A 144,179-nucleotide genomic window follows, 5' to 3' on the forward strand; every position below is an offset into this window, starting at 1 on the left:
TATTGAAAAAAATAGTGTTGGTTATGTTTCAAAACAACTCAGTTTGATTTTAAAGTATAGTACGTTTTCTTATGAACAGTTGTTTAATGACCATTTAAAGTTACAATGGCCTTGGAAAGGGCACTTTACAACCTTTAAAGCAATTCTGACTATTGGAAACTTGGTCATATCATTACATTTCAGGTGCTTGGCCACAGGCTCATATTTATGACTAGTTGCTAAGTGCTCCATCATCATGTAATTGCCATTTGCAACCTTCTCTGCAAGATTTTCCAGAAAATCAATTGGGAAGCTAGCAGGGAAGATTAAGATTGCAAGTAGAGATGGAGAGGAAATTCCACCAACATCAGAAAGCATTTCCCTTCTATGCATGGAAGGGAGTGGAAATCCTTTGGAGAGCTGCCTGTTGGGTTTCATATTCGTGCAGATCTGAAACTCGGCAGCAGGCAGAGTTGGGAGCATTTCAGCTAGATAGAATTGAAATTCTCTGGCAGGCAGCTTTTTTGTTCCATCTGCTTAATGACCCAGGAGATCACTTAACTGCAATTGGAAGTGCTGAGATTGTGGTGTTTCAGTGAAATTGTCATGTGATGTCTCGCTTAATGACCACTTTGCTCAAGGACTGAGGTTCTAACTGGGCTTGTAAGGTATATTTCTCAGCCACTTATCTCACAGATTTGTTGTGGAGAAAATAGGAGGAGGAAGTAGTATTAGGTATGTTTGCCGCCTTCAGTTATTTATAAAAATAATAAAGGAGGGATTTAAATAAAATAAGTATAAAAGGCAAGGTAAAATAGTACCAGTATTTAAAATAATTTCATTTTTCAACTAACAAAATCCTTCAACCTCAAATATGTTACATCACAACATTGTTTATTATGTGACTTTTTACAATACAAACAAAAATACAGAAATGCAGTATATGAATACAGCTAAATGTAGAATGGTGACTTTTCTCAAAAGGCCATGATTCTCATTTCTAGAAAACTGACTGCACACAGATAGAAACAGATGGTGCTTAAATCCACACAGTTTTCTAGAAATGACTTATAAATGCATTTTCCTGCTACTTACCATAATATGTAAAAGAAGAATTAAAGAAAATGTTTTATTCACTGGTTCCTATCATATGAAAAAAAAAACTACATTCTATGTAGCAGGGCCAGTATATGGAAATATATCTAAATTATATGTTATTACAAAATTGAAGCAGTAATGAAATCCATCAGGCTAAAGCAATTACTAAATGAGAATAGCATACATTTAACAAATCCCAAACAAACAAAAGATAGTTATAAAAAGCTTTTAGGTGCCCCATAAGCCTATAAGTTTGCCTTTCCATGTCTATTTTTAAAACAATGGAAGTGTCAAAAATAGGGTCAACTGTGTTAGACTAAATTACATAGTTATATATGACCTACTGAATGGAATTTTATATAATAGACGCATAGTTCATATTATATTATGGCAATGTATCCTTATGGAAAATTTTCCTAAGTCCTTATATATTGGAATATTCTGTAAACAAATCAAACCACCAGAATATGATTGTACAACAGAAAATTTCTTTACATTTAAATGATTTATGTTCTTTTTTGTATTTTGTAAAAAAAAAGTACTTAGAGCTGTTTTCCTAAGCTTACAACATTCTAAACAATTCAAGGCATTCTCAAATGCCATCAAAATTAACACAAAAACTTATCATGCTGATATATCCAAACATATGTTTACAACCGGTGCAAGATTGGTCAAACAGATCCAAGACACACTGATGTCCAAGGGTAGAATATTGGCAATTAAACATAACTGGTGGTCTGCAAATATCTTTAAAATATCTTCCCTTTCTTTTTGTTTTTTTCCAAAGTTCTGGAGGAGAAAAAAAAACTAGTCAGATATATTAGACACAGTATATATTATAATCAATATTCTCTTTGTATTGTTATACTATCTTATACATCAAATATTTCCTTTTCCAAAACTTCTGTTCTGAAAACTGTCAATACTGAACATTATGCAAATATAGTTTGAAGTGATACCGTTTTTGCCTAATAGTTTATAAAGGTACAGACTGATAACAACAACAGTTATAAGAGAAAAAATGGCCATAAATTATATAGATTATGGCAGAAAACATAAAGAGGCTGATGTGGTTCCAATCTTCAAGAAGGGGAAAAAACAGATTCAGGAAACTACAGACCAATCAGCCTGACATAATACCTGGGAAAATCCTGGAAAAGATAATGAAGCATTTGTGAGCACCTAAAAACGAGCAAAACCATTACTAGAAGCCAGCATGGATTTATCAAAAAGACTGTGCCAAATAAACCTTATTGCATCCTTTGACAAAAGTGGTTAAATTAGGGAATAAGAGAAATGCTGTGGATACAGTTTACTTAGATTTCAACAAGGCATTTGACAAAGTAGACCACAACCCACGTCTTGGTGGATAGAAAAATGTGGGATAGACAGTACCACCACCAGATGGATTCACAAGTGGCTGACCAACCGCACTGTGTGTGTAGTCCTCAATGGAACTACATCTACATAGAGGGAAGCATGCAGTGGGATACCTCAAGTTGCTTTATATCCAGAACTCTTCTATATCTTCAAAATGATCTAGATGAAGGGATAGAAGGGGAATCCATCAAATTTGCAGATGACAACAAGATAGGGAGGGGAGATGAATAGCTAACACTTTAGCTAGATAGACTCAAGATTCAGAAGGATCTTGATAGACTTAAACACTGGGCCCTATACAACAAAATGAAATTCAGTGCTGAGAAAAGGTCCTTCACATATGAAAGAAAAATCAAATGCACAAGTATAGAACGGGGTACTTGGCTCAACATTAGTAACCATGAGAGGGATCTAGATGTCTTAGTAGATCACCCACAAGAATGAATACTTAATATGAATACCCAGTACTCTTCAACATCTTCATAAATGAGCTAGATGAGGGAATAGAAATGGAATTCATCTAATCTGCAGATGACACCAAACTGGGGGAAATCACTAACAGTTCTGAAAGATTCAGTGGGATCTTGACAAACTTGGACTCTATCCAACAAGATGCAGTTCAGTGATGAGAAAACTAAGGGCCTGTATTTGGGCAGAAAAAACAAATGCATAGGTACAGAATAGGTAGTACCTGGCTCAACAGTAGTAGCTGTGAGAGAGATCCAGATATGTGGATCTCTCACAGCTACTACTGCAAGAGTGTGCTGCAGCTGCCAAAAATACCAGTGCAGTCCCAGGCTGCATTAACAGATGGATAATATCAAGATCACAAGAAGTGGTAATATCACTTTATACTGCACTAGTGAGACTACACTTGGAATACTGCTTACAGTTCTGGTCACCAAAATGCAAAAAAGATGCTGAGACTCTATAAGGTGTGCAGAGAAGAACAACAAAGAAGATAAACGATCTGGAGGCTAAACTGTAGGGAGAGAGCTAGCCTATCAAAGAGAAGGACTGGTGGGACATGATAACTGTCTTGAGGGATGTCGTAGAGAAGAGAAGACTGACTTGTGCTCCAAAGCACCAGAAGGCAGGACAAGAAGTAATGGGTGGTGGAAGCCTGTTGAAGAGAGATCCAACCTAGAAGGAAGGAGAAGTTAATCAGTGCGATAGCTTGCCTCATGGGGTTGTGGATGCTCCATCACTAAAAAATTTCAAAAACAGACTGGACAAACATTTGACTATGATGGCATAAGATGTCCTGTCTTGAGCATGAGGGTTGGACTAGAACATCTTAAGTCCCTTCCAGCCATCTGATTCTATGTTCTATGAGCCAGCAGTGTGCTTCAGCTGCCAAAAAAACCAATGCAGTCCTAGGCTGCATCAACGAGGGATAGTTTCAAGATCTTGTGAAGTGACAGTATCACTTTCTACTGCACCTGGTGAGACCAGATTTGGAATACTGCATCCAGTTCTGTTCGCCACAATACAAAAAATATGTAGAATGTGTGCAGAAAACAGCATCAAGGGTGATAAAAAGGTCTGCAGGCTAAATCACGTGATTGAGGGAACTAGGTATGTCTACTCTATAAAAAGGAGGACCAGAGTTGCTATGATAGCAGTCTTACAGTACTTGAGGGGCTGTCATAGAGAAGAGGGGCTGTTATTCTCTGAAGCACCTGAGGGCAGGACAAGAAGCGTGGCTGGGATATCATTTAACAGAGATCCAACCTAGAAACCAAAGAAAAATATCCTGATAATCGATGGAATGGCTTGTCTCTGAAGTTGTCAGTATTTCATTACTGAGGTTTTCAATAAGACACTCGATAGGCATTTGTCTGGAATGATTTAGGGTATGGGTTATATACCTATTATTATCATTAGTGACACAGCAAAGGTCTGGACTAAAAGACCTCCAAAGTCCCTTCCAACCCTTCTAGGTTCTAGAACAGTGATTCTCACCCTTTTAAATGCCGCGACCCCAACCGGTCGTAAGTCGAGGACTACTCAACTGATGCAGCACCGTTTGCAGAATGAGACTTTTGGTGGGCTCAGCAGGGCAGAGACAGCCTGGACAATTCCTATTGGTTTTTGAAAGCCAATAGAATTAGACTCTATTCAAGAGAGTCTATTCTATTGGCTTTCAAAAGCCAATAGAATAAAAGGGAGTAGCACAGCTAAGGAAAAGGGGGGAAAAATGGCGGACTGCGTTGTTTGGCGACCACCGTGAAATGGTCATTCGACCCCAAATGGGGTCCCGACCCACAGGTTGAGAACTACTGTTCTAGAAGAATATGGCTTGCTATAAAAGGAGTGGCAATTTCAGGCATATATAAAAAAAAGACAAAACTTGAAATGGGAATGGAAACAGAATAAGAGAAGACTGAGATTTTTGGTCAGGAAAAAAATTCTTTGTTAAGAGCAGTTTTAATAAAATACAGTTTATATTTTCAATAATAATTAGTTCATATAAGTTGAAATATGACTAATTCATGAGAGGGACACAAATATATTATCTTTAAAATTACAGCAAATTTGAATCATAGCTTACATATATACAATTCTATTTGTGTCAACCAACATGAGCAATCAGTTCTTAGATACATTCCAAGTTTTGGTCAGACAAATTTGGTCTATGCGAATAAGATTGTAAGATGCAGAACAAGACATTGATCTATGAAATGGGATTCCATCTTTATACTTCAAAATCATATCATCAAAAAGACCCAGAAAATTACCTTGAAGAATTCTGTTGTTCCAATATACGTTGTTGAGTTTCCCAATTTGACTTTTCATCTTCAAACTGACGTCGTTTTTCCTCCAGTTCTTTGTGTTGGGCCTCCAAATTCTTTTTCATTTGCTCATGACGTCGCTGGAGCTAAGGAAAAACATATTGAATATGATTACTCATTTTTGATTAAAAATACATTTTAAATTGTAATTTTAAAAAAATTACTTTTCAATAATATTGTATGCAACTAGGATGGAAATCCATTCTTGCAATGCTTCAGAAGTTTCATTCTCTAAGCCTTGTGCTCTTTGGAAAAGGAGACTTCTGAAGCAGGGCAGAGAAAAATGGCAAAGGTAAGTGGGGCACTTTGCACATGCTGATTAGTCGGGGGCAAATCACGAGTGGCCTACAATGGACTTCCCATACCATCTTACCTGGATCCTTACCTGGATCTTCATCTGCTTAATAACTGCAACAGAGAGAGTTGAGATTGCAATCACTGAGCAAAGTAGTGACATGAAATTTTGCTTAGCAGCTATTTCATTCAACAACTGAGATTCTGGTCCCAACTGTGGTTGAAAGTTGAGGACTACTTATAATTGTTACTATCAAAAGGCCATAAAACCTGAAAATGCCCGCACAGATTTTTGTAATGTATGATAAATTTCAGTATCATCTAACAGCCTATGGGTATATATACATGCCTTCAAATTAGTCTCGACTCTTAGTAACTGCCTGAATAAGTCCTTGCAGTTTTCTTTGTAACATTTTCAGAAGTATTTTGCTTCTGCTTCCTTTCTAGGATTGAGAGAAAATGACTGGGCCAAGGTCACCCATCTGCTATGTGTTTAAGGCAGAGTTCATAATTTCTATTTTCTATCTGTCACAGTTTCTAGCCTGGTGCCTTAACCACTACAGCAGATTGCTTCTTCCTATCAGTCTAACAGCTCTATAAAAAAAAAATAAAGTTATGGACACTTTAATAAACAAGATTTGGACTGGACATCTCCCCCCCCCCAATTTACTCCTGGGTGGACAATTAATTTTCCCAAGGAGCCACATGAGAAACTGGGATTATTGTAGAGGGGTTGGGCTCTTCGCAACCCTCAACCCTACCTGCCTGCTGGCCCTGACCTGCATGGCATCTTTTCTACACTCTCAAGCATCTTTCCTAACCCATACACCACTCCACACACCATCTCCCATTACTGTGATACCTTTCCCATATTTCTGTGACCCCAAAGCACCCTTCTTGAACTGTGTCACCTCCCAGTAGACCCTCTCTTTGGCATGCATTTCTATAACCCCCTCCCACAACCTGATCAACAATTCTTGCACATCCCTATCCATTCTGTTAAAAATAATATCAAAATTATTAAGAGAAATGTAAGCAGTTCTCAACTTAAAAGCATACTTAAGTCTGGAATTATGCTTGTAAAGCAATATATTGAATGACTGGAGCCAATTTTCCAGTATTATGTGAATATTGCAGTCATTAAGCAAATCTATTTTCTTCAATGAACTTTTTTTTTACCAGAAATTGAAAGTAAACTCTAGAAACTGTCAAAAAAAATTGTAGTCATCTGACTCTGGGACAATACAAGCAACTATAAAGGGGAGCCGATTGGCAAGCACCCAAAATTAATTCATGTGATCCTGTGGGAGGCATGGCTTGTAACTTCAAAATGAGTTAGTTTTCTGGGATCTGTCAAACTGTTGCTAGATAACTGGTATTAAGTTAAGGACTACTTGTACACAAATAATTTCAATTAAAAGCAATATTAAAAGCAGAGACTTTTAGCCTCCTAGGTATGGCGGAAGAGCAAAGAGAATAAGATTAGCAATCATGGTAGTATATACTTTAAAGTAGTAGCATAAAATTCAAACTAATATATATAAATAAAGCAACAGAATCATCCAGAAATGATTTGAGAATAACAAACTTCATTTATAGTCTCTTATTCTAACTTTAAACTCAAAACCCAACATTTCTTCTGATTCAGCCATTGTATGGTAGTTTACTTTTGTGTTTAGGATCACTGTTGTTGTGCTACATGACTCCTATCTGTTTCAGGCCACTGATAGATAACATTTACACTCTCCCCTAGTTTTCTTGTATAACTAAGATCCTTTGTTCCATGAAAAAATATGAGCCATCCAGGACCTGAAGTTGCTAACAGCCAGTTGTATCATTCAAATGGTCTTTGGCCAACCCAACACATTACTTTTGTTTAGTACTTTCATAATGGAAGACTCATAGTAATAAGGAGTGGCCTGCAGATCTTGAAAGTTCTCTGAAGAGAATCAACAATTTTTCTTTCTTGAGACTACAGAGATGTCTTTGGATTGAGGCATTTTTTACTTTCAAAAACTTGTGAAAGAGCAAACTCTATGGCAGTAAACAACATCAAACTACCAGTTAATTTTCCTTTTATCTGACTCATCCCTTTAGGAGAATTGATCATCCTACAGTTTTACCACTTTTTCCAAAAGACAGTGAATGTTGGTTCAACTTATTCAGGTACAGATATGATATAATTTACTGTTTTGTTGTTATTTAACTAGAATCCCTATCTATTAACAAGGCCTAAATGAAACTCTTATTACATTGTAGGTTACAATATTGCAAGATTATAAATAATTCTAAAACCTTCACAAATATTTACCATTGTACATGCGATGACCAACTTATTATGTTAAACAAATCCACCCTTAGTGTAGAGCAAATTATACTGTACATATTTAATTAAAAATAAGAACCACTGAATTAAATGAGATTATTACAAAGTAAACATGCACATATTTTGCTAGCTGAGTATTTGTCTCATATCTCTGAAAATATGAGGATGTAATTGTCTATGCCTTTGTGAGGCAATGATTTCTGTGCATTTATGAAAAATCAATTAACTTTACAAGCGAGACACTTTATTTTTATAGGCAATTAAAGTTAATGAGGACTAAAAATTAAATTATATCCAAATATTACTCTTTCTGTTCTAACATCCTTTTTGATGTATAGCTCGACTAAGCAGTATTTACATATTAAGTTCCAAACATATATAAATGGACCACATATGAATGTTTCTGGGGGGGGGGGGAGGAGAATTTTTAGTTTTTAAAGAAATTTGCAACTCTTGTTAACAAAACAGAGAAGCCAGGAAGTACAGAATAGTTTTGGGGTTTGTTCACTCATTTTTTTTTTTTAAATCTAATCTTCCTTGGATGGAGAGAACATATCCTTTTCCTTTTAGATTCTTTCTGTTGTATCTCATTTTAAGATGAATTTTATATAAAACCCAATTTAGATGACTAGGACAATGATATTTATGGATGTCTTGTTTTTTTTTTACTCTGGCATAAACCTTTAACATCATGTTTAAAAGTCCTTTAATAGAATATCAACCACATTCATCATCTTATTTTGCAGTCCAAACTCTAATCCATTGTGAGGAAAATAAATCTGAAATTCAGCTTAATATATTTATTTTTCCATTTTATCATTCCAGAATCATTTATCCCCTTCATCAAAATAGGCCAAATGTTTCACAAAAGCCTCTCCAGTGATATAGTTGTATTACCTCTGTGCCTTGCCACTTGGTGCAACGACAACCCATTTGTTGTAAGAGGCCATTAGGAGTTAGATCTATCTCTCATGGTACATAGGAAATTTGATTTCCTATGATTTCCTTTGATTTCCCTTACACATCCATGGATGTTTAGTTATCCTTAAGAATAGCACAATCCCAGTTATATATTAATACTATACTACTTCTAATTATTACTTTATTCAGTTGATGCTACATTGCAATTTTTTTATTAAGCTATACATACCTCAGCTTCAGAATCTTTCAGTTTCTGAACTTTTTCTTTGACCTTCATTTCAAATACCTGCTCCATTTCCATTTCCATTTTCTTCATTTTTGCCACATGCTCCCGCCTTTCTTCTTCCATTTGTGCCAGAGGGCTCCTGCAATAAATAAAAACAGACAATTATATTCAATTTTATTTTGCAAATATTTCATTGGTGAGAAACATACACCAATAACAATCAAGCAACATTCTAATGTAAAGTAACCCACAGTTAAGACACAGCTAACCAACAGGATTTAAATGCCTGACATTCTTGTGTTCTATACTGAAAAATAACACAAAACACTAGTTTAGGAGAGAATGAAATAATCTGATGTTTTATTTACAGTTGTATAAAAAAACAATTATTCTAAAATGTTAAAAATACTATGCTGGGCTAGTGGGTATCAATATCATAGGTATATAATGGACATCCTTCAGAAGCAGTGTACTCTGAAATAAATGCTCACTGTATCACTGTTTATCAGTTGGCTTAACTTGGAACCAGAATTCTGTTGCTATTCCTCTTACATTTAGACACACAAACATACACACACTGAGGGTTTGAAGCCTGTGGCACCAATTAATCAGTAGCCATCCAGTCTGCTGTCAAATTTTTGTGATAAAAGAAAATGCTATCTATTTGGTTGGTGCCACAATTTGACAATTATAGCAGGCAAATGAATTTATTGATTTTGATAGAATCCAAGAAAAAAAGGAGGATGAAAGAAAAAAAAAGAACATTGAGAAATAATAATTTGGTCAATTTCAAGTATTATTTTTTGTAAGCCACCAAGAGTCACTCAGTGAGTGAACAGCCATATAAATTCTCTTAAATAAAATAAATGAATACATTTACAAAATGTTTCAAGCTGAAATGTTTGAAATAGTTGTCTTTGAACTTGGGATATCATTCATACTCAGAACAAGGAGTTTCAAGAAGCTTTATGATATACACTTCTGTATATCAAACACACAAAGCTATTGGCTGAGTTTTAGAATCCTGTTGCTAGTTGCACAAACACAAACTCCAAATTCTATTGCCCTATTTCCAGAAGCAGTGACTCATTAATAGAGCTGTATTAATGAGTCACTGCTTCTGGAAATAGGGCAATAGAATTTGGAGTTTGTGTTTGTGCAACTAGCAACAGGATTATAAAACTCAGCCAATAGCTTTGTGTGTTTGATATACAGAAGTGTATATCATAAAGCTTCTTGAAACTCCTTGTTCTGAGTATGAATGATATCCCAAGTTCAAAGACAACTATTTCAAACATTTCAGCTTGAAACATTTTGTAAATGTATTCATTTATTTTATTTAAGAGAATTTATATGGCTGTTCACTCACTGAGTGACTCTTGGTGGCTTACAAAAAATAATACTTGAAATTGACCAAATTCACATTCAAAACAATTCAAAATGAATCATTTTTCATAGGAGTCCTTTTATGAATCCATATCATAAACAGGTTCAAACAGTAGAAAATGCTCAAGGTTTTAATCTGAACATACCAAATTCTGCATACTTTGTATTGTTTAAGAGCAACAAAAAAATACCAGATATGCCCCAAATTACAAATGTACAAATTCCTACCACTAGCCTTGATATTCATGCAACGTAAAATAAGAAAAAATGTAAGTAAAGAAAAAAACTAAGTCTTTAAAATTCAATCTGATCTTCATGATATCACCAGAATTATACTATGCTAACATTTCTTTAAGATTTTGTTTAAAATTGTAGTTACAGTAAAACTTCAGATAATGTCTGCCAGTTTTCTATTTTCAAAATTATCCAGGAATGTAGGGAAGAACTGAATCAATCTATATTCCTAAAATCAGACTAAAGTGGATAAATTGATTACCTTTGTTTAGTAATACTATTTATCTGCTTGAATATTAAAAAAACAAATAATTCTTATCCCCTACCAAAATATACATAGAGAGACAACTCTCTTGAACTCAGAGAAAACATTATCATAAATCACAAAACAGAACAGCCACTTCAATGAGAAAAACCTTAAACGCTAGTTTTATTTCAACAAGGACAAAGCAGCAAGTAAATTAAATATATTCAAATTCAAATGGAGAAAATGGAAGATGAAGTGAGAGAAAGAATGTATTATTTACTAAATTATTATACCGGGAAACTAAACATTTAGAACTAGAGAATGAAGAAGTCACAGGATTCCTGTAAAGAATGAAGATTTTATGGGAATAACTACAGAGTTCCTATTTTCTAAGCCAAATCCAAATTTAACTGAAATATTTTGTTCAACAAAATTAAAAGTATACTTAAAATGGATCAATGTGTACTGCAGGGATTCCCCCCCCCCAACATAACTACTATTATATTATCTGTATTTTAATAAACTAGCCATTTCTGAAGACTGTCATTAGATTATACAGTTTCTAGAATCCAGCACATCTAGAATGTGCTCTGCTAGTTTACAGTTCACATATTTCTCAAAAAAAAATAATAATCCAAAAACAAACCATCAACCCAACACTTGATCTTTTTAAACAGATACATTCACTAAATTTTCCCAATCCCTGACAATAGAAATTATAAAACCTAACCCTTGAAAAGTAATTCTGGAAAATTAACTAAATATTTGACAGAAATAAAATCTATTTGAGTATTTCATCCCAGAAAGAATTTTTAATCTGAGAGGAGTCCCTGGCCTCACATGCTAATGAAATGCATAAATGACCAGGATATAGTAACTTTCACACTCAAATAGCTGTTTATTGACGAAAAGGGGAAATTTTTAGAAGACATCTGGGCACATTGTAATGATATTCAACACTGCTTAATTACTTGTTCTCTGTATTGTGCAAAAATTGGATGCATGTGACCAGTTAAACACAAAGCAGAGTAATAATTATCCTAGGAGTAGCTCAGATAATCTCTTTAATTTAAGAAATAAAATATAAGCTTGACATGTTTTCCAAGGACTATTTCATATAATAGAATTAATAATGTATTTTATACCCAATTACAGCCAAATCACTTTCTAGACTTTGTGAATAAAGGTGCTCTTTAGTTCTCATAAATGTTTAACCACGTATTAGGGAAATTTTAGAATAAAAGAAATATGAAAGCAAAATAAAACGCACAAGCTGAAATTAAAGTTTTAAATGTTACACTTAACATTAAAAGCCTTGTTTTTTAAATCTCTTAAGTCTTTTGAAAAATGGAAATGACCACTTACATGCCTTCAACTGTGTCAAATCTAAAAAAAAAAATATACAAAAGCTTAGCATGCTTAAATAAAACCACAAAAATAAAAAGCAGCAATTTAAAAAAAGCAAATTCATTATGGATTTTTTTCTATGCTCTTCTCAAGCATGATTTCCATCATACTGGTAGATGGTTAGTTAAAGCTAGGCTTTAAATATTCTGTTAGTCAAGTGTTGCACACAATTAATGCAACTGCTGTGCAAAGCTTTCAAAACTCTTTGCCTACGTTAGTATGCCCAGAATTATGCATGCTTTTTAAAAAGAGGACTAAATATTCATCTAATTAACTACTCAAAGCAAACCTCAATGTACAACTCTCTTTTGGCCTATGCTATTCACAGGTATAGTAAAATGCAATTTTGCAGACACTTCATTTGACTGATCGCATAAAAGGTATATTTCTGGAAAATACTTATAATTAATTAATTTCAGATAACACTATAAGCAAAATACAATAGATATATAAATGGCAACTCTTATTTTGATAAAACAGAACTCATATTCACTACTGATTAACAAAGCCAGAATAAGAACTCAAGTTTAACAGTATATTTTGACTGCAGGTTCACTGTATTGAAACAACTTTGGCACAAACTTAAAAAATATTCCATAAATTTAAATAGACTGACATGTCTGACTTAAAAAGTATGATTTTCTAAGTTTCAATTGAAGAATTTTATATCCTATAGAAACCAATGAAAAAATTCTACAGCCTTAAAAATTACCTCCATTTCTCTATGGCATGCATAAGAATGTATTCTGAAGGGTCTAGAAATAATTATCACTTGTATCAAAAACTTTTCCAATGATAATCTAATAATTATATCTGATGCTTCATAAATCTGCTATAAAAATGGGTAAGAGGAGGGAGAACTGAACAAAGAATATGTAACTAGCATGTTTGATTAAACTTTCCTATTATTCCTAAATTGCCAAATTGGAATTGCCATCAATTAATTCTATCATTATAAGCTGAGGTATAGCTCTTAGAGGATCACAGATTTCATAATTTTTCTAAAGAAAAACATAATATTAAAATACTCAAAGAGCTAAATCTAAATCAAAAGCAAAATGATGAAAACTGGTCATCCAAATATGGCTGGTGCAATTTTCATCATTTTTCAACTACTGGCTATAATGGTTGAAGTTGTTAGAGTTAACTCAAGATGTTCCTAAATTTTTACTTTTAGTTCCATGCTATGTTAAGTCCCATCTATTCTTTCTGAAATGGGAATTGATAGAACCCAAGTGTTTGGTGGTTAAAGCTTTCTTCGTAGAGAACATTTTTCTTTATTCATGCATTATAATGCAGTTAATAAAAATTATTTGGCTAAAATCTCAAATTATTATGCAAATTAATATATGTTAATAATAATAAAATACATTCTACTGGTTCTTGGGTCTAGAGTTATTATTAACTCCTATTTCTTGCAATCTGTATGATTTGCTAAAGTAGGTTTAAATTAGGTAAAATATTATGAAGATGCTATATACTAGGAGTGTACTTACTACATGTAATCCTTGAGTTACAACAGTTCACTTAGCAACCATTTCAAATTACATTACCCTTCCCAAGTACTTACAACATAGTCCCGAGATTATGTGGTGTTGTAGCACTACGGCAGTCGTTCACCCTTATAAATGACCACAGAGGCACTGCAACATTTGCCTTGCGTTTGTCCCCACAGAGGGTATTCACAGGTATTGGGCCTGTGGAGACTCACTTATCTTGCAAACATCTAGTGAGCTGTCTCCTCTCCAGCCTCTTTGCCATGGTTCCTTTGCCTGCTTCAGTGCTTCAAGCCTTCTGTGCATTTGCAGGGAATTTGCTATTGATCTCATGCTACTTCAGACCCCCATTCTCTGCAAATGGAGGCCTGAATAAAATCCGTGCCAAAAGGCGTTGTGCTTCAAGCCTTCTGTCAGTTTGCTGTTTCCTTGTGAAGCCTGCAGGGGTGAGATTTTCCATCCCTGCAGGCTTCGGTCATCTTTGTAAAAAGCTTTTGGTGCGAAGAATAGAGGCCAGAGGGGGTGTGCGTGCTGCTCCCAGCCTCCTTTCTTTGCACCAAAAGCTTTTTGCAAAGATGACCGGAGCCTGCAGGGACACAGGCCAAACAAAAATAACAAGGCAGAGAGACTGGAGAGGACATAATTCACTTGATCATGGGGATTTTCAAAAGGTGAATTTACATAGGCCCAGTGCCTGTGGAGACTCAGTGGGACAGGATGGGAGGGAGAAGCACTAGCCATCCCCATGGTCTTCCCTACCATCAGACACCTCAAATGCATTTAACGACCTGAACATTCAATTAGCAAATGCACTGGGTAAATCAGAATTCTTCGGGTTACAAATGTAATTGGCAGGCTCTATTACATTCATAAGTCGAGGACTACCGGTATAATGCTTCATATTATCGATTTATGTATCCCACATTCAGATTGTTAAAAATAATCTGTGAACTCGTTTTCCATTTCATGAATGACAATCCATCCTTGTTGTTGTTCTTGTTAATTGCGAAGTCGTGTCCGACCCATCACGACCCCATGGACAATGTTCCTCCAGGTCTTCCTGTCCTCTACCATCTTCTGGAGTCCATTTAAGTTCACACCTACTGCTTCAGTGACTCCATCCAGCCATCTCATTCTCTGTCGTCCCCTTCTTCTATTGCCCTCAATCTTTCCCAGCATTAGGCCCTTCTCCAGTGAATCCTTCCTTCTCATTAGGCGACCAAAGTATTTGAGTTTCAACTTCAGGATCTGGCCTTCTAAAGAGCAGTCGGGGTTGATCTCTTCTAGGACTGACCGGTTTGAACGCCTTGCAGTCCAAGGGACTCGCAGGAGTCTTCTCCAGCACCATAGTTCAAAGGACTCAATTCTTTGGCGCTCAGCCTTTCTTATGGTCCAACTTTCACAGCCATACATTGCAACTGGGAAAACCATGGCCTGGACTATACGCACTTTTGTTGGCAGGGTGATGTCTCTGCTTTTTAGTATGCTGTCTAGATTTGCCATAGCATGTGAAATGAGTGCAATGGTGCGATAGTTTGAACATTCTTTGACATTGCCTTTCTTTGGAATTGGAATGTAAACTGACCTTTTCCAATCCTGTGGCCACTGCTGAGTTTTCCACATTTGCTGATAAATTGAGTGTAGCACTTTTACTGCATCGTCTTTTAAGATTTTGAATAGCTCAGCTGGAATACTGTCACCTCCACTAGCTTTGTTGTTGCTCAGATTTTCTAAGGCCCATTTCACTTCACATTCTAGGATGTCTGGTTCGAGATCAGTGACCATCTCATTGTGGTTATCTGGGACATTAAGCTCATTCTTGTATAGTTCTTCTGTGTAGTTTTGCCATCTCTTCTTAATCTCTTCTGCCTCTGTTAGATCCCTGCCATTTTGGTCCTTTATCATGCCCATCTTTGCAGGAAACGTTCCCTTCATATCTCCAATTTTCTTGAAGAGATCTCTGGTCCTCCCTAGTCTGTTGTTTTCTTCTATTTCTTTGCACTGTTCATTTAAGAAGGCATTCTTATCTCATCTAGCTACTCTCTGGAATTCTGCATTCAATTGGGTGTATCTTTCTCTTTCTCCCTTGCCTTTCGCTTCCCTTCTTTCCTCAGCTACTTGCAAAGCTTCCTCAGACAGCCATTTTGCTTTCTTGCCTTTCTTTTTCTTTGGGATGGTTTTAGTTGCTACCTCTTGTACAATGTTGCGAACTTCCATCCATAGTTCTTCAGACACTCTGTCTATCAGACCTAATTCCTTAAATCTATTTGTCACCTCTACTGTATATTCATCAGGAATATGATTTAGTTCATACCTGAGTGGCCTAGTGCTTTTCCTTACTTTTTTCAATTTAAGCCTAAATTTTGCAACGAGAAGCTCATGATCTGAGCCACAGTCAGCTCCTGGTCTTGTTTTTACTGACTGTATACAGCTTCCCCATCTTTGGCTGCAGAGCACATAGTCAATCTGATTTCTATGTTGACCGTCTGGTGATGTCCATGTGTAGAGCCTTCTCTTGGGTTGTTGGAAAAGAGTGTTTGTTATGACCATCGTATTCTCTTGACAAAATTCTATTAGCCTGTGCCCTGCTTCATTTTGTACTCCAAGGCCAAACTTGCCTGTTAGTCCGGTTATCTTTTGGCTTCCTACCTTAGCATTCCAATCTCCCATGATGATAAGGACATCATTTTTTGGGTGTTAATTCTATAAGGTGCTGTAGGCTTCATAGAACCGGTCAATTTCATCCTCTTCAGCACCAGTAGTTGGGGCATAGATTTGGATTATTGTGATATTGAATGGTTTGCCTTGGATTCGAATTGAGATCATTCTGTCATTTTGGGGATTGTATCCCAGTATTGCTTTTCCTATTCTTTTATTGACGATGAAGGCTACTCCATTTCTTCTGAGGGATTCTTGCCCACAGTAGTATACCTGATGGTCATCTGAGTTAAATTCACCCATTTCTGTCCATTTTAGTTCGCTGATTCCTAAGATGTCGATGTTCAGTCTTGTCATCTCTTTTTTGACTACGTCTAGCTTGCCTTGATTCATGGATCTTATATTCCAGGTTCCTATGGAGAAAAAATCTTTACAGCATCGGACTTTCCTTTCACCACCAGATATATCCACAGCTGAGCATCCTTTCGGCTTTGGCCCAGTCACTTCATTCTTTCTGGCGCTACTAGTACTAACCCTCTGCTCTTCCCCAGTAGCATATTGGACACCTTCCGACCTGAGGGGCTCATCTTCCAGCGTCATATCTTTTTGCCTTTTAGTACTGTCCATGAGGTTTTCATGGCAAAGATACTGGAGTGGTTTGCCATTTCCTTCTCCAGCGGATCACATTTTGTCAGAACTCTCTGCTATGACCTGTCCATCTTGGGTGGCCCTGCACGGCATAGCTTATAGCTTCATTGAGTTACACAAGCCCCTTCGCCACGACAAGGCAGTAATCCATAAATCCATCCTTACAGCAATGTAATTCCACATAGTCCTATTAGTACCCTGCATTGGGAGGGCACCATTAGAAAATCTTTGTTCTTATATTGCTATGAGGTATTAGAAAAAATTGTATTAATTTCATGGAGAAACTCGTCAGAGTGGAAGATTGGGAAAAACAAAACTGAAGCTATCAGTCCTAAGCAATTTTACCAACTGTATGCAGGACCACAACCCAACTTGTCTGAGTTGAAGAATTACTAAAAACTATATTACACCAACATGGATAGTGTCAAGCTCCCGGGGGCTTGACATGCAAACGGAGACGGGGGGGAGCAGACGGCAGCCCACAACCTCTGGAAACCGCCGAGCCGCACGCCGTCACAGCTGCAGCTCAACCTGAACAGGGCTACTTGACTGGCCCGCCTCTCCGCGCAGACGCGCAAGCGCAAACAGGTGCCGGCCTGTTTACGAGCCCGGAATCCCCCGACGATCAGCTGGTGTCAGCAAGCCCGGGATTCCCCGCAGATCAGCTGATGTCGGCAACACCGGAATTCCCCAAGGGGCAGCTGCGGTCAGCAAGTCGAATGACCGCCGGCACGTCGACGCGGAACAGGGACCCTATGCCCCTACAGGAGAATCCAGCATGGATAAAGGGTGGGGGATACTTACCAGACGGATGGGCCGGTAGGCAGGGAGAGTTTGGCGGCGGGAAGGTAACGCGCGAACCGGATGCACGGACAGAGGGATGCGGGGGTGGGGCTCCATCGGTGAAAGGGAGAGCACAGGGAAAGGATGGAGCATTTATCCAATTTGAGCGGATGTTGGTTTGGAGTTGGGGGCGGGAGCACAGGGTGTGGCACACAGTTATAGAGCGCTAGGAGAAAACCACTCCCAGTGCTGACTTTGTTTCATCTTCACAATAAATCGGTTGATGAGCTCAGTGTGTACCAGCGTTCCTTTTGTTCTTACTTACGGACGACAGCGGATGCATTGACAGATAGTAAACAGCAATGAGATTTTATGCTATAGACAAAACAACACATTAAATCTGTTTTGTCCTAAATGTTTTGTCCTAAACTCATAAATCTTTATAAACCTATCCACATTTAAAGAATCTATTGAAAGGAGTGAGTCTAATTAGATAAAACGATTTAATGATTTAAAAGAATTGTTAAGAAAACTATATGAAGAAAACAATGTTAACTTATACAGATATATTTTTGTACTAAATAGTAAACCCTAAAAGGCTATTTTTTTCAATTATTTTTCAGTCTATACCAAATTTAACAAATTACTGAGATTGTTGGACACACAGAATATCTTCATTTATGATCAGTATTTCAAGATAAAGTCGTCAATCCGGGGAATAAAGAAAACTCCACATGAAGCTAGACATGCAGCTATATAAACAAGCATAATTTTTAAAAAGTTTCTGTGATAGGATGTTTCATTTTCAACTAGTTAGTTTATGTCTGTGCATTGGAAACTTTTAATAAATAAATATCCAATTCCCTCTCTGCCCTATTTGGTCTCCAAAGCATGTTTATTGCTCTGGATTTTAGGGAGGACAAGTAAGAAAATAAATATAGCTTTGATACAGTAGTAGAGAACAATGCACCTAGGCATTTTAATGGTTTGACGAAATAGTTTCTGTAGAACATTATCTGAGAGCAGTCTTGTCTACATTTTTACATGTAATTGTTCAGATCCCAAATACTTAAAAATTAGCTACTATCAATCACTATTCCCCTTTTTAAACTTTGGTTGCTTACTTGCTGGAGACAAAATTTTTTGATCTAATCATATTTCTTTTACCTGAACTATATTAGCTATCAATTTATGTACAGGTTTAATTTACGGCACTAATATTGATCTTTAAACCTTGTATGTTTGGAATCTAGATAATTGCTTCTATATGTTTCTCTCATAATCCAGGATATTACTACAACTGCAAAGCCTACATTTTTGATGGTGGCATATATTTTATTTTGCCAAAAAATATGTGCCATATCTTACATTTAAAACACTGTATGGAATTTAACTCAGCAAAAAGGGATTTAGGCTTTGAATGGGTTGGATGGAATAGTATTTGGTATTTAGTCTAAAAGAGAAATGCTACACTTACAACACACACACACACACACTTGTGGTATCCTGTTATTTTTCTAATTGCTATCTATGAATAATATTAAATTCACAAATCAAGTTTTTATTTAAATCACCATTGCTATTTCTAATTTTATGGAGAAAAATAGAACTACTTTAAAGCAATAGTAATAGCACTTAGCTTCACGGCGTTTTACAGTCGTCTCTAAGCAATTTACAGAGTCAGCACATTGCCCCCAATAATCTGGGTTCTCATTTTACCACCCTTGGAAGGATGGAAGGCTGAGTGAACCCTGAGCCCCATCAGAACTTTTATGCACATTTTTGGTGGGAGTCTTGTTTAATTTTTGTTTTGTTGTTGTTTTCTCTTTTTTTGCTGCAGTTTATATTTTAACTTTGGAAATAAAATAAAAACTTTATTGGAAAGCATTCATGCCACTATGGATAAGAATAAATAATATTCCTTTATGGGTGAGACATTAATAAAATTCTTTGATGGAACAAAGAGACTGAAATAGTATTGAAATAAAAATCCATGCTCAGTTAAAAGCCATGTACTTACTGTGATGTTTAATGTTGCAGATATTTGTCAGTATGAAAAGCAAAGGTAATATCAGGGTGCAAACACTTTCACTATTAATTTTACATAAATGATTCTCACAAGTAAATGAACAAAAATGCCAGCAACAGTTGAATTTTTAAACTGAAAACATTTTTATCAACCTTACGTTATACTAGGGCCAATGATGTTCACATACATCATAAAGAATTTGTTTTATTTAAAACAGTTCCCAAAATAAATAGTATTATTTTTGCAAAAAATATTCATATAAGATGGTAAAGATAAATTTAACTGGCAATATAAAATATCAAACATCTTTCCTATTGTATGTTATCTATTAGTACGCAGTGTCGGTTTCTATACAATTGGTCCATAAACAACTATATCCTGCAATACATTACATTAACCTATTTGGACTAAAATATGAGTGCTTCTGCTTTCAAAATGGCAAGAAGAATCTTTGACAAAAAAATGTTCCTATCAGGTTTTCATAAGGAACGCACACACACACCAATACTAGAAGTAATTTATGAAATGTGTAGTAAAAATCTTGAAAACAATGGACTGAAATCTGAAACACATAACGGAACCAATATATATATAGCACAAATTCAAGTAATTTCAAGTAGTTCATAGTATGTTGTCTGTAACCTATTGAAACACTTATAGTATTTCAAAACGGATCGAACTACTAAGCAATACATACACATATTTGAAATTAGGTTTAACTAAAATCAACAAAACATGCACAAGATTGCATTCTGTAGTACAGTCTGTTTGGATGAGATAAATTCTATTTACTCCAATAGATCCTGTTCCTCATTCTGCCAATCAATCACGAGAAGCCCTTATTGAAACAGTAATGTACTTCTACTGTACTCCAACCATTTGCATATTGAGATAGAATAACCTGGAAGGCAGCATGACGCCTGCTATTTTATGAGCCTTTAAAAATGTTAGCAGAATGTCAGAATATTTACCCCCAAATAATTCTTCAGAACCAGGCGGAAAAAGCTATAGCACCATCTAAATTACCACTTACTTTGTTAACTGCCCTTTGTTTTTGTTGTTGTCAACTCCATTGTATGTTACAGCTGCCAATTTTCTGCTTCTGTAATTCTCATAATGGACATTATTAGTGACATCTTTCAGATCTTGCATGTGAGTTCTAGGAAAAGAAATCAAAAACCCATCAGCAACTTATTTTCTGAGTAGTATCAAATAAATGCCATATATAAGCAACAGTGTTAAATTTTGCTTTCATAGAATGTTGAAATGGTTTTCAAGAGCTTGTTTAAAAACTGAAATACAGATAGCCCTCAATTTACAAGAGTTCATTTAATGACCATTCAAAGTTACAATAGCACTGTGATCATTTTTCACACTTCTGACTATTGTAACATGTCCATGGTCATGTGATCAAAATTTGGATGCTTGGCAACTGGTTCATATTTATGACATATTTATGATTTGCAGTGTCCTGGGGTCATGCGAACAGGTTTTGCGATCTTCTCACAAAGTCAATGGGAAAAAACAGATTCACTTAACAACTGTGTTACTAACTTAAGAACTGTAATGATTCATTTAACAACTGTGATTAGAAAGGTTGTAAAATGGGGCAAAACTCATTTAGCAAATATCTCACTTAACAACATAAATTTTGGGCTCAACTGTGGTCGAAAATTGAGGACTACCTGTATTGTGGTTACCGTAAATTAGTTCAGGACTGGAAAATTCTACATTTGTACACCAAAAGGGCAGAATACAACATTATTCTGTGGTGCAAACAATATTGATTTTATTTTAAATTATATCCAACAATTTCCAAATGTATTATATGAAAATGGAAAATAAAATGTTATCAAGGTTTTTTAACTCTTTCTTTCCTACTCTTTCTCTCTTTGTACTTGCACACATTACCATTACTAAAAATATGAACAAGTGCTCTATTACTCCTTATCACAGAATATAGGAAAGATCCAAGATACGGAATAACTTAAAAATGTATTGCCAATATTAATGTTATAGACTACTTGTTTACCTTATCAACATGTTCCTTAGAATTGTGAAGTCACAGTGTTCGCCATTCTCAACTGCATGAAAAAAATGCTCTTTTTAAGACATTTTAATTTAGTTTCAGATGGGCAAGTTGCCATTGGTAATTTTCCTTGCTGCTTAGTAATTCAAAAGATACATCCATGTTATTTTTGTTGCAACAATATTGATATGCTTTGCCACTGCCTTATTTCAGGAAGTTTTTATAACTTCCCATTCTAGCATATAGCTCTGTTTGCCTATAGATTCCCCATTCAGGTATTAACCAGGTCCAATTCTGTTGAGCTTCTTTTAAGATCAATAAAAAAGGTAAAAACAAACTTAATAAATGTAATGTTGCATTATTAAAATGTCATCAATTATCCAAATTTACAATTAGAGAAATAAACAAAGTGTAAAAAAACAAATATGAACGTTAGCTGTAGTCTAACAAATACAGAATAAAGTTATGCTGTGCTTTCTGATTCAAAAGCAAAACGATGCTCTAGACCAGGGGTATCAAACTGCCGGCCCACAGGCCGGACGCGTCATCACAAAACCGCGCCCACCCCATTGCCGGCAATGGCAAAAAAGTTCCGATACGTAGCGCGATGTCACGTGACATCGTGAGTTTGACATGTCTGCTCTAGACTGTTAAAATGAACTGATAGTTTTAAAATTATTAAAATATCGACAGTATAATTCTTCAGTTGAATATCTCATGAAATTCTCAATTTACATACCTATGAGTCTTATAAATAATTTTGTTATAATATTGGTAAAAGATGTAAACTATAATTCAGGGTACTGTTATGTGGAGAGGGAAGGGGAAGTGGGGAAAGTCTGTAACTCTGTCTTGCTTTTCTGAAATTGTAATATTCCCTTAAAGATATAGCATATTGCCCAATTATGTATCTTACACTTTCTATTCACTTACCTTCTGCAACACCCCAAGGATACTGTCTTCCCCTAACTCTCTTCCCGTTGACCTCAATAATAGTATTGCTACCTACTACTGCAAGAGGTAAACGGTCCTACAAAAGAAACAGAATATTTTTTTCCTAAAATAATTTATTGACAGATTGGACAGAAAGTACAACTTTTTGTACTGCTCAAATAAAACTAAGTGACTAAGGAGATTAGAAAAAAGAGCTAATACAAGACGAACTATAACTCTAAAACAGAACATCATCTGGTAACAAAACTAAAAAGTTTTATGTCCAAGTTTGGTAATGTGCTGATGGAACTGAATATTATATGTTCACTTTCTTTAATTTTAATCCCATCCAGAGGAAGACCGAACTATTGGATTGGTCTGTCCCTGGCAATTAATGGCCCCAATTGGATTTCAGAGCCGCTGGGGCAAATACTTGATTTGCTAAACACTCCTGCTGAGGCTATGGCTCTGACAGGATAGTGGCTATGTGGCCTCTCTTGGCCCATCACTCCAGTTAGTCTCTGTGGTTATAGAGTTGAAAACAGTCAAGAGACATCTAGAGCACTGCTGGAGGAAAACAAAGAATGAATATAACCAGATATGAGTTAAAGCCGCTATTAAGGCTTACCTCATGGCAATAAGAGCGGCAAAGCATCAATACCTCTTATTGCATCCATAGAATGCTCCCCCAATGACTGTTTAGGGTCATCCAGACTCTCTTTAGAAAGGGGAGCCTGGAAGCAGATCTATAAGATCATATGGAGCAATCTGAAGGATAAAATCACTTGAACTTGTCCCCAGTTGGATATCCAGTATGACGTTAAGTCCTATGGAGATGCCGGATTACCAATTACTAATTATCTGGGAACGGTTTGACTCTGTTGGATCTGAAGAAGTGGACAGCTTCCTCCAGAATGTAAACGACACCATCTCTATGTTAGATCCATACCCTGACTGGTTAAAACTGCTCAGGAGGTGTCATGTGGGTGTGTCTAAGCGATGGTCAATCCCTCTATGTTGGAGTGGGTGTTCCTGTCTCCTTTTAAAGAAGGAAGCCATCATTGGACACTTTCTGGACAACTTTCATTCAGTCTCCCACCTCCCTTTTTAGAGAAGGTGATTGAGAAAGAGGGAACAGATTATTTGCACCCTTCAGGTTTCAAGCCCAGATATGGGACAGAAACATATTGGTGACACATATGGATGATTCTCTGGCAGAAGCAGGATGGAGTGCTTTCCCTGACCTCTCAGCGGCTTTCATTATCATCAACTATGGTATCTTTTTCGGCTGACTTGGAGTTGGGGATGGGTGGAATAGTTTTCTGCTGGTTGGCCTCCTTCCTCCAAGGCTGGAGGAAGTGAGAAGTCCAGCTCATGACCCGTACTTTGTGAAGAGCCACAGGATTTGGTGCTTTTTCCATTCTTTTTTAACATCTACATGGAACCTTTCAGATGAAATCATCCATCACTGAGGGATGAGGTATCACCAGTATGCTGTTGATACCCAATTATAAGTCTCAGTCCTGAGCAAAGTGACTAATACTGTGGATGTTCTTTTGCAGTGCCTAGAGGCTGTGAGGCCTGGATGGGGAATAATAGACTTCAGCTAAACCCTGATAAGAGTGGCTGTGGGTGGGCTCTTCTGCAATAGTTTATCATCTTTGGTTTTGGATGGGTCTGCACTACCCCTGACCCAGTGAATAACCTGAGGATCCTCCTTGACTCACAGCTTCTGTTCAAAAAGCAGGTGGCAGCCATAGCTAGGATCATCTTTGCTCAACTTCGTGTTGGGTGCCAGTTACACAATTTTCGGGATAGGGAACTTCTCTGTTCATGACCTAGTCATATCTTGTTGGGATTATTGAAACACATTCTACATGGGATACCCAAATATCTGGAAACTTAAGCTGCTGCAGAATGCAGACGTGTGAGTAAAAGAATGTGCATATAACATTTTTGTTCTGTAAACTGCATTGGATACTAATTTGTTCTGGGTCTAATTCAAAGTATTTGTTATGACCTTTAAAACGCTATAGCATAGGGCCAAGCTACCCACAATCCATCTTCATTTCATTACCTCTGCCCCTTCCACCAAGTCAGGGAAGGTATACTGCAGGCCCTGTCAGGGAGGGTCAAGGAAGGGTCCAGGAAGACAGATTTCTCTGCTACTGTCTTGCCCCCTGGAGGTGAGAAATCTCCCCCATTCCTGGCCTTCTGGAAAGCAGTAAATATGGCTTTGCAGCCTTGTATAGGAAACCCAGAGCAGCAAACAACTGTGAGAGTGGTTAGTCCTGAAAATGCTCCCTTCACCTTTCAATACATTTTTAACAGTGTTTTATTCATCTTAACCTCTTTTAAATTTTTAACTTTTATATACTGTTTTTGTTATTTTAATATTTTATTGTACATTGGCCAGAATCTCTGTGTGAGGGAGATGGGCAATTTAAATATGTGATAAACATATATAATAATTGCTAAGCCTAAATTGCCACACAATGAGTTTCAATAACATTCTTCAGAATTAAAATGATTTTATAACTAATATATTTCATGCAAAATCACACCACAACCATTTAGAACCAAATAATAAAATGATTAGATAGTTGACTGAATGATTGGGAAATCACAAGGATGAAAAATCTAAATATATTTGTAAGCATATTTATCATCACCTCACTACATGACAAGTGTAGCAATCTACCAAAAGAGGGCACTACAGCCTCTCATTTTAAAATCTTACATGTTAAAAAATAAGAAATATTCCAACAATCCATTAGGCTAAAAATATCAAAATATCAAAAACAAAAAATTTGAACATGATTGTTAATTAAAAAAGAAGAGAGGATTCAGGTAAGATTCACCATTATTTTCTTTTGTAGCATATTTCCTTTATTACTGATCAGTAATAAACAATCACTACAATAAAGAGTAAAAGTAAGGACATTTTATAAATAAAAATAGTTTAGTAGGCTTGAGATATTAAACAACAATCAAAATGTTCCCTAGTAATTTGATACTATTATGATATGTGTCAAAGTGTATAAAAGTTTATATATACCAGAGTATTCTTGGTAATTTGACTAAAGCCAAGAGAGATATCTGATACTAACTCTTTTGTGGAATGACTCTATCCATTAAAATAAAACCCACTTGCACAGACATGAAAGTGTAAAGATTTGTTTCAATATATTTTGGTACCTTAATCTTTTTAACAATCTTATTTTCTTCTTCATCATCTGTTTCTGGGAATTCATATATTTTAATTTTGTGCTCTTGGATTTCTTTCATTATCTAAACATAAAAATATTTTTAAAAGAAACTGTAACAAGCGTTGACTATATTAATAAAATATGCTGATGAATTTTGTTTTTATGTATTAAAGATGAACACCTCAAATTTATGTCAAAATATGGATACAACTTCCATAATTACAATATCTTTTGAAATTCAGGTTATGCATTTGTCATTTTTCAAATAAAGCTATAGTTTCTGCTTTTCCCATTCAGTCATCCTACTCATTCCAATTAACACAATGTAGCAATAAACTACTCAGATACATTACTACAGCACTCCTATAAAACTATCATAGGAGGTTTTAATATTCTTCTCTGTTTTAAGAATAAATTGTAAGTATTCAAACTGATGTCTTTCACAATTGCTTCAAAACCTTATATATGTCTAAATTACTAGATTTAGATCTATTTTTGCATTCAGAAAACTGCACATTATTAAATTAAGTTTCCATTCTGACAGTCATTTGACAGTCATCTAAACATAGTCATCCTTACAGAAACCTCAATCAAATGCAATGTATTATTTTTCAAATCACAAAGATATCATCTCCCACAATAGACATTATAACAGTAGTATGTATTATTGAATACATACTAACTAATCTCTAGTTTTATACAAACATGGCAAATTTTGGTAATTATGCATTCCTATGTCTGTCTAGGTATTCATCCATCTCTCTCTCTGTCTCTCTTTCTCTCTCTCTCTGAGAGAGAGGGGGGAGGGAGAGAGAGAGAGGGAGAGAGATAGACAGATTGTGTGTACGTGTTGTGAAGTATTCTTATATAAAAAAATTAATTCATGATATAACATCAATTTATATAGGTAGTCTTGACTTATGATTAGAATTGGATCCAAAATTTTGGTTACTAAGTGTTGTGGTCATTAAGTGAGTCATCACATGATCAGATCCAATTTTATATGACCATTTTACCCTAATCATTAAATGAATCCCAGTTGTTAAGCAAATCATGTGGGTCATTAAATGATTCAAGCTGTTGTTAAGCAAACCCAGCATCCCCAATTGACTAGTTAGAAGCTGGACAGCAGTTACAAATTGTGATGTGATAGTAAGATGCTGCAACTATCACAAATGCAAACCAGTTACTAAGAATCTCAATTGCAATCACATGACCACAGGAGTGGTGTGATAACAGCAACTTTTAAGGATGGGTCGTAAATCACTTTTTTCAAGCCATAATTTCAAAGTCATCAAATGAACAGTTCTAAGTTAAGGACTACCTGTACATAGTTTTTTTTAATCAAGCTCTATTATATCATTCATGTTATGCCTTCAGGAAAAAAATTAACTATTCACCATCGAAATTAAATATGTTTGGATACTATAGATTATAGCATCCAATCTGTTACTATATGATATATGTAAGTGGTATTTATAAATACTATCTTCATTGCAGGAGGTGAACGATTGATATCTCGTCAGTTATCAATCTTTCTCGCTTGATGATCTGGTTGGGGGGGGGATAATTCCCTGCAAGTGGCAGGCGGGTGCATGCAAGCAACTCCGTTAGTGTGAGTGGTGGGTCCAGGTGCCCGCTGCTGGCATGAGGGGAACTTCGCACATGAACCCCAGTGGTCACCACTCGCATGAGGGGAGCTTTGTGTGAGTCACTACTGCGGCCACTACTCGCGCGAGGCGAACTTTGAGCATAAGCACGCTTGCCCACTGCTTGCATGGCCCTGTTTTGAACAGACCTCGGCCCAATAGTGGGCTGCGATCTGTGGGTTGGGGAACCCTGTGATACCTGAATCACACAGATATTCTCATTGTTTAGCCTCGATGAAAGAGTAGGTGTTGCTAAGAAACAGGTTATTGGAGTTACAAGGACATGAATCTGAATTTTGTCATACTATAGATATCTTATCTATAGTATGACAAAGCTAAGATTAATGTAGATTTCAAAAATCACAAGGTCAGGCTGGCCATTCTTAAAAATATGAAATAAATGTTAAGTACAGAACATATCTGAAAACACCTTATGGCTTTCGGCACAGAAAGCATTTTATAGACAACAAAAAAATAATTGGCTAATTTATCATGATATACTAGAATTTTATTGAGAATTGTAAAATAAAATCAATAACAGATATACTTGTCTATGGTTTTCTAATGAACAATTAGAAAGGTTTAAAGCGGATAAAAGATTTTATGATTTTGAACAATATAAAACTTGAATATGAAACAAAATTAAGCACTAATGCTAAAATGTATAAATTTTGGTTGAAATATGAGACAAAAAGACAAGTGAAAGAATGTATAATAAAATGGGCCAAAAATTTGATTACAATATATAAATGGATCAATGGGAAATATATGGTTGAAAGAATTGAAATTCTAATCTTAAAGAGGATTTTATAAAATGTTGTATCGTTGGCATTTATCACTAAATAAATTGTCTACAAAGTATAAAGGTACTTTGAATCTTTGATGGAAATGAGAACATGAGGAGGCATTCTATCATGTTTGATGGATCTATAAAAAAGCTAACAAATTTGAAAACAAGTACATATATTAATTCAGAAGATTTTAAAAACTAAAGTACAATTAAAAATCAAAGGCTTTTCTGTTGGGACTAATGGACTGAAAAGTAGAAAAAAATCATGGAAATTTGTTTCTATAAATCAGGGGTGTCAAACTCAATTTCACTGAGGGCATCAGCATTGTGGTTGCCCTTGGGGGGTTGGGTGGATGCGGCCAGGGTGGGTGCGGCCTACTGGGTGGGCATAGCCAGCTCTACATTGTTCGCGTCAATGGTGCCTGTGGGGGGCTGGGCAGGAGTGGGACAGATCTGAGGGTCTCTGGCAGAAGGGGGTGGGACCAGGGCAAGTGTCAAGGCATGGTCCACTGGAGGAACCTCACTGTTCCTCTCAGGCCATGTGGGGGGGGGGGGCTGGATGGTGGTGTGGGCTGCCTGGAGCCCTGGGCAGCAGAGGTCAAATGCCCAGCCTGGCCCTCAAGCACCCATGGCACCAAACCCAGCCCCACTTCCCCAAGGGGGTGCCCAGTTGCACTTATCTCCTCAAGGCTGCTGCTGTTGTGCTTGCTCTGCTTAGCCAGATTGTTCATGATGGGTATGAAGGCAAAGTCAGAGGGAGGCCTATTCCCTCTCCATAGGAGGAGACCTGGCTTTGTATCCAAAGCTTGCTTAGCAATAGGATGGGAGACCCCCCAGGATAGGCCAGGAGGAGGGGGCAAGGGGATGGTGAAAGGGCAGCATGGCAGGACTAAGGCAGGACTTCCCTCAGACCCTCCCTCTTTCTTTAGTACAGAGTGGTGGGAAAATATTTGAGATGAGGGAGGGAGAAAAACAGGCAAGAAACGCAGCAGGGGAGGTGTCACCCTTCGTGAGGAATGAAGAAATGCACCATTGCCTGGAAGTGGCCAGCACATCGCCCTCACCTACTTCACATATCTGGCTTGATGGGCTCTGGGGGAGGGGATGTTATGAGCAGCATGAGAGTCAACGTTACCTGTGCAATGCCGCCCAGCCCCCAGCCTGCCCGATTTCAGCAGGCAGTGAGGCATTCTCCTCACAGCATTGAGAGGCTGAGCCAGGCAGTGTGAATCTGAAAAGAAGCGTGACGCCGCCCAGCCCCCAGCCTGCCCAGTCTCGGCAGGCAGCGGGGCGCTCTCCTCACAGTGCTGAGAGGTTGAGCCAGGCGGTGCGAAGCTCGCCAGCTTTGCACCTTGCTGCCTGCTGAAACTGGGCAGGCTGGGGGCTAGGCAGCATTGTACTTCTCATCAGATTTGCGCTACCCAGCTCAGCCTCTCGGCACTATGAGGAGAGCGCCCCGCTGCCTGCCAAAACCCCTCCCCTGGAGCCCATCAAGCCGGATATGTGAAGTAGGCCAGGGCCATTAGCTGGCCACTTCCAGGCGATGGTGCATTTCTTCATTCACCTCTCCAGCATGCACCCAGAGTGTAGGGCCAACGCAGTAGGGGCTGGTTCCTTGCTGTTTCCAGACAGCCTTGTGGAGCTAAGACTGAATGCATTTCAGCATAGATGGCCAGCACAAAATTATACATTGGCTCCCTCCCAGTTGGCCTGGGCCAGAGCCAAGGTAGCGGGGGCTGTTCCCTCACTGTTTTCAGGATGGCTTCGTGGGCCACATGAAACCACTTCACAGGCCGCATCCGGCCCCCGCACCTTGTGTTAACATGTCTGCTATAAATGAACCTTTTTTCCCAGTTCATTACTTTTCTGAATTTTTATCTTTCGTTATTGTGTATTAGTTGTGTTAAAGTTCTCTTAAAATTTTTTAATAATATACTTTAAAAATTTCAATAACTTCCTCCTCCCTCCCCCTCCCCCTCCATACACACATAAAGATAACAGATGCAGAGCCTCTCGAGTATCTCTATTGGGAAAAGTGGTTTTAAATCTTCATAAGTGATATTTATAGATAAACAGCAAACTGGTTCTAGATGATACTAAAATAATCAGAATGTCAAAATCAACCAAGAAGTGTTAAAATCTTTTTACATTGTGTGACTAATTAAATGCAAATATATGAAAAATGATATATGACTGAGTGAACCTCCCCCCCAACTTCATATATACATTGGTAGCGTCTGAATTGTTTATCTCATAGAAAAAGATTCAGAGTGGTAACACAATGAAGATGCCCGGTGAATACGTAACAGCTCAAAATATGGATGCAAGAGAAGAAGCATAAGAGGGCAAGTAAAATGATCTGGGATTTGAACATCTTCCATATGAAGATGGAAGGCTGTTTGGGAACAAAGTACATGAGGAAAGACATTACTGAATTATAAGTTCCAGGGATCATCCAATGAGCTGAGTGAAAGCTTCATTTCTTCAAATGATTCTTCTGTGAAACTTATTATCATAAGATGTGGTAATGCTCACTAACATGAACAGCTTTAAAAGATCGGATAAATTTGTGGAAAATAAGCTTAAGAAAGGATTAATAATCTTGAAGAATCAATGTTAATTCCAGATAGGAAATTACGTTTCTCCAAATATGAATTCCAAGGGAATAGAAATAGGAGAAGCACGTATCTCAAACTTCTGCTTGTAACCACCTTGGAAGCATCTGCTTGGCCACTATATATAAAAGGCTGGATTAAGATGGGCTTTGGCTGCATCTGGCAGAGTTGTTCTTATGGAGATTGTGTAACTAAAGAGAGAAATATAATTTTACTGAAAGAAAAATTACCTGTTTTTTAAACTGTTGGCATTCTTCAGGTGTGAGCGTGTCAGCCTTGGCAATGAGTGGAATTATGTTCACTTTTTCATGCAGGCGTTTCATAAACTCAATATCCAAAGGCTTAAGCCTAAAATAAATAAAAATTAAAAATGAGATTTTGCAAATTTGGCTTCCAAACACAGCCAAAATTTGAGTCATATATGGTACAGAAAGTAAAATACAGACAGACTGTTACAACTGTAATGGAATCTGCCCACTAGGGTTGGGAGTTGGGACAAATGATGAACTGCCTCCTCCCAGTGCATTCATTAATCAAATGTATGGTTTATTACATAGAGCACAGGGTACCTCAGAGATGTGGGAGATCCTGGGAGGCCTAGTTAAGACAAAGCCCCCTGCCTCAGGCCTCCTGCACTCTGAGATGCATCATGCTCCATTCTGACTTTTCAGTGGCTCCTACGTGCACCTGCCAGCAAGGAACACCAGCTGTGCCTGCCTTTCCTGGTTCTACCACCACCATTCCTCCTGCTAAGCTGTCCCTGTCTTTTGGAGGCAAAAGGACTAGTTTCCTAGCTTTACAGAGCTTTCTAATCAGCTGGTCTCCAATCCTTCGGGAGACTGCAAACTTCTCCTGGCTCTTGCTAGCCTTTGGAAAACCAGATCCTGATGAAAAGGTAACACCTTCAGGATGAGCTTCCCAAAACCCTTCCCTTGCTATAAACCCCCTCCCTCTTCCAGAAATCAGGTTTTTCAATAAAAAGCTATGAAAGACAGCCTTCTTGTTCTTCCCTTTCCCCAATTAGGTGCTAAAAGTAAGATCCTCACCTCTGCCCTCCAGTCTCTACCCCTTTTAAAAACCTTACCTTGACTCCCACTGACAAGAAAAGGAAGCAAGCAAGAAGAGAAACTCTGCAACTTTCTGCCTTGAGCAACTGCAGAAAGTGCAGCAAAAAATAGGACATAAGCTAGGTTATAAGCTGTGGGTCTGAATTCTGTAGGACCCAGCTAGGACTCTAAAGCCAAGATCAAGAAGTCTCTCCCTCCCAGGGTTTTTTTGTTAATTGAAGAAATGTGGCTTTCTGGGAGAGGGAGAGAGTTAAAGGAAAGCAAAGATTTTGGGAAGCTCATCCTGAAGCTGTTGCCTTAGCATGCAGGGTCTTGTTTTCCACAGTCTAGCAAAAGCCAGGAGAAATTTGCAGTCTCCTGAAGGCTAGCTGATTAAGGCAGAGAGCTCCAAAAGCAACCACCATTTCCCATAAAGAATTGTTAGAGCACTGAAAATGGCAGCTGCTGCCAGGAGACACGAGGAACAAGTTGTAATGGTGAATGACCCTGGGGCACTGCAGCCGTCATAACTTTGAAACAGTTTTGGAATATCTGTCGTAACTCTGAATGTTCATTAATTGAACATTAATTGTCATATCTGGAGGACTACCTATAATTGTGTCTGCATTGCAAATATGTATATAATAAAACCTCTGCTTCTGAAAATGGTTCAAAATTTCAAAACTTGCACAAGCAAAATTCCTTTTTACTAAGCAATGTATCTTTTTTAAGCTTGCAGCTCTATTTAAGTTACCATTGTTCAAGAAGAGAAAATCATATGAACTTTTTAAACATTATATCTATTATCCTCCGAGAGTTAGGGCAGTATTTACTACTGATTTCAAAAACTATGTGCTATATAAGAAATTACTAGTACCACAAATTATAATTTATAAATATCTGATAAAAAACATTTCAAAGCATTGGCACAATTTGAATCTATTAAATCTAAAAAATGTCACCATATCTTGTAACTAATCATCCTTTATTGTCACACTATAAACAAACCATACATAACTACTTTCAATTCAATCAATTAGAAAAATCCAAAGTACAAACTAATAATAACATATAATCCCAACTCTTACTCTTCTGGATTCTGTAAAAACCACTTTTGCTAATATTAGAGAAGGAAATTTATTTACATTAGAATTCAATTCCTTATAATTTCTCTGATATGACATATCTAACAATGTAGTTTAATTGTTTCTGAGTGGGGAAATAGCAATGTAGAAGCAAAAACATTCATCTTTAATACTGACCCATGTCCTGAAGGAGCAATGAAATACAAGCAACACTGGACCCTGTTATCTGGCATCTGTCGTCTGTTCACACGTGATTCTGCATTAAGATAGTCTTCAAATTTACTGTCAATGTAATCAATAACGGGCTGCCAGCTACAATGTGCAAAGACATTTTAAAAAAAGCAAATTAACTTGGAACATTTGCTATATTAGTATAAGTTGTACTTCATGATATTAAAAATGATATTACAAATATAATTTTCCTAAAGAAATTTAGTTAGGTTGCTATACGAGAAAAGCAATGCCCATTCTTATAGATGAAACAAGAGCAATAAGCAGAAGATTTAGTAGTAAAAGGAAGGATCATAGAAATGGTATGAAGGAACACAAAACATACTTCCCAAAGCTATTTGGTAAATAGTCTTTATCAAAGTTCATTTATTGTTAATTATCTACAATAATTTATGAAATATTTATTTGCCACATTAATATTAAAATATTTTTATATAATAGCCAAAGTCATATTCTTGACATCAGAAAATTTATCTCATAGTATTAATGGTACTTAGTTTTTTTACCTTTCTTGGTAATAACCAAACAATATTTATCTCTGAGCTAATCATAGAAACAAGAGAATTGGCCAACTACATCTGGAAAATTAAGTCTTCTATCATTTCTGGCCAACAGAACAGCAAAAAAAGTGCCATAAAAAGAAAAAAATTATTCTACTTTAAATATATGCAAGTTTTACAAGATAATAGCCATTACTAATATTAGAATGTACTTACCAATTGCTATTATCCACTGCATCACCAAATCCTGGCGTATCAACTATTGTTAGTAGCAACTGTACACCGCCTTCTTTAACTAGAACCTTAGACTGTTCAACCTGAAAATTTTAAAAAGGTAATGTATGTATGTTAAATATTAAATTGATTCTTTGTTAATAAAAACTTTTGAATGTAATAATTTTAGAATTTTTTTAAAAAAATATTACGGTAGTACAACTGATCCTAAAAATGTTGCTTAAAATATGACCATAAGTGAGTTTTATTATTATGTATGCCAAGCTGCTCTTCTATAAATGGAGTAATTCTTTTGATTCAGGGAAAAAACTTTGATTCAGTGCAGAATCCTTTTACTGGCAGGAGAGGTTGAAGCACTGATGAAAAGCATCCTCCCAACTCTTCAAGAGAGGCTGAATGAATACGCAAGAAAAAACAGAACAAAAATGCTTTTTATTTTCTTCTTGAAAAAGTATCCTACGTGTAGATTTCTGGTCCTATCAGTTGAGAATCTAAGTCATGTATCTTTTTCTCTGTTCACATTTCTTTGCTCAATTTGTTTTTCGAACTCTAGAAAAAATGTTTTATGATATAAAAAAATACATGGTTTAACAGCACAAACCAAAACTGAGATAGGTTTTCAATGCCTTTGCTTAACACTTTGGCTTTTAACCTAAAATCTTTTTGTTTTTCATCTTCATTTACACATTAAAGATGTTTTTCTTTAATTTCTGCAGGACAAATAGAAGTTGTCTGGGACCAGTTAAGCATCTGTGGTGCTGATACAAGAGAATATTTGTAACTGAGAGTTGAATTATGAGTCCTTGGTGCTTTGAGCTTAATGGTCTTCTTGCAGACATTTCATTACCCAACTAGAGAACATCATCAGTGCTAGAAGGGAATCAAGTTTGTTCTATTTTTTGATATACTAGTGGCTTGCCCTGTCACTGTTGATGTGAGTGTTCTTAATGGTTTCTTGAATAGGTTATTGTGTACTATTAGCTTGTTTGTCTGAGTTGATAGCTCCTTGATAGGAGTATTGTTTACCAGATTGTTTGTCTGGTATTAATCTTAATGTTAATTTCTGTTATCTGGGTATTGATTGCTGATGTGCAGATGTTTCAGTCTTTCTGTATCCTTTTTGCTTTTGACTGCCCCATTTGAAAGATATATAGATTTTGTTTATCTCTATATGCGTGTTGGTAGCTGATTTTCTGAGGAAGTAATTCTCTAATATTTTTAGACGTGGCTTGGTCAAGGATGCTCACGGTTTCCTAGTTGAAACTATGACAAGGTCTGTCCATGTGTTGTGAAGTTAAGGACTGTTCATCATGTATTCTGACTCCTAGCTGCTGTTCACAGATGCACTGTTAGCCTTCTGCATGTTTATTATCCTATATTGTAGCTGTTTCAGTCTTGCACTCCATATTGTGGATTATTCTTATTTTTTCTTCTGGGGCTGGTGGGTTGTTTTTTTTTTTCTTTGTTTACTTAGGATGTTTTGGAGAGCTTTAGTTGGTTCATGTGCTATGGTTAGGTCATGTAGTTGTAATAGTCTGTTGATGCTTTCTGAAATGACATTCGGATAAATCAGCCATCAACAGACACGTAGAAATAACCAACATCTGCATAGCATTCCATAGATGATCAAAAAGGAATCAGAAAGACCAAAACACCTCAATTTACATTAGTGAGTGTTTTTATTTTGTACTACATCATTACTTAGATACATTATATTTTATTTTAAGCTGCTGGCTTTAGCTTTAATAAATATATTGTTGTTGATGATGGTTGTATTTCCTCTACAATTAGCATTTTTAATTTATAACCTCTAAGACTTAGCTTCAGGAATATATGCTCTGAATATAATATACAATAAATGTTCAAGCTGAATTCATTCTACGTACATTCTGTCTGGTCAATTTCGCCTTTTCTTAAAAAAAATTCTATAACCTTACATGGTCAAATTCTCATAATGTACTACTTTCTGGAAGACAGCCAGAAAACTATTGTAAATAGCATCAATCCCCATTACAAGTTCAAATGAATTCTATTTAGTTTTAGAACTATCCATGGGGATTTAGGAAAAATAAATTAGCTCCAATCTTGGAATGCAAATTTTTTCACAGTAAGATTATTTTCCAAAAGGTTATTTTCCCATGCACTCTATTTAAATAGATCTCATGGATCAGATTCATAGACCACACCAGATTTGTAAAATTAAAGTTATCTTATCCTTTAGAAGATGTCTATTTGATGTATTTTATGAACAGCTTTCTGTTATTTCTATTTTACAGGAAGCAGAGATATTTAAAGTGATTTAATTTTAACCCAAAACACTTTAAAGTATAAAAATGTGAATTCTTCCATGCACAATGTAAGATAATCTAAAATAGTTTAAGTATTTCAACTATTAGCAAGATACTTAAACATTAAATTTCTAGCATGGAATTCAAAAATTCTTAAAGCTAAAATTTACACAATTACAAATTATTAATATTAAACATGGTAATGTATTAATATCAATAAATAAAAGTTACATATTATCATAGAAAAGTGATGTTATTTCAAGCTAGCTATAAAGAAACTGAAAACAGTAATATTATTCTAGTCAAATAATTTATAATAAGATTAGTAGACTAAATGCAATAGCAATTTTTGCTCAGTCATTTCTAAGTATATGTAATCTTGACAGACAATATTTATTAGGATTGTCTGTCAGTAATTTAAATTCTTTTAAATTCATGCTTATGTTGTGATAACATTTATTCAGTTAATCTTTCTGATGATCCAGCTTTCACAGGCATACTTGGAAACATTATGGCCTTAAATTATCATGTTAAGTGTAATATTTCTGCAGTGTATATAGTATATAGTATACAACTATGTTGTAGTCTTTCTTTCAAGCACTGATATCTCCTATTTCATAGTTTTCAGTTGTCATCCTTATGAATGTTTGAGCATTGGGATGGCTCTGCCTGCTGATATAATCTTACGGCACACTCTTTTTTTATCTTCAACAAGACAAGCCTTCCTCACTTCTAGCCATGTAAGTGATAGTATTAGCATATCTGAAATACAATTCTGATTTATTTTCTCATCCAGTGTTTATTATCCCACATATGCTAAATGAAGTAACAATTTATTATTCTACATCCCATTCTAACTATTGCTCCAGTCAACAAAAAATTTCTCAACAGCATGTGAAGTGGTCTTGAATGTCCATGTTTTTTAGGACTACCCATCATCTATTGATCTATATAATTAAATAACAAAATAGATATACTTTGAAGCATGTTAACAACAAGTGCCATTCCTTTTTTGAATTTAGCTAGAACATCTCGAGATTCTCATACCATGCATCGTTGAAATTCAGACTGCAACTTTGTGATCACTAGAACAGTAACCTTGGAGATGCATCTGTTTCAGCATTCTTTAGAACTTTATCACAGTGTGATTGGGCTCTTTTAGAATTGCTTTTTGTTTGCAAGGATGACAACTGACATAGAAAAACAAGAGGGTGGAGGCTTTTATGCATTTTTGCAATATACTATGAAGTTATTTACAATAGGCATGTTCTAAATGCCTATTTATACAGCAAGACTCTGGTGCCAGGCTTAGTCTTATGTTTCTCTTCCCCTCCTGCTTCAGCTCCTCTTCATTCTGTCTTCTTTTCTGGGTTTTTAGGCTTCTCAAGAAAGAATGAAAAGAAAGGAATATACTGGATTTACCGCTTAGTGTATGCTTAGTGTGACTTAACTCCTCCGGGATCTGGTCAGCAGATCTCCTTTATTGAGGGAAGAAAGGATCTTCTGCCCAGTCCTTTCCCCAGAGACCAGAGTTTCACCAATGACAGCAATTTCCCTTCTTCCCATCTTGGATTTTATATAAAGGGAAGCCACTACAGACTTTTCTTCTCCCCCACTACTGGGAACCAACAACTTCTCCAGAGATTCATGTAAGAAACACCACTACTTCTCCAGTCAGATTCAATAGTCAAGTTTTTACAGGTAGTCCTTGACTTATGACCATTGGGACTGGAACTTATGTCACTAAGCAAGGCACTTAAGTGAATAGTAACCAATTTTATTTTTTACATTTTTTGCTGCAGCCATTAAGCGACTCACTATGATCACTAACTGATCACATGGCTGTTAAGTGAATCTGGCTTCCCTATTGAAAGTAGCAAATGGTGATCATATGGACCCAAGGACACTGCAGTCATCACAAATACATGCCAGTTGCCAAAATATCTGACCTTTCATCATGTGCTCTATGGACGCTGCAGCAGTAGCAAGTGTGAATACTGGTTTTAAGTCATTATTTTCAATGCTATGGTAACTTCAAAAGGTCACTAAATGAATGGCCCTAAGTCTAGGTCTACTAGTAATAGCTTCCTCAAGGTCATCAATGTGAGAGTTATCTGCATTTTTAGGTTGGGGAATATCCAGGAGGCAAGCACAGCAAGAGACAAGGCATGTATTCTGAGTTCTACACATGACGCAGCCTGATCAACCTAAAGTGTATTAACTTGACCTGACCTCACTGACTGGCAAAAAGAATTAGGGACAGGTTGGTTTATGGTGTTCCTCAGGCCATTTCATCTTCCATGCTTTTTAATTCCTACATAAAACTGCTAGGACAGGTCAGTCAGAAATATGGATTGACATGCCTTCAAGATGACTTCCAGCTTTACATTGCTTTTTCATCTAACATAGATGAAGTGGTTAATGTGTTGAATCAGTGCTGAAAAATGTATTATATTGGAATTCATGGAATTCCCTCACCAGAAAAACTTAACTGATACTCACATTAGCATCATTTTAGCATCTTTCTATTTTCCAAAGCTTTTTAATTGACTTTTAACTGTATTTTAATTCTTAGTTTTTGAATAAATATTAGGCTGCAGATTGATTTATATATTTTTATTTCGTTTGATTTTAGCATATTCTCAGATTATATGTTTTAGTCTGCTCAGAGAATTTTGGTTAATGAACATTTAAAAAAATAATTGAATAAATAAATAAAATTAAAGTATTTCTATTTCAATCTAGCATATAAAAATGTAATAGAAGGTATATTTTTTCATGCAAACCTGTACAGTCTTTTTAATTCTATGTGAAGGCCCTGGATATTCTGGAGAATACAGGTCTGTCAGGAATAATGAGTTGATTAATGTTGATTTTCCCAATCCAGATTCACCTATTAAAAACAAAAATACAATTAGAATTATCACATGATACCACTCATTAGGATATGTTTCAAAGTCATTTTATTTTAATGCATAATTCATGTTTTTTTATTAAAAAGGTTTTATAAAAATTACAATATAAACCAAAATCAACCCATCCAAACCCCCCCACTCCCTCCCCCACTTCCCAGAGCTTAGTACAGGGTTAGAAATATGATAATCATAATCTAACTAACATTAACCAACTATATAAATAATCAAGTCCATAATGCGCTTTAACTCTCCTTTAACATAAATATAAACAAATTGAAAATAAACATAATAATAAAACATAAACAAGTTGATATCCTAATTATTAAACAATGTTGTTGTTGTTGTTAATTGCGAAGTCGTGTCTGCCCCATCGCGACCCCATGGACAACGTTCCTCCAGGTCTTCCTGTCCTCTACCATCTTCTGGAGTCCATTTAAGTTCACACCTACTGCTTCAGTGACTCCATCCAGCCATCTCATTCTCTGTCGTCCTCTTCTGCTATTGCCCTCAATCTTTCCCAGCATTAGGCCCTTCTCCAGTGAATCCTTCCTTCTCATTAGGTGGCCAAAGTATTTGAGTTTCAACTTCAGAATCTGGCCTTCTAAAGAGCAGTCGGGGTTGATCTCTTCTAGGACTGACCGGTTTGAACGCCTTGCAGTCCAAGGGACTCGCAGGAGTCTTCTCCAGCACCATAGTTCAAAGGCCTCAATTCTTTGGCGCTCAGCCTTTCTTATGGTCCAACTTTCACAGCCATACATTGCAACTGGGAAAACCATGGCCTGGACTATACGCACTTTTGTTGGCAGGGTGATGTCTCTGCTTTTTAGTATGCTGTCTAGATTTGCCATAGCTTTCCTCCCCAGGAGCAAGCGTCTTTTAATTTCTTGGCTGCAGTCCCCATCTGAGGTGATCTTTGAGCCCAGAAAAATAAAATCTGTCACTACCTCCATTTCTTCCCCATCTATTTGCCAGGAATTGAGAGGGCCGGATGCCATGATTTTGGTTTCTTAATGTTGAGTTTCAAGCCAACTTTTGCACTCTCCTTCTTCACCCGCATCAAGAGGCTCTTTAGTTCCTCTTCACTTTCTGCCATTAGAGTGGTATCATCTGCATATCTTAGGTTGTTGATATTTCTCCCAGCAATCTTAATTCCAACTTTTGATTCATCTAGCTCTGCCTTTCTCATGATGTGCTCTGCATATAAGTTAAATAGGCAGGGCGACAATATACAGCCTTGCCGGACTCCTTTTCCAATTTGAACCATCAGTGGTTCCGTGTCCAGTTCTCACTGTTGCTTCTTGACCCGCATATAGGTTTCTCAAGAGACAAATGAGATGGTCTGGTACTCCCATCTCTTTAAGAACTTGCCACAATTTGTTGTGATCCACACAATCAAAGGCTTTAGCATAGTCAATGAAGGAGAAGTAGATGTTTTTCTGGAACTCCCTAGCTTTCTCCATGATCCAGCGTATGTTGGCAATTTGATCTCTAGTTCCTCTGCCTCTTCGAAATCCTGCCTGTACTTCTGGTAGTTCTCGATCCACATACTGCTGGAGTCTAGCTTGTAGATTTTAAGCATAACTTTACTAGCATGTGAAATGAGTGCAATGGTGCGATAGTTTGAACATTCTTTGGCATGGCCTTTCTTTGGAATTGGAATGTAAACTGATCTTTTCCAATCCTGTGGCCACTGTTGAGTTTTCCAAATTTGCTGGCAAATTGAGTGTAGCACTTTTACTGCATCGTCTTTTAAGATTTTGAATAGCTCAGCTGGAATACTTTCACCTCCACTAGCTTTGTTGTTGCTCAGATTTTCTAAGGCCCATTTCACTTCACATTTTAGGATGTCTGGTTCGAGGTCAGTGACCATCTCATTGTGGTTATCTGGGACGTTAAGCTCATTCTTGTATAGTTCTTCTGTGTAGTTTTGCCATCTCTTCTTAATCTCTTCTGCCTCTGTTAGGTCACTGCCATTTTGGTCCTTTATCATGCCCATCTTTGCATGAAACTTTCCCTTCATATCTCCAATTTTCTTGAAGAGATCTCTGGTCCTCCCTATTCTGTTGTTTTCTTCTATTTCTTTGCACTGTTCATTTAAGAAGGCATTCTTATCTCTTCTAGCTACTCTCTGGAATTCTGCATTCAATTGGGTGTATCTTTCTCTTTCTCCTTTGCCTTTCGCTTCCCTTCTTTCCTCAGCTATTTGCAAAGCTTCCTGAGACAGCCATTTTGCTTTCGTGCATTTCTTTTTCTTTGGGATGGTTTTAGTTGCTACCTCTTGTACAATGTTGCGAACTTCCATCCATAATTCTTCAGGCACTCTGTCTATCAGATCTAATTCCTTAAATCTATTTGTCACCTCTACTGTATATTCATCAGGAATATGATTTAGTTCATACCTGAGTGGCATAGTGCTTTTCCCTACTTTTTTCAATTTAAGCCTAAATTTTGCAACGAGAAGCTCATGATCTGAGCCACAGTCAGCTCCTGGTCTTGTTTTTACTGACTGTATAGAGCTTCTCCATCTTTGGCTGCAGAGCACATAGTCAATATGATTTCTATGTTGACCGTCTGGTGATGTCCATGTGTAGAGCCGTCTCTTGGGTTGTTGGAAAAGAGTGTTTGTTATGACCATCGTATTCTCTTGACAAAATTCTATCAGCCTGTGCCCTGCTTCATTTTGTACTCCAAGGCCAAACTTGCCTGTTATTCTGGTTATCTTTTGGCTTCCTACCTTAGCATTCCAATCTCCCATGATGATAAGGACATCATTTTTGGGGTGTTAATTCTATAAGGTGCTGTAGGGCTTCATAGAACCGGTCAATTTCATCCTCTTCAGCACCAGTAATTGGGGCATAGATTTGGATTATTGTGATATTGAATGGTTTGCCTTGGATTCGAATTGAGATCATTCTGTCATTTTGGGGATTGTATCCCAGTATTGCTTTTCTATTCTTTTATTGACTATGAAGGCTACTCCATTTCTTCTGAGGGATTCTTGCCCACAGTAGTATACCTGATGGTCATCTGAGTTAAATTCACCCATTCCTGTCCATTTTAGTTCGCTGATTCCTAAGATGTCGATGTTCAGTCTTGTCATCTCTTTTTTGACTACGTCTAGCTTGCCTTGATTCATGGATCTTACATTCCAGGTTCCTATGGAGAAAAAATCTTTACAGCATCGGACTTTCCTTTCACCACCAGATATATCCACAGCTGAGCGTCCTTTCGGCTTTGGCCCAGTCGCTTCATTCTTTCTGGCGCTACTAGTACTAGCCCTCTGCTCTTCCCCAGTAGCATATTGGACACCTTCCGACCTGAGGGGCTCATCTTCCAGCGTCATATCTTTTTGCCTTTTAGTACTGTCCATGGGGTTTTCATGGCAAAGATACTGAAGTGGTTTGCCATTTCCTTCTCCAGTGGATCATATTTTGTCAGAACTCTCTGCTATAACCTGTCCATCTTGGGTGGCCCTGCACGGCATAGCTTATAGCTTCATTGAGTTACGCAAGCCCCTTCGCCATGACAAGGCAGTAATCCATAAAGGGGTATTAAACAATACAATCTCCAAATTGTTAAACAATACTAATAACATAATTGTAAAAATATTGAAAATAAACATAATAATAAAAACATAAACAAGTTAATATAATAAAAAAGTCCCACTATAATAAACTATTAATAATATTACTCTAAAATTCACTCATAAGCTAAATATAACCTATTAATCCCATATCTATTCTGAATACAATCTATCCATCTTCTCCAAACCGAAATGTATCTTTCCTGTAAGTGATCTATCAAATAAACAAAAATCTTAGACATTTCTGCTAAATTTAACACTTTAAGCATCCACGCTTCTATAGTAAGCAAACAATCCTTCCAATATTGCCCTACTAATAACCTTGCAGCTATTATCAAATTCAACATCAAGTTAATTTCTTTGGCATCACAATCTATAATAACATCCAATAAAAATAATTGTGGAATCAGTTGAATGTTCCACCAAATCTTAATCCAAAAAAACCCTTCCCTTATTTATTCTAAATATACTCTATCAACCAAATTAACTATCGTATCTAAAACAAACATATTATTACACCAATTATTATCTTAGTACTTCCATTTACTCAATTAGATTGTCAAATCAGTCCAAATTTCTAAAATCTTTTTGACCCAATAATTAAAATTTCACATCACATTCTTAAATCTAACCCTGGCCTTTCTTCTATACCAAGCTGGCTTTCATAATATCACATTAATGTCATCAAATCTCGGTATTTGAGTCAATAAGTCAATCTGATCAAAATTCTCTTCCCCCTCTTCCAGTATCATATAAACAATATAGTCCATTTTATAATTCATGTTATTTTGCAGTGTTCGTAACTATTTTTTATTTTGCAGGTTTAGAGTAAAAAACAATATGCATGCAATTCTTAATATTATTTTCTTGCACGGGGGAGTTTTATTCAAATATTTAAGATTTAACATCTAAAAATAGAGCTTGTGACCAATTTTTAAATTTTAAAAAAGATTAAGAAATGATTCACAACTCAAAACAATTTCTCTGAGTATTCTCTCAGTGATCACAGTTATCTCTATTTGTATAAAGAGACATGAATGATAGGCCTTTAAACACTTTTTCCCAATCTTAAAAACTTAAAAATGTATGGGAGTTGAAGATCATATATCCTAAAAATTACTAAAGTTGAAAAATGCTGAATTAGAAATTTAAATGAATGTTTACATTTACAAATAATCCTTGCTTAAGGATCATTTGTTCAGCGACTGCTCAAAATTACAATGGTGTTATACTGCTGTAATACATTTCTACACTGAACATAAAGGAAGGCTATCCTAGTCATAATCATCTAATTTTAATCATACCCTAAGTTTGACAGATGGAAAATTAGGTAAAGATAAAGTCCCAAAATAAAGCATTTTGTATGATTTCAGTCTTCTCTATATATTTAGAATTAGCTAAAAACTGCAAAAATATGTAATACTTTGTTATCAAAGGATTAGTAAATATATACCATCTGTCCATGTAATTTACTACAAAAAACACTACCAGTGAATATTTAATTTGCTTTATTAGTCTTCTCAAGTAGAATAAGCTTCTGAAATATCTACATTCTGCATTTTCAGTGTTTCAACTTATCAAATAACTGAATGCTTCCAGATTCAAACTTTCATATTCAGCTTCACAAGCTGGCACATTCTTGAAATGGATCTACTATATGCATTTATAAATGAATTAATTTCTGTCACATTCTCTTATACAAGAATTGACAACTTTTTCTGATCACGAACACATTCCCAAAATAATCTGTTGAAGGCTGATCTTGGGTTAGGAGGAAAACAGTCAGAAATTAAAGCGACCAGTCCTCTTTTATTTGCCATTCTTCCTCTCTCCTCCTTCACAACCCAGCAGGACTTTATATCAGAAAATACTCATATTATTTTTGGTGACTGGCAAGATTGATAATTTCGTACAGATATAGGAAAGTTGCCCATATATTGAGAATGTCTGCTCATACTATAGTGTGGCGCAATCTGATAAAGGACTAAATTTCAAATTTAAGACTCAGAACTAAATCGTATAAGTTTACAATATATAAGAACTACAATTATCTAACAATAGAAATATTTTTATTTAAATTCCAATCACTTGCAAGTATTACGTAAAATACTTATTTATCTCAAATAATTTAATTATTTTATGAGAGGAAAAATTCAGGTTTCTATTCCAGTATATTTCATTGGGGGAAAAAGACTGAAAAAATATTTAGAGAAAAAGTGATAAACGATTCCCCTTTCCAATTTTTTTCTGGGTTTTTCCAAGTTGACAATACAACAGACATAAACGTGTATCATCTTAGATTAAATACCTACAGCCATTTACACAGCTACATAAAGAATTAACAAGTACCTGACAAATTCCTATGTAGTTAATTAGTACTTAGGAATGTGTTCAGGAATTAGCTGATTAAATACCGTGAATCCTTTATTTTAATGGAGTAATCTGAAAAAAATTAAAAGGTGTTTTTCTTCAAATCAACTGATCCGTGATAAAATTAAATCCGAAAGTTTGCACAAAGATTAATGGAGAAAGGAATTCTATAACTACAAACTGCTAATGCTTTTATTTGGGCATGTTCTTTTAATCATCCACCCTAATCATTTGATCAAAGGAATGCTAAGTGGAAATACAAGATCTTCAGCTATGGCTGAAATATTCTATTCTGCATCTGTTTTATTATACTTAAGTAAACTATGCTTTTTATTTTAGTACAGTGCAGTAGCCCTCACATAAAACCAATTTTGATATAGCAGAAGATAATTAAAGGCTACATATCATATGACAATAGATACGCTGTTAAAATATGATCAATAAACTACAAATAAACTTTTGAAAGTCAATGATGTAAGGAACTCTTCAAAACTGGCTCATGACTTTTTTCTGCATGAACCAAAATTAAAATAGTCATTGGGTTCCAAACAGAAAGAATTGTCTAGAATCTAGATTATCTCCCAGTAACTTAGGTTTTTAGAGGAAAAAGCAGAGATGTAGATATAGATCTGGAGGCTGCCTACAATCTTGGAGGAGATGACCACTCCCTTCGAACAGGTTATATCCAGTGGTCTTAGATAACTATTGGCTGGTCTCCAACCTTCCCTTTTGGAGAAATGTTATTGTGATAATGGTAAAGAATCAATTATATAGTACTCATAGAAATTTGGATCCTCTCCCAGACCCAGATATGGGACTAAGATGGAACTGGTCTATAGTGGTATGTGAAAAAGACCCTGGAGATGTGGCAAAGAGATTAATTAGGGAACAATCTGATAAGAGGCAGCATTGCCTACAGTTCACCGTGGGCAGAACAAGAGGTTCAGAATAGATTCTTCCTAAATTGTAAATGTGATAGCAGGAAAACGGTATTTTCAGACTTGCAAGAATCTATTAATATAGCTTTACAATGAACTAGAATTAATTTATCTGGTTATATTTCCTGTCTGGTCTACCCGGTAAGGTTGATATGATTATTCTCTTAGATGATCTATACCAAGATCTGGATGTAGGTAGTCATTTCTCTTGGTTCTTTTGGATTGTAGCTTTCAGTATCTTTTATCATGGAATCATACTAAACTACCTGCAGCAGATTAATGACATTGTTTTGCAATAGTTCCATTCTTTCCTCAGTATGAGTTCAATCTATAGTAGTAGGGATAAGAAGTCAGCCCAGTAGTTCCTGCTTTACACAATGGCCAGGCTTAATCCTCTCTCTGCTGCTTTTGAGATTTATATGAACCACTGAAAGAAGTAATCCAATAATTTGGGTTATGATATCATCAATACACTGGTGATATGCAGCTTTTACATCATTACCCCAGGCTGAAGAAATGTCAATCTTATCCCAGTGCTTGGAGGTTGTAAGGATCTGAATGAGAATAACATTAAACCCAAGCAAGATGGGATTGCTGTTTGTTCATTTACGTTCTCTATGAACACCATTGTTATATTTGGAAAGGCCTGCATTTCCTGTGAAGCAGCAGGTTCATGATTTGGGGGTACTTCTGGAAGCCACTGATAGAACAGTCTTTGTCAAGGTAATTGCAGCCTTATCTACTTCTGGAAGATTTGGCTATAATAACTCACATCATTACTCCTCATACTATTGCAATGTACTTAATATGGGATTGCCTTTAAAGCAGTTCTCAACCTGTGGGTCGCAACCCCATTTGGGGTCGAATGACCATTTCACGGGGGTCGCCAAACAACGCAGTCTGCCATTTTTTTCTCCTTTTCCTTAGCTGTGCTACTCCCTCTTATTCTATTGGCTTTTGAAAGACAATAGAATAGACTCTATTCTATTGGCGTTTGAAAGCCAATATAAACTAAGAAAGTTTCGGTTTCGGAGCACGTGGCAGAAAGCGAGACAGAGAACAAGCGGCAGAAAGCGAGAGAGAGAACAAGCAAAAGCAGTAAGTTTCGTCTCTGGCCTGCCGCTGAGCTTCCTCTGCTTGGCCACCAAACACCCCAGTGGCCCCAGAACACCCTGCCCACATTTCTTGCAATTTTGCAGCTGGCCCAGCGGCTAAAAAACATCCCGCGGCCGCCAGCACTTGTAATTTTGCAGCCGGCCTCCCCTCGTGCAGCCTGCCCCGCGCCCTCTCTGCCTGCCACTGATTGCAGCGGACAAGCCGGGGGCCACCGGGGAAGGCCGAGGCCAAAGAGCCTGGCCCAGTGGCTAGAAAACACCCCGCGGCCGCCGGCATTTCCCGTAAATTTGCAGCCGGCTTCCCCTCATGCAGCCCGCCCCGTGCTCTCTCCGCCTGCCTAATATTGCTCTCTCCGCCTGCTCTCAAACCATCCTGACCTGCCAGAAACAATAGTAGGGGGAGGGAGAGAGTGATCTGACGAGCGGACAAACATGCACACACGTTCCCGGGCCCACGTACTTTCATTCCTATCCCTACTGACTGGCTCGGCCTCCTCCGGTCCGTCCTTCCCCACCTGTCCTGCGGGTCGACCCAGCTGGTGGTTTTGGTGGCATGGTCTATGTCGTAGTCGTGAGCTTCCTCCCAGCCTTCGGGCAAAGGCAGCTCCTGCCGGGGCATTTTTCCCGGCAGCAGGCACAGCAGTGGAGAGATGGACCGAAGCTGCTCCTGGAGCGTAAAAGCAGAGGGTCCAAACAGCGAGAGTGACGCAGCTCTCCGACTCTCTGCTTCAGAGGAAAAATGCAGGGGAAAAAGACTGGGAGAAGTGGCTGGTTCACCTCCCGTTTTTGGGCACGTACGTTATGAACCAGCTACTTCTCCCAGTCTTTTTCCCCTGCATTTTTCCTCTGAAGCAGAGAGTCGGAGAGCTGCGTCACTCTCGTCGTTTGGGCCCTCTACTTTTCCGCCCCGCCCTGCCTGTGTGCTCTCCTCTGCCTCTGCGCGCGCACAGGCAGGGCTGTGATGTGTTGCTGCCTGCCAAAACCAGGCTGGGATCTGGGCAGCATAGCACAGGATGAAGGAAGGGAGGGAGGGAGGAAGGGACAATGGGAGCTGCAGTGCTGCAGCCTTCCAGTCCCGTGAGCGTCCTTCGGCTGTGCTCCAGGCCTCACATTTATCAGCTGTTCAGCAGCCAAGAAACAGCCTTTCAGCTTCAGGCCGCTCCCTCGGCCCTAGGCTTCCTGCTTCGGCCTCCCGCCCATCAGCTGTTCGGCGGCTAAGACTAGGAGCTGCTCAGCTGTTGGTCGGGACGCATCCAAGCTGCCAGGTAGAATGGAGCTGGCCGCTGGTCTCCTTTGCCGCCCCGCACGTCATCCTCAACCCCTCCCCCTGCGGGGGCTTGACAGGAAGAGAGGGAGGGAAGGAGGAAGGGACAAAGAGGGAGGTGAAGGAAAAAAGGAAGGGACAATGGGAGGGAAGGAGGGATAAAGAGGGAGGTGAAGGAAAGGAAAGAAAGAAGGAAGGGACAATGGGAGAGAAGGGAGGAAAGGAGGAAGGGACAAAGGGAGGTAAAGGAAAGAAAGAAGGAAGGGACAATGGGAAAGGGAGGAAAGGAGGAAGGGACAAAGGGAGGGGAAGGAAAGGAGGAAGGGACAAAGGGGAGGTGAAGGAAAGGAAGGAAGGGACAATGGGAGGGAAGGAAGGCAGGCATCCCCCTCCACCAGAGACCCACGGATTCCCCACCACAGGAACCCTGCAACCTGAGTGATCAGCTGGCCATGCTCCCCCACCATTGATCACATGACCCTGGGACCCTGTGAACGTGATAAGTATGAATCAGTTACCAAGCAATCTGAATGTAAATCACAAGATCCTGGGGATGCTGCAATAGTCATAAGTGTGAAAAGTGGTCATAATTCGCTTGTAACTTCAAACAGTCACAAAGTGAATTGTTGTAAGTCAAGGACTACCTGTACTTTCTCATTTTTTCCTTTTTTTGGGTCAAGTTTTTGATACCTTGCTGGGCGAGTGTTGGTACTCGGATATTGCCTTATCCGAAAAGTGGTACAATGGGTGAAAAGGTTGAAAAGCCCTGAAGTAGAGCCGTCAGCTTAGCCAAGGCTCCGGTGCCAAGCGCTGCCCACCTCCTCCTGGTTGAGGCGGGGAAGGGGAAAGGAGGAGGAGCCGCTGCAGCTTTTGACCGCGGGTTATGCAGATTAAGAGAAGCCAACCTGATAGCGGAGGATGGGTGGACTCCCACGTGCTATTAACTTTGTTAGCAAATGGGAGGGTCGGGGGGGGGGTGATCAAAGTTGCTTCATTTATTCATTCATTTATTGCACAATAAAATTATTTGAAACCAACATTTTGTGCTATTCTAATGCACAACTGCACAAATATGCATGTAATCTCTGAGGAGGCTATCACATCTGAGCTACAAAAAATGGTTAAAGCATTTGTGTTTGCTGATATTTATTTCCTTTAAACTGCTTTGATTCTTCCATTTATTGTTTAAATTGGTTTAATACTTTAATATTTATTTCTTTTTATTCTCTTAAAACTAGTTTGAATCTTCCATTTGTTGCCATTTATTCTTTTAAAACTGATTTAATTGTTTTGTTTATTTCTGATCCACGAAACCTATAACCTCCATGCCATTTTTCACTCTTCTTATTCCTTTCTGCTTTGCTTTTTATTCCCTCTCTTTCATATACTTTCTTTTATCTTCACTGAAAGAAAATCCCTCCAGGTCCCCACTATAATCTATGGTTGAAATGAAAGCAGCCTGTTCTTATTTACCAACTTTCTGTAAATTTTGGTCCCATATTTAAAGGCAGGGTAAACATGCATTAAAATATATGCAGCGGCGGCACAGTATTAATGGTGGCTGGGGCTGTCTTTCTTGCCACGCCCACTTGGCGGCCACGCCCCCAGCAATGTAAAAACAAAAATAATTTTATAGTTGGGGGTCACCACAACATGAGGAACTGTATTATGGGGTCATGGCATTAGAAAGGTTGAGAACCACTGCTTTAAAGACTACAGGTAGTCCCCAATTTATAACTGGTCAAACTTATGACAGACCCCCCCCCTCCCAAAGATACGTATGACCCTGTTCCAAAGTTCCAATGGCGACCCTCCCTTGCTATCGTGTGACAGTATTTTGGGCACTTAACAACTGGCCCAATTTATGGCTGTTTATACAAACCACAGTCATGTCACTGAAATTTACAATGTTTCTACTGAAAACTGATGTTTATTTCCAGTTTTTGGCAAAAACACATTATAACAAGCAGTGGGTTAACCACAGATTCCCTTAACAACCGCCACAAAAAAAGAATGTAAAATTGGGTCAGTTACATGAGGGACCCACTTTACAACTATCATGACTTACAAGTGTAACAAGCAAGCTCCATTACAATCAAAAGTTAAGGAATTATTTGTATTCAGAAACTATAACTAGTCCAGAATGCACTCGCACAACTGCTGATTTTTATCTATCAAATTCTTTATAGCTTGGCACCTGAATGTTTGCATAATCACTTATGTTGGCCTTACTTATTATTTCAATTACACCTTACTTATTCAAGGTAAAGTTCCTGGAGGTTCTAATCTTTGAGAGGGGACGTTACAGGTGGCTAAACATATTGAACTGCAATGCTGACTGGTTAAAATTGACTCTTGAAAGAAAGAATTGCTATAAAACATTGATGTTACTGAAACCTTGACAACTGAAAATAGAGTGGATTATAAAGATTATATATAAACACAAGAACTATACAAAATTGGACTGTTTGGATTTTGAGTTTTGGCCGGCTTGACAAGGCTAACTACAGAGTCTATGGCACTCATGATGGATTACTCAAAATGGAGGGACAACATGAATATGATATATTAATCAAAAAATGATAGAAAACCACAGTTAATATCTACTCCTGAAGGATTCAGACTGAAAGATCAAAGACCTCTAGAAGCAACATTCCAAGATAAGATAAATACTTACCAAGAGGAAATTTATGCAGTGCTATAACAGATACAAAGTACAATAGCTTTAAACGAGATTAAACACAACTTTGATAACATAAATGAATATACTTCTAATTTAAATTTACAATAAAAAACATCCAAAGAATGATGGTAAAGAATGAACAAACAAATCAGATAATAGAATGTAAACTAGAAAAAAAATGACTTAATTGGCGAAGCCACAAATGAAGAGAATTGTAACTTAATACAAACAAGAAAAAACTTACAAGATTTGGATACAACAATAAATATAGAAAAGATACCTTATGCATTAGAACAGATATGTCAAACACAAGGCCCCGGGGCCGGATGCGGTCCGCAAAATGGTTTCATGTGGCCCAAGAAGCCATCCTGAAAACAGTGAGGGAATGGCTCCTGCTGCCTTGGCCCTAGCCCAGGCCGGCTGGGAGCCAATGTACAATTTTGTGGTGGCCATCTGATGAGTAGTGCAATGCTGCCTAGCCCCCAGCCTGTAGAATTTCAGCAGGCAACAAGGTGCAAAGCTGGCGAGCTTCGCACTGCCCGGCTCAACCTCTCGGTGCTGTGAGGACAGTATCCCGCTGCCTGCCGAAACTGGGCAGGCTGGGGGCTGGGTGGCATTGCACTTCTTTTGGGATTTGCACTGCCCGGTTCAGCCTCCAGGCGCTATGAGGAAAGCGCCCCGTTGCCTGCCGAAACCGGGCAGGCTGGGGGCTGGGCGGCATTGCGCAGGTAACGTTGACTCTCACGCTGCTCATGGTATCCCCTCCCCTTCACCTATGTGAAGTAGGTGAGGGCCGTGTGCTGGCCACTTCCAGGCAATGGTGCATTTCTTCATTCCTCACGAAGGGTGACACATCCCCAGCTGCGTTTCTTAGCTGTTTTTCTCCCTCTTTCATCTCAAATATTTTCCCACTACTCTGTACTTAGGAAGGAAGGAAGGAAAGAAGGAGAGGGAGGGAGGGAGGTCTGAGGGAAGTCCTGCCTTAGTCCTGCCCTCCTGCCCTTTCACATCCCCTTGCCCCCTCCTCCTGGCCTATCCTGGGGGTCTCCCATCCTATTGCTAAGCAAGCTTTGGATACAAAGCTGGGTCTCCTTCCATGGAGAGGGAATGGGCCTCCCTCTGACTTTGCCCTCGTACCTATCATGAGCAACCTGGGTAAGGAGAGCAAGCACAGCAGCAGCAGACTTGAGGATGTAAGTGCAGCTGGGCACCCCCTTGGGAAAGTGGGGCAGGGCTTGGTGCTGCGGGTGCTCAAGGGCCAGGCTGGGCATTTGACCTCTGCTGTCCAGGGCTCCCGGCAGCCCACACCATCATCCAGCCCCTCCGCGTGGCCTGAGAAGAACAGTGAGGCTCCTCCAGTGGACCATGGCTTGGCACTTGCCCTGGTCCCACCCCCTTCTGCCAGAGACCCTCAGATCTGTCCCACGCCTGCCCAGGCCCCACAGGCACCCTTGACGCAAATGATGTAGAGCTGGCCACGCCCACCCAGTAGGCCACACCCACTCCATCCACACCCACCCAGTAGACCACACCCACCCTGGCCACACCCATCCATCCCCCTGAGGGCAACCATAATGCTGATGCGGTCCTCAATGAAATTGAGTTTGACACCCCTGCATTAGAACATCAAAATAAACCTGAGAAGAAAGAAGACTTAACAAAATGGAAACTGCTAGGAAAATCACTGTTTGGGAGACTAAAAGCATATATCTTACATACTATGTATCCTCTACTCCTAACAACAACTACAAAAATATAAGAACTGTTTCTTCTTCTTGTGCCATAGCCGTTATTGGACGTTGGCGATCATGTTGGCGATCCTGTTTTTATCAGCAGCCGCACAAAAAAGTGCTGCTGAGTTTTATCCAAACGAGTCCCTTAGATTTTGAAGCCATGATGTTCTTCTGCCTGGACCTCATTTGCCTTCAATCTTTCCTGAAGGATTAAATGGAGTATGCTGTATTTTTATGGATGTCGCATCACATGTCCGAAATATTCTAACTTTCATTTTTTTAATTGTTTTGATGATTTCCCTTGGCTTTCCCAGGCAGCTTATCACCTCCTCATTTCTGATCTTGTCAACCCAGCACATACGTAACACCCGCCTGTAAATCCACATTTCAAATGCTTCTAGTCTCTTCAGCCTTCTGTCAGAGACCAACTCTCTACTCCATAGAGCAGGATAGAAAAAAATATAACATCTGACAAGCCTGATTTTCAATCTTAGGCTTTTGTTGTGACTGCAAGAAAACCTTTTTCATTCTTGAAGAACTGTTTGACAAGTTGAAAATATTAATTTGGAAATCTATTTGGCAAAAGAAGAAGGCCAGAGACGGGCTTAACAGACGACTCACCCTATCAGATGGAATAATATGCGAGCAAATATAATTGTTGAATATGGCTAAATAAACAAATAATTTTGGCTATAAAGGGGCTTTAGAATGTGGGATAAGAGATATAAGTAATATAATATTCTTGATAAGATACAAAATATAAAAATACTGGGATGATGTAAGTGAAGGAAAAGTTTGAATTTTAAAGATAAATTAAGTTTGAAATAAATTAGGATTAAGGAATGATTGAAATATTGAGGGGAAATTAGGCTTAATAAGAACTTTGAAAAAAGGATATATAGTGATTTAACAAATTAACTTTTATAAATAGAAGTGAAATATAAATTGATTAGAAAAGATGTTATAAATAGGTAGATGTTACGATAGATAAGTAATATAATATCTCTATAATATATGAAATAGTGGGATGATATATTTAAATAAAAAATTTGGATATTTAGATGTTAAATACTGAGAAAATTATGATTGATAAGAATTGTTTGAATATTAAGGAAAAATTGAGCTTAAACAAGATTTATGAAAATAAAATACATGGTGAATCAATAAGATGACATTTACGAAAATAATATGTTGATAAGAAAAAAATATTATATATGGACGCTTATTGGTATAAATATAGAAGAAAATGTTTATATTTAATCATTTATATATCAATATCAAAAATTATCAAATTATCAAATATCAAAAATTATATTTGTTTAATGTTGAAGAAGGAGAATACTACTGGGAGAGGAGATCAAGGAAATATATTATTAATTGATATACTAATTATTGCAATATAAAAATTAATTATTATTGACTGTTAATTAACTATTATTGATTGTATATTTTTCCTAAAAAAATTATGAACTAATGCCCTTAAGGCAACTTATCAACAACAATCTGCACAAGTTAATGGGGGTTTAACAGAAGCATTTAAAATTGAAAAGAGTACAAGACAGGGTTGGCCTTTATCCCCATTGTTATTTGTTTTAACAATGGAGATTTTACTTATTAAAATTCGGGAGTCACCTAGAATAAAGGGAATAAAAATAAATAAGAATGATTATACGTTGAGAGTTTGTGCTGATGATTTGGTTGTGACATTATCTCAACCGACAGACTCGGTTAGGGATTTGGTAAAAAATTTAATTCAGTATGGGAAGGTTTCTGGTTTTAAGGTAAATAACAATAAGACTAAAATATTATTGATAAATATGTCTATGAAGGAAAAGGATGTTTTGATTAAATTAACAGGTTTTGAAATAGTGAGAAAGGTTAAATATTTAGGAGTATATATCACAGCTTCTAATGTTAAATTGTATAAAAATAATTATGAGATACTATGGGCAAAAGTGCAAAAGGACTTAAATGATTGGAAAAAACTACAATTATCTTTGTTGGGGAGAATTTCAGCAGTTAAAATGAATATACTTCCAAAGTTTCTTTTCTTGTTTCAAATGATATCTATTTTGAAGAAAGATGTTAATTTGGAGGAATGACAGAAAGGGATTAATAAATTCATTTGGGCAGGGAAAAAGCCAAGAGTTAAATTCAAGATTATACAAGATATACAGGAAAGAGGACTTAAAGCGCCTAATCTAAAATTGTACTATGATGCGGCGGCTTTAATCTTGGTGATTGGCTCAACTTAACAAATAAAAATATCCTTTCTCTTGAGGGATGGGATTTATTATATGGATGGTACGCTTATTTAATTTATGCTAAAAAAGTTGATCAGGTTTTTAAAACCCATATTTTGAGAAGTGCCTTGTTGCGTGTCTGGAAGAAATATTATAGGTTAAATTATAAAATTTCAATTTGGGAGATTCCTGGACACGTGATAGAGGGAGTATCCAAGGGAGTGAATTTGGAAAAGATTTCTTATAAGGAATTACTTAGTTTGGTTGGGCAAGATTGGCAATTAAAGTCATTGATTGAGTTGAAGCAAGAAAATATTGTACACTCTTGGTTTCATTATAATCAATTGTTAGCAAGGTGGAGTTTAGATCAAAAGGTTGGTATCACCTTAGAGGATGTGAATTTGGTAAAACAGATTAAAGATCAAGGTCGAACTCATATAAAAAGAATTTATAATGTTTTAACAGAATTGGATTCTGAAACAGAATTAGTTAAAGACTGTATGATCAAATGGGCGCAAAATATTCAAGAGCCGATTTTATTGGATACATGGGAGACAATTTGGGTTAGAAATATAAAATTTACTCAGGCGCAAAATTTAAGAGAAAATTTTTATAAAATGTTTTATAGATGGCATTTAGATCCCCAAAAGTTGTCTCGCATGTATCCGAATTTACAGCCCAAATGTTGGAGATGTGGAAATTTAGATGCAACTTATTTTCATATTTGGTGGACTTGTAGAGATATTAAAGCTTTTTGGATTAAGATCTGGTGAAATATTCAAAAGATTTTTAAGAGAAAGATAAAGTTTACTCTGCAATTGTTTTTGTTGGATATTATTGTAGATTTTGATGTTAAAGAAATTAATTTGATGTTGAACCTTATAACAGCTGCAAGATTATTGGTGGGGCAATATTGGAAGAAAAACTTATTGCCTACTTTGGAAGAATGGATACTTAAAGTGTCTAATTTAGCAGACATGGCGAAAATCTCTGCCTATTTGAAGGATCATTCACAAGAAAAATATATTATGGTTTGGAGAAGATGGATTGATTACATTCAGAAGAAATATAAGATTGAAAAGTATTATCTTGCTTTTGAATAGATTCTAGATAATTGTTATTATTTTTAATTATTTTACTATTTTTGACTTAATTTGTTAACATTTGTTGGGAGAAGGAGTTAAAGTGTGTTATGGTTTTGATTGATAGTATAGTTGATTAATGTTAGTTAGATTATGTTTGTTTATTTTATTTTTTATCCTGTAATCAGCTCTGGGAAGTGGGGGAGGGGGGAAGGGGTGGGGGGTTTATATTGTAATAAATTTATAAAATTTTTAAATAATAATAATAAAAAATTATGAATTAAGACAACATGTTGTATACCAGGCACTAAGGTTGTTATTGTAAAAAAACAATAAAAAAAATTAAAGCCGGCCTAATTTTAATCCAAAAAAATCTCTTCGCCTCCCTGTCCCTTCCTCCTTCCTTCCCTCTCTCCCATTGTCCCTTCCTTCCTTCCCTCTTTGTCCCTTCCCTCCTTCCCTTCCACTGTTCCTTCCTTCCTTCCTTCCCTCTCTCATTGTCCCTTACTTCCTCCCCCCACTCCGTGCCCAAGAAGGAACAAGGGGAGGGGGACAGGCTGCCAGCGTGGCCGGTGGCCATGGTGACATGCCAAACCTGCCTGTGCACAGGCAGAGGAGAGCTCCGCCCAGCTCACTTGCTCACACTTCTCTAGAAAACATGCTGTTTGCTAAGTTAGCAGAAGCGCCAGGATCAGCGCCGGGCTACAGCTGATTCGCGCTTCTACTAAATTAGCAAGCAGCATGTTTTCCAGCAAAGCTCAAGCAAGTTTGCTGGGCAGGAGCCCAGGAGAATAGCTACAGCTGATCTGTGCTTCTGGGCTGCTCTGCAGAAGCGCAGATCAGCTGTAGCTGCGCGCCCCGATCCTAGGCTCCTGCCGGGCTACAGCTGATTTTTGCTTCTGCTAAATTAGCAAGCAGCATGTTTTCCAGCAAAGTGTGAGCAATGAGCTGGGCAGAAGCCCAGAAGAGCAGGTACAGCTGATCTGCGCTTCTGGGCTGCTCTGCAGAAGTGCGGATCAGCTGTAGCTGCGTGCCTCGATCTTGGGCTCCTGCCCAGCTCACTTGCTCGTGCTTCGCTGGAAAACATGCCACTTGCTAATTTAGCAGAAGCGCGAATCAGCTGTAGCCTGGCGCTGATCCTGGCGCTTCTGCTAACTTAGCAAGCAGCATGTTTTCCAGCAAAGCATGAGCAAGTGAGCTGGGCAGGAGCCCAGGAAAGCAGCTACAGCTGATCTGCGCTTCTGGGCTGCTCTGCAGAAGCGCGGATCAGCTGTAGCTGCGCGCCCAGATCCTGGGCTCTTGCGCAGCTCACTTGCTCGAGCGAGAGTGCAGGGGCGCAGAATTGGCGTTTCTGAGCACATGCCAATTCGTGCCCATTCTTCTGAATGAAGAATTTTAGGGGGTGTGGAAAGCGAGACAGACTTAGGGCTGTATTAAGACCATAGATGTAAGGAGAGTGGAAGGGAGGTGAATTTGGGGTGGAGCAGAAAACACAGGGGGAAGGCATTAGGAAATAAGCACCAAGATACATGGTGCCTTGCAAGGGATTCCCAAGTGTTCCGCAATTGTTTTTCCTCTCTCCTCTGCACGAGAAAAACTTTTGCGGGGTAGATCTGAAACCAGTTGAGGTTCCTGTGAGGTGGCGCAGGAAGTCCTTGGGAGAGGCGAGGACAAGCTTGGCATTTCCTCTCTCCCAAACCCCCTCTTCTTCACCCCCTTCCCCGGCCTGCCTGCGATCTGAGCTTGCAGCTCCATGGCTTTTCTTTGCCTAGCCTAGCCAGGCTTTCTTCCGCCCACCCCGTTCCGGGAGCACCAAGGAGGTACGGCAGAAACACGTGAAGGCAAGAAGTAAAAAACAAAACAAACACGGAGTTCCAGCCAGCAGAGACTTGGCAACCTGGCTGCCGAGGAACACAAGAGCGCAAAGCCAAGGAGAAGAAGGTGGCGGTTTCCTCCCAAAGGGGGCTCCTTTTTTCCACCCCTTCCCCTGGGTTTGTGCGGGAGTTTCTCATCTCTGACACTGACAGGTGCTCCTTCGAGCCCACCGCGAGCTCTCTCAACCCCTTTGCTTCTCCCCCCGCTTTCGTGAGGATTGTGGCGCCCTTGGGAAGCTGATCATGCTTTGAACCTTAGGAGAGAAGGAGGAGTCTCTTCCTCCTTCCCTCCCTCTCTCCCTGTCAAGCCCCGGCAGGCTCGACATGAACGGGTGGAGGGAGGGGTCGAGGACGTGCGGGGTGGCAAAGGAGATCGGCGGCCATTGCCAGACCTCCCAGCTGACAAGTGCAAGTTCGGGGGTCACCAGCTGACAGGCGCAGGAGCTCAGCGCTGCGACAGCCTCCCCTTCGCTGACATGCATGCATGAGAAGAAGTCAATCCAGTTGCTGCACAATGAGTCCCTGGGGAGGACAGCGCCTTGCTCTGCATCTGCGCTCTTCACGCACCTCCTGCAGGGCACATTCGGTAGAGTTCGTGCAGGCTGCCGCCAAGCAGCATATTTTCCACAAACAAGTGAGGTGGGAAGCAACTGAGCGGAGGGGAGGAAGGTGACGCCGCGTACCACCAGCCAGTTGGTTGCGTACCACCAGTAGTACGCGTACGACCGTTTGACAAGCCCTGGTCTAGGAGACCCAGCCCTTCTTCCCACCCCATCATAACCAGGAGGTCCAGACCCTAATCTTGCTCTACTATACCCGAGAGGCCTAGATCCCCTATCTGCCCACCACTCCCAGATGCACCTATATATTTTTCTGCAGCTGCTGATAGATGCACCTAGCTTATGTGAGGTGCAGCTAGAAAGCTAGCAAATGCAATCTTTCTGAAGGCAAAAAGACTTTTTCTAGCCTTCAAAAAAATCTATTTACTAACATTCTAGCCAGAAAGCTAGCAAACACCGTTTTTCTGAAGGCTAGAAAAAGCATTCCTAGCTTTCAGAAAACTGCATTCGCTAATGCATCTTGCATAGTCTGGGTGTAAGTGGACCTGAGTATGGTGGGGCAAGAAAAAGCCTGGACTTCCTGAATATGGTGGGGTGGACCCATGCCTACTTAGCATGGTGGGGTAAGGAGAAGTAACCAGTGAGGAGGCTAACTCCTCCAGAGCTACGGCAGCTTTCATGTACTAGTGAGACAGGCAGGTGACTGAGATGAGGGTAGATATAGGCAGGGAACTGCGGTGCGTCCAGAATTGTAAGGGCAGGTATGCTGCAAAGTGCCCAAATTTTGATCATGTGACTGGCTGCATTGCAACGTGGGTAACTTGAGGCAGGAGTTGAATGAACAATCATAAGTTAAAACTTTTTGCATGAATTTTCATGTAGATGCCTTTGCAATGAGCAGAAGAAGTAATGCTGAAACTTACAAGAGTTTAATGAATATAGACAAAAATAATACACATTACAGTCTATACTGTCTCTCATACTTCTCTGACTCCTTATATATACTTTTACAATTAATAACTTATGTAGTTTAAATCAGGGTTCCCCAACCTCCGGGCTTCAGCCCACTACTGGGCCTTGGCCTGCCTTTGCACAAATGAAGCCGTGCACATGCTCACTTGCCGCTCATGCATAACCATTCTCTTTCCCTCCCCCCCCCACCGGTCCACAAAACCGGAAAGGTTGGGGATCACTGGTATAAATTAATTTCTAAGTTTATTTCATACAATACCCTAGCTAAGAACTTACTATGCAAATCTATATGCATTTTTTCCAAGTCCTTTAAATCCTATTTTCATCTCTATCAAATGCTACCCTTTGTTTACTTGAACTCATTTATAATTTGGAATATTAAATACATACTACTAATTACTGAAACCTAATGACAAACAATTGTTCATGACATTTCTGAAGAGCACTGCTGAATAATTACATAACTATATTGACCATTCTTCAGGGTACATTTTAAATGTCAGAAAGCATAGCTAGTTAATCAAGTTGCCATCAGAAACTAAATGTCTTTTATTATTTGCTAAATAAAACAAGAGTAAGCTTCTATTCTTTAAATACGGACTGTGTTTGCAAATTTCAATGCCAGATTAATTTTATTATTTACTGTTCTACATTACAGCAATGACCATCAAGCACCGATTTTTAGAAGATAAAATAAATACTCCACCAGTATGGGTATCTACTTATAATGCAGATTTATAAACAAATCTTTAAATGTTTAAACTAAAAAAATAAAGGAATTAGAAAAGTGTAACTTACCTACTACCATAAGTGTGAATTCAAATCCTCTCTTGACAGATTTTCTATAAACTTGATTGGGGAGATTTGCAAACCCCACATATCCTTCAAGATTCTTCTGTTGCTAAGATAAAACATGTGAAGTTAGGTTACTTATGTTTTATTATAATTTATATTATTTTTAAGAACCATATTCTCTAGCTATGACAATGGTTATTTTCTTTGTATCTCATATTCTAACTACTGTACCTAAACTCTTGCAAAACTTTCAGTCTCATTATTTTTAATATTTGAATATTCAGTATTAAGGTGTATTCTTAATAAGTGTTCATGGTAAGTGAATGCAATGTGACCCCAAATGCAATATAGCATTGGCTTGGAATATTGTATCTAACAAAAACACTAAGTTCAGATAGCAAACATGCTATCATCTGGAACCAAAACAGGCTGCAGCCTCTTTCTGAAGAGTTCTATGATTGGTAAGTACTATCATTTCTCACCAGTAAAATTATAAATCAATAAATTGTTTCAATAATCCTACTATCTTCTACATATTTATTAATTTTACTGAACATATGTACATTTCCCCCACCATTTTCTTAAAGACAGATACACTATTTAAGCATAAGAAAAAAGCAACATTCTTTTTAAAGAAACTCTACCTTTAGAAAAGACAAGAATACTTACAGCTACTTTGTAGACAACATATTTCCATCATTTTACATGTCCATAAGCAAAATATAGCCAAATGTCACAGGAAGGGAGGAATTCCAGTAATTTGATAACACAAGCCAGGTTCAGTTTTTATCAAAAAGAGAAAGGAAAAAAAATAGAGTTACTTACATTTGTATAATGAAGATATGTGTGTGTGTATGTGTGTGTCTGTGTGTGTGTGTGTGTAGTTTTATTGCTTAAAGCAATAAACTATTGAGAATCATATAATAAGCAGTTAAATGTAGAACTTTTAAAACAAATCCCAAAATTAAAATCCACCATGGATCTTATGAAACAGTGCTACCTATCTGCCTCAAACAAGACAGGGAATAAAAATTATTAGATATTGTGCTGTAAAATATAAACACAAAATAATAAAAACATCCCATACGTTAAATGACTTGAAGTGTCATGATTTCACTTTTACACTTTGAGCGACTATCTTTCACTATTATTCTATAGGAGAAGGAACATACACGTGCTAAGAACTTTTTAAAAAATAAATTTAAAACTTTACCAGTGATTATTCATTTTAATATTAAAACATCAAGTAAAAAAACAAGTCAGTATATCTTTGTTGCCGCAGAACATAGAGCTAAATTAAATATTACATTATTAATTTAATTACATATTAAAACTTAACAAATAGCTGCCTTTCTTATTTTGTATTAGAACAGTATAAGTATCAGGGCTCGTATGGAAGAAGAGCCTTAATTTTCCTTCTCACAGTTATTTCACAGATCACAACCTCTTTATGAGACCTTTAAAAAGGAAAACATGGAGCTAAGGAGAAGTTTTAAACTTTGATGAATACAGTCTCATTCACTCAAGCCCTCTATGTGTATATTAGTGTAAACAAAAATTGAATACCCCCCCCCCCCGGTGCAACTGGAGCACAACACCAAGTTGTGTGAAAGCTCTCCTAACCACAAAGACATCTGCTCTTTGAACAAGAGTCACAAGTCTAGGAGAACCCCCAAATTGTGCACCAGGTCTGTCTGGGGTACTGCCACCCTGTCCAGAACTAAAAATAATAAACCTCCAAATCCCAAGGCTCCACATACCCACAGCCACTCCATCTAGGCTCCAGTTGAAATCTGTTTTACCCCACCTAGGCCCCTTAACCTCCAAGCACTGTGAAAGAGCAGACATAATTTCACTTGGGTCACCAGCGGTGGAAACATAAATCTGAGTATCAGCAGCAAATTGGTATCTCACTCTATATTTCATGATCTCACCCAGCAGTTTCATGTCACTATTAAAAAGGCACAAAGGGAGAGGGTACCGAGCTCTCTGGCATCTCAGAGGAGTGGCTGTGAGCTGGACTTTTTACCCCCTATCAACACCAATTGACCACAGAGAAAGGAACTGAACCAGTGCAACACTGCACCACTCAATCCCAAGTCCTGCAATCAGTCCAAAAGGACACCATGGTCGTTAGTACTGAAAGCCATCAGAGGTCAAGGAGATCAAGGATGGATGGATTCATTCTGCTGTCCCCAGAGATCACTGACAAGTGCAACCAATGCTATTTCTATCCCATAAAAGGTCTAGATAATTTGTTTCATCAAGGACCCTCTGCAGCTGCAAAGCCACCACCTTTCCTAGGAAGGTCATGAGGTTATATTGCTATTGTTCTGACAAGATGATCATATCTGGAGTGTGATCACTGTTCTTCTAAACAGCAGAATTCAGCTGGTAAAGCAGAATTCTTCTTCTTCTACTTCATCACTTCCTTCTGCTGCCCTCAATCCATTGTCTGATGATTGCATGTTCTCTTTTTAATGGATTGGTTGGACATGAAAAATTGTCCTGACAAGATGTCTAAGAAACATCTTGAGAAAAGGAGAATGTATTCATAGGCAACAGTAACCTGATGTTTATTGAAGAGCCAATTTAGTGCGGTGGTTAAAATATTGGCCTAGAAACCAAGTACTGAGTCTGCCACAGGCATGAAAACTGGCTGGGTGACTTTGTGCCAGTCACTTTTTCTCAGCCCAACCCATTGTAAGGAAAACAGGAAGCAAGCACATTAGGAATGTCACAGCTCTGAATTAATATGACAAAGGTGGGATAAAAATCTAATAATAATATTGAATTATTGTGGGAGGTGCTGAAAAATTGCTCTACACTGCAGCAGAAGCTATTGCAGTTAGTATAGTGCAGGGATTTTCAACCAGTGATACGCATACCACTTGTGGTACTTTGCCATGTGGCAGGTGGTATGCAACCATCCTAGAGAAGTATAGTGGGGGAGGGGAATGAGCTAAAGCGATCCAAGCCTGAGGGAGAGGCGGCTGCAGCTGCAGGACTGTCTGGGCTCGGCAGAAGCCCCAGGAGCCGACAGGGCTCCAGCTGATTGGTGCTTCCGGAAGCAGCAGAGATGGAGGTGAACTGAAGAAAAAGTGGGGGGAAGGAAAGGCTATAAAAGAAAGGAGTGGGAAAGGAGAAAAAAGACAACAGGGAAAGATTTAATCCCTTTAAACAAATGTAATTAGTTTTACCCCCTTTAATTGAGTCTGTCTATGGTTTTTAGAAAGTTTTCTTTGAAGGTAAACAGGTTTAATTTAAAGCTAAAGCTTTTTGCAATTGCCGGAGCCATTCAGTCTCCAGTTGCAACATTATGACATGTGATATGCCTGAGGTACCTTAAAGAGGAAAAAAACAGAATTTATGTGTTTATTTTGTGAGCCTTTTTGCTTTGCACTTGATTCCTGTGTCTTTAAGGGTATAGGAAAGGGATTGGGAGGGTTGCATTCTTACTACACTGTGGAAAGAGCTCAGAAGGGAGAGAGGAAGAAGGGCGGACCAGCTAGCTCAGGGGTCTACAAACTTATCAACTTTAAACCTGTGAACTTCAATTCCCAGAATTCCTCAACCAGTCATGATGGCTGGTTGAGGAATTCTGGGAGTTGAAGTCCACAAGTCTTAAAAGTGCTAGGTTTGAAGACCCTTGAGCTAGATAGTGATGCATATTAATAAACATGGATAAATTTTTCATACATTTGTCAGTGCAAAGGGAAAGTAATTCAGCAAAGGAACAGCCAGTGAAGAAATTAAAACTGGTACTTTTTTCCTTTTTTCTACAGTTTGTAATATTTTATTAGATTATAGAATAAAATACAAAAATATAAAAACAAATAGTAGGACACAGTGGGGAGGAAAAAGGGGAAAAAGTGAGGGGGAGGAGGGAAAAAGAATATAGTTCCTCTGTTGCAGTAGAAGGACGCATTAACATTGAATCTCAACTTTTTACTTTTCCATAATATTATAAACTAGCCATTTCTATAACAACAAATGAATCTGTAGCAGGGCTGTCTGAGAATGTTTGCAGGAGCTTGATTGGGAAGGGAGAGATTGGGACAGCTGCTGCTGGCTTTGGGTGTGGCTGGCATGGGCGGAAGAAAAAGATAAAAAAGGGGAGGAAAGGGACGGGGTGGCTGTTGCAGTTCGTCAGGTGAAAATAAAGAGGGAGTGGAAGTTTTATCTGCTTTTCTTCGTAAGGAGGATATTTTAAACAGAGGTTAAAGAGAGGGGGAGTGGAATTTTATTGCTTTCCTTCGTAAGGAAGTTATGTCAAACAGAGGAGAGAGAGTGAGTGGAGTTTTATTGTTTCCTTCGTAAGGAGGATATCTCAAACGGAGACAAGGGGGAGTGTGTAGAGAGGAGTTGGCTGAGGCTCCTAGCCTCAGATTTTAACAATAAAGTTAAAGGGGGGGAGGGCTTTGACGCCGAGACCTGACTGAAAAGAAGCAACAGAAGGAGAGACTGGTGGTGGCTACTGTTGCTGCGAAGCCTGGAGGCTATTTGGACTATGACTATTGCTGCTGCAACAGGTTTTAGACTTTGTGGGGGAGTTGTCCTGGGGGGCGAGCTATTGCTACAGCACACTGACTGTTGTTATTTCTACTACCGTCTGGAGCTGGGGTTTTCCTTCATCCCACTTAATTCAGAACGATCGCTGAGGAATCTTTTATTCCTGCTGCTATAACGGCCTTGGGCTCTTGGATATCATCATAGTATTGACTATTGTGGCTGGTTATTTTCGTTCCTGGAAGCCCCTCCCTGACGACAAGAGCCTGCTACCTACTAATTCTGCATGAACTCCGGCTGGAAGAGACATCTTATCAACCCCTAGAAAACACTAGTGCAGGGCTTAACAAAGGGGGATGGGGCTGGGAGGTCCTGGTTTTTGGCAGCCTCTGAGGAGGTAACGCTACAAATCTAATCAGTAAAACCCAAAATCCCCCCCCCTTTTTAGTCATCAAGATTTTTTAAAGACATTTTATTGGTTTTTTAATTTTTAAGAAAAAGTACTCAGGACACACCGTGGTGTTTGGATGATCAGACATTCAAAAGTAAAGACATAAATAAACAGCTCAACTTAATACATTCACTGGCCCCTCTCTATTTCCCTCAAATAACAATGCATTTAAAATATTCCATTTCTAAATTAAATTTCTATTACTACTAAACCTGTTTTAAAACTTTATCAGTTTACAATTGCCATAATCAAGTTTAACTTTAAATCGACAAGTTATCAATTCAGGTATCCCTTCCAGATGTATTCTAGTTCTTAATCTCTCTCATCTCTCCTTTTATCACCAATCTCATTTATTTCTTCTTCTACTACACAATAGCTATCTTGGTTAAAAAATAACGTTAAACCTTAATTCATTTTAATTCATTACACAAACTTCAAATTTCATCCAATTGATTATCATATCTTATCACATCTATGTTATTGTACAAAAAGATCATCTAACTAATTTAAAACACTCCATTAATTATTAAAATCATCCCAATCTAAGAAATCGACATTTTTTTCAATTCCAATACATAATTTTCATCAAAATAAATCTATTATTCCAAAAAGTACATTCTTAATCTATTTAAGATATTTGTTCTAAAAATCACCCGTGTGTGTGTGTGTGTGTATTTTCTTGCTTCTAACTCTTAAGTCATAATCCTTAAAACAATCCATAAATCCAACATTGCCTTTTAATCCATTACACAATTTTAAATTTCTCTTTTCAGTCTAATTCTGGCTTTTTTCTGTGCCAGGCAGGTTTCCATAAAGATGCTTCCCTTTCAGCCAGTAAATCTATTATTGTTGCTTGCAGTAGCGTTTGAAAGGATAAAAATCCCATCCTCTGCATTAAACATCCTGTTTCTCTCCTCCCTGAAGCATCGTTGCTTTGTAGTTTGAAGTCTCAGTCTTTGCTTCTTCTGTTCCTCTAAGTTGCAGATGGAAGGTTTATAAGATAGCGTTAAGTTCCTCTTTTATCTCTGTTGATTCCTCTAGTATGTTTTGATCTGCACCATAGTCAGATGTAGCCTGGACATCCATTTGAACATTTGAAGTGAAATTTCTGGATCTTAGTTCTGTAGTAAACTTTTTCATTGTACCATATATTTCTGCAGTAGCCTCATAGATCTTTTCCAATATAAGTGTACAGTTTAATTGTGACTGAGGTTTCTCCATTTTGATAGTAATTGAAAAGAGTCTCTTTTTGCTTCGCATTCACAGCGAAGATCCTGGGAGGGGGTAAGGGGGTGGATTGTAATGAGGAGGCAGCTGTCTGTAATGAGCTGTCTACCTCTGAAAAACTCAACTGAGAAGGGAATTGATTAAAGAGAGAAGAAATGGTGCAGCACTGAGCCCAGAGCCGAACCAATCTCCCCCCCCCCAAAGAAGGGGAAAAAAGGGTAGAGAATCCACGAATGGCAATAACTACCTTTCTGAATCTAAATTGGGAGCCAAATTCTCATGTCTCTTCAGGGCTGAGACCAAACGAAAGGGGCGTTGGTCTTACCTGAACGCCTTTTCTCAGTACGGAGATGGATAATCCACGGATGGGTTTTCTCTGTCTGCCTGCTCTTGAGACCAAGTAGCCAAAGCTTGACACGCCAAAGCTTGACACGTCCATTCTTAACGAGGGCGAATTGGCTGATGATTGACGAGGTATTGGCTCTCAGCTCCCTACTAGCGGCCTGCTGGCCTTGGGGTGGGTGTGGATTATCCATCTCCGTACTGAGAAAAGGCGTTCAGGTAAGACCAACGCCCCTTCTCCAGTACAGGAGATGGATAATCCACGGATGGGACGTACCAAAGCCTCACTGTCCCAAGGGGTGGGAAACAGATAAGGCCGGTAGATTGATCTCTGAGACAACTTGCTGGAGGACCCTCCTACCAAAGGAGGCGTCCGCCGATGCAAAGCGGTCTATCTTGTAGTGTCGTATAAACGGGGAAGGCGAGGACCATGTCGCGGCCCTGCAAACTTCCTCGATTGACGCCTGGGTAGCCCATGCCGCCGAAGTTGCAGCGCTTCGGGTGGAATGGGCTGTGAGATGACTTGGGGGCGGCAGGGATGATACATTGTAAGCTTCTGCGATACAGCTTCGGATCCACCTTCCAATGGTGCCCGCGGAAACTTTCCGCCCCAAGGTGCCCGCTTGGAAGGACACAAATAGGGCCTCCGATTTGCGGAAGGGTTCTGTACGCTTTATATAACGCCGCAAGGCTCTGCGGACGTCCAATGTATGCCACTGCCGCTCCCGGTCATGTGTTGGATTTGGACAGAAGTTTGGGAGAATTACTTCCTGTGTCCTGTGAAAGAGTGAATTCACCTTCGGTATGAAGGCAGGATCTAACCTAAGGACCACCCTGTCCTTGTGGAAAATGCATAGGTCGTTTCTGACTGACAGTGCGGCCAGTTCCGAAATTCGTCTGGCCGATGTGATGGCAATCAGGAACGCCACCTTTAGCGACAGGTGTCGCAAGGAAACGGTCACCAATGGTTCAAATGGTGACCGAGTGAGTGCGTGAAGGACTCGCGGTAGTTCCCAGGACGGGTACCTGTGAATTACTGGAGGTCTGGTGTTATAGGCGCCCTTGATAAAGGCGCGGATCCTGGGGTGGTGAGCTAAGGGAACCGAATCCGTGCAGGTGAGGAGGGTGGACAAGGCCGCCACTTGCCTGCGGATGGTCGCGGGGGCGAGGCCTCTGTCTAGTCCCTCCAAGAGGTAATCTACTATCTGAGGGATGTAGAGTTTGTGTAAGTCAAACTGCCGTTCCCTGCACCAAAGGCAAAAATTTTTCCAAGTGGAGTCATAAATGCGGTTTGTTGCCGGACGGCGTGAAGCTTGAATTATGGTAATGGCCCCGGGAGAGAATAGTTCCTGTGCCATTATCTGGCGCTCAAGTGCCAGGCGGTCAGTTGTAACCATTGGGGTTCCGGGTGACTGATGGTTCCCTGGTGTAGGGACACTTGATGAGGGGGAATGTTCCATGGGGGCGACTGAGACAGGTTCATCAGGTCGGCGAACCACGGTCTCTGTGGCCAATATGGTGCTACTAGGATCACTTCTGCCCGCTCCTGAATCAGCTTTCGGATGACCGCCGGTATGAGTGGTAGTGGGGGAAAGGCATAAAGCAGACCCTGAGGCCACTGAGTTCTCAGAGCGTCCGTCCCCTCTGCTCGCGGGTTGAAGTAACGAGAGTAAAATCTGGGGAGCTGGGCATTGTCTGATGATGCGAACAGATTGAGGATCGGGTACCCGAACTTGCGGGAGATGTCTAGGAACAAGTTCGGGTATAGCCCCCACTCCGAAGGGTCCACTGTGGTGCGGCTTAGGAAGTCCACTTGCTGGTTGTTGACCCCCGATATGTGTTCCTCTTTTAGTGACTTCAGATTGGGCTCTACCCAGCTGAATAGGAGTCGTGACTCTGTCATCAGGGTTTTTGATCTGGTCCCCCCCTGCCGATTGATGTGCGCCTTGGCTGCTACGTTGTCTGTTAGGACTAGAACGTGGTGGCCTCTGATTCTGTCTTTGAATTGTTGCAAGGCTAGGTGGATAGCCCTGAGTTCTAGCCAGTTGATGTTGTTTCTCAGATCCGTGGCGGACCAACGTCCCTGTACAAACTGGGAGTCCAGATGGGCTCCCCAACCATACAGACTGGCGTCTGTACTGATGGTAATTCTGACTGGTTCCTTGAAGGGTGACCCCTTGGTCACGGCCCGAGAGCACCACCAGCGTAGCGCCCTGCGGATTTGTGCCGTGACCCTGACTAGGTGGTTGGATGCGCTGGTGTTCTGCCGTTGGTACGGGAGCAGAAACCACTGTAGTTCCCGTAGGTGGAGCCTGGCCCAGGGTACAATGGCTATGGCCGATACCATCTTGCCCAATAATTGGGAAAGTGTTAGTATCGGAACTGAACGTTGCCTGTGAACCCAGCGAGCCAGTTCCCTGATGCCGGCCACCCGGTCTTGGGAGAGATAGACCATACAGTTGGTTGTGTCTATCATGGCCCCCAGATGCAGCAGCCTGGACGAGGGAACTGTCTGGCTCTTCTGAAAGTTTACTGAGAATCCGTGTAATTGGAGGACGCGAATGACGGTCCTTACGTCCGCCTGAGCTGTCTGTAGGGATGTTGCTTGGATTAGTATGTCGTCTAGGTAACATTGGACGCGTATTGGGATTTTTCTCAGTTTGGCGGCTACCGCTGCTAGTATCTTGGTAAATACCCTGGGTGCCGAAGATAGACCGAAGGGGAGAGCTCTGTATTGGAAGTGTTTTCCCCCGTAACAGAAACGTAGGAACCGGCGGTGGTTTGGGTGGATGGGGATGTGAAGGTAGGCTTCCGTGAGGTCTATCGATGCCAGGAAGTCTCCTTCTCTGATGCTTCCCAGGATGGACTGAAGGGATTGCATCTTGAATTTTTTGTATGTGATGTAGCGGTTGAGGTTTTTTAGGTCCAGGATTGCCCTCCATCCTCCTGAAGTCTTTGGAACCACGAAGAGGATGGAGTAAAATCCTCTGCCTCTGTATTCCGCTGGGACCGGTTCTATGGCTTGAATGTCCAACAGGTGTTGGATGGCCTCCTGCATGAGTTTGCGTTTGGTGGGGTTCCTGGAGACCGAGCAGTTGATGAGTCGGTCTGGGGGTGTGACCAGGAACTCCAGGGACAGCCCGGACTGGATGGTTTGTAGTACCCAGTTGTCCGTGGAGGTCTGCTCCCACTGGTGGAAGAAGTGAGCTAGTCTTCCTCCAATGGGTAGGTCTATGTAGGAGTCATTTTGTCTTCCGGTACGGACGACCCGTTCCACGAAAGGGTCGTCTCGACTGGTTTTGTTGTCTGGGCTGGAACCCCGGTCTGTCGTAGGGGCGGCCGTACGGTTTGTTCTGCCTGGGAGTGAATGGCTTGGGTGCCTGACTGATAGGCGTGGTTGTCGGTTGGCGAAAGGACTGCCTACGAAAGTAAGGTGTGGTACGTTTGTCTGACCTTTTGTTCAAGTGTGCCATGACCTTCCGCTTGTCTTTGTTCTCTACAAGATAGGGGTCCAAGGCCTCCCCAAACAGACCGTTGCTTGAGTAAGGGGCGGTCGCTAGCCGCCACTTAGCCTTGGTGTCAGCTTGCCAGTGTTTTAGCCATAGCATTCTCCTGGCAATTATGTTGGATGCTATGGATCTGGATGAAAAAATGGCCGATTGGAACGTTGCGTCTGCAGCGTATTCCGTGGCTGCTACCATCTTAGCCAGGTCCTGGTGTGTTCGTATGTCCTCCATAGGAACTATGGTTTGTAGTTGTTGCAACCAGATGAGGGTGGCCCGGACAAAAAAGGAGGCCGAGGTGGCTGCTTTGATGGCCCATGCCGCTGTCTGGTGGGTTTTGCGAAAGGCTTGTTCCCACTTTTTGTCATCTGCCTTAAGGGCCTCCACTAGGTCCCCAGCCATGGCTGTCTGGGAGACCAAGGGGGTCCAGGCTTCATCTACTTTAGGAATTTCTAAGGCCTCATTGAGGTCTGTGGCAGTGCTGTATAATTTTTTGTCCGTACCACTCACTGATGGGAAGGAAGCGGGAGAGTCCCATGGCTTCTTGATCCCTTTCAGGAAAATGGCGGGGCAAGGTATATGGTGTTGCGTTGTCACCTTTTCTACGAATACGGGTCTGGATGTGGTGGCCGGTGTCGCTTGCGGCTGAGAAAACTGATCCGTCCCCATGTCCGCAATGGCTGTGGCCTTGCGTAGTATCGTGAGGAAGCGGTTGGGATTAAATAATCCCCCTGAGGGGGGCTCAGGGGGAAGTTCCTCATCCTCTGACATAGAGATCCCAGGTTGATCCTCCTCTTGTGGTGAAGAATAACCACTCATGGAGGACTGGGCCGGGGAGACGGGTTCCTGAATGCCTGAGGACTCTGAGGGGAGTTCCGAGTGTGGCATGGCTGAGATGGAGGGCCCCTGGTCGTGGTGGGCGGAGCGCTGTGCTAGGGCTCGGTCCACCACTTTGGTTAATAGGGCCTCTAGCCGTCCATCTGCCCAGATGTCCCCTATGTCATTACCTTTGGGTGTGGTGACCGCAGGTGGAGAGTTGGACTCAGTGGTTGTGCCTGCCGCCGTGGTTGTTTGTTGGGCTGATGTAGATGGCGGATCCAGTGGTTGCGGTGTTCCTGGAATGGACCACGCGCTCTGGGTTGATGTGGATGGACCCAATGATAATTCCATCTCGGTGGCCACTATTTGAACTAATTCCAATTGGGCCTGCCTCTGCGCTCTGGAGAACTCCTTCTCCAGGGCCTGGTGCCTACGGCTGGCTTGCTTTTCCGCCAACTTGGAGGGCCTCTTGAGCGAGTGTTTTGTCTTCGCTTTGCACTTGCCTGCCGCCTTCTGGTCAGAAGGTGTGTTGCAGCCGTAATTGGGAGGTGGAGGGGTCGTGCTCATGGATTGAGGCAACGAGGGTCCCTCCATTCCGCTTGAGCAGTCCCAGAAAAACTGAGAAGACGCTCAGGCAGGCAAGTATTGGCGGGAGCGAAATTGGAACAAGTACCAGGACTGTTCCCCTGATCACCCGACCACAACAAAAATATTCTCTCTGGGCTAAGGTCACGGTAGCTGAGGGAGGTACCGAAGGCACGTTTGGAACCACTCTTTGGGTTCCGCCCGGAGGCCTTAGGTGACCAGGCAACGTGCACCAGTAGAAAAAGGAAAAGGGAGGCAAAAAATATCAGTGGCGACCTCAAAAGGGTCTGTAGGCCTGACTTAATACACAGCAGGTATCAAATGGCGGTCACCTAGAGCGGAATTTATTCTTATTAATACTATTACTATTATACTAATAATAGGAACAACAACAATAATAAAATAATAATAATAACAACAACAACAATAATGGTGATGATGATAATATTGTGTGTTCTGTCTTTAGGCCTGTTGGCCCTGCAGTCGCTTAATTTTTAGCTTTAAAAAAAATTTTTTTTTAATTATTATTATTATTATTATTTAAAATTTATGTATCTATTTTTATTATTATTATATTTTGTCCTATTATTATATGTGTGTATCGGGGGTGGAGCGCTGGTTGTGTGCTCCTATTCCGCCTCTATCAGTGATTCCAGATATGATGTAGAGCTTCCTTAAGCTCGGTTTGCCTTTCTCTGGCAAGAGATGGCAGCCACAGCTCGTTTCTCCCTGAAAAAGGGCTTTGCGGATCCCAGGAGGGTTCTCTAGCCTCCGTTTCTTGGTTGGGGCTTACTCCCTTCCTGTGCTTCGTTTCCCTCTGAAAATAAGCTCCGCAGCCTCCCAGAAGCTGCTTGTGCCCGGGGATTTAAATTTGGCGCGCTGGTGACGTTTTAAGGGAATCCCAGTCAGGGATTGCCTTTGTTGTCTGAAAACGGCAACTAAAATGGCGCCCGCGGTTGCCCTGGGCTGCTAGGGAATCTCCGATGATCCGAATTCAAGTTTGAATCCGGACCTGGAGATTGTTATTTTTTCCCCCAATTTGAGGAAAAAATCCCTTGGAAGGTTGGGGAGAAAAGCTCAGCAAGTGGTCTCTGCTGATGCCTTTTCCCCCCCCTTTTCCACCTCCAGAGCCCTGGGGCTGACTGGGATCCGTGGGGAGTTTTCCCCCCCCACACCCCCTTTTTCAATTTTAATATAGGATCAGGGATGATCCCAAGGAAAACTTAGTGGTTGGGGAAAAGGTTCAGCAAGTAGTCTCTGCTGATGCCTTCTTCCCCCCCTTTTCACCTCCCAGAGCCCTGGGGCTGGCTGATATCTGTGGGGAAATTTCCCTCCCCACCAATCCCCTTTTTAATTTTAGGTTTGAGATCAGGACTGATCCCCAGAAAATTTTGTGGTTAAATTCCTATAGGTGGCAATTTTTTTTTTGGAAGGGGAAGCCAATTATCAAGGGATAATCAATCAATGGATTTCTTGTCTAACCTGATAAGCTGAGAGCCACGCCAAAACGAGTCTTCTCCGAGCAGAGACCAAGTTAAGAATGGACTCCACAGGAAGTGGGGGCGTGTCAAGCTTTGGCTACTTGGTCTCAAGAGCAGGCAGACAGAGAAAACCCATCTGTGGATTATCCATCTCCTGTACTGGAGAACTGGGGCATGGTAAGACCCTGCAGAGGAGTGGCAACTTTGATTGTTTGGTCTGATTGGGCTAGAAGACTAAATCAACCCATTTGTGGATTTTACATTCCTCTATATGCTGGAGAATGATAGTACAGTTCTTAGAAAGAGAGGAAAAGAAAAAAAAAATTTTCTGTGCCCCCAAAAATATAAAAGTAAAATATAGTCTTTAAAATTTTGTTCTATTTTTATAGAACGCCTTTCTTCCCAAAGAATGTAGAAGCTGCCTTTTCAAGCCAGGGAAATAATTCCAACAAAGCTCTTACAGATACCGAAAACAAAATAAAATAGAGAGAATAGCAAAGAAAAATCTCACTTGGATTCACTACGGGGGTTCTTACAGCTTAGAAGTTCTTTGACTTACGGTTTGAAGCAGCAGGGTGATCGGCCATTTTAATGGCCGATCTTCTTTCTCCGTCGGCCCTCAGAGATAGCTCGGACAGCTAAAGGAGCCGCCGCTCCTCAGCAGCCGAGCAGAGCCTCCTCCACAGAAGTTGCACCCTCCAGGGTGACTTTTGACCCGCATAAGGGTCTACCGGCAAAGGGAAAGCTAGCCGACGAGGAGACAAGTCTCCCCGTGCGACTAGGAATGCCACGAACCGGAACCAGAAGTTCTACCTACTAATTCTGCATGAGCTCCGGTTGGAAGAGACATCTTATCAACCCCTAGAGAACACTACTGCAGGGCTAAACAAAGGGGGATGGGGCTGGGAGGGCCTGGTTTTTGGAGGCCTCTGAGGAGGTAACGCTACAAATCTAATAAGTAAAACCCAAAATCCTCCCCCTTTTAGTCATCAAGTTTTTGACACCTTGCTAAGCATTGGTGGTACTCAAATATTGTCATGTCCTAAAAGTGGTACAATCTGTGAAAAGGTTAAAAAGCCCTGCTATAGTGCACTGACTACTAAATGAGAACATTGATCCTATGCTGAACTCACCTATGAGTAGCAAGCAGATCTTTTGAAAATTATAGCCAGGAAGGAGGTGAAAAGTGTTCTTGGTTCTCAGTCTCTGAAGAAAGAAGTATTTGGTAATCACGAAGTGCAGGGGCAGGCAACCCAAAACATTCAAAGAGCCACTTGGACCCGTTTCCCATCAAAAACAAAATGCTGGGAGCCGCAAAACCCTTTTGATATCTAAAATGAAGATAACACTGCACCTTTTTTGGATGGAACCTTGTAGGCAAGGTGGGTTGTTATGAGGTGAGTTCCGACACCTTTTTTTTTTAACAAAAAGAGCACTGTGTATATAAAATAAAGGTAAAAAAAGGATACATGCAGTGTTATCTTCATTTTAGATGTCAAAAGGGTCTCTCTCTGTCTCTATTTCCTCTCTCTCTCCCTCTCCTTTTTTCCTCCCTCTTTCTCTCTTTCCCCTTCCTCTTTCTTTTCTCTCTCCCTCTTTTTCTCTTTCCTCTCCCCCTTTCTTTCCTCTCCCCCTTTTTCTCTTTCCTCTCCCTTTCTCTTCCTCTTTCCTCTCCCTCTTTCTCTTTCCTTTCCCTCCCCTCTCTTTTCTCTTTCTCTCTTCCCTTTTTCTCTTTCCTCTCACCCTCTTTCTCTTTCCTCTCTTTCTCTTTCTTCTCCCTCTCTTTCTTTCTCTTTCTCTCTTTCCTCTCTTTTCCCCCCTCTCTCTCTTTCTCTTTCCTCTCTCTTTCTCTCCCTTTCCTCTCTCCCTCTTTCTCTCTCTCTTTCTCGCTCCAGGTGAGGAGAGAACAAAAGGCAGATGGCGCCAAAGGGGCAGGGAGGGGGAGCAGGATGGGAGGCAGTAGCTCCAGTGGCGGCACGGTGGTGGCCACTGCAGCATAATATTTTATTATGCTGCAAAATATTTTAATCTTTACTTCTGAAATTTTGGAAGACTATGTCTCTACCATGTTAAGACTGTTAAGTTAGAATAGGTCCTTATATTGTAACATCAATGCGTTGCTGGAAAGTGAACGAATAAGCCTATTCAAATATAGACAGTTTATCCAAAGATCATCCATTAACATAAATTCTAACACAAAATATTGCAACTTAACTATTTGAAACTTACTTTAGTCTTACTGTTCTGTTTGCTTATTTCTTTCTGAAAGTCAGTACTGGCTCCTGGTGACTATCCGGATTAGTACCTGCAATTTTCTTGACAAGATTTTTGGAAGAGGTTTGCCAATGCCTTCTCATTATGCCTTGGAGTAAAAGGCCCAAAGTCACTTACCGTATTTTCCGGTGTATAAGACGACTTTCTAAACCCTGAAAATCTTCTCAAAAGTCCGGGTCGTCTTATACGCCGGGTAGCTGTTCTCTGAATTTAAAACCAATCTGCCCCCTAGTGGCCAGCCCTATTTTTTTTACAGAAATAAGCACTAGCACAGTGTTTCTCAACCTTGACAATTTTAAGGCATGTGGACTTCAACTCCCAGAATTCCACAGCCAGCAGGACAAAGCATTCAAAAATCCAATTTTTCTACATCGCCTATCACTTTATTTTTTTTCAGGAAAAGCAATTAAATAGTAGAAAACAGTAAGCTATATAAATTAAGGACATTACATCTACAAAAAAAGGAGAAACATTTGATTTACTTCTTATACCTATAGCAGCAGTCATGAATATATGGAAAAACTTTTTGATTCAGCAAATCAATTGATTAAGAAAGATACTGGTCAAAGGAAAAATATCAAAGTGAAAATTAAGAAAATAGATGATGGGATCTACCAGAGAGAATATTTTAAAAAGAAACATTTGTTTGAATATGGTTAAAGAAACAGAAAAGATTCTGAATACATATGTCATTCTAAGAGAGATGAATTCCTTAAATAATACTGTATGCTTCCCCCCCTTTTATTTTATTTCTTGATATAAGTAATATAATACTGCTGAAATGACCTAGATGAAGTAAATGTTTTAGATAATTAAATGTGTCTGAATTTAGGGAAATTATAATGTATAAAAAATGTTTTGAATAAGATCTAAAGCAGTGGTTCTCAACCTGTGGGTCGGGACCCCATTTGGGGTCGAACGACCATTTCACGGGGGTCGTCAAACCACGCTGTCCACCATTTTTTCCCTTTTCCCTAGCTGTCCTACTCCCTCTTATTGGTGGCCACACCCATTTGGGGGTCACCACAACATGGGGAACTGTATTATGGGGTCACGGCATTAGAAAGGTTGAGAACCACTGATCTAAAGGATTAGATGACTAGGCACATTAAATGGAATATTTAAAGATTAAATATATTTTATCAAAATAATAAGAACTTTATTATTTCAAGGCTTGCAAAGACAACATTTTGGGGAAAAGGGGAAATCAACTAAATGTACTATGTGAATTATAGATTATAGAAACCAATTGTTAATGATTTTTCTTTACAAATGTAAACCCAGCAAACACACTGTTTACCAACTATTAAGTGATTTATGTTTTAAAAAATCAATAAAATATATGGGGGAAAAAAGACCAGCTGAGTTCAGGAAGCATTAGGGAAGCAATGGTGGGCAACACTCGCTTTCTAGCAGCAAAGGAATGGAGCTCCTATTGTGCTCATCTATAAACAGAAATTCAATATTGTATCGTATTTTCCGGCATATAAGACGACTTTCTAAACTCTGAAAATCTTCTCAAAAGTTGGGGGTCGTCTTATATGCCCAGTCGTCTTATACGCCGGAATATACGGTAGTTGACTTTGTACCAAAGCAGGACTAGAACTCGCTCTCCCAGTTTCTAACTTAATGTTTTAACTACTAGACCAAACTGGCTCTCAGTTTTACCATCCAATGAGACAAACTTGCAAATCTAGTTGTCAAAGCAGTAAGTTTTATTTGCAAGCAAAACAACCATGATTGAAAATAACATTGACTACAGGAAAGAAATCAGGATATCGGTATTGCTATATAAATGAGAGCCAATTTAGTCTAAAAGCCAGTTTGGTCTAGAAAGTTTTAAGTCCTGCCTTAGCTATGTAAGCCAGCTGGGTGAAAGCTTGAGCCAGTCACTTTCTCAGTCCAACCTAACTCTCAGGATTGTTTTATTTATGGGGAAAATAGGTAGAGGAAGGTATATTGGATATGTTTGTCATCTTGAGTTATTTGTAAAAATAATAAAGGCGGGATACAAATAAATAAATAAAATAATAAAATAAGACATGAAAAAGTTATGGGTATCTTTTTGGTTTCCATATGGTGTACTTTTTCAATACTTCTGGATAAATATTATCTAAAATGCAATCTGTTCTCCATACAAGTTCTAAAACTAGATAGAGAAAACAGAGTACTTTATCTATTAGGACTTGTATGGAGAACAAATTATAATTTAGGTCATATTTATGCAGACAAACTGAAAAAATCAAAAGGATTAAGCCCTACTGTAACTGAGTCACAACCTGTTAAGAATGCAATAAAAAATAAATGAAATTATTCTAACCACTAATGAAAGATCTGCTTACAACCTGTTTCCCCTCTTTTTCAAAACAGTACTTTTCTTCTATTGTCAATTATTCTGAAATTGCAGACCAAGGATATACTCTGGCCTATGCGACAGAAAGGGTATAATGTTGGGAAGAGATGGTTGTTTACACATTATTGTTTTATTAAAACTAGTTGCAAATTATCTTGAGAAGTATCACAATCAGTCAAAAGGAAGATAAAAGTCCTATAAATATGTGAATATGAACCTTACCTTTCAATTTAATGGAGGAATTTGTTTAGTACAAAATCAAAACAATCTCTGAAATATTGACATATTAGACCTTCTCTTAATCTTAATGCATCTTACCTATAAAGTTTAAAATTCACTTTATTAAGTGAAATAAAATTTGTTTAAAGAAGTCATAAAAGCGTATGACCATGGGGGTGCTTCAGCAATCATAATTTCAAAATTGGGTCATTTGATCAATTGGGAGGAATCTATCATAACTTTGAATGGTCACTAAGAGACTGTTGTAAGTTTAGGACTATAATGGCTTTAAGGTGCAGATAGCCAGATTTAATTTGAACATAAGGTCCTTATGGTAATATCAACAACAGTGGAAGAATTAATCAGGGAGGCTGTTAGTACTCATTTCTGATTGCTTTGAAAAAGTTGTACAGCCACTTCTCAAGAGACACATCACTTTTTGTAAAGGAAATCTGGGAGTTGAAGTCCACCAGTCATAAAAGAGCCAAGGTTGCTTACCCCTGGTCTAGATGAAGCTTAAGTCCCCATAGGGTACAATACAATAATCTAAACAAGAGGTTATTAGCATTAAGATAACCCTGTGCAGAAAGATGTTTATTGGAATACTAGCTAAATGCTAAAATTATTAGTTGTAGTAGAGATCACTTGCATCTATAGTAATGATGGCTCTAGAAACATCCTAAGCTATATAACTTAAAGAAGTGTAACTTCATGTAAAACGTGAAGACGCTATCAATCTTTTATTCAAAAACTACCCTTCTATAAAGATTCCATATCTAAATTCATATTCAATTCCTAATAATTGTCACCAAAGTTAAATTGCATTCAGGATAAAATAATACTTGGTGGCATATATCACCAAGAATGCAGAAGCACAGTCACCTAATACTATTTTATTAGAACATTCTTGCAAACAGAAGTAAAACCCACAATTAACACTAACTCAAATTCAGAGAGAATCCAAGAAAATACTATCAATAATGGGGACATAAACTGCAATGTGATCTTGCAGGATCAATATTTGCACCCCTTTATCTCTTTACCATAGCTGGTCAATTGATCAGAATGACAAAACTAATTCTGTCCTAAAAGCCATACTGAAATCAGTCAAATAATCAGTTTTTCAGACCTCTCCTAAGCAAATTGGTTCTTCCTATTAATTGCCCATTAAGATATTTTTATATTAACTATATAACAATATTTATATATATTAATATACTGTATAGTGTTAAAAATGTATCCCTACATTGAGAAACTCTAAACCATTTTTAGAATAGATGTTAGAGTATATTAGATTTCCAAGATTGCAAGCAAATGAATATTAGATTTCCAAGATTACAAATGCATTTGTTAGGAAGCAATTCTGATTCAATTTAGTGTCTGATAGGCATTTATGAGCTTTTATCAATCCAAAAAGTTTGCTATATTGTTATGGATATTTATGTTTATTCACACTGCATCATTTATTTTGCACATTCCTGAAAAGACTCCTTCAAGTGATGTTTAACATCTGATAACTTCATGAATATATATATTTTAGTAGCAGTATCAGTGGCTTATTACTACTTGGTCTTAAAATTGAAGTTGAAGTTGACATGCCCTAATAATCTCCTATTCAAGTAATAGCAGCTACCAAAATTAGGCAAAGATGAACTCAAAAATTCACACGCTATTTCTCAGAAAGATTCCCTTACTTACAAATTCAAATAAAATACTTTTCTATAGCCATTAACATAAGAAAAGCTATTCATTAGAAAAGACATATAAAAGTATTCAAAGCCAGTAATAGAATATGCTATAGATATGGACAAAGTATTTGGATACCAAGTTCCACATAGCTGACAAAATCAAGAAGCAAGAATTACATGGATTTCAGAAAGGCATCTTAAATGCTAATTAGGTAAAAACATAACTTTGAAAGTATAAAAGCAAATCCAAGAAGATCAATAACAAGCTAAAAACAAGACAAAGCCTCTTTAAAATATCTCCTTATAGCCTCCTCTGTGGCTGTACTGCCTCTTCTATGATGAAAATCCTAGAAGGAAACACAGTTCAGGATGCTTAGGAAACCCTGAAAAATGGAATAAAGGTCCAAACAAAAACAATACCATAGAGAAAGAAAAAGAGACATCTGAGGAGTGGTTGCTGTTTTAACAATTGCAACCAGGTTCTAATTTACTATTGGCCAAGAAGATTGAATGGGTGGTGACTAAAAACCCCACTGTTTCTGATTGATGCTGATTACTTAAATTTCATTTTAGTCTAAGACACAGCATAAGGACAACTTTTTTGCTCCAATGGGGTAGATAATCTGTTGAAAAATTATAATGGATGTGTGTGTTGCTGTCTATGCTCTTGAGACATTTGGAAACTTTCAATATCATAATCAGTGTTTCAAATTTGGACCTGGCTGGGAAGATACTGGGAAATTCTGGAGTTGGAAGTCCACAAGCTTGAAAACCATTGCCATAAATCAATATACTATTGTCATGTCTCTCTTCTTACCTTAATGGCACATTCCTAATATTCATACAGCACTCTAATGTGTTGTAGTGTATAGACCAGTGGTGCTCAACCTTTTTAATGCTGCGACCCCCAACCGGTCGTAAGTCGAGGACTACCCAACCGGTCGTAAGTTGAGGACTACCCAACGGGTTGTAAGTCGAGGACTTTCCCTGCCCGGGAGCGTCGCACATGCGTGCCGCCCCCTGCGCTGGCCGAGGCGTAGCTGGCAAGCGGCAGAGACGGAGCAGACCGACCACTGGCTGGGCCACCAGCTGGCCCAGCCCAAGGGAGGTAAGGCACCCGCCGGGCCCCACGCATGCCAGCAACCCTCCCTGCACCCGCCGGCCTCCCACCTCCCACCCCTCTTTTACTTACATTTAGTAGTTGCTCAGCAGGGAGGGATGGAAACTTCCAGACAGCTCGCCTTTGCCGCAGACAACTTGCAGCACCGTTTGCAGAATGGGACTTTTGGCGGGCTCAGCAGGGCAGACAGCCTAGACAATTCCTATTGGCTTTTGAAAGCCAATAGAATTAGACTCTATTCAAGAGAGTCTATTCTATTGGCTTTCAAAAGCCAATAGAATAAAAGGGAGTAGCACAGCTAAGGAAAAGGGGGAAAAATGGCGGACTGCGTTGTTTGGCGACCCCCGTGAAATGGCCGTTCGACCCCAAATGGGGTCCCGACCTACAGGTTGAGAACCACTGGTATAGACTATAACGCTAATAGTTTTTGAACTACAGGGTGCCACTGAGTTTTATTCCCCTCCCCCCATCCCATACTTATATCTATATTAAGCTGCTGGTACTTTTATTAAAAATGTGGAACTGAATGCCTATACATAGTAATTGTATAATTTTCCTATCATATTCAGGTGATAGGTCTTCAGGGCCAGCTCCTGACTGGAGCATGCTATGGTCTGGTTAAGGTACAGCAAACTAAAATTGAATCGAGACAAGTGTTGTAACTAACATATTATTTTTAACTACACTAACATCCACCCTCTTGAATATACTTTTTGTACCATTACATTTTTCAAAATCAAAGACCACAAGTATAGTATACAACATTTTTAAAAAGGCTCAGCTACTGTGTTATGTGGAGATATTGAAGAGGATATGGCATTCACCCTAGATTCAGAAACCTACTACAAAGATCAATTCAGCTTGAATTTTTTTCAATCTTCTACATTCATTGACAAAGGTTTCAGCAAGACACAAATATCCTATGTAAGGGGGGAAGGGATTGTAATCTAATATTGCTCACTCCCACAGAATAGTCTATGATCTATTTTAGAACAGCTTATTCTATAGCAGTGGTGGCAAACCTATAGCACGGGTGCTAGAGGCGGCACTCGGAGCCCTCTCTATAGGCACACGTGCCGTTGCCCCAGTCTTGCCTCCCCCCACGATGCCCTCTCTGGCAGCCACCCTTGAAGGAGACTCACCCTTGAGCATGGCCCACATGGAGCAGTGCAGCCAAGGACATGGCAGCCAGGCAGCATAGACAAGACTGCCCTCACACCCCATCATGCAGTTGATGCTGCAGGGCGCAGGCAGAGGATGTGGCCGCCATAGCGCTGCTGGGCGATCTACGGCAGGCTCTGGAGGCGGTGAGTGGTCCTGTGAGCAGGCGAGGCGGGGTATGGAGGGGCAGAGCGGGGGCTGGCAGGGGAGTGGAGCAGGGCAAGGTCAGTTTTTGAGTACTCGGTCTCTAAAAGTTTCACCATCACTGAACTAGACATACTCAATTCCAGCAACCGTTCTTTATGTTTTAGTCTCCAGTCCCCTGATCATCTTTGTTGCTCTTCTCTGTACTCTTTCTAGATCATGGTGATCAAAACTGAATGCAGTATTTCAAGTGTGGCCTTACCAAGGCACTGTAAACTGGTAGTAACATTTTACATGATCTTGATTCTATCCCTCTGTTAATGCACTGTGTTGGCTTTTTTGGTAGCTGCAGCACACTGCTGGCTCATATTTAAGTGATTGTCCACTAGGACACCAAGATCCCCCTCACAGTTACTACTATTGAGCCAGGTACTACCTGTTCTATATCTGTACATCTATTTTAAATCTTTCTGATAATTGTAAGAAAGCCATTGATAACTATGTCTCTCTTCTATTAGTTCTTTAATTTCATTTTATATTCCCCTTGATCAAATTTTACTATCTCACAATATTTGAACCATTTATCTTTACTTGGTTGTACTTTTCTTTGATTTCTGGTTCTCTTTCCATCTTCTATACATTATTTTCAAGATTCTCATACAATTGTCTAATTGCACTGTTTTCTTTTAAGTAATAATTTATTTAAATTGTAATTTAATATCTATTTTTAATAAATTCTCACCTGTCTTCCCACTAAATTTTTTTATCATGTTATCAATGCTTGTTCTTTTGAAAGTACATGCTTTCTACTTATATATTCAGTTTAAAATCAAGAATTCCAAAATAACATAGTCATTTTCCCCATTTCCTATTTTTACAAGTTTCTCAGCTGGGTTATTGGGTTAATCTCAAATTAAGGATAGGTTAAGAAATATAATGTGCTTGATGGCTTCCTCCTAGATAGTTATCTCTGTAGTTCATAATGAGTTTTTATTCATGTGTGGTTGAAATTTAAAAAAATACATTCACATGAAATACTTTGATCATAGTGAGTGAATACTTAAAAATGTGAATAACTAAATGAAGTCTCATTATGAAAAATTCCAATCTATATACTACAGAACAGGGGTGCTCAACCTTGGCTCTTTCATGACTCATGGACTTCAACTCCCAGCTAAGCTGGCTCAGGAATTCTGGGAATTGAAGTCCATGAGTCATAAAAGAGTCAAGGTTTGAGCCAGCTAAGTAGCTCAGGAATTCTGGGAATGGAAGTCCACGAACCATAAAAGAGCCAAGGTTGACTACCCCTGCTATAGAACAATGATGGCGAACCTTTTAGAGACCGAGTGCCCAAAAACTGGCCCCGCCCTTGCTCCACCCCCTGCCCCGCCCCCACCCCGCCTGCCCACAGGGCCACTCACCACCTCCAGGGCCTGCCACAGATCGCCCAGGCAACCCAGCAACGCCATGGCAGCCATGCCCTCTGCCCGCGCCCTGCAGCATCAACTGTGCATGATGGGGCATGAGGGCAGTCTTTTCTACGCTGCCTGGCTGCCATGTCCTTGGCTGCGTTGCTCTGCGTGGGCCACTCTCGGGGGCGACTCTCCTCCACTGGGGAGGAGAGGGCCATGGGAGGAGGCGGGGCTGGGACAACAGCAAGTGTGCCCACAGAGAGGGCTCTGGGTGCCGCCTCTGGCACGTGTGCCATAGGTTCGCCACCACTGGAATAGGTCAAAGAATGTACAATAGAGTGGATTATTTTTTTACTTAAACAAATGGAACAATGGGAAAATGTGGCTGAAAGGATTAAAATTTACATTATAATCTTAAAGATAATTTGTATAAAATCAAGGACCATTGGTATGACACCAAAAAATTATCTAAGGTGTATAAAGATACTTTAAATTTGGAAAGTTAAACTATCAGAAGGGTCATTTTATCATAATTGGTGGATATATAAAAAGCTAGAAAATATTGGGTTCCAATACATAAATTTAGAAGATTTTAAAGAATAATATTCAACTGAAATCAGAACTGTTCTTCCTAGAACTATAGTGGTGGGATTCAGCCAGTTGGCACCAGTTTGGCTGAACTGGTAGCTAATTTTTGTTGCCCAGGCCCAGAACGGATTTCCAGAAGCAGCATCCACACAGGGAACTGGTTGTTCACATATCTGAATCCCACCACTGACTGAAGGATAAACATTTAGAAAGAACCATGAAGCAGTGACATTACTGTATGTACAAAAAAGGAAAGTGTTGATAATACTTACAACGGAGAAATAGTTGAAAAAGACAGAACTTGTTTAATTGGATAAATTAACTTGTCTGATTAGAGAAAATATTTACATTATTGGTAACTGAAAATCTTTTAAGAGTTTTTTGTGCAAAAAAAGAAAAAGTGAATGTGATTTATGGCTTTGACGATTAGACAGGATAAATTATAAAAAGAAAATAATTTTAGAATTAGAGATTAAAATATAATTGTACCTATAATTGCTGTGATGAAGATTGCTGTGATTTCATTTTTTTCTACTTTCTCTTTTTGCACATTTAATTTTTATTGCTTCCCTTTTTTGTTCTACCTCAGTTTGTTTTTTAACTATTTAGTTTTAACTATTGTTAAAACTTTCAATAAAACATTATACACAGAGGGGGTACAATCAAGTAACAATGTACAAATGATGTTGCAAGGCAAAAGCTCAGAATAAATTGGAAGTAAAATATACTAGTAATAATAAAGGAGTTTATTCAAATAGGATCAAAATGAAGAATTATACCATCTGCCAAATAAAAACCAAAAAAATGCTGACAAATACTAAGAAACTGCTGTTTTGTCTAAGTCTTCTCCAAAAGGAGGATATAATTGCAGCAAGCAACAAAGAACAGGACAAAGAGAAGAGAAAAACTGACTGAAACCGAACTATAGTCAAAGAACACCTAATTTATATAAATTTAAATTGCCAGTGATGGGTATGTGGACCGGATCAAAGAAGTGACAAAATTATATCATAATGCAAATACTGCAATTTATAGAGATGTGTCACAACACAAGTACATAACAATTTCACTCTGCACATTATCAGTTTGCTGTTAGGATACTGTGCATATCAGTTTGAGAGTATTGAAAGAAACAGCTAATGGGCCAGGACAGACTTTATGTATGATCCTATTACCTAGAACAGATGTTCTCAAAGTGATCTCCAAGACACTTTCAAGGGGTCATTGAAGTCAAATAAATATTTGGAAATGTCTCAAGTTTTAATTTCTAATATAATGAATACTGATATATTGATAGATATAATCCACAAAATCCCGAGTTCTTTGGGCTCTTCAATCAATGTGAAGAAGTCCTAAGACCAAATGTGTGAGAACTGCTGAACCAGAAAATAGATAAAATACCATATGAGTGGAAGAATCAAGTATATGTCTTTAAAAAGGAATTAAAGAACCATAGACTAATCATAAAAATGTAGACACCTAGGAACATTTTATAACTCAAAAAAAAAAAAAAAATCTCCAAGCATCTTGAAACACTGCAGTACTTATCAGAAGTCACATAAATTTGTCAAGAACAAATCTTGCCAGACTGGATGTGTTTATGCAAAAGATGAACAGCCAGCTGTTTAGAATGCATTAATTTGGATTTTACACTGACAAGGGGGTTGGACTAAAGGGCCATTTTCAAAAGTATGATAAACCAGACATAAAAATTAGTCATGTTCAAAATATAATTCCACTTTTATACACAAGATTTACTTCAGAATCAGTGAAACCTGGATCCAATCTATTATTAGTCCAGTTTTTTGCAGATATTCTTGAAATATTCAATTTCTATAATTATCTTGGAAAAACTTTGTGTGTAATGAATGCAATTTGATAAAACATGAGTACTTATCTTTCAGCACACTCTATTCCTTCCTAATTAAATCTAATTTTATGATTGAAAAATATTAACTGAAACCTACAGACTGAAAATCCATGAAAATTCATGTGCATTTAAACAGAAATAGCATTTATTTCATTAAACTGGATCAAAATTTGCCATGTAGAATTATTAAAATCAAAAAGCATTTCAGTTCTCTAATTATGAATAAAACCAGATATACCCAATCAAACTTTCTTCTAAACAACCAATCAGTCTTCCCATCTCCTTGAAGCCAGTTTTAAAAAGAACCAATCTAACTAGAATACACTTAACAATTGTTTAGGAATCATTGATAGCTCAAGTAAGCAAATCTATGAAGTGTTAATACTTTTGTCATATTTAAAGTTTTACCTGGGTCAAGTATATTCAAAGCTTAATGATTGAATCTGAAATGTTATACAAATTTTTACATGAGTAATCTTGAACTAGAAAATGAATCAGTATTTCAGAATAGTTCTAAATATTAGCATGAATGCAAAATATTTATTTTAAAAAAATTAGCATTAAAATGTTAAAAAATGAATATTTAAATTTTACAACTTAAAAAAAGCTATTTCTAGAAGGAACCACAGTAAGCTAACTCAAATTACCCTACATACCATAGTTATATAGAATCGTCTGGAATGCTCTTTCCAAGGTGTGACCAAACAACCAGAATGGCCACAAGTACAATTAAGAGTTTACCATCCGTAAGTAGCTTTTGAAAACGGTAACAACTTTAACTTATAGAAGAGTACTTAACTAGAGAGAAAACAGCAATGTGCCGGATTTGTTTATGCTGCCAAATACACGTTCATTTTGGTCTTCCTTTTTGCTTTGGGATTTTTTGATACCTCCCAATCTTCTACCATCCCAAACTTCTATGGTGCCTTGCATTCCAAAACTAGGAGGCTAAAAGGAATGGTTTCGAAGAATGGACGCAAAGAAAAGGAAAGCACCATAGAGGAGTGGATTCCGTTTTCGAGCGTTTTAGTTTCCTGCATTAAAAATGAGGGGGAGTCGCAGAAAGTACCCGCCGTAAAATAAGACGCAGGAAATGGGTCCGCGCGCCGGGAGGATCCAACCAGCAATTCTCTCCTTTCAGAGTGAGAGTACTCGAAAGCTTGAACCAAAGCCCAGTAGGAAAAAAAAAAACGAAAAGATGAAGAGGGCCGGTAAGGGGAAGAACTTGAATGAGGGAGGAGGGCGGGGAACTGAGAAATGACCGAGAGGCGTCGAACAAAAGTGGGGACGGAGGGAGACTTTCGTTTTGGAAAGAAAACGAGCTTCAACCGAGAACACCAAGGAATTCAGAGGAAGGTTGGGGCGAGCTTTGTCCGTCCCTCCAACCTGACCTCCTTCAGCCGAAAGGAGAGGGAGCCAGAAGGAAGAAATGCGGTTTCTGTTAACTACTAGTTGGGCGCGAGCCTCCACGAAGGACGAGCAGCAAGCGCGGATAGCTGAAGCTCGGCCCCCGCTACAGCTTTCGCCGCCATGGGAAGCAGCGCGAAGGAAGAAAGAAATTGAAGGTGCCTGAACGGGCCCGGGACCTGCTCCTCCATCTGTCATCGCCCCCGCCCAAGCCGGCATTTCCACTCCCGCCCTTCCCCAGCGGTAGAAAAGTGCTCGGGATGGAGACTCACCCATGATGCTGGTGGCGGCTGTGGCTGTTCTTGCTTACGTTCTTCCCACTCAGCTGCGGCGGCAAGGAGCGAAATGACCCCTCCCTCACCTAGTAGTGGTGGTGCTTCAGTTACTACTCCCGCTGCACCACCAATTCTCCAACCTCCCAACGTTGACTCCGCTGCGTAACCGCCAAACAGCCCAATCACGCCTACGCACACGTACTGAAAGGCCGAAGACTCTGCTGACTCCCTGTCTTTATCCTCTTCCGGCCTCGTCTAAGATATCGCGAGAATTCCCACCCCGAAAATATTTAATCTTGTCCGCCATCAGTTTTCTCCCTCCCTTCTTTTCCAGCTCAACCATAAGGCATTTTCCTCCATCTTTATCTCGGGCATATTTCTCCATCGTGAAACTTAAGTGATATCTATGAAAATAAGCTGCTTGTAGTATTTATGTCCTCCCGAACCTTGATATTTATTAATTACCAGTCTCTAGAAAAGTACTTATATAGGATCGGTTACAGTTTCCGACATTAAAAAAAAAAAAGATTTTGCCCACCTCAAAAATGGATGTCACGGTTACTGCGCAAGAGCTATTTTAATTGCGAGGTAAGAGCGTGGGCAGGCGTAGTCTTGCGAGGCTTTCACGGGTTAGGCCTCTGGCACTACAGTAAAGTGCAGAAGAAGCGCCAACAGTTTCTCAAGAAGTGGAGTTGATGATGAGGGAATTATAGCTGAGAAGGAAGGTCAGCTTTGAATGATGGATGGAAAATCTGTGCGAAATGAAGGTGAAACGGCTGCCTGGGCGCGATCCGCTGGAGATTGGAACATCTCTTTTTCTGACACATTCTCTATGTGCTTAATAGTAAAACAGCAAGGGCTTCTTGTCCATAAAGAAACGCAGTGACACAGTTTGATTTTCACTACGTTGTGCCGTGTTTGAAGTCGAGAGAAAACTGGTTTGTGGGGCATCTTTGGCTCCATTCATGGTAACTTCATGCTGCAATCTTTTTCAACACAAAAAGCACAAAAGCTTTTCCAAATTAAGCTTATTTTACTGTTTAAAAAAGCAATGTGTACATTTCTGAATTTCAGCAGATTAAATAACAGTGAAGAAAATATAAATAATTTAGATGTGCATTGTAACAACCACAAAACATGGAAATATACAGTATTGTAAGTCGGGCATCATGTGCAATCCACTTAGTCCAAACTCTGAATGACTATTTATCCTGATATCTTTCCAGCCCAGAGAAAACATTAAAAAATATATTGATTCTGCACGATTTAGGATTTAAATGTAGTGCTAATCCATAATTGCTAAGTAGGATTTCTAGGACAAAATGGCTAAATTTCATCTCACTAGCTGAGATACAAATTTATTTTACAAATATACCAACACAAAATAAACAAGGCACTTTATAAGTTAAGACATGAATGTAGTTATCTGTCCATCAGTATTTCTTCCCTGCTGTCACAACGAAGATACAGATTTCTATTCATAAAGGCTTTAACAAACATTCTCTGTTTCTGAAGAAAAATTAAGTGAAAACATTAAAATGGGATGGTTTGTTTTTCTGTTTGTATGAATGAGGATTCTGTCAAGCTATTTTTCCAATGCACTTCTTCCAAAATCAGGGTACACTGTAAAACAGTGGTTCTCAATCTCTGGTCCATGGACTTCTGGGGGGGGCTGCAGTTAATCTCACAAGAAGTCTACGAAGGCTGGAAAAAAAGTTATGATTTAAATCTGGAGTTAAATCTTGGGGGTCCATGGCCACAAAATGTATTTAAAATGGGGGGGGGGGTTCGTGGTGAAGAAAATGTTCAGAACCACTGCTGTAAAATACTGGCTGTATTCATACCACTTGCTGCTTACCTATAGTAAACTTATCCTTTTTTAAAAAAAGCAATTCTTCTAGGTTTGCTTGATACACTGAGCTATAAAGTTAACAATGCAGTGCAAATTGTGATTGCAAAATATGCTAAACTAAAATGTTCAGTAGTGTTACTAATATAGCTATTGTTGGTTAAAGCTGACTACAATTGGAATTTTCTGTAGGTGATATGAAATGACTAAGCTTACTTCCTAAATCAAAATGCATAACAAAGCTGTTTTAGAGTGTTTGAATGCAACATAACTAACCTCAAAAAGAATGTACCTTATATATATTTATTTATAAAATAATTATTTGTCATCCCATCAGGTTATTTAAAAACTGCAATCTTGTGCACATTTTCTTAGTATGTTCATCAAACTCACTTAAACATTAATATTAGTGTAAGTTCCTTGCATTAATTTCTTTTACTGAGTACAGCAGCCATGAAGGTCTAATATATGATAGACTGACATTTTTACATCCAACTATATGCTGATCTCCCTCAAGTCTAATGAACGGAAAATAATGTAATTGCCAATTTTTTAAAAGATGTAAACATCAACACATCATGTACTGAACAATTGTAACAGAAAAAAAATCTTGTTTTAAGAAGTGTTTCTTCTGTTGCATTGGTGAATCCATTGCATCAGTTATTCAAAGAAAGAAGCTTTGATCGAAAGAACTTCAATGATGTAATCTTGGTGAAAGGCACAGACATATACTTATTGTCTGAAATGGAAAAAGAGTATTTTGTTGTAAATGTAGTAGTAGTAGTAAATCTGTTTTAATGTCATGATACAATAGGACAAACTTTTAATTTCTTAATTAGCAGTTTTTAGGTATCTAGACTTTAAATGTATATTGGATACTTTAATAATTTTATGACTCATATCAAGCTTATCTGGAGCATCATTGGTAAATAATAATAATAATAATAATAATAATAATAATAATAATAATAATAATAATAATAATAATAATAATAATAGTTGGAAGAGACCTTGGGAGGTCTTCTAGTCCAATCCCCTGCTCAGGCAGGAAACCCTATACTATTTCAGACAAATGATTGTCCAGTCTCTTCTTAAAAATTTCCAGTAGTGGAGCATTCACAGTTTCTGGAGACAAGTTATTCCACTGATTAATTGTTCTAACCATCAAGAAATTTCTCCTTAGTTCTGAGTTGTTTTATCTTTGATTAGTTTCCATCCATTGCTTCTTGGGGAATAGCTTGACTCCCTCTTCTTTGTGACAACCCAGGAGATATTTGAACATTGCTATCATGTCATCCCTAGTCCTTCTCTTCATTAAACTAGTCATACCTAATTCCACAACCATTCTTTATATGTTTTAGATCAAATTCCCTAATCATCTTTGTTGCTCTTCTCTGTACACATTCTAGAGTCTGAACATCTTTTTTTACATTGTGATGACCAAAACTGGATGCCGTATTCCAAGTGTGGCCTTACCAAGGCATTGTAAAGTGGTACTGATACTTCACGTGATCTTGATTCTATCCCTCTGTTAATGTAGCCCAACATTGTGTTGGCTTTTTTGGCAGCTGCGGCACACTGCTGGCTCATATTTAAGTGATTGTCCACTAGGACTCCAAGATCCCTCTCACAGTTACTACTATTGAGCCAAGTACCACTGATACTATACCTGTACATTTGGTTTTTCTTGCCTAAATGTAGAGACTTACTTTTTTCACCATTGAATTTCATTTTGTTAGATAGCACCCAGTGTTCAAGTCTGTCAAGATCCTTCTGTATCTTAAGCCTATCTTCTGGAGCATTGGCTATTCTTGCCAGCTTGTTGTTGTCTGTACATTTGATGAGTTCCCATTCTATCCCCTTATCCAAATCATTGATGAAGATGTTGAAGAGCCCTGGGCCCAGAACAGAGCCCTGGGGAACTATCCTGCACACTTTCCTCCATCTAGATCATTGGTTCTCAACCTTCCCGCAACCCTTTAATACAGTTTCTCATGTTGTGGTGACCCCCAACCATAAAATTATTTTTGTTGCTACTTCATAACTGTAATTTTGCTTAAGAACCATGTTACTGATTTAATCTCTCTCTCCCTCTTTCTTTCTCCCTCCCTCCCTCTATCTTTCTCTCTCTCCCTCTCTATTTCTCTTTCTCCCTCCCTCTCTTTCTCTCCCTCTCTCTCTCCCTTCCTCTTTCTCCCTCTTTTCCCCTCTTTCTTTCTCCCTATCTTTCTCCCTCTCTTTCCCTTTCTTTCTCTCTCCCTTTCTCTTCCACTTTCTCTTTCTCCCTCTTTCTTTCTCTCCCTCCCTCTCCCTCTTTCTCTCCCTCTCTTTCCCTCTCTTTCTCTTCCTCTCTCTTTCTCCCTCTCTCTTTCTCCCTCTCTTTCCCTCTCTCTTTCTCTCCCTCTCTTCCTTCCTCCCTCCCTCCCTCCCTCTTTCTCTCTAATCGGGGATCGATTTGGCGGTGCAGAGGGGAGGGGAGTGGCCAAGGGCTACCCATGTGACCTTGAAGCGGCCACCTTTGGAAGTACCAATGCTGCTCCAGACAGGCTCGAGCCGGGCAGAGTGGGTGATGGCAGAGGAGCGAACCGATCGCCTTCCTGGGAGCCGGGCTCTGATGCACCTTCCCGGCCAGCGGGGCCTACGGTAGCACCGGCATCGCGCAGTTCCCCGGGAAAGGGACTTCCTGGCTGCACTTCTCGGGTTGGGCGCCCGGGCGCAGGGCCAATCAGGAGCCCCGCGAGGGGGCAAGCCTGCATAAGAGCCATGCCCTTTCTGTGGGGGAGGGACACAATGAGGGAGCCAACCAATTGAGGGACATAGATTCTGATGGGTGGGCGGCCTGAGCCGAGGAGTCGGCGATCACCTCGAGGTGCCGCCATGGCCTGATAAGACCACGCTGTGCCCGATAGGCAGCATGTAATGGCCAATGAGTGCTAGGCAGGGGTTGGTGCTTGAGAGGTGGCTACTGAGTGTGCGGCACCATTGTGGCTATCAAGCCCCGTGGGCTCGACATTCCTACAAGGGAAGGGGCCTATGCAGCCAGACGCTGAAGCATGCAGCCGGCCGCCAGAAATGCCACGCAGGAAGAACAGCTGAAGGCAGCCTACCGGGCGGCGTGCAGGACTCCATAGGATGGCCCGCCGGTGCCTGGTTAGAGCAGCTGGCCGGCACTCCATTGTGGCCGGCTCCGGCGGGGATTCCCTGGTGTCACGGAACATGGTGCGACAACGTCACTGATGGGCGAGGCATCCCGAGGAGCTGGCTCGCACTCCATTGTAGCCGGCTCTGCCAGCGGCAGCAGGGATCCCCCACAGTTTGCGGCTTCTGCTGCAGTGCCTGGATCGGTTTCCCGGCGTTGGAATGTTTGATCGGTATCCCGGTTGAAAAGCCCTGGGATAGAGGAGTGATGTCTCGGTTCCTAAGACCACCGGAAAAATGTGTTTTCGGATGGTCTTAGGCGACCCCTGTGAAAGGGTCATTCGACCACCAAAGGCATCGCAACCCACAGGTTGAGAACTGCTGATCTAGATGTAGTTCCATTGAAGACCACACACTGAGTACGGCTGGTCAGCCAGCTGCAAATCAATCTGATGGTGATGCTGTCTAATCCATATTTTTCTATCTTATCAAGTAGTAGGTTGTGGTCTACTTTATCAAATACCTTACAGAAGTCTAAGTAAATTATATCCACAGCATTCCTCTGGTCCACTAATTTTGTCACTTTGTCAAAGAATGCAATAAGATTTGTCTGGCATGATCTGTTTTTGACAAATTGGCTTTTAGTAATTACTTTGTTTGCCTCTAGGTGTTCGCTGATTCGTTGCTTGATTATCTTTTCCAGAATCTTCCCAGGTATTGTCATCAGGCTGATAGGTCTGTAGATTCCTGGATCCATTTTCCCCCCTTTTTTGAAGATGGGAACTACATCAGCTCTTTTCCAGTCCTCTGGTAGTTTCCCAGTGTGCCAGGATCTTTGAAAGATATAATTCAGTGGTTCTGAGATCACATCTGCCAGTTCCTTGAGAACCTTGGAGTGTATGTAATCCATCTGGTCCTGGTGATTTGAACTCATCTAGGCTAGACAGGTGCTCACTCATCATTTTCTTGCCTATCTTAACTTGTGATTCGAATCTATTTTTTGTGGTACTGTTTTTGATAGATTGGACTGTTTTTTTCTCTTTGTGTAAAGACAGATGCAAAAAACAAGTTAAGTAGTTCTGCTTTCTCCCTGTTGCTTGTCACCATCTTGCCACTTTCTCTCACTAATGGAACAATGATTTCCTTAAGTTTTTTTCTTCTTGTTTTCATGTTGAAAGAAGTGTTTTGTTGTTGTTGTTATTTTTGAATTTTGTCACAAACCTTAGTTCATTCTGAACCTTAACTTTCCTCACTTTGTCTTTGCAGGCTCGGGCTATTTGCTGATATTCTGCCTAAGTTATGTGCCCCTCTTTCCACTTTTTATACTTGTCCTTTTTGTCTTTCAGTTTAGCAGAGAGTTCTTTATGCAGCCATGCTAGTTTCTTTTGAGAGCTTTTATTTTTTCTCTTCATTTGTATTGTGCTAAATTTGGCTTTTATAACTTCACTTTTCAAAATTTCAATTTTCAAAGCTTGAGTTGTTTTCCCCTTGAGGATTTTCATCCATGGAATCCTTCCCAGGCTCTTTCTAAGTTTATTGAAATTATCTCTCTTAAAATCCAGGACTCTAGTTTGACTGTGTTCTATTGCTTGTGCTTGCATAATGTTGAATTCCAATATTGCATGATCACTCTCTCCCCCAAGGTTCAACACCTTCTATCATTTCGTCTTTGTTAGTGAAAATTAAGTCCAATATGGCTGATCTCCTAGTTCCCTTCTCTACTTTTTTTGAGACAAAGTTTTCTGCTACGTTTGTCAGGAATCTGTTTGAACTTCCACTTGGTGCAGAGCTTATCTCCCAGTTGATGTCAGGGTAATTAAAGTCCCCCATTACTAACAAAGAACATTCTGTAATTCTAAAAAAACAGATTTTTTTATAACTATATCTTTTAACTCTAAACATAACTATTATAGAAACTATTTAGAAACAGGGTTTTTCTTACATCTTTGAACTAACAGAAATATCTGGATTAGACTTGTGCAGTTGGTTCTTTTTTAATGTTGGATTATAGCTTAAAGCAGTTAGCCCTTTTTAAAACTTGGATTATAGGCTAAAGCAGTTGGCTCTTTTTTAAACTTGGATTATAGCCTAAAACAGTTGGATTATAGTCTAAAGTAGTGGGACTTTTTCTAAAGTTGGATTATAACTCAAAGCAGTTGGCTTGTTTCTTTCTTTCTTTCTTTCTTTCTTTCTTTCTTTCTTTCTTTCTTTCTCTTTTCTTCTTTTTTTCTTTTCTCTCTGTGGATTTACAAAACTAGCTTGCTTGAACGATGAGCGCACCGAATCTTATTAAAATTACAAAAAAACCTGTTTCTGCACCCTCTTCTGGAACATCTAGTCCAGCAAGTCAGGGATCTATTGAAGCAATGTTACAATGAGAGAAGGTAAACAATTTCCAAAAAGAGATGCACGCAACTCTACAACTAATACAAGAAATGATGCAGAAGAATCATCAAGAAACAAAAAGCAATTTTGATAAGCTAAATGAACAAATGCTTGATATAAAGACACAATTTGAGACTTATCAACAAATGATTCTTAAAAATGAACAAAGAATTCAGAAAGTGGAAGATCAATCAGAAGATACTGGGGGGGAAATTGAAGCACTAATGACAGAGAATGAAAGATTAGAACAAGTAAATCAAAACTTAGAAGGTAAAAGAGGAAAATATAGCAGAAGTGATTATCAATCTATTAGCAGAGGCCTTAAAAATTGAAAGATTGGAGATGCAGCAAGAAGTGGATGAAATATTTAGAATGAATTCAAGTTACACAAGGAAACACAAATTGCCCAGAGAAGTCCACGTAAGATTTATAAAGAAAACAACAAGGGATGAGATATTAAGAAGAGTCATAGATGACCCATTGCAATACAAAAATAAAGAAATAGTAGTGCTGAAACAGATTCCCAAGAGAGTAAGAGATACTCAAAGACAATATCATTTCTTGACTACAAAGCTGATTGCAAAAGGAGTAAATTTTAGATGGCTAATGCCAGAAGGGATTTAATCAATTGGGATACAAGATATCAATTGGATTCAGTGTGGAAGGCAAAGGATTTTGATGAAAGATATAGAGCATTTCTGGGAGAAAGAACACAATATCAACAAGAGGATGGAAAAAGCCAGAAATAGACAGAACAAACAATAGAGGAAACAACTACACAAGTGGAAGAAGAAAAAGAGAAGATGAATCAAGAGGATGAGGGAACAGTAAGAGAGCAGAGGATTACGAGATCAACAAGACCTAAATATAAGTAAATCAAAATGGAGAAGGAAAATGGAATCTTTTCAGTGAGTATAAATGGATTGAATTCCCCATCAAAAAGGAAAAGAATTTTCAAACAACTACAGAAATTAAACATTGATATAATTTGTTTGCAAGAGACACATAAAAATCAACATCATAAATTTTGGAAAATCCAAAACTTGGAAAACATTATGACACACCAGCTCAACAAAAAAAAGAGTAGCTCTGTGTGTGTATATGTGTGTTAAAGAGACAGTAGATTTTAAAATGATTTATGCAGATGAAGAAGGAAGAATACTAATGGTAGAAATATTTTAAATCAAAAACATACTTTTGATAGTAATATATGCACCAAATAACAAACAAGAAGAATTTTATCAAAACCTTCACAGAAAAATAGTGGAAATGGAATGTCAAATATATGCTTTGGGGACTTCAATGCAATAGTAGATGGGACATTAGATTACAAAAGCAGTAAATCAGGGAAACAAGAAAGAAGATGATTACCTAAGACTTTTTAACATGATAAAGGAAATTGGTGTACAAGATATTTGGAGAGAAATGAACCCAGGAAAATCTCAATATACATTTTATTCTAATAGTCATAAATCTTGGTCTAGAATTGATATGATTTGGATGATGCCTGAATTAAGGATTAATATGCAGGAAATTGAAATAGAATTAGGTACTTGGGCAGATCATAATCCTTTAAAGAAGGTGTGGAAAGGAATGCAGAAAAAATTAAGATGGACTTTGAACCCCAAAACAAACGTGCTTCATGGGTAACCTCAAAGCACGACAGAAGAGACCAAAACCTGTAGCAACCACCCAGTAGATGGGAGAGGAATAAAAACCAAACAGCCTCCCCCCAGTCAATCCTCAACAGAAATGCTGTCGACAACGAAAGCCTCAGATGGGGAAGAGCATAGGCAGGCAGGCTTGGGAGAGAGGGGGCAGCTGTACCCCCTCCCAAACACTGTCCTCTCAAAAAAACAGAATGAAAACTCCCAAAAGCGACAAGGAAAAAAAGTTAAAAAAGAAGAGTGTCTCATGGTGGTTTTTTTCCCCACTTCCTTCTAGCTGCAGTTTAAATATGTAAAGACCACAAAAGAAAAAACTTGGCTTTCTCTCGTTTTAATTCAGAAGGCAGGACTGGGAGATTGGGGGAGGGGTTGTTTGTTTCAAAGGAAGGGAGGATACTGGCTGAGGAATTCTGGGAGTCAGAAATGGGCTAAGTTTGAAGAGCCCTGTTATAAGCCAATGTTTGGAAACACCTCCACGAGAGCCAGGTTTTGCACACACATGTATGTTTGGGACTACTTCACCCTGTTCCTGTTTGATCCCTCCTGAACATGGGTATCCACTTAAAATTAGGGAGCTCCTAATTTTTCAGCCCGCAGCTCCCCTCCTTCATCAGGACAGAATTGCCTGCAGGCAGAAACCAATGAAAGTCGAATCGGTTTTCAAGGCGGCCTGTTCACCACAGACCTTGCCCAGTGTCTTGCTGAGCTCAGCATTGTGCAGGTGTGGGTACTGGTCAGCCAGCTTCCTGCACACCACCTGCACCCAGACCTGGAAGGCGTTCATGGGCCGCTTGACATGCAGCTTGGCCTTCAGCGCCCCATGGCATGGGCCATGGGCACTGGGTTCCAGTCATAGCCCTTCAGCATCTACGAGACAGCGTTCCGGATCCAGGTGGGGAAGCATTTGTCCCTGCTTGGCGCTCATCCCTGCTTAATCAGAGTCCGGGCAGCCACCGCCACCTCTGCCATGCATGTGGCTGAGCAGGCAACTTCTCCCCAGCCCCTGGACGAGGTAAAGGGGGCCAGAACCTGTTCCCCCCACTGAACCCTGCTCTTACTCACTTGGCCCTGCTCGGCTTACCAGTGCCTGCCCGGGCTGCCGCCTCCATTGCTGCCGCCTCCACTGGGCACGTGGCTGAGCAGGCAACTTCTTCCCGGCCCCTGGACGAGATAAAAGGGGTCAGATCCCTATCCTCCCAATGAACCCTGCTCTTGCTCGCTTGTCCCTGCTCGATGCTGCCTGGCTTAATCAGAGCCTGCCCGGGCTGCCGCCGCCTCCACTGTGCATGTAGCTGAGCAGGCAATTTCTCCCCGGCCCCTGGACAAAGTAAAAGGAGCCAGATCTGATCCGCCCACCGAACCCTGCTCTCACTTGCTCGGCCCTGCCTGGCTTAATCAGAGCCTGCCCGGGCTGCCTCTGCCGCCTCCGCTGTGCATGTGGCTGAACAGGCAACTTCTCCCCGGCTCCTGGACGAGGTAAAAGGGGCCAGATCTCGATCCCCCCCACCAAAACCTGCTTTTGCTCACTTGTCCCTGCTTGTCTTTGCCTGGCTTACCAGTGCCTGCCCAGGCTGCCTCTGCCGCCTCCTCTGTGCACGTGGCTAAGCAGACAACTTCCCAGTCCCTGGATGAGGTAAAAGGGGCCAGATCGCGATCCTCCCACCGAACTCTGCTCTTGTTCACTCGGCCCTGTTCGGCCCTGCCTGGCTTACGAGTGCCTGCCCAGGCTGCCGCTACCTCTGTCGCTCCACTGCGCACATGGCTGAGCAGGCAACTTCTCCCTGGCCCCTGGACGAGGTAAAAGGGGCCAGATCCTGATCCCCCCACCCAATCCTGCTCTCGCTGGCTGGCTGACTCCTGGCCATTCTCCCGCCACCCTGACCCAACCCTAGCTACTCTCTACTCTAGGATTAGGTGGGGGTGGGCCTTGCTCCTCACCTGAACTCAGCCTGCTCCTCCCCACAGTCCTCTGAAGCCACAGACACCTCTCCCTGGGCCTCGATAGGGTCCTGTTCCGGATCCATTTCCTCCTCCGATTCAGGCTCAGACGGAGGCATGACAGGCAGCTGTGGCCGGGCCGGCTCTGAAAGAAGCGAGCGGGATGCCTGGTTGGGAGGAAGAGTGGGCGGGCAGGCACGGCTCCAGTCCCTCCCCATCGGGCCACCCTTTGTTCGCCTGGAGTCCTGTGGCGGGCGCCTCCCTCACGGCCACTCCCCTGAAAGTGGCAGGCGGCACTGCCGGATCTGCTGCATGGCCGGGAGGAGGCAGCCGGAGGACCAAGCGGCTCTGTCCACGCCCATGCTCCAGTCACGACCCCAGCCTTACAACCTGCAGGGGGAAGGGGGTGCTGGGCCACAGAGCCTGGATGGCCAGCAGCAACAAGGAAAAGCCAGGCCATCTCGCCGCCACCCAGTGGCCATCCGGGGGTTCTGGCACGGACGGCTGCCCTGCCCTGCTGGGTGCCCCTCAGCAGCCTCGGCCAGGAAGCCTCCGATGGGGCAAAGCGAGGCCTGGGCAGCGATGGCCGGACCCCCGGTGTGGCCTCTCCACCTCCAGCCCCGACCAGGTGCTGACAGGGTGGGGCCGCTGGGCAAGTTGCCAGCCAGAAGTTGGTAGCATTTACCTTTACTAGGTATAATGCCAGAAAAACATGATAAGCAAAGTACATATCTGATTTTACATGTGATAACAGTGGCAAGAATTATATTTGCACATATTGAAAGAATGAAGAAATATCACCAGAAAAAGAAATTATTAAAAAAAAATACAGACTTACTTTAAGGTTGAAAGAAAAAGAAGAAACAATATTTTCAAACTTGGGACCTATTTTATTGATGGTTAGAGAAAAGATTTAAGGATTAGGAATTTAATTTGTATTAGTGAATAAGATACTCAGACAACACGTTTTTGTTGAATGATTACTATTGAATTCTGTTAAAAAATTCAATAAAACTTTATATTAAAAAAGTCCCCCATTATTATTGTGATGTGCTTCCTACATACCTTAATTAACTGACTAGCAAAAAGTTCATCTATTTCCTCTGGTTGGGTGGCTGATAATATGGCAATGTCATTTCCCCCCCCCCCTTTTATATTGACCCAAATGCATTCAAATGTTTTTAATCATTGTTGTGCTCTATTTCTGTTATTTTTTATAAAGAGAGCAACTCTACCTCCTCTTTTATTTGGTCTGCTTCTTCTAAATAATTTAAATCCCTCTAGCTCTGTGTTCCATTTGTGGTTTCATCCCACCAAGTTTCCGTAATGGCAACAATATCATATCTGCTCTCATTTATATGAATTTCTAATTTACCCTGTTTATTATTCATATCCTGTGCGTTGGTGTTTAGACATTTGAGTCCTTTATGACTGACTCTGTGTTTACTTTCTACATAACCTGTGTGGTGCCTGAATTCCCCTATTTCTTTACCGCCTGCCACTTGGTGTGGCACTCACTATTAAAAACTTGATTTTGCTTGACAGCAAGGTTGATATTCTTATCCACACACACATCTATGTTATATGCACTAATAACCCTATTAGTTTTAGATTGCTGGGGACAGGAATGTTCTATATCAATTAACTCACTGTCCCCATGTTCAGTTTAAATATTTCTCCAGAAAATCTGTGAAATTAATGCCAAGTAGCTCAGGAACTCAGGTAGATTTAAGTCTCTCCCTTGTCTGCACTGTAGTGAGAGAGTTTGGTCCAATCATGGTATCTCAGTTCAACCTACCTTTATATGTTTGTTTTTGATGATAATACAGAAGAGGATCCCATGCAATCTGTGCTCTTTATGGGTTGCAATAAACAGATAAGTGTAGCATATTGTAACAAATGGTCATTTCACAATCTCTAAATATTGACTAAGGGACTTATGAATAATAGTATTTATCACTTGAATATCAGGATGGAACTCTCTGGGTACTCTGGTGGATCTGGTCAGATGTTGACTTTGCAATGAGAAGTAGCTTTATTATGAAGCATAATACTTGGAAAGCTTTATTTTATCAGCATCCCAATTTCCTGGGGAAATATTCTCTTTCAGTAGCCCACAGCAGCAGTGGAATGGGTTGTCGTTTGTGTAAAAGTGTCTAAGGGAGGAATTGTACATCTGGCTTCTTTCAGTACTGCTTATCTTTTGCAGGATATTTTCTACATTCTTGTTATTGAATACCATACCAAAAATGAAGAACGTTATCTAAGAATGTCTGTTTCCCAAATGTTCTGGGTTGTTATTAATGCAGAGACATCCAAATTTTTCTTTTATGAGCATTGGCAGACAGATGGGAGGCAGAGCTAACTGAATATACTTTCTGACAGACTAGCTCTATTTAGCTCTCTGTTCCTGAACTGTATTGATGTGTTCATTTATCTGAAAACTAATTTTTTGTTTTATGATTGGGTAGTATTGTTTTTTTTTTTAGCTTGTAAGTGATAATATGTTTTTTTTTTCTCAGAAGTGGCTCAGTCCTTTGCCAACTGGATCTAATTCTTATCTGATGATATACAGTATTCATTTGGGCTAACTAGTGCTGTCTGTTTCAGTTTGTAGCTTCCCAAAATTAGCTTCTCTCTTTTAGTTCCTCTAGTTGTACAGTTACAGAATGCTATTTGGCACAGGTTGAATATTAACACAGGTTCTGCACAATTTTCACTTTGAAATAAAAAAATCCATGGCATCTCTATGGCCCCAAACTTCCTCCAGTTATCCAGGCCTAATTTTCTTGATTATGAGATGTCATGATAATATTTTATGTAGGTCTGTTAGAGCGTTGCTGATTTTCTTTCCAATTTCCATTCAGAACAAAACAAAGGAAGGATACATTTTTTTCACAGGCTTTTTATGTTTTACAGTAATTCTTTAGTTGAATCCTGACAAAATTTTGCTCCTCAAAAATTAACAAATAACTTATTTGTTCTCCCTTATACAGATTATTATCATCTCCAATTCAAATGGACTTGAGATGGATTCCTTGCTATTTATTTTAAACAAGAACATTACCCCATTTCTAACTGTTTATTAAATATACAGATTGGAATGATCTCTGTATTTACCTGTAGCTTTGCAACGTAAAATTCTAAATCAAATTATACTTTTATCAATACAGATAGTCCTCACTTAATGAGCACAATTGGGACTAACAACTCCATTTGCTAAGTGTTAGTTATGAAGTGAAACATCACATGATTGCAGTTAGGATGTCAGTTAGGCTTAAGTAAATAATCTGCAGTCATTAAGTAAGACTTCATATGAATTAATTTACAATTTTACTGCTAGCTTCACCATTGACCTAGCTTATTTGAAACCAGCTGTGAAGCTCAGAAATGGGAATCATATGACAGAGGGACACTGTTACTATCATAAATGTATTCTAGTTGCAAAAAGCACTCAAATGACAATCATGAATGCAGGGATGTTACAACAGTTATAGGCTTGAGGAGCAAACAAAAAGTTATTTTTTCAGTGCTGTCATAACTTTGAACAGTCACTAATTAGGGTAGACTCTAGAGCATGGGTGTCAAACTCGCCATGTCACATGATGTGTCGTGATGTATCACAACTTTTTTTGCATCGCTGGAGCTGGGGTGGGTGCAGCCTCCAAATGATGCAACCAGCCGTCAGGCCAGCAGTTTGACACCCTGCTCTAGAGGATCTGTAATCTAGTTTCCCTGTTACAGGATGATTCAGGATACAAGATATCAGTATGAAAGATAGATTTGGACTGAAACTTTTGTAGACTGTCTGCTCAATACTTGACATTGCTCAGCTTTGAGAGAACCTCATTGGAACTGATAATAATAGTGGTTCTGAGATCACATCTGCCAGTTCCTTGAGAACCTTGGGGTGTAATCCATCTGGTCCTGGTGATTTGAACTCATCTAGGCTGGACAGGTGCTCACTCATCATTTTCTTGCCTATCTTAACTTGTGTTTCTAATCTATTTTTTATGGTACTGTTTTTGATAGATTGGACTGTTTTTTCCCTTTGTGTAAAGACAGGTGCAAAAAATAAGTTAAATAGTTCTCCTTGTTGCTTGTCACCTTCTTGCCATTTTCTCTCACTAATGGACTAATCATTTCCTTAAGTTTTTTTCTTCTTGTTTTCATGTTGAAAGAAGCTTTTGTTATTGTTATTGTTATTTTTTACTTTTGTTACAAGCCTTAGTTCATTCTGAACCTTAACTTTCCTCACTTCATCTTTGCAGGCTCGGGCTATTGGGCTGATATTCTGCCTTAGTTATGTGCCCCTCTTTCCACTTTTTATACTTGTCCTTTTTGTCTTTCAATTTATCAGAGAGTTCTTTATGCAGCCATGCTGGTTTCTTTTGAGAGCTATTATTTTTCTTCTTTGTTGGTATTGTGCTAGACTGGGCTTTTATTATCTCACTTTTCAAAATTTCCTGAGCTTCTTGAGTTGTTTTCCCCTTGAGGATTTTCATCCATGGAATCCTTCCCAAGCTCTCTCTAAGTTTATTGAAATAAGCTCACTTAAAGTCCAAGACTCTAGTTTGACTGTGTTCTATTGTTTGTGCTTGCATAATATTGAATTCCAATATTGCATGATCACTTCCCCCCCAGGTTCCTGTGGCTTCAATACCTATCATTCCATCTCTGTTAGTGAGAATTAGATCCAATATGGCTAATCTCCTAGTTCCTTTCTCTGCTTTTTGAGAGACAAAGTTGTCTGCTACGTTTGTCAGGAATCTGATTGATCTTCCACTTGTTGGGAAGTTTGTCTCCCAGTTGATGTCAGGGTAATTAAAGTCCCCCATTGCTATTGTGATATGCTTCCTACATACCTTTGTTAGCTGACTAGCAAAAAGTTCATCTATTTCTTCTATTTGGTTGGATGGCCTATAGTATACACCTATGGCAATGTCATTTCCCCCCCTTTTATATTGACCCATATGCATTCTATACAGTTTTCATCATTGTGCTCTATTTCTGTAAAGATGTTGTTATTTCTTATAAGGAGAGCAACTCCATCTCCTCTTTTGTTTGGTCTGTTTCTTCTGAATAATTTAAATCCCTCTAGCTGTGTGTTCCATTTGTGGGTTTCATCCCACCAAGTTTCCGTAATTACGGAAATGGCAACAATATCATATCTGTCCTCATTTACCTGAATTTCTAATTCACCCTGTTTATTATTCATGTTCTCTGTGTTGGTGTATAGACATTTGAATCCTTTATGACTGACCCTGTGTTTACTTTCTACATAACTTATGTGGTGCCTGAGTTTCCCTATTTTCTTTTTTTTTTTTGGGTAATATTTTATTAATTTTTTAATTTTACATTTAAGTATTTAAAAAGCAACATGGTGGCTGGGTTAATCAATAATTCAATAGCATACAAAAATCTTTAGTACAAATCTCAAATTACCACATCAAATCTTTCCTCTCTTTTTCCCTTAATATCTACTGTCTCATATTTGAAGTAATACAGTTCTTATTTTTTTAGTGTTTTATTGATTTTCTAATTTTACATTTAAGTATTTAAAAAGCAATATGGCAGCTGAATTAATTGAAAATTCAATGACACGCAAGCATCTTTAGTACAAGTCTTAAACTACCACATTAAATATTTCCTCTCTTTTCCCCTTAGTATTTACTGTCTCATGTTTAAACTAATACAATTCTTATTATATGAATTAAATAAAAATAACATTCCTACATTTATCAATAATTTTTAGCTTATACATATCCTGGTTATTTTAACATTCAGTCTTTATAGACAATCAATGTTCTAATTAGTTTTTCCCAATTTTTAGTTTCCTATTAATATTTAAATTTAACATTTAATATTTATAATTTCCAAGTTTTAAGTGACCAAAGTTCACTTTATCACAATTCATCACAAAGTCTAATATTCAGGATACATGTCTTATCTATTTGAATATATTCTATAGCATAGGAGATGGAGAATCCACCAATGGGTTTTCTCTGTCTGCCTGCTCTTGAGACCAAGTTAGCCAAACTTGACACGCCCCCTGTTGCTAGGAGAACCCAGTCTTGACTTGGTCTCCAGCTCTAGAAGACGTGTAGGTTTGGCTCTCAGGTTTCACAGATTTAGATTATCCCATTGGTGAATTTCCTCTCCTCATCCACTTTCTCATTAGGATTAGTGGATTTTTAGTGGATTTTTCTATTCTCCTCGCATCCCCACAGCCTCTCAGCAGCGCTGGGATCAGCGCTGCCTCAGATCAGCCAATTTGAGGCTGGGGGTATACCTTTCCCCATTTTCCTTCCCCAGAGCTCTGGGGAACTTTTACCTCAATTCCTTCTCACCCCTCGTCAGCCTTCCCAGCGCAGCGCTCAGCGCTGCCGCTTCGATCCTGTTCAGCTGCTCAGAACAGCTCCACAAGGACTCAGGCAGCCTTTCTAATGGTCAGAAAGTTGCGGCTGCCATTTTGGTTGCGGCCAAAGGTGGCACAGTCCGAATGGAGCCGCTTCGGCAAGAAGGAAACCCTCTCAAATCAGCTGTCTCAAGTGTTTTCCTAGCTCACTCGAGTTCAAAGGAAGGACTCCCGCGTCCATCGCGGAACCCCCGGACTCCTTCCAGGGATCCTTCGCGGCTTTCAGAGCAGCTGCCATTTTGGGTGCGCCACGCGGCCTTCTGACAGGAGCATTAGTTTTTGGCTTCCTTTCACTGACAGCCTGCCTGAGGGGATCAGCAGGCCTTTAGGTTTTCCAGTTCACAGTGCGATTGCCTTTCAGGGCTGCCAGCCTCAATCAGGGACTCTGCAGTCCTGCGCTGGGGTGGGGCGTGCAGCTTAAGCACTACTAATGCAGATTAGCCCCCTGATACCGGGCAAAGCCTGTACTACACCCAGGCCACCATTTTGGCCACGTGAGCCCTCCTAGTGTTCCTTTTCTACAACTGCCAGGTCCTCCTTCTAGGTCCTCTGTGCCCATCCTTGGGCATTCTGGTGCAGTTTGGCCTGGCCACCTAAGGTCCATTGGGCGGTGCCTGACAGCGGGAGCAAGAAGAGGAGCAGTCCATATTCCCTGCTCCAACTACCCTTCCCGCCAATTGCTTGCCTGCCAGAGCTCCCTCTCAGCACTCCTGAGATAGCTCGCCCCAGGATGGAGGATTCCATGGTGTCTCAGCTTATGATCACCGCCTCCCCATCCACAAGCCAGGAAAAACGCAAATCCTCCAAGCAGGAGGCGGCAGGCAACCTCAAGGACAAGGCGAAGGCCATCCTCAAAAAGCCTTCCAAATTGGTGAAGAAGCAGGCCAGCCGGAGGCACCAGGCTCTGGAGAGGAGTTCTCCAGAGCACAGAGGCAGGCCAGAGTAGAGGCGGATCAGCCAGTGGCCCAGACTTCGACCTCCGTTTAGGGCCTTTGACCTCTCCTCAGGGTGTGTGGTCCATGGCGGAGACCCCCACCACACAGTGTCCCCCTTCTATGGTGGCTCACAACACAGGCTTCCACCCACCGACATTCCCCTCACAGTTTTCACACTCGGACCCAGAGGCCACCTTTACCCCAACAGCCGCCAGGCTCAGGGGGGCTGAGCCCGAAGATATTCTTTCTGAGGGCCAACTTGAAGCCCTGATCTCTAGGGTAGTGGACTGAGCACTCGTGGCTTGGTCCTATCATATACCCGGACAGGAGGCTATGCCATCCGCACTTCCATCCTATTTTCCTCCATCAAGGACTTCTGGATATCATGATCCCCATCACCCTCCCGTTCCTCGCATAGTGGTGTCTCATCCCTGACAGAATATGACCAGCCAGAGGAGCTCCCCCCAGACCCTTCTCCATCTGGAGGCCTCTTCAACCCGGCCCTTTTCCTACCCTTGCTACGCAAAGCTACCAGGACGGCCAACCTAGGGCCCAATCAGTTCCCTTAACCGCAATCCCCGTCCGGTTCAAACCCGAACCCGGTGTTCTTCGAGACAGTGGCGGCCCAACACCATGTCGCTTGCCCATCAATCTTCCTGAATGGCATTCGGAAACAATGGGTTTCACCGGGTTCCTTCCTATCCATGGGAGGAACGGATAAAAAGCTGTTTAGTACTTTACCAGATGTAACTGATGCTCTTTATTATATTTAAAAGTTTTATAAATTTATTACAATATAAACCCTCCCCACCCCTTTCCCCTTCCTCCACTTCCCAGAGCTGATTACAGGATAAAAAATAAAATAAACAAACATAATCTAACTAACATTAATCAACTATACTATCAATCAAAACCATAACACACTTTAACTCCTTCTCAAAACAAATATTAACAAATTAAGTCAAAAATAATAAGATAATTTAAACTAATCATAATTATCTAAGATCTACTCAAAAGCAAGATAATACTTTTCAATCTCATATTTCTTCTGAATGTAATCAAAATCCATCTTCTCCAAACCATAATATATTTTTCTTGTGAGTGATCCTTCAAATAGGCAGAGATTTTCGCCATTTCTGCTAAATTAGACACTTTAAGTATCCATTCTTCCAGAGTAGGCAATAAGTTTTTCTTCCAATATTGCCCCACCAATAATCTTGCAGCTGTTATAAGGTTCAACATCAAATTAGTTTCTTTAACCTCAAAATCTACAATAATACCCAACAAAAATAATTGCGGAGTAAACTTTATCTTTCTCTTAAAAATCTTCTGAATATTCCATCAAATCTTAATCCAAAAAGCTTTAATATCTCTACAAGTCCACCAAATATGAAAATAAGTTGCATCTAAATTTCCACATCTCCAACATTTGGGCTGTAAATTCGGATACATGCGAGACAACTTTTGGGGATCCAAATGCCATCTATAGAACATTTTATAAAAAATTTCTCTTAAATTTTGCGCTTGAGTGAATTTTATATTTCTAACCCAAATTGTCTCCCATGTATCCAATAAAATCGGCTCTTGAATATTTTGCGCCCATTTGATCATACAGTCTTTAACTAATTCTGTTTCAGAGTCCAATTCTATTAAAGCATTATAAATTCTTTTTATATGAGCTCGACTTTGATCTTTAATCTGTTTTACCAAATTCATATCCTCTAAAGTAATACCAACCTTTTGATCTAAACTCCACCTCGCTAACAATTAATTATAATGAAACCAAGAGTGTACAATATTTTCTTGCTTCAGCTCAATCAGAGACTTTAATTGCCAATCTTGCCCAACCAAACTAAGTAATTCTTTATAAGAAACCTTATCCAAATTCACTCCCCTAGATACTCCCTCTATCACGTGTCCAGGAATCCCCCAAATTGGGATTTTATAATTTAACCTATAATAATATTTCTTCCAGACACGCAACAAGGCACTTCTCAAAATATGGGTTTTAAAAACCTGATCAACTTTTTTTATCATAAATTAAATAAGTGTGCCATCCATATAACAAATGCCATCCCTCAAGAGAAAGGATATTTTTATTTGTTAAGTTGAGCCAATCACTAATCAAAGTTAAAGCCGCCGCATCATAGTACAATTTTAGATTAGGCGCCTTAAGTCCTCCTCTTTCCTGTATATCTTGTATAATCTTGAATTTAACTCTTGGCTTTTTCCCTGCCCAAATGAACTTATTAATCCCCTTCTGCCATTCCTCCAAATTAGCATCTTTCTTCAAAATAGGTATCATTTGAAACAAGAAAAGAAACTTTGGAAGTATATTCATTTTAACTGCTGAAATTCTCCCCAAAAAAGATAATTGTAGTTTTTTCCAATCATTTAAGTCCTTTTGCACTTTTGCCCATAGTATCTCATAATTATTTTTATTCAATTTAACATTAGAAGCTGTGATATATACTCCTAAATATTTAACCTTTCTCACTATTTCCAAACCTGTTAATTTAACCAAAACATCCTTTTCCTTCATAGACATATTTTTCAATAATATTTTAGTCTTATTATTATTTACCTTAAAACCAGAAACCTTCCCATACTGAGTCAAAACTTTTACCAAGTCCCTAACCGAGTCTATCAATTGAGATAATGTCACAACCAAATCATCAGCAAAAGCTCTCAACCTATAATCATTCTTATTTATTTTTATTCCCTTTATTCTAGGTGACTCTTGAAGTACCAAAGTTGGATGAATCCTGGACCCTCTCATGTCCTCTTCTGCAGTGTCGGGGAACATGGCCGAGGCGCTAAAGACAGAGGACAGGAGATGGGACCTGACCTTCCACAAGACTCATCAAGTGGCTGCGTGGGCAATTAAAACTGCCACTTGCACTTCCTTTTTTGTCAGGACCTCCCTCCTATAGCTTCACCAGCTTCAGGCCAGGCTTCCCCCAGAGGACATACAGACTCATCAAGATCTAAGCAAGCTGGTTGCAGCGACTGAGTATGCATTGGACACAACCTTGCAGTCGGCCAATTTTGCCTCCAGATCCATAGCAGCCAATGTCACAGCAAGATGGATGCTATGGCTCAAGCATTGGCAAGCTGACGCCAAGTCCAAATGGCATCTGGCAACGCTCCCTACCAAGGAGGCCATCTATTTGGAGAGGCCCTGAATCCTTATTTAATAGAGAATAAGGACAAGCGGAAGGTCATGGCCCGCCTCAACAAAAGATCTGACAGGCGCGCCAACTCTTACATCCATAGACAGTCCTTTCGGCCAGGAATGGGCTCAGGAGCCACCCAGCCTCCCTACCCCTTCATGGCCAGACAGGACCGTCCATATGACAGATCAGATTTTAGATCCAGGCAGCAGAATCAGACCAAACGGCCAGTTTAAGGGGGAGGTTGTCTCTTTAGGAGGTCTAATTGACTCTCGGGCTATCCCTCCCATAGGTAGCAGACTATCCCTTTTTTTCCATCAGTGGGAACTTACCACCACAGACGCCTGGGTCCTACAAACCATACAATTTGGCCTGTCCCTGCAATTTGTGTCCTCCGGGTCGCTTCATCTCATGTCCCCTATCATGGGACTCAAACAAACGGGGTCTTATGCAAGAGGCCTTTCGTCATCTTCTGGACATATGGGCTATAAACCGGTGCCGCCAGATCAGAAGGGAAGGGGATTCTATTCCATCCTCTTCATTGTTCCCAAAACATCAGGAGGATGGAGGGTGATTCTAGACCTCAAAGGTCTGAATTACCACATTGCATACGAAAGTTCAAAATGCAAACGCTCCAATCCATCTTAGGGAGCGTCAGAAAAGGAGACTTCCTGACATCTATAGACCTCATGGAAACATATTTCCACATCCCCATCCTTCCCGACCACCGGCGGTTCCTCAGGTTCTGTTACATGGGCCATCACTTCCAGTACAGGGCCCTCCCATTCGATCTCTTCTCTGCTCCCAGGGTGTTCACCAAGATCCTGGCTGTGCTGGCTGCACACTTAAGGATGGTACTGATACACGTTCAGTGCTACCTGGACGACATTCTTATTTAATCGTCCTCCCTTCGGGCGGCCCAGTCGGACCTGAGCTTAGCAATCCAGGTCCTTCAATAGCACGGGTTCTCAATGAACTTCCAAAAGAGTCAGACGGTCCCCTCGACCCGACTCCTGCACTTGGGGGCCATCATCGACACTGTAAATTGCATGGTCTATCTATCCCAGGAATGTCTGGACAGCATTGGGGACCTAGCCTGCTGGGCGTGCAGAGATCGCACTGTCTCGCTGGCCATGCTTTCCCAGCTTCTGGGGAAGATGGTCTCTTGCATAGCCATAGTCCTCTGGGCCAGGCTCCATTTACAAAGCCTTCAGTGGTTCTACTCCCCTTCCAGCAGGTGGGCATCAGCTCATCCAACCAACAGGTAAGGCTTCCTGCACAAACCCTGAGATCTCTTCGTTGATGATTCTCGACAGTGGTAGCCAGGGGGTCACTGTTCAGGGAGCCCGACCTTCTTATAATTACGATGGACACCAGTCTGTTCGGTTAGGGAGCTCACCTCCGGTCTCAGTTTGCGCAGGGTGATTGGTCCAGCACAGATTTGAGACACAGCATCAACTGGTTGGAGCTCAGAGCCATACACCTGGCTCTCCGCCACTTCCACAACCAGGTTGCGAGACAGCACGTATTAGTCCTTACGGACAATGTGGCAGCAAAGGCCCACGTGAACTGGCAGAATGGTACCTGATCTAAGTCCCTCATGTCCAAAGCCCAGTTACTGGGCTCCTGGGCAGAGTCCAACCTTTCTTCTCTCAGGGCCAAACACATCTCGGGGGAGGCGAACTGGCAAGCGGACTTCCTGAGCCGATCCATCATAGATCACTCGGAATGGAATTTGCACCCGGATCTCTTCGCAGAGATGTCACGAAGGTTTGGCCAGCTGGTCCTTGATTTGTTCACTTCGCTGGCGAATGCCCAGCTCCCGAGGTACTTCTCCCACTTTCCATCCCTGGGGGCAGAGGGGACGGATGCCCTGTGAGCCCCATGGCCGGAGGGTCTATGCTACACCTTCCCTCCTCTACCACTGATTCCGACGACCATTCGCAAACTGCTGCAGGAGCGAGCAGAGGTAATCTTCATGGCACCATACTGGCCTCGGAGACTCTGGTTCGCCGACCTGGTGAATCTCTCCTGTTCTCCCCCATGGAAGATTCCCCCGGATTGCGTGTCTCTCCACCAGGGAGTTCTCCGACACCCAGAACCCCAGTGGCTACAGTTAGCTGCCTGGCACTTGAGCGCAAAATCATGACCCAGGAGTCATTCTCAGCCAGAGCAATTTCCATGATTCAGGCTTCTCGCAGGCCAGCAACCAATCGCATCTATGACTCCACATGGAGGAATTTTTGCCATTGGTGTGGAAGGCGGCAACTGGACATCTCGGACTTGACAATCCCTCAGATCATAGAATACCTTCTTGATTGCCTGGATAGGGCCCTAGCCCCTGCTACCATCTGTAGACAGGTGGTGGCCCTGTCAACCTTATCTACTTGTGCCAATTCGATCCCTCTGGCCCACCATCCCAGGATATGCGCGTTTCTCAAGGGCACCAACAATATCAAGCCACCCGTGGTACACAGGTATCCCTCTTGGGAGTTACCCTGGGTCCTACTTGCACTCACTAGACTGTCTTTTGAGCCGATCAGGGATGACCTTTGTATTTTCCACCGGGACCTTTGGTTGGATCCCACATTCGTGCCCAAGATCAATTCGCTCTTCCATAGGGCCCAGGAAATTATTTTGCCAGATTTCTGCCCCAATCCTTTCCATGACTTGGATTGGCAGTGGCACACACTGAACATCCGTAGGGCACTACGACGTTACATCAAGCGCACGGCATCCTTTCGCAAGTCTGAACTCCTCTTCATTTCCTTCCTCCCTGCTTCTCTGGGGCAGAAGGTGTCTGCTTCCACCATAGGTAGGTGGATCAGGGCTTGTATCATGGAGGTGTACTGATCTTCTTCCCTGCCTGCTCCAAGTCATATCACAGCACACTCCACTCGCAGTGCTGCGACCTCTGCAGCATGGGCCACTCAGGCATCCATCGAGGAGATTTGCAGGGCTGCGACATGGTCTTCACCCTCCCCGTTTGTCCGCCATTATAAGATTGACCCCTTTGCTTATGCGGACGCCTCCTTTGGTCGGAGGGTCCTTCAGCAGGTGGTCTCCGGGGACGTGAAGCTGGCCTTGTCTGTTCCCCCCCCCCATTGGGGCAGTGAGGCTTTGGTATGTCCCATTGGTGGATTCTCCATCTCCTGTGCTGGAGAAGAGGCGTTGTCTTACCTGAACGCTTTTTCTCAGCATGGAGATGGAGAATCCACACCCACCCTGAAGGTCAGTTGGACCAGAGTTAGGGGTCTGAGAGTTAACACCTCGTACTCTCATCAGGCACTTTCGCCCTTGTCAAGACTGGGTTTTCCTAGCAACAGCAGGCATGTCAAGTTTGGCTAACTTGGTCTCAAGAACAGGCAGACAGAGAAAACCCATTGGTGGATTTTCCATCTCCATGCTGAGAAAAGGCGTTCAGGTAAGACAACACCCCTTCTATTTCTCACCATCTTACGTCATCTAATAATACAGTGTAACATTCTTATTTTCTATTAATTTCTATTAATTTCCAAATTTAGTAACCAAAATTTCTCTTGTTTCAACATCAAATATTTATGTCTACTATCTCAAATTTAAGCTAGTACAGTTCTTATTATATCAGTTAAGTAAAAACACGTTTATTATATTTATCAATAGATTTTTAGCTTATATATAGCTTAATTACTTTTACATTCAACTTTTATAAACAAATCAATATTTAAATTTAACTTTTGATATTTATACTTCCAAGTTTTAAATGACCAAAGTTTTTTTATCTCAGTTCATAACAAAATCTAGTATTCAAAGTACACATCTTGTCTATTTGAGTATTTTCTATTTTAATCCTCATTATGTCAAAACCCCAATTTTCTTCAGCCTTGTTCTAGCTTTCTTTCTTTGCCAACTCGCCTTCCATATTTATGCTTTTAAGTCATCAAATAATTTTCCCTCTGTTATTATATATATTGTTTGAGATAAAAGAGGCCATCCAGTCACCATTTTTTGGGGGGAAGGCTAACACATCGTCTCTCTATTTTTCCATATCGATGTCCTAAAATGTTTATTTTCCCTTCGGTCTGTTCTTTTTCTTGATCCTCAGGTTTCTTCTGGTTTATATAGAAAGTCTTTTCCATTTTTAGTGTTGTCAGTCCCTTTTCTGGTTTTTCCATTAACTGTGTTTGTTGATCAGTTGAATCTGCTATCACAGTATTTAATTGTTCCACTTCTTCTATTATATTCTGTGTAGCTTGTTCTTTAGGTGTAATCAAAGTTTGGGTTCGTATATCTAGGCTGACATCTTGTTCTTTTCTGTAACTTCTTATTTCATCAGTAGCTGTAAGAATAGTTTCATAAATTGCTTTCAACATAAAGAGAATCTGTTCCTGATCTTCATCCATGTTCTCTTTGTAGTGTGTTAAATTAAAAGCTTTACAATTAGAGAATGAAAATAATTTTGTCACTGAGTATAGGACACAGCTGGGCTTCTCACAGCTGATATCTGCCAAGGTTGCAAAAGTCTTATCTATAGTCTGGGCTTGAAGCCAAGTCTCTTTTAGACAATAATAAGTTGTAATATCAGGTTTAGCCACAAGATGTCACCCACACCATTTAAGATTTTTTATTTTTTTTAAGTCCAAAATTTTTATAATCCATTCACAATTTTACTTCTTTTTTGTAAGTAAAAACCCAAATCTTCAATAAGAATAAGAAATCTTTTAGTCCTCAAATTTTGAAAGATAAAAATCCAGTTAGAATCACGTTATTTTTTCAGCATTTTAAAGTCCCCTGGTTAGTCAGTCGGTGCTGTTTTTAGAGGATGGGATAGAATTTCCCTTCCCTCTCTCCACAGGGGGAAAAATACTTTGGGCAGCTTATACAGGTGGAAAAAATAATTAGGATTGAAGAGAGGTTCAAATCTCACCCAGTCTCATCCACACTGCTTTATAGATGCCTGATAGTAAATTTGACTTCGGCTGTCTACAGCCTAGTGACAGGCCATATTTCTATGATCAATCTTTTGTCCGCCAGTTTGGAGAGCTGCCCCAGATCGAGCGGAACAGCTACCCCCTCCCGCAATCAAGCAGGAATCCCTTCCTTGCTTGACGCCCCTACAGGGCGACTTTCGACCCTTTCCAGGGTCCCCCAGTGATGCAAAATCAGATGTGGAAGATGGAGCTTGCCTTCCAGGGGTTGTGGCAGCCGCAGCGGCAAACTGGAAGTCCTAATACAGTTCTTATTATATCAATTAAGTAAAAATAGCATTATTACATTTATCAATAAAATTTTAGCTTATACATATCCTAGTTGCTTTTACATCCAATCTTTATAGACAATCAATGTCCTGTTATTAGTTTTTCCCAATTTTTAGTTTCCCATCAATATTTAAATTTAACATTTGATATTTATAATTTCTAAATTTTAGGTAACCAAAGTTTCCTTTATCTCAATTCATAACAAAGTCTAATATTCAAGACACACCTTATCTAGTTGAGTATATTCTATTTCTCACCATCTTGCATCATCTAGTTAATAATACAATATAACATCCTTGTTTTCAACTAATTTCCAAATGTCTTAAATTTAATGACCAAAATTTCCCTTGTTTCAACATCAAATATTTCCTCTCTTTTTCCCTTAATATCTACTATCTCATGTTTAAGCCAATACAGTTCTTGTTATATCAACTAAGTAAAAACGTATTTATTACATTTATCAATAAATGTTTAGCTTATACATATCTTAATTACTTTTACATTCAATTTTTATAGACAATCAATATCCTATTTATTTGTTTTCCCCAATTTTTAATTTCTCATCAATATTCAAATTTAACTTTTAATATTTATAGTTCCAAGTTTTAAGTGACCAATGTTTTCTTTATCTCAATTCATAACAAAATTTAGTATTCAAAATACACATCTTGTCTATTTGAATATATTCTATTTTAATTAGTAATATAAAATCCTCTCTAATAAGTCAAAACCTCCATTTTCTTCAGCCTTATTCTAGCTTTTGTCCTTTGCCAGCTCGCCTTCCATGGCAGTGCTTTTAAGTCATCAAATAGATCTCCCTCTGTTATATATATTATTTAAATAAGAGAGACCATCCAGTCACCATTTTTTGGGGAAGAGCTATCTTTCTATTATTCCAAATCCCCATAGTTGTCCTGATATGTTTGTCTTCCCTTCAGTCTGTTCTTCTTCTTGCTCCTCAAATTTCTTCTGGTTTATATAGAAAGTCTTTTCTATTTTCAGTGTTGTCAGTCCCTTTTCTGGATTTTCCATTGACTGTATTTGTTGGTCAGTTGAATTCTCTATAATATATTTAATTGTTCCACTTCTTCTGTTATCTTCTGATTCTTTAATTTGGGTTCGTGTATCTAGGCTGACATCTTGTTCTTTTCTGTAGCATCTTATTTCATCACAAGCTGAAAGAATGGTTTCATATATTGCTTTCAACATAAAAAGAATCTGTTCCTGGTCTTCATCCATATACTCTTGATGGCATGTTAAATTGAGGGCTTTAAAGTCAGAGAATAAAAATAATTTTACAACTGGGTATAGGACACAGCTGAGCTTCTCACAGCTGGTATTTGTGAAGGTTGAAAAACTCTTATCTGTAATCTGGGCCTCAAGCCAGGTCTCCTTTAGACAATAACAAGTTGTAATATCAAACTTGGCCACAAGATGTCACAAATGCTGTTTAAGGTTTTTTAAGTCCAAAATTTTTATAATCCTTTTTCCAATTTTATTTCTTTTTTGTAAATAAAAACCAAAGTGTTCAGTAAAGATAAGAAATATTGTGGTCTCCAAATTTTAGAAGTATATAAATCCAGTTAGATCAGTGGTTCTCAACCTGTGGGTCGGGACCCCATTTGGGGTCCAACGATCATTTCACGGGGGTCGCCAAACAAGGCTGTCCGCCAATTTTTCCCCCTTTGGCCACACCCCTGGCAACCGGTGATGTATAAGTGGTTGGGGGTCACCACAACATGGGAAACTATATTATGGGGTCGCGGCATTAGAAAGGTTGAGAACCACTGAGTTAGATTAAGGTTATTTTTTTCAGTGTTTTAACTTCCCTGGATAGTCAGTTGCCGCTATTCTTAGAGGGCAGGATAGAAATTCCCTTCTCTCTCACAGGGGGGAAGATACTTTGGGCAGCTTTTACAGGTAAAGAAAATACTTGGGATTAAAGAGAGGTTCAGATCTCACTCAATCTCATCGGTGCTGCTTTAGAAGTGCCTGGTGGTAAGTTTGACTTCAGCTGTCTGCAGCTTAGTGACAAGCCATATTTTTATGGCTGGTCTTTCATCCGCTGGTTTGGAGGACTGCCCTGGATCAAGCAGAAGGGCTACCGCCCTCCTGCGATCAGGTGGGGGTCCCTTCCTTGCTTGTTGCCCCTAAAGAGCGACTCTTGACCCTTTCCAGGGTCCCCCAGTGGAACGAAACCGAACGCGGAAGACGGAGCTCACCTTCCAACGTCTGTGGCAGTTGTGATGGCAAACCGGAAATCTGAGTTCCCCTATTTTCTTACCACCTATTTGATTAGTGCACTTTGTGTGGCACTCGCTATTAAAAGCTTGATTTTCTTGACAGCAAGATTGATATTCTTATCCACACACACATCTATGTTACATGCATTGATAACCTATAATTTTTAGATTGCTGGCAACAGGGATGTTCTGTATCAATTAACTCACTGTCCTCATTGTTTAGTTTAAATATTCCTCCAGAAAATCTGTGAATTTATTTAGATGAATGCAAACCATCTCTTTTGTACATTTTTTCATTGGACCAGCTATAGACATCGTGATTAATATAACCAAAACCTTCCCCGTTACACCACTCCTTTAGCCACATATTAGTTTCCATCCATTGCTTCTTGTCCTGCCTTCAGGTGCTTTGGAGAATAGGTTGACTCCCTTTTCTTTATGACAGCCCCTTAGATATTGAAATACTGCTATCATGTCACCCCAGTCCTTCTTTTCATTAAACTAGACATACCTAATTTCAGAACCATTCTTTATACTGTATGTTTTAGTCTTCAGTTCCCTAAGCTATTTTGTTCTTCTCTGCACTCTTTCTAAAGTCTCAACATCTTTTTTATATTGTGGCAACCAAAAGTGGATGCAGTGTTGCAAGTGTGGTCTTACCACGGCATTATAAAGTATCAATGCTTCATGTGATCTTGATTCTATTCCTCTGTTAATGCAGCCTAGAACTGTGTTGTCTTTTTTGGCAGCTGCAGCACACTGCTGGCTCATATTTAAGTGATTGTTCACTAGGACTCCAAGACCCCTCTCACAGTTAATACCACTGAGCCAGGAACCACCTATACTGTACGTGTGCATTTGGTTTTTCTTTTCTGAATGTAGAACCTTACTTTTTTCACCATTGAATTTCATTTTGTTAGATAGGGCCCAATGTTCAAATCTGTCAAGATCCTTCTGTATCTTAAGCCTATCTGAGTGTTAGCTACTCCTACCAGCTTGGTGTCGTTTGCAAATTTGATGAGTTCCCCATTTATCCCCTCATCCAAATAATTGATGAAAATGTTGAAGAGTACTAGGCCTAAAAGAGAGCCCTGGGATACCCCACTGCATACTTCCTTCCATATAGATGCAGTTCCATTGAGGACTACATGTTGAGTATATTTGGTGGTGATGCTGTCTAAGCCACATTTTTCTATCTTATCAAGTAGTAGATTGTATCTACTTTATTAAATACCTCACTGCAGTCCAAATAAATTGTATCTACAACATTCTTCTGGTCCACTAATTTTGTCATCTGATCAAAGAATGCAATAAGGTTTGTCTGGCATGATCTGTTTTAAACAAATCCATGTTGGCTTTTGGTTATGACTTTGTTTGCCTCTATGTGCTTACTGATTTGTTGCTTGATTATTTTTTTCCAGAATCTTCCCAGGTATAGATCACTTTAAGTATCCTCAGTTTGTTGTTCTGATTTATAATAGTAGCATCAAGCTATGAAATCTATTGTCTTTAGGACCACTCTAATGCTTCTAGCTTATCTACAGTTGGGCGGGGGGAAGAGAGAAGAGTTTGAGATTCACAGGTGTTCCTTATCAACATGAGAGCCGAAGCCACTGAAAAGTTGTTTTGGCGGACTGAAGTTTCTTCTCATAACAATTGCTGGAAGATTTATTGGACAATGTGACCTAAACTGTCTGAGAGGGGAGGGAAAGTTTCACTCTTTTAATTATGTTTCCTGCCATATTCTCATATTCCTTTCTATCTTACCAGTTTGCTAATGCCTAATAAAGTTTGCATTAGAGAATGCAATGTCTCTGGTGTTTTGCTTCATTGAGCTTCTCAGCTGGAACTTGACACTAAGCTAGCTCTCTAAACAATTCCTATTCCATTAAGGGGTCCTGAACCCCTACACCTTTCTGGTAGCCTCCAGAGGGGTGGTGGAGACTCAGGAGAAGATGGCTGAAACAGAGCATCTGGCTGGAGCCTGGTCAGGACTGACCAGAAGGACTCCACCTGGGGCCGAAAGTGTCTTAATAACCCCACCATCCTCAACACGCCCCAAGGAGCGAGTTGAATGAAAGCAACCAACCCCAACCCTGGAGTGGATGGGTGGAGCAGTGGTGTTCAACCAACATGAGCTGGAAAAGTGGCCAACCAATGAAGCTGAATTCTCATTGTACTACCTTCAACCCAAATGGGAAGGAGACTTGGAGTGGTGGGAGTGAGGCGCCCTCGGAGTGGACAGCACCCAGGAAGCTCTACTTGCCAAGGTGCAGCAGCTAGTTGGTGGAGCAACTAAGGCAGAATTTTAGCAGCATAGAAGTCCAAGGAGGAGAGCCAGTCCCATGGCTGGATTCTAGACCCCGAGGGGGCTCCACTCCACTTTCAGTGCCAGCATCAGCCCCTTCACCCCAGCACTCAGCAGGAGGAGCAGCTGCAGTGGCTCGAGGAGCAGTTAGCCCGCAGGCAGGGTTGCCTCCCCAGACCGGTCCCAGTCCGGGACAGAGAATCTACAATCCATCACGGGAATAATAATAATAATAATAATAATAATAATAATAATAATAATAATAATAAACGAGAAAGAACTGGAGAAGATAACAAAATACAAAGACCTACAAATAGAAATAGAAAGACTGTGGCAAAAGCAAGCAAGGGTAGTACCAATAGTCTTAGGCACCTTGGGTGCAATCCCAAAACAACTGGAGCACAACTTGAACACCATTGGCATTGACAAATTCGCTATTAGTCAATTGCAAAAGGCGGCCTTACTAGGAACTGCTTCCATCCTGCGACGATATCTGTAATACCATCAAACATCCACATCTGCCTATCCAAGGTCCTGGGTAAGGACTCGATAGGTAGACAAAATGCCAAATCCAGCCTGAACATCTGGCTGACTGTGCGATGATCAATAATAATAATAATAATAATAATAATAATAATAAAGTTGGAAGGGACCTTGGAGGTCATCAAGTCCAATCCCCTGCTCAGGCAGGTAACCCTATACTATTTCAGACAAATGGCTGTCCAGTTTCTTCTTAAAACCTTCCAGTGTTGGAACATTCACCACTTCTGGAGGCAGGTTGTTCCACTGGTTAATTGTTCTAACTGTCAGGAAGTTTCTCCTTAGTTCTAGGTTGCTTCTCTCCTTGATTAGTTTCCATCTGTTGCTTCTTGTCCTACCTTCAGGCACTTTGGAAAATAGCTTAACTCCCTCTTCTTTGTGGCAGCCCCTGAGATATTGGAACACTGCTATCATGTCCCCCCTTGTTCTTCTCTGCTCCTCAGTTTGGGGGAGCAGATTGGCATCCACCGCTGGCCTCCAGCTTTCTTTCTATCTTACCGGCTTGCTAATGCCTAATAAAGTTTACATTAGAGAACGCAATGTCTCTGGTGTTTTTCTTCGTAGGGCTTCTCAGCCGGAACTTGACAAATATGTCATAATGGCATGATTTTCCAATACTGAATAAGTCATGCCATGGCTATCAGATATCAAAAACATCTGAAATAGAACCTATGATAAATAGTGTCCACATATACAGTCAAACTATTGCAATGAAAAAGCACCTGCCACATAACACCCCAAACCTAACATTTGTTGATAAAACAGACAAGAAAGTCTGGATAGTGTAAATGACAATACCTGGAGACAGCAGAATAGAAGAGAAACAACTGGCGAAGGTAACAAAATACAAAGATCTGTAAATAGAAGTGGAATGGCTGGCAAAAGAAAGCAAAAATAGTATCAATAGGTGCTTTGAATGCAAACTCAAACAACTAGAGCACCACTTAAACAACATGTATACTACAGACCACCCAACCATACAGAGGAAATAGATGAACTTTTTGCTAGTCAGCTAACTAAGGTATGTAGGAAGCGCATCACAATAGTAATGGGGGATTTTAACTACCCTGACATCAACTGGGAGACAAACTCCGCACCAAGTGGAAGATCAAACAGGTTCCTGGCAAACCTAGCAGACAACTTTGTCTCCCAAAAAGTAGAGAAGGGAACTAGGGGATTAGCCATTTTGGATCTAATTCTCACTAACTGAGATGAAATGATAGAAGGTGTTGAGCCCATAGGAACCCTGGGAGGAAGAGATCATGCAATATTAGAATTCAACATTATAGAAGCACAAGCAATAGAACACAGTCAAACTAGAGTCTTGGACTTCAAGAGAGCTAATTTCAATAAACTTAGAGAGGGTTGGGAAGGATTCCATGGATGAGAATCCTCAAGGGGAAAACAACTCAAGAAGCTTGGGAAATTTTGAAAAATGAGATAATAAAAGCACAGTCTAGCACAATACCAACAAAGAGGAAAAATAACAGCTCTCAAAAGAAACCAGCATGGCTGCATAAAGAACTCTCTGACAAATTGAAAGATAAAAAGGACAAGTATAGAAAGTGGAAAGAGGGGAACATAACTAAGTCAGAATATCAGCAAATAGCCTGAGCCTGCAAAGATGAAGTGAAGAAAGCCAAAGCTCAACATGAACTAAGGTTTGCGACCAAAGTCAAAAATAACAAAAAAAAGCTTCTTACAACATGTAAAAACAAGAAAAATGTGAAGGAAATGATTGGTTCATTAGTGGGTGGAAGTGGCAAGAAGGTGACAAGCAACAGGGAGAAAGCAGAACTATTTAACTCGTTTTTTGCATCTGTCTTTACATAAAGGGAAAAAACAGACCAACCTATCAAAAATAGTGCCATAAAAAACAAAATAGAAACACAAGATAGGCAAGAAAATGGTTAGTGAGCACCTGTCCAGCCTAGATGAGTTCAAATCGCCAGGACCAGATGGATTACAACCCAAGGCTCTTGAGGAACTGGCAGATGTGATATCGGAACCACTGAACTATATTTTTCAAAGATCCTGGAACACAGGGGAACTACCAGAGGACTGGAAAAGAGCTGATGTAGTTCCCATCCTCAAAAAAGGAAAAAAAATGGATCCAGGAAATTACAGACCTATCAGCCTGACCTCAATATCTGGGAAGATCCTGGAAAAGATAATCAAACAACGAATCAATGAACACCTAGAGGCAAACAAAGTCATTACTAAAAGCCAACATGGGTTTGTCAAAAATAGATCATGCCAGACAAATCTTATTGCATTCTTTGACCAAGTGACAAAATTAGTGGATCAGAGGAATGCTGTGGACATAATTTACTTGGACTTCAGTAAGGCATTTGATAAAGTAGATCACAACCTACTACTTGATAAGATAGAAAAATGTGGGGTAGACAGAATCACCACCAGATGGATCCGTAGTAGCTGACCGGCTGTACTCAGCGAGTGGTCCTCAATGGAACTGCATCTATATGGAGGGAAGTGTGTAGTGGGGTGCCCCAGGGCTCTGTTCTGGGCCCAGTGCTCTTCAACATCTTCATCAACGATTTGGACGAAGGGATAGATGGGGAACTCATCATTTGCAGACGACACCAAGCTGGCAGGAATAGCCAACACTCCAGAAGACAGGCTTAAGATACAGAAGGATCTGGACAGACCTGAACGCTGGGCACTAACTAACAAAATGAAATTCAATGGTGAAAAAAGCAAGGTTCTCCATTTAGACAAGAAAAACCAAATGCATAAGTACAGCATAGGTGGCACCATGCTCAATAGTAGTAACTGTGAGAGGGACCTCGGAGTCCTAGTAGAGAATCACCTAAATATGAGCCAGCAGTGTGCTGCAGCTGCCAAAAAGGCCAATACATTGCTAGGCTGCATTAACAGGGATAGAATCAAGATCACGTGAAGTATTAATACCACTCTACAATGCCTTGGTAAAGCCACACTTGGAATACTGCATCCAGTTTTGGTCACTACGATATAAAAAAAGATGTTAAGACTCTAGAAAGAGTACAGAGAAGAGCAACAAAGATGATTAGGGGACTGGAGGCTAAAACATATAAGGAACAGTTGCTAGAATTGGGTATGTCTAGTTTAATGAAGAGAAGGACAAGGGGAGATATGATAGCACTATTCCAATATCTCAGGGGCTGCCATAAAGAAGAGGGAGTCAAGCTATTTTCCAAAGCACCTGAAGGCAGGACAAGAAGCAACGGGTGGAAACTAATCAAGGAGAGAAGCAACCTAGAACTAAGGAGAAACTTCCTGACAGTGAGAACAATTAATCAGTGGAACAGCCTGCCTCCAGAAGCAGTAAATGCTCCAACACTGGAAGTTTTTAAGAAGAGACTGGACAGCCATTTGTCCGAAATGGTGTAGGGTTTCCTGCCTGAGCAGGGGGTTGGACTAGATAACCTCCAAGGTCCCTTCCAACTTTACTACTATTATTATTACTATTATTATTATTATTATTGGCATTGACAAAATTATCATCAGTCAATTGCAAAAGGCAGTTTTATTTGGAACAGCTTACATCCTGCAGTGAAACCTTTAATACCATCAAACAGCAATATTTCTCTATCCCAGGTCCTTGGGAAGGACTTGATAGATTGATAAAAATGCCAAATCCTACTCTAAACATCTGGGTGAACTATGTAACCAGCAAAGCTAATAATAATATTCCATTCAACAACCAATATTCTGGGCAATTTACAAATTGTTAAAAACTTGTACTTATTCTTTATTTTTTCAGAAATAGCTAAGAAGACATAGTTGAGTTAAAAATAAAACTTTCATCTGGCAGTGGACTGTTTATTCACAGTGGGCAATCAGACAAATTTTTGAATTCTTTTGCAGGCTGGCGGAATTGAAAACACACATGATTGCTATATTATTAAGTTAGCACAGCAAAGGCCTCTCTAGCAGTTATCCAGAGGTTTCCGAGCCAAATTTGGCCTCCTTAGGGGCTAGTGTTCCCCTGCACAAACAAAGATACAATGGTGATAGTATTCTGGGAGGCCACTTTGATTATAAAGTTTAAGCACACATTTTATAACTTAATCAGTTTTCAGTGTATAGTAATTGTTTCATCTTAGCATTAGGGGTATATATATATATATATTGACAAAATTGAAAAAAGTGAAGGGGGTCTTAATATTTTGTGTGTGTGTAACATTTAGAAAGTATTCAAGACCACCTTCATTTTGTCAATTTTGTTATGCTGCAGCCTGATTCAACAGTTGTTGAAATTCATTTTTTCTCATTAATCTATATTCAGTACCCCATAATGATAAAGTAAAAACAGAAGTTTAAAAATGTCTGTAAATTTATTAAAAAGAAAAAATTGAAATATCACATTGGTATAAGTATTCAGATCCTTCACAAGGTACTTTGCTTTTGTTTTTTTATACATTTTATTAGATTATACAAAGCAAATAGTAGGACACAGTAGGGAGGGAAAAGGGAAAGGAAAATTAGGGGGAGAAGGGAAAAAGAAAAAGAGACATTGACTTCCGACTTCCTCTGTTGCAGTAGAATGAAGCATTAACACTGAGGCTCCACTTTTTATTTTTCCATAATAGTATAAACTAGCCATTTTTTCCCCAAATGTGCCTGGAAGCCTTTAATGTATAAAATACAATAGAACTATTGCTAAATACAAAACCATTCCTCACTTTGCTTTAAGGTGGATCAGATAGCATGTTTCTAATTGTGTATATACTGGGTTTTTAAAAATATTTGTTCCAGAGAGAAAAAAAAATTAAAACCCCCACCATAGACCATGTTATTTTTCTGGGCTACTTTGCAATAATTTTCCCTTAGGATGTTAGTAAAGTGATGCTGAATGCGAGTTGTTGAACTCTATGACCTCGATCTTATGGATTCTGTAGAATTCTGTTTTTTGGTAGGAGTTTTTATTAATTTTTTCTATACATACAATAATAATTTTTCAACCAACGTGCTGTCTGAGTTTACATTTGCTAATACATATTTAATTCCTAATCCTTTGTTCTTTCCTCTAACCATAAAATAAGTCCCAAGTTTGATAATATTCTGTTTCTTCTTTTTCTTTCAGTCTCATAGTCAATCTGTCCATCTCTGCGCATTCTAGTATTTGTTTGATTATTTCTTCATCTGATTCCTTCATTTTTCCAATATTGCGCAAATATAATTCTTGCCGCTATTCTGACATGCAAAATCAAATATAGGCTTTATTTGTTAGTCTTTTCTGGCATTATACCTAATAAAAAAAAGTTCAGGTTTAAAATCTACATGTTCTTTCAACATCTTTTCTAACCAAATATGTATCTTTTTCCAATAATTCTTTACTTTATCACATGTCCACCAAACATGATAATATATGCCTGACTTATGTTTACATTTCCAACATCTATCTGGCATATTTTTAAACATTTTTTCTAATCTTGCTGGTGGCAAGTGCCATCTATAGAACATTTTATATAAATTTTCTTTATAAGAAGTCAACATTGTCAGTTTAAAATTTCTTTCCCATAAATTTTGCCATTTTGCTAATTCTATATTATATCCAAAAATTTTCATCCATCTTCACTGTTTCTTTAATTTGTTCGCTTTCCATTTCCAAAGTTAATAAAAAGTTATATATTTTCTTAATTAATTTCTCATTTGAGGTTAACAAAGTCTTATCAAACACTGTTAGTTCCTTATAAAATCCATACAGTTTAACATCTTTATCATATCTAGTTTGCATTTGTAAATGTACCAACCATGATAAGTTCATGCCCTGATTTTCCATTTCTTGTTTAAATTTTAAATTCCCTTCAGAGTTTAGAATGTCTCCATATGTCCAGATTTTTTCAAAGTCCACCAAATTTGGGTGTACAAATGCTTCCATAGTTGACAACCACCTTGGAATTTTCAAATATACTTTACTTTTTATTTTTTCCCATATGGTTAATCATTTCTTATATAATGGTTTTGGAAATATTTATGAACTTTATTTTTCCATATCATAAAAAGGCGTGCCGCTCCAAATATAAATCATGCCCCTCCAAATATAACAGCCTTTTATTTCTAAGAGTTATCCATTCTTTTACCCATGTTAATATGGATGCTTGATAATATAAAACCCACTCCGGTAAACCAAATCCTCCATTTTCCTTGGCGTCTTGTAACATTTTCATCTTAATTCTAGATTTCTTTCCTTGCCAAACGAATTTCAAAATTAGTGAATTTAAATCTTCAAAAAAAAATTCTCAAGTTTTATGGGTATTGTTTGAAATAGAAATAAAATTTTCAGTAATACATTCATTTTCTTTGTAGCAATTCTTCCTAGTATTGATAATTATAAGTTTTTCCATTTTTCTAAATCCAGTTTTATTTGATTCAATAATTTTATGTAATTATCTTCTTTTATCATTGAACATCTTGCTATTAAATGTATTCCCAAATATTTAACCTTTTTAATTATCTGTAATTCTGTTTTTCCCAACAGTTTTTTTTTGTTTATCTGTGAGGTTTTTAGCTATTACTTTGGTTTTTTCTGTTTATTTTCAATCCTGCCATTTCTCCATATTGTTCTATCTTTCCCAGTAATTTAGGAATCATCTCCAAAGGTTCTTCTATAATAAATACCAAATCAATACCAAATGCTTTAATTTATATGTTTCACCTTTTATTTCTAGTCCTTTAATTTCAGTATCTTGTCTAATATTTCTATTTAAAACTTCCAGAGTGAAAATAAATAACAATAGAGATAATGGACATCCTTGCCTTGTGCCTTTTCTTATCTCAAAGTTCTCAGTATAATCTCCATTCACAATCACTTTCGCTGTTTGTTTATTATATATTGTTTTTATCATATTTATAAAGTTCTGTCCAAAGTCTATTATTTGTAATTGCTGAATCATAAATTGCCAGGAAACATTATCAAATGCCTTTTGGGCATCTAGAAATATTAGTGCCAATTGTTTCCTTGGATGTAGTTCATAATATTCTAATATGTCCATTATCACTCTTAACTTGTTTTTAATTTGTCTCTTTGGTAAAAAAAATATTTTGGTCTGGATGTATAAATTCAATTAAATATCTTTTCAGTCTCTCTGCCATTATTGAAGTAAAAATTTTATAATCCACATTCAGTAACGATATCTGTCTATAATTTTTTATCTGAGTCAAATCTGAATCTTCTTTTGGTATTAAAGTAATATTTGCTTCTATCCATGTGTTTGGGAGTTTAGCCTCCAACAAAAGTTCATTGCAAATGTCTTTCAATGGTTCACTTAGTATATCTTGTACGGTTTTATATAATTCCTCTGGTAGTCCATCTGGCCCCGGTATTTTCTCTTTTTTTTGCCTTCTTATGGCCTCTGTTATTTCCATCATTGTAATTTTTTCCATTAACATAGTCTTAAGAGTTTTTGGAATTTTGGGAAGGTTATTTTCTTCTAGATATTGGATCATTTTCTCTCTTGGAATTTCTTCTATATCATACAGTTTCTTGTAATATTCTTTAATTATCTTTTTTATTTCTTCATTTTTAAATTGTAGACAATCTTTTTCATGTATTTAAATTGTATATCATTTTCTTCTCCTGTTTTTTAAGTTTATAAGCTAACCATCTTCCTGGTTTATTTGATTTTTCAAAAAAAATTGTTTTGCTCTTTTTATCTGCTGTGCCAATTTTTCCAAATCCAGATTTAGTTTGTGTTTTATTATTTCCATTTCTCTTTTCAAAGTCTTCTTCTGCAGGTTCCTTTGCAGTTCTGATTCTAGTTTTCCAAATTTTTCTTTTAATAACACATATTGCTGTCTTTTCTATTTGTTTTCCTTTGTCATGTATGTTATAGCTATACCTCTAAAACGGTGTCAAACTCAATTTCATTGAAGGCACATCAGCATTGCGGTTGTCCTCGGGGGACCGGGTAGGTGTGGCCAGTGTGGGCATGGCCTACTGGGTGGGTGTAGCTGGAGTGGGTGTGGCCTACTGGGTGGGCATGGTCAGCTCTTCATCGTTCACATCAAGGGCGCCTGTGGGGCCTGGGCAGGAGTGGGACAGATCTGAGGATCTCTGGCAGAAGGGGGTGTGACCAGGGCAAGTGCCAAGGCATGGTCCACTGGAAGAGCCTCAGTGTTCCTCTCAGGCCATGCGAGGGGGGGGGGGCTGGATGGTGCTGCGGGCTTCCTGGAACCCTGGGCAGCAGAGGTCAAACGTCCAGCTTGGCCCTCAAGCAGCTGCAGCACCAAGCCCAGCCCCACTTCCCCAAGGGGGCACCCAGCTGCACTTACCTCCTCCTCAAGTTTGCTGCTGCTGTGCTTGCTCTCTTTACCCAGGTTGCTCATGATGGGTACAAGTCAGAGGGAGGCCCATTCCATCTCCATGAGACAAGACCCGGCTTTGTAACCAAAGCTTCCTTAGCAATAGGATGGAAGACCCCCAGGATAGGCCAGGAGGAGGGGGCAAGGGGATGGTAAAAGGGCAGCAGGGCAAGACTAAGGCAGGACGTCCCTGAGACTCTCCCTCTCCTTCCTTCCTTCCTTCCTTCCTTCCTTCCTTCCTTCCTTCCTTCCTTCCTTCCTTCCTTTCTTCAAGAACAAGAGTGGTGGGAAAATATTTGAGATGAGGGAGGGAGAAAAACAGGCAAGAAATGCAGCTGGGGAGATGTCACCCTTTATGAGGAATGAAGAAATGCACCATCACCTGGAAGTGGTCAGCACATGGCCCTCGCCTACCTCACATATCTGGCTTGGTGTGCTTTGGGGAAGGGGATGCCATGAGCAACATGAGAGTTGACATTACCTGCGCAATGCCGCCCAGCCCCCAGCCTGCCTGGTTTCGGCAGGCAGTGGGGTGCTCTCCTCACAGTGCCGAGAAGGGGCTGAGCAGTGCGCTTTTTGGATTTGCGCCACCTGGCTCAGCCTCTCGGCGCTATGAGGAGAGTGCCCTGCTGCCTGCCGAAACCCCTCCCCTGGAGCCCATCAAGCTGGATATGTGAAGTAGGCGAGGGCCATTTGCTGGCCACTTCCAGGCGATGGTGCATTTCTTCATTCCTCACAAAGAGTGACACATCCCCAGTGCACGCCCAGGGGGTGGGGCCAACCTGGCAGGGGCTGGTTCCTCGCTGTTTCCAGATGGCCTTGTGGAGCTAAGACTGAATGCATTTCAGTATAGATGGCCACCACAAAATTGTACATTGGCTCCCAGGTGGCCTAGGCCAGGGCCAAGGCAGCGGGGGCCATTCCCTCACTGTTTCCAGGATGGCTTCGCGGGCCACATAAAACCATGTCGCGGGCCGCATCCGACCCCTGGGCCTTGAGTTTGACATGTCTGCTCTAAAATATGCTTTGACTGTATTCCATACATTTTGTAATGTTGTATCTTCTTTTTTGTTTTCTTTAAAGAAAAACTGCATTTCTTTTTTTGCTAATTCTATAAATTCTCTTTCTTTTAATATAGATTGATTCAAAGTCCATCTTAGTTTTTTTTATTCCTCTCCACGTCACTTTTAAAGAGTTATAGTCTGCCCATGTACCTGGTTCTATCTCAATTTCCTGCATATTGGTCCTCAATTCAGATGTCATCCAAATCATATAAAAATCAGGATTTTTGACTGTTTGAATAAAAAGTATATTAATCCTGGATTAATTTCCCTCCAAACATCTTGTACTCCAATTTCTTCTATCATATTAAAAAAAGTCTTAGGTAGTCTTCTTCCAGTTTTTCCTGTTTTACTGCTTTTATAGGTAATTGTCCCATCTACTATTGCATTGAAGTCTCCTACTAAACAAATATTTTGGTACTCCATTTCTTTTATTTTTCTATGGAGATTTTGGTAGAATTATCCCTGGTTATTATTTGGTGCGTAGATTGCTACTAACAATGTTTGTTTTTGATGTAAATATATTTCTACCATCACAATTCTTCCTTCTTCATCTGAGTAAATCATTTTAGTATCTATTGTCTCTTTAATATATACAGCAACACCTCTTTTTTCTGATGCACTGGTACATAATAAAGTTTCCCAATTTTTGGGTATTCCAACAGTTTGTTATGTTTTTTTATATGTGTCTCTTGCAAACAAATTATATCTATATTTAATTTCTGTAGTTTCCTAAAACTTTTGTTTCTTTTTGATGGGGAATTTATTCCATTTATATTCACTGAAAAAAATTCCATTTTCTTTTTCCATTTCAGTTATTTATATTTAGGTCTAGTAGTTGATCTTGTGATCCTCTGTTCTCTGGCAGTTCCTTCACTCTCTTGATCAGATTTCTCTTTCTGTTCTCCTGTTTGTATAGTTGTTTCTTCAGTTATTTCTTCCATTGTTTCTGTTCCTTTCTCTCCTCTTGCCGATATTGCACTCCTTTATCTAAAAATGCTCGGTTTCTTTCATCAAAGTCTTCTGCTTTTCAGATTGAATCCAATCAGTATCTTGTATTATTCCAGTTAATTAAAATCCCTTCTGGCATTAACCATCTAAAATTTATGCTTTTTGCAATCAGCTTTGTAGTTAAAAAATGATAATGTTTTTGGGTATCTCTTACTCTCTTGGATATCTGCTTTAAGACCATAATTTCTTTATTTTTGTATTGTAATGGCTCATCTCTATCTTTTCTCAGTATTTCATCTCTTGCTGTTTTCTTTATGAATCTCACAGGCACTTCTCTGGGTAGTTTATATTTCCTTGCATAGCTTGAGTTCATTCAAATATTTCATCTATCTCCATTTGCATCTCTGTTCTGTCTACTTTCAAAGCCTCTGCCAGAAGCTCAATGATCACAACTGCTATATTTTCTTCTTTATCTTCAGGGATATTTTGAAATCTTTAGTGTTCTACCTTCTCCATTTCTAAGATCGCCACCGCTCCTTCTAGATTTTGATTTGCTTGCTCTAATTTTTCATTTTCTTGCAATAGTATTTCCATTTTTTATCAATATCATTTGATTTATTTTCCATTTTCTAAATTGTTGTTCATTTTTGACAATCATTTGGTGGTGAACTTCAAATTGTGTCTTTATATCCGAAATTTCTTTGCTTAACTTATCAAAATTACTTTTTGTCTCTTCATTATTTTTTTGCATTGACTCTTGAATCAATTTTAATGTAGTTTGCATCTCATTTTGGGCAGTGCTTATTTTCTCATGCTGCAACATGGTTTCAATGGATTCCTGGGTTATTGGTTAGGTGTTCCAACAGAGGGTGCAGAGGAAGTCTTCTTCATAAGTCTGGTGATGTTTGATGTACTCATTTTTCCAGCCAATTATCTTAGGGTAAAATCCAAACTGTAAAAGGAGCCAACTACTTTAGGCTAAATCCAATGTCTCAAGGAAAAAAAACCCAAAATGCAGCAGGCAAAGAAAAAAAGAAGAAAAAGCTAACTATTTTAGGCTAAAATCCAACAAAAAAGAATGAGCCAACTACTTTAGGCCAAATCCAACTCCTCCAGTTGGGTCTCAGATGTAAAGTGTTCGCTGTCTCCAAATAATTCCTGTTTTAGTTATATCCAGAGTCAACAAATATGATTATGAGAAGTCTTTTCAGTTGTAGACTCACACAAGGGCACTTTGTTTACACCATCTGTTGTCTCAAGGTCAAATACTTTCAGAGTCTTTTATTGTTTAATAATACTGTAATTTCTTCTTTCACCACTAGATGTCCTCATGCACTATTTTATCAATATCTGGATTTAAAACATTATTACAAAGTTTTTCTTTTAAGGTTATTTATACATTATTTACCCTTGAGATTATATTTTTTAAAAATTCCACCTCTTGTAAATTAAGTAGTCTTTCTTTAAATCAATCTGAATTCAATTTTTAAAAGTTCTTTTGTATTCCTTAAAAATCTTCCCCCTTTAGAATTGCTCGCCACATTTAGGTCTTAGTCTTTCTGGGGTCTTTACTTTTTAGCTCTTCCCAGGCAGGGGATCAACGTTTTTAAGTCCAAAGAGAAAAGGAAAAAGCACTGACTCACCCAGTTTCAGCACGCTGTTGACAATCAGCTGTTTGGCAGAGCGCTGCGGCTCCTCGCTTTTCTTCCGGCTGGTGATGACTTGGGCTGCCTGGGCTTACCTGGCAGTCTTTCCTCCATCCTTTCAGAGGGTTTCTTCAGTCCGCCTGGGCCGACCGCCGTCTGGTCCGGGCTCCTGAGGCATCCCTTTATTGCCCCTCCAGAGCAACTTTCCAACCCTTTAGGGTTGCCGGGGAGAACGAAATCGGGCTGAGAAGCCGGAGCTCTGGCTTCTTCCACCTGTCTCGTTGAACGCCAAACCGGAAGTCTAAACTAGCCATTTCTATAACATAACACATTTCTATAACAAAGGTGTTGAAGCACCTTTGGCAGCGATTACAACCTCGAGTCTTTTGGGGTATGATGCAATAAGCTTTGCACACCTGGACTGGGGAAATTTCTGCTATTCCTTGCAAATCCTCTCAAACTCAGTCAGGTTGGTGGACAACCATTTTCAGGTCCCTCCAGAAATGTTCAATGGGGTTCAAGTCATGGTCTGGCTAGGCCACTGTAAGACATTCACAGAGTTGGCTCCTGTATTGTTTTGGCTATGTGCTTGGGATCATTGTCATTTTCAGCCCAATCTGAGGTCCTGAGCGCTCTGGAACAGATTTGCATTGAGGCTATCCCTGTACTTTGCTCCATTCAACATTCCCTCAACCCTCACTAATCACCCAGTCCTTACTGCTGAAAAACACCCACAGCATAATGCTGTCACCACCATGCTTCACTGTTGGGATAGTATTGGACAGGTGATGAACATTATCTAGTTTCCCCCAGACATAACATTTAGAATTGAGTCCAAACAGTTCAGTCTTGGTTTCATCAGACCAGAGAATCATTTTCTTCACACTTTTTGAGTCCTCTGAGCTCTGTAGGCAGTTCCTTTGACCCCATGGCTTTTGCTCTGCTACAGTATGTCAACTGTGAGGCCTTCTATAGAAAGGTGTGTGCCTTTCCAAATCATGTCCAATCAATTTAATTTACCACAGGTTGACTCCAATCAAGGTGTAAAAATATGTCAGCAACAATGAAGAGAACTGGAAGGCACCTGAGCTAAATTTCACAGGTTGTTGCAAAGTTCTAAATACTTATGCCAATGTAATATTTCAGTTTTTTCTTTTTAATAAAATTACAGACATTTCTAGAATTCTGTTTTTAGTTTGTCATTATGGGGTACTGAGTGTAGATTTATGAGAAAAAAATGAATTTCAATGACGGTAGAATCAGGCTGCAGCATAACAATATGTGTGTGCATGCAATTGTTTTTTATCTGTTTCAGTAAAAATTAAATTGTTTCATTATGGAAATCTACAAGAAAGCAAGATCACATGCATTAAACAATTATGTGACCAATTCATGCAAAGACTGAACCTCACATTACAGTAGTGCTAGCAAATGTCATTTCCAGGCCAGCAATATTTGGATCTGCAATTTATAGTAGGCTTAAATCACTTTGCTAGCATTTGGATTTGCTAGGTTGCCAAAAAAGATGTCTGTTCAATTTGCCACTTTACTGTACTCCCTTTTGGCAGTATGTCATGTTGCATAAATGCATGGTTCTGCACCATCAGCAGAGCTGACTACATTGGAGCTTAATCCTTTTTGACAGATTGTTGCATCTTATACCATTTCCACGGTCAAAGAAGTAAAATAATTAAATACATATCTGCATTACAAATTCAAAAACAGTACCTAGATCAAGAAACATTTATTACCTCTCTAAAGTACTTTCTCTGAAGAAAACAGCCTTAATGCAAAAGGGTCATATGTTCACACACAACCTGGCACCACTCCAGCTATTTCCTTTTGAACTTCTTCCCTTCCCACTCTCCACATTTCCCAGCTGCATTCTTCAGGATTGTGACTCACGAGAGTTCATCACTGTTCACAACTGTTTTTACCTTATTTCAATGTACAAGTTAGTAATTTTAAAAACAGGGTGGTTTATAGATCTACATGCAAGCTACAGCAGACTGTATGAAGCAAGATTTGGAAAGCTGACATTGATTTCAAATGTTATGATACCTGATTACTAGAAGTATCATTAGATCCTTAGTGTAATGAAGAATTCTTAGTATATTTAATAAGAAGTGACTAATGTTTTAGTGAAGCTTTGTTGGCTTGTAATTTGCACTGAATTGCAGACTTAAATATTCCTTCCAGCAGGCCAAACTTATGCTGTACTCTACTAATGTTTTTTGGAAATATGTTACTGTCCTATGACTCTTATCAGTAAAAATACAATGAAATAGAGGATGTTAAACCACTTGCAGAACTTTATAGGAAAGTACTTTTCCAAGCTAACACCAACTTTCAGCCTTTTTAATGGATTTTAAAACATTCTCTGCTGTACTTCTAAATAAATAATTCACAATCTAGTTATAATAGAACAACACATTATTAAAAAAAATAGGCTGAGATATTCAGTTTGACAACGTAAGAGTATTAAATCCATGAATGAGTTTGCTTTAATGTTTAAATAACTTTATACCTTAAAAATAAATCTGACCAGATTTAAAGTCAAACTAGAAATCATTCTTAAACAACAATCTTCTAATACAGGCATGTTAAACTGCCAGCCCGCAGGTCAGTTGCATCATACTGAAACCGCGCCCACCCCATTGCCGGCAATGGGGAAAAAGTCGTGATACATCGCGTGACATCGCAAGTTTGACATGCTTGTTCTAATACATTTTTTTTCAACTAAGGTACTTCAAATATCCAGCAAACAGAATGCTGGGAGCCATTAGTGTTGTGGGAATGAAATTTCAGAAAGGTCTTGCCATTTCAGTGTTACTATGCTATTGTTGTTTAGTGCTGCTTCTCTGTTGCCATGATCATATGATCCTTATTTACAATGTTCCCTGACGCCTTCCCACAAATCAATAGGGAAGCCTGGGAAATTTGCAGAAAGAAAGTTAGTGGCGATCACATGACAGTAGGAGTATGGTGGTGGATTTGCACTTGCATTCTTTGTTTAGGTAAAGAAATGTATCTGAAAGGATGACTCAGTGGATCATAGGTTGCCTAGTCAAATCTAAAATATGGGATGATTTAGGTATAGCATATACATATATCTCAATTTTACAAGATACCTAAATCAGAACATTATAGATTTTTAATAATATGAACTAAACTTATTGCAGAATATGAATCCATGTGGTGATTTATATTATACTGTCTATGATTTTTGATATTCATTTTAACTCAATAATAGTAGTGACTTTTTTAGTCTTTTTTATAATACAGTATATTTTATAATACAGTATACAATATATTTAACTATGTACAGCTAATCAATAATGGATTGGTATTGACACTGACATTGGTATTTGAACATAGATATTTTTAACATATATATTTTATTGTGCTTTACTAAGTGAAATTCATGAATTCATGTACGATATGCCATACACTAAATAAATAAATAAATAAATAATATATTATAAAGTTATAACTTCCAGAACATTTTAATTCCTTGGTTCATTCATTTTATTATTTTATTCTTTTTCATATTCTTTTTCACATTTGTAGAGATAGATAGATAGATAGATAGATAGATAGATAGATAGATAGATAGATAGACAGACAGACAGACAGACAGACAGACAGACAGATGTAATTGGCTTTAGTATAGATCAGTTAATTCTTTTCTTGATCTTTTGAATAGTCTTTAAAAAAAACTAAGGATATTTCTGCCTTAAGTTGTGATTATTGTGTATATATGAATGATTATATTTTCTTCTTGTTGTTGTTACACTTCACAAGATCATGGATGAGATTTTCTGGAACAGTACATACTTTTGGTACCTGGCTTCACCCTTCTTTCCAGGATCTGCCTAACCTTAATATTCAATAGTGTATTTAAAATCTTTACTGCATGTTCTGGATTACGTAGGTCTGTATGTTAGAATGTTGGCATTTATTGGGTTAAGTGCTGTCTCCTTAAGAGATGACTTAGGGTAAGGTAGTTTTAGCTAGTCAGCTATATCATGTTAGTAGGTCAGTGGGAGGAGTTTCTAAAGGGCATTGCAGGGCTTGCTGGACACAAGCCAGTTTGGAATGTCTTTGTCTAAGAGAAAGCATGGGGTCATCACATGTCTCCAATTGCTCTAATCCATGTGATAGAAGTGGTATGGAGGAACCATTAATTTCTCACCTATAGGAATGAACAGACGCAACCATCATAAATGCAAGTATTTCTCTGAATAAATATATATCTGTTTGGCAATCATTTCTATTGAGTTTATCTGTCTGACCCGGTTTTACAAAGCAATTTAATTCTGGATCAGAACACTGCATGCTCCTCTTTTCTACTCCAATTCAGTTTTCACTGACAAATCTAGAAATGCACTGGTTTTTCTGGACATGTATTGTTTTCCTCTGTTATAACTGTTTGGTTCTTTCTGAACTAATTCTTAATATGATAAACTAATAACTGCAAAAGCAATGTGATATACTATGAGGAGGTGGAATATAGTTTGATCAGTTTTATAATAAAAGAATTCATCACCCCATCTGTAAGTTTCTGAGATTTTATGGCAATATTTTACTATAACATATGTGCTTTTAGTTTGATTTATTTTAAGTTGTCAGGCAGCTACAAAAGGGATACTTTTTAAATTGTTTTCATCAACCATGTCACTGACTTTCAGTTTGCCAAAGGCAATGTTTAAAAAGCATGTTTAAAAAGCATTCAAATCTTTTGGCACAATATAATTCATTGTTGTGGCAATAACAACTTCTGCACAGATAAGAAGAACTGTTCATGTGGACATCTGAAGCTCCCTCCAGATTTGCTTTCTTTTTACTGATTAAGTCTTAGGGGTATGATTTAGATTTTTATTTATGCTGAAAAAGTAGTACAAAGTCATGGATATTGACATTGTTGTAGGAAGCAGTGTTGATTAGATCTCACTGATTTGTTTCTCTTCCTGTCCACCAACAAGTGAAACCACAAAAAATGCAGCACACTCCATTGGATGGTAACTTGTTGGAAATTGTTACTACAATAGAGCCCTAGTAAATCCTGTTATGATATATTGATTAGGTTTTTGTTTTTGATTCCTAGCAATTTCGTAGATAGATATAAATCTTTTTATAGTACAATATCATGAGTGACTACTCAGAAGTCAACAGGAATTACTCTCATGCAGGTGACTGTATGACTGCTATTTCAAAATCATATGACAGTGCACATTTCATATTGAAACATTGTGACCCAACAAGAAGAAATAAAAAGCAAGCTCAGCCCTAGAATAATTAAAGCCTTGAGGTTGTAAATATCTTCAGTAATTATTGGCAATTTTCTATATATCAGGTTGACTGACTTGTTCAGCCCTGCAAAACTAAACAAAGTAAAAAAATAATTCTGATGTTTACTTAGAGTCGGCCATATACAAACAAAAAAGAAATATATCTGAAAAGGTAGCTGATGGGTGACCATTTCACAATTAACAGCAAAACAATCTGTACACCATTAAAATTTTGAACAGCGTCTGATTTTATGTACCACGCTAAGCCATTGTTTGCTTAAACAGTGCTTTAATTAATAAATCATTTTTGGCCAGTTATACACAACATGCTCAGCCATAAACCATACTTTGCATACTATAGTAACTATTCTCTAAACATACGAAACTAAAATTTACATAGGTCTATGGCTTAGCACAAGGTAAGAACCCAGAATCTGTCAGTGCATTATTCTAGGAAAGAAAGACTACATTCCATTAACATAAAGCTATTAAAATTAACCTCATTTTGATTTGACATGCAAGGCAAGTACTCAGCCTGCTAGTCTCATGAAATTTGAACTCATAAAATGAATTGTTGAAAATTATTTTACATAAAATAATATAAAATACAATGAATGTTATATACTTTAAAGTTAATTTACAGAGAATGATAAATAATATCCATTTCTTTTTCAGTAAAAATAAAATTTTAAAAAACTTTGATTTTAAAAAAGCAGAACTGAAGTTTTAGGTAAAAGTAAAATACTGTAAGCATAACAATTAAAATTGGATTATATCTGATAAGATAAGATAGCTGAATACAATAGTGTTAAGTCTCCTGGATTTATGCCAAATGGTCCTTTTAACCCAAATTGCAAAATATATGTTTTGCCAGGAAAAATAATAGCATGAAGACTATTCTTACAAACATAATTTAATAGGCAGCTAATTTTTCTGATTTATCTCATACCATAACTTTTATTTGGATAATAGAATTAAGAATTCACAATGATACATTATTTCATAGGAACCATGCCAAGATCTTAGTTTAAAATTAATTATGTTACTGTCGCTGATGTAGAAGCAGTAATCTGGAGATTATTTTCACTGAACTAGCAATTTTCAATTTGAAGAAGAATCTAGCCTTCTAATAATTTTGTGATACAAAACAAACAGGCAGTGCTTATATAATATGGGGAGCTGCATCCTTTAAAAGTAGGCCATCCCATAACAGATCAGTTCAGTTAAATTAGACATTGTCCAGACTCCATTGCCAGACATGCTTATTTACAAAGAAAAGAGAATAACTCATGTAAGATCATGTGTCGCATAATCCCATTTGAAGCAGTGAAATAAATTAAGCCAGTTGAGTTATTCCTTTGATAGGCATAGGGGAGAAATTTGTATTTTAAGAGAGCTTACATAATTTTGCTCATTCATCCTATACATAAAGTACTTCTGTCTTTCGGAACTCCTACAGCTCCAACTCTTTTTGGATGGGCATTTTTTTGATTAAGCTGATGTATAGAAACCTCCTCCTCCTCCTCCTCCTCCTCCTCCTCCTCCTCCTCCTCCTCCTTTTGGCTGCTGAGGCTTTTCCTGAAGGCCTCTGACAGCAAAATGGAGGCCGGGGGTATTGCATGCATCAATCCAGAGCTCCATTCTCAGCTGCAGAGGCATTTCCTGAAGGCGCATGATGGCAAAATGGAGGCCGGGGGCAGCACGTGCAAGTGGCAGCAAGTGGCCACAGAAGAAGTGGGCCATCTGGGTGGGGCTGTTGGTGCCTCTGCCATGAGATAAGACCATGGAAAAGACGTCCCCCCAAAATAAGACCTGAGGCCTCTTTTGGAGGCAATAAAATAAAATAAGACCGGGTCTTATTTTCAAGAAAACACAGTATTTTTATAAGCAGATTGATATAGAATAAGGAAAAAGTAAGACCAGAAATTTTACAAACTAAAAGAAACAATTTAACAATTTTTTATCTTATTTACCAGTTCTAATGACATTTCCAATTCATTAAAGCTGAAGCTCTTTTAGGTAGACCAAGGCCTACCTATTGTTTTATAATATTTTAAATAGTCACTCCTGATACTAAGCCAGTGGTTCTCAACCTTTTTAATGCCGCAACCCCAACCAGTCGTAAGTCGAGGACTACCCAACCAGTCATAAGTTGAGGACTACCCAACGGGTTGTAAGTCGAGGACTTTTCCTGCCCGGGAGTGCTGCGCATGCGTGGTGCCGCCCCCTGCACCGGCCGAGGCATAGCTGGCAAGTGGCAGAGACGGCGCAGGCCGACCACCGGCTGGGCCACCAGCTGGCCCAGCCCAAGGGAGGTAAGGCACCTGCCGGGCCCCACGCGCACCAGCAACCCTCCCTGCGCCCACCTCCTACCCCTGGCCCTCTTTTACTTACATTTTTAGTAGTTGCTCAGCAGGGAGGTGTGGAAACTTCCAGACAGCTCGCCTTTGCTGCAGACAACTTGCAGCACCGTTTGCAGAATGGGACTTTTGGCGGGCTCAGCAGGGCAGAGACAGCCTGGACAATTTCTATTGGCTTTTGAAAGCCAATAGAATTAGACTCTATTCAAGAGAGTCTATTCAATTGGCTTTCAAAAGCCAATAGAATAAAAGGGAGTAGCACAGCTAAGGAAAAGGGGGGAAAAGTCCTCTACTTACGACCGGTTGGGTAGTCCTCTACTTACGACTGGTTGGGTAGTCCTCGACTTACGACCAATTGGGGTCGCGGCATTAAAAAGGTTGAGAACCACTGGCTTAGTATCAGGACTGCGTTGTTTGGCGACCCCCGTGAAATAGTCGTTCAACCCCAAATGGGGTCCCGACCCACAGGTTGAGAACCGCTGTACTAAGCTATAATGGGTTCATTTCATTATGGTTTATGATGTTGTGAGTACCAAGCCATCTTATTGGTTAAATGAACTGAATAATGACTCCATGATTTTTAAATTATGGCTTATCAGTTAGTGTTATGTATGAACATAAGAATTACCCTGACACTGTTAAAAATAATGTGAAAAATAATCTTCAAGTTACAAATTCTGTGGTTCAAGTGCCAAACAAATTATAAAGTGCCTTACAGGATGTATTACTATAAATAAAGGGACCAGGGAGCCATGCACTAAAAATGCCAATAGAATAAACTGGGACTGGGCACTCAGCTGCCACATATGTTTGTTGAAGAGAAGTAAATGACTTCTGGTGAAGCCACTCAGTATGTTGCTGACCCACTGAATAACCTATGTATATTCCTGACACAGAAAATTGATTGCATGGAATGATCCTCAGCTTTGGACTATAGTAGCAAGCACTTAATATGTTTGGGATTTGCTGCCTTTTCATATTTCTCCAGCTACATTTATGAAGATCTCCTGATATTTATCACTCTAGTGCTATGAAAGAAAGGCTAATTTCTTAACAGTGATATTTGAGATGTGACCAACTCCTATTGGGACTGGAGAGATAGAGATTGGATGTTTCTTAAAATATGAATACCTCACACTGGTTTTTAACCAAAGGATTCTGGTAGTGGATATTTTTTAAAAATCAAAGTCTGCTCCATTTAAATATACAGTACATCTTTTAAAGCCTAAACATATATCTTTTAAATGCCTTAATACTTTTCTTAAGGCTAAACCAAACAACTTTTCTCACTTTTTCATCTTTCTGAAATTGGTAAAATGAAGACCCAGATTGATGGGGGCAGTATACTATATTGTAAACTGCTCAGAGAGTGCTGTGAAAGGACAATGGATATAGAGAGAGCAGAAAATTATTCCCAGAACTTCACCATTACAGTACTTCAGCTTGTTCTTGCCTTTCACTGCGGTATACTATTGTGGAATGATTGTGTTGTGGTATAACACTATTTCAGGTCAGGCATCTTTATTGGACAGCCATTTTCTTAAAAGTCCATGCAATGCTAGCTCATTAAGGAGTGAATAGCAGTATTGTGTCAGAAGAGTTTAACTAGGGACTACCAATATTAACCTGTAACACCTAATATCTGTCTGCCTGTCTCTGTCTGTCTTCTATGTATCTAAATTTATTTGCTGTCTATCTCATTTTGAAAATGGATAGCTTACAGCATAAAAACATTAAAATCATCAGAAATAAACATTCCTACCTCAATAAAATGACAATCATGGTCACAAGATGGGGAACAAGGGAGCCAGATGTTCAGGCGGGGCGGGGGGGAGGGATAAAATTAGCTCTTAATTAATCAACCATTTCCAGTGTGATACTCCCTTGTTGGAGCTCCAAGCCATCTGGCAAAGGCCAGATTTTAAGGTTCTTGTGGAAGGCCAGAAGAGTGGGAGCCACTTTCACCTCAGAGGCTGAAAGGGCAGGAGCCACAGTGGAGAAGGCTCTTCTCCTGGACCTTGCCAGCTGCAGTTTCTTGACTGATAGGATCTGCAGAATGCCTCCTCTGCTGCTGTGGGTGAGGTAGGCCATCTTGAAATACCCCCCAGAAGCAAACCAGCAACCAGTACAGCTCATGGAGCAGTGGTGTAACATGGGCCACTCTAGGGATCCTAGGAATTGCCTACACTATCACACTCTGCACCAGCTGTAGCTTCCTAATGTTTTTCATGAGGAGAGCACATATTAGTAGTCCAAATGTGAGATGACTAGGGCTTGAATGATTGAGCATGGGGCCTTCAGATCCAGGAAAGGGTGCAACTGGCACATAAGATGCAGTTATGCAAAGGCTCTCCTAGTCGCAACTACCATCTGCTCTTCAAGTGGGAGTCATGAGTCCAGGAGAACCCCCAAGCTGCAGACAATTGACTCTCCAAAATGATCATGAATATTTTTTCTTGAACACAGTTCATGATCCCTGTTATGTCCCGAGCCTTGCAAACGGCTCGGGCGTTTGCAGGCAGTCCCAGGCAGGTGCAAAGCTGCCTGGGACCAGACAGGCTGTCGCCAGCGCCATGCGCATGCGCGGGTGCTGGCGCGGGAAAAGTAACACAATTACCCGGGAGTTGCCTATATAAGAGGCTGCGAGCGTTTGGGAAGCCACGAAGCCATCTACTTGTAAGCTGAACGCAGAATAAAGAAAACTGAGAACTCCAACTGCTTCTCGTGTCTGCTTTGCGCCAAGGACTCACCACTGGCGACGAAGGTGGGATTGCCTTACACCGCCTGGAAAGGAAGAAGTGTAAGCTTACCCAAGTGAGTCCTGAGCGGCGGAACGGCGTCGACTCGGCAGCTACCCGCCAATCCAGTGCGCATTCGGGGGTAGGCTGGCTGATAGACCCATCTCCTGAAGATGGCGAAAATTGGAAGGCTTTCGGAGTTCGACGTCTCACATCCAGAGCGGTGGGAGTCATACGTAGCCAGGGTGGAGAACTACTTCAAGGCAAACCAAGTGAGGGAAGAGAGCTTGAAGGCTGCCACCCTGCTTTGTGTTTGCGGTCAAGACGCCTTCGACATTGCAGAAAACCTTGCAGCACCTGTTCCAGTAGAGTCTGTCAGCTACGCAGATCTGAAGAAGCTACTGAAGGAGCACTTCCACCCCAAGATGTCCATCATCGCATGGCGCCACACCTTCGAGCAGAGGGATCAACGGTCCGGCGAGTCGGCCAAAGAATACATCGCCGCATTACGGAAGGCCGCCAAGCACTGCGAGTTCAAAGACCTCGAAGAACGACTGAGGGATCGATTCGTGTGCAGGTTAAGGCATCGAGATCTACAACAGAGACTTTTCGCTAAAGAAGAATTGTCCTTCCAAGATGCCTTAAGGGAAGTCACCGCAGAAGAAGCAGCAGGCGGCGCTGTCAAGAACATGCGGCCGATCAGAAACAGTCCAGAGGTTGCATCCGTGCACCATGAAGACGTCCAAAGAAACTCCGAGGAGGATCCGGACGAGGAAGTCGACCGTCTCCACCCCACGAAGGAAGAAAAACAGAAGGGAAGCTCTTCAGCTCCGCTCGAGTGCATCAGCTGTGGAGGTCGCCACAGGAGAACCGACTGCAAGTTCTGCTCCGCTACCTGCCGGGCATGCGGCAAACAAGGACACATTGCAGCTGTGTGTCTGGGCCGACGAAGGTACAACCTCAGGAAGAACTGCGCCTGAAAGGTACCAGATTCCCCAGCCAGAATAGGGTAGGGTTTTGCGCTTCGCGAAGAAGCATCCTTAGGACAGGCACACACAAGCCCATTAAGAAAAAGCTGTCACTCAAGGTGAAGCTACAAGAGGTTCCATTATCTATGGAACTAGACACAGGGTCTGCCCTTTCAATCATCTCCTTGCATACATTTAGGAAGATTTGTTCTGGTAGTGGAACTCAGGCCAAGTTAAGGCCTTCTGACATTGTGTTAACAGATTTTCAAAATTCAAGAGTGTGTGTTAAGGGGGAGGCCACCCTTAACGTGCAATACAAGAATTTTGAAGGTCCACTAGACTTATTAGTAGTAGGGGGTGAACAAACGAGTCTCATAGGACTCGATTGGTTTGAAGCCCTGGGGATACACGTCACAGGACTCAACAGTTTACAAACACTCGACCTACAGGAAGTCTGCAAAGAATTTGCAGATGTTTTCAGCCCCCAGCTGGGCACATTCAAAGGACCCCCTGTGTCCTTAAAGCTAGACCCCACTGTCACTCCCATTAGAATTAAAGCAAGAAGGGTCCCTTTTGCTTTAAAGAGTAAAATTGACACTGAGTTAGACAAACTGATCCAACAGGGAATTCTAGAACCTGTTGATTCCAGTCCTTGGGAGACCCCCATTGTCACGCCTCTAAAGGCAAATGGGGACATTCGCATTTGTGCTGATTACAAATGCACTCTTAATAAGGCATTGCAGCAACATGCCTATCCTGTTCCTGTGGTCAGTCACATTCTGGCCTCCCTCAAGGGGGGGCGTGTTTTTGCAAAGCTTGACCTAGCTCAAGCATATCAACAGCTGCCTGTTGATGATGATGCTGCTATAGCTCAGACTATTGTGACCCACAGAGGGGCCTTTAAAGTAAAAAGGCTACAGTTTGGAGTGAATGTCGCTCCTGGGATCTTCCA

General features: G+C 39.6%; 1 protein-coding gene across 3 annotated transcripts; it reads right to left on the bottom strand.

Annotated features, from left to right (window-relative positions):
• Positions 1 to 852: 852 nt before the first annotated feature.
• On the bottom strand, positions 853 to 88,287 carry SEPTIN7 (septin 7). Of its 3 annotated transcripts, none has more exons than XM_039336790.1 (15): positions 88,069 to 88,287; positions 61,313 to 61,317; positions 60,647 to 60,749; positions 39,303 to 39,409; positions 34,211 to 34,311; positions 33,441 to 33,575; positions 31,363 to 31,480; positions 26,068 to 26,160; positions 22,870 to 22,966; positions 21,940 to 21,991; positions 20,941 to 21,066; positions 12,252 to 12,272; positions 9,023 to 9,158; positions 5,199 to 5,338; positions 853 to 1,866 (listed from the first exon to the last, which is right to left on the bottom strand). In XM_039336790.1, the coding sequence occupies exons 1-15, from the start codon at positions 88,070 to 88,072 to the stop codon at positions 1,827 to 1,829; spliced, it is 1,278 nt and encodes a 425-aa protein (XP_039192724.1). In that variant the 5' UTR covers positions 88,073 to 88,287; the 3' UTR covers positions 853 to 1,826. The 3 variants fall into 3 exon arrangements, with proteins under 3 accessions (XP_039192724.1, XP_039192725.1, XP_039192726.1); XM_039336791.1 differs by lacking the exon at positions 61,313 to 61,317 and adding an exon at positions 87,907 to 87,908; XM_039336792.1 differs by lacking the exon at positions 12,252 to 12,272 and having other exon boundaries at positions 88,069 to 88,285.
• Between the last annotated feature and the right edge of the window lie 55,892 nt (positions 88,288 to 144,179).

This window comes from Crotalus tigris, unplaced genomic scaffold, assembly GCF_016545835.1.
Source record: "Crotalus tigris isolate CLP2741 ecotype Arizona unplaced genomic scaffold, ASM1654583v1 scf7180000017666.379230911805:20528666, whole genome shotgun sequence".
In the NCBI taxonomy this organism is placed as follows: domain Eukaryota; kingdom Metazoa; phylum Chordata; class Lepidosauria; order Squamata; family Viperidae; genus Crotalus; species Crotalus tigris.

What these genes read in the sequence shown, in the direction of transcription:
- SEPTIN7 (XM_039336790.1), bottom strand. An exon ending in ATTCACACTTATGGTAGTAG is followed by an intron (nt 39,410 to 60,646) that starts GTAAGTTACACT and finishes TGTTTTTAATAG; the next exon opens with GTGAATCTGGATTGGGAAAA. An exon ending in AACAAAGGGCAGTTAACAAA is followed by an intron (nt 12,273 to 20,940) that starts GTAAGTGGTAAT and finishes TTTTTTTTTTAG; the next exon opens with ATTTGACACAGTTGAAGGCA.